Source organism: Tamandua tetradactyla, chromosome 10 (genome assembly GCF_023851605.1).
Source record: "Tamandua tetradactyla isolate mTamTet1 chromosome 10, mTamTet1.pri, whole genome shotgun sequence".
Classification (NCBI taxonomy): domain Eukaryota; kingdom Metazoa; phylum Chordata; class Mammalia; order Pilosa; family Myrmecophagidae; genus Tamandua; species Tamandua tetradactyla.
In genome coordinates, this window is record NC_135336.1 from 86,394,801 (window position 1) to 86,538,979 (window position 144,179).

The 144,179-nt window shown below is 36.2% G+C and overlaps 1 long non-coding RNA gene across 6 annotated transcripts; it reads right to left on the reverse strand.

Moving 5' to 3' along the window:
- Positions 1-55,378: 55,378 nt before the first annotated feature.
- Positions 55,379-107,905, reverse strand: LOC143648024 (uncharacterized). Of its 6 annotated transcripts, none has more exons than XR_013158322.1 (4): positions 107,629-107,901; positions 106,561-106,653; positions 76,644-76,698; positions 55,379-55,633 (listed from the first exon to the last, which is right to left on the reverse strand). It is a non-coding gene; the product is annotated as an uncharacterized LOC143648024 (long non-coding RNA). The 6 variants fall into 6 exon arrangements; XR_013158326.1 differs by lacking the exon at positions 55,379-55,633 and adding an exon at positions 66,515-66,598 and having other exon boundaries at positions 107,629-107,905; XR_013158324.1 differs by lacking the exons at positions 55,379-55,633; positions 76,644-76,698 and adding an exon at positions 79,461-79,518 and having other exon boundaries at positions 107,629-107,890.
- Between the last annotated feature and the right edge of the window lie 36,274 nt (positions 107,906-144,179).

A 144,179-nucleotide genomic window follows, 5' to 3' on the forward strand; every position in this document is an offset into this window, starting at 1 on the left:
CCCTGGCAATGTGGGACAGGACTCCTGGGGATAAGCATGGCCCAGGCCTCATGAGACACTCCCTCTAAAAATGCTTAGGGGAAAATCCCTTCCTTGCCTCCCTCAGTTTCTGATGACTCCAGGAGTTCCTTGGCTGTTGACTACCTAACTCCAATCTGTGCCTCCATTTCTTACACTGTCTTCTCTTCCTGTGTCTTTTCCTCTTCTATTTCTTATAAGGACACTTAGTCGAATTTAGGCCCACCTGTTTAAACCAGGATGATCTTGTTTCAAGATTCGTAATTTAAATACGTTTACAAATATCCTTTTTTCCAAATGAGGTCACACCCACAGATATTTGCAATTGGATCTTGAACATATTTGGGGGGGCACCATTCAACTTGCTATATTCATAGAATTGCAAGTTGGAATGTCAGATTCTTATAATTCCTTTCCAAAGTCTATACTTAGTGAAATATGTGCCTTTTAACAATGTGTTTTAGAAATGTGCCCATTTTGGAAGTTAAAGGTAGAGACTTGGGACATTAAATTGTGTGATTTAAAATGGTCAATGAAATAAAAATGTGTACTTAGGAAAGAGGATAGCCCTGATTTTTACCTAGTATTCAGAAAGCTCTGCACATATAATTAGTCAATTTATGCATTTTATCTCAACAATCGAAGCGCAGCCATAAGGTGTCTTTAAATGCCAATTTTCTCATTGTCCCAGGCACTAAAATTCTATGATTTTGCATTTAAAGGGTATATGTGAAAACAAGAAAATTCAGAGAATTATATATAAAGGCAGTCTTTAATCTTTAAAACATAACTGCTAGTTTTCTATGTACAGAACTTAAAAACCTATGCATATTGTATTCCTAAATTTGACTAATAGTTTATGAACAAGAAGGTTTTTAGAAAGTTGGTTGCTGGCATTTTTTTTTTTTTTTTTTTTTAGTTATTTTAATGCCTTGGCAAAGTATAAAGGACTGGCATTAACTCCTTGACAAATATTTCATTTATGGCTAATTTTTTTTTTTTACATTAAGTGAAAGCAAATGGAGCACAAATTGCTGAATAAATAAAAATTTAAATTTGTTCTAAAGTACTACTCCAATACTTTAATTCTTTGGCCCAGAGACAAAATGTTTTACCATTTTGATGTGTGTCGTTAAAATAAAACAGAACCAAACAAAAATGAAAACAAAACCCTGTTTAGAGGTATTTCAGATGACTTTGGAGATTAAGAAGTAGAGAATTCTCTGCACAGTTCTGTTTGTGCCATTTTCTATTTCTATCTGGAAAAGAACATAAAACCTTTAAGAAAAACTTTGACAAGGCAATTACTTAAGAATAAAATTAATTTTAGTTGCCTATCTCAAGATATATTTTTAGAGTGCTAAATATTAACTTATTAAAATTTTGTACAAATAACCATGCTTATCACATAAGCAGCATCTAATATTTTGGGTTTCTACAGGTGATAGATAATAGAAATGTTTCCATTAAATAAGTGATAAATTCATTAATCAATTCACTTGCTTATTTTGCATATATGTATTTATTGAACATCTGCTATGTATTCGACAAAAATGGAAACAGGTTTTCAAAGAGCTTCCATTCCAACATATAAAAGATAAGCTAATAATCATGAATGCGGTGACAAATAAAGATATAAGAAGACGTGGAGGTCAGTGAGACATGGGGGAGTAGCAGTGGATGGGATGGGAAAAGTAGCCTGTAGTCAGAGCAGGGCCTGAATGCATTGAGTTAGTGGTAAGCTCCTGAAATCCAAACAAAAGCCACAAGGTTTACCATACATTACAATTTTATTTTCATTAAATCACCCCATTACATGTAGCGGCAGCACCACAGAAATACAATTATTTTGATTAAAGGGTGAATGAGGGCTAGAAGTTAGAAGAAGAAAACCCCACAACACAAATCTTTGACTAGAATTTGACTCATACCCTTATTTTCTTTGAAGTGATCATTAAGCCATTAATTTTATCTTTCAATTATATTTGTTGAGAGTTGAGTGTTATTTTCTTTCCAGCAAAGTGACAGCTTTTTGTGTTTAAACAGCCACATGACGACCTGTCAAAGTGATGCATCCGGAATTCCATTCTAATGGATCATTTGGCTTTCTGAGCTGACACTTTAGGTTTATTAAGGGAGCGTTCACCATTTCCATGAGAATTGGAATTCTTATGATGGAAAGTATCTAAGTATCAGTTTGGCAGACAAATTAGGTTTTCTGGTGAAAACAAGAACAACAGCAAACACAGATTAGTCTGGTGTGGGGAAATCAAGAAGAGATACAACAACCATTAGTACTCCATTAGGTAAGGCTAAAGAGAAGTCATACTTAGATTAGGTTTGTTTACATCTACAGACTCAAGAAGAGTCCTTAAAGATTTGTAATGAAAGTTAGTCACCCAAATTCCTCTTTTTTTAAAATGATGGCTACTGACTGAGGAGTTCTGTTATTTGTTGTGCATTTTGAAACATGAATGTTTGAGGCACACCAAAAACAAGACTTTCACCAAAATGTGTTTTAAAATATAAATAATTATATAGACTGATATTTGGAAGGTAGTGTGATTAAAACACATTTCTAAGACTAGAATTCTAACTAACTTGGTTTTGCATTTTAGTATTTAAAATTCAACATACTTAAATGTACTTTCTCTCTTATGCTCTTTTTTTCAGATTTGGTCCCTTGCCTAACTAATGAGTATTTGGAAGAAGGAATTCAATTCAATTACAAAATACTTACCAAGTGCTGACTACATGCATGTACCATTCTAGACACTGGGCATATAGTGGTGTACAAGCCAGAGTGTCCTCTGGAGCTTACATTCATTTGGAAGTGTTTGGATTCCAGTCCTTTATTATCCTTCTTCTTGCAGCTGTCACTACAGCACAGGTTAATATGTGCTTACTTTTTGGGCAAGTGTTAAAATGGGCATCATGGGCAGTGAGTGCAGGGTTGAAGTGGAAAGAGTAATGATATCTCTACTACTGTAAAGTAATGGGTGGCTATCAGTTTTTAGTGTCATAAATTTAATTTAAATGGTTTCATGATTAAAATTGCATACATACAAATACACAAATGCATGCCTCTGCTGAAAAATATAAACTTTCGTCATTACTCTTTTGAACCAGCTCGCTTTTGTCTCTCTTTGAGTTTTGGCAATTTAGCTTATTAAGATAGTTGTAGAAGGTATAAAATATGCAAACTATGAAAATATTTCCAATAGCTTAAAATTTAAATTAATAAAAGTAATTTCAAATAAAAATACATGCCTTTGAAATAGCTAATAATATCAGTAGCTATGTGAATTATGTTGAATGAATAAAACCGAATACGTATATAGTGGAATTTCTATGTAAAATTAACATGAAAATGTATTTGACAATTACCTTGATTGTTAAGGTCAAGACAATGAGTATGGTGTAGACTTCCCTGCTAAATCTGTCAGTGTTCCTCATTTCAGTTTATACACCAGATATCTTCATTGCAAACTATGAATTGGAGAATATATGATAATATAATATATATATATAATAATAATAATGTATTTTATGATATCTTGATAATTAGTTATTGATTATATTGCCTATGATGGTTTGAGGATGTATGTAACCCAGAAAAAACGCATTCTTAAATTTAATCCATTCCTGTGGTTGTGAACCTATTGTAATTAGGACCTTTTGATGAAGATACTTCAGTTGAGGTATGGCCTATCTCAATCGGGATGAGTATTAATCTTATTACTGGAGTCCTTTATAAGAGCATGAATTTCAGGCAGAGATGAAAACCACAGAAACAAGACCTGCAATCAGTGAAACATGCAAGAGAAGGGAGAGGCAAATAGATGCTGCCATGTGCCTAGCCATATGACAGAAAAGCCAAGGATCACAGGTGTGCAATTTTTAGGGAAGAAACCATCATCTCAATGATTTCTTTCTTTTTTTTTTTTTTCTGTCTGCTTGTCTGTCTTGGGTGCATCATCCAAGAATCAAACCCGGGTCTCCTGCATGGAAGGCAGGCATTCTAACCACTGAACCACCCATGCACCCTCAATGATTTCTTGATTTGGATATTTTCCTGGCCTCAAAACCATGAGTGAATAAATTCTCATTGTTTAAACTGAACCACTTCATAGCATTTCCTTTGGTAGCCCAGGAAACAAAAACACTGCCAAAACAGTTTTCTGCAGAGGGCAGCCAAATAATTTACGACACTTATTCTAGTATTAAGAAGGCTAATCTCTGTGGTAATATATCTGGACCTCTGTCTGGACAGGCTGAGGATATAGCTAGATATTTCTAGGGAATTTTCAGTCAAAGCTCCCTTGATAAACCAAAAGTCCACACACAGCTTCAAAGAGCCCATTAGAATAGGGTTCAGGATGAATTTACTCTGTCAGGTCAGTTAGCACCGCCCCCTCTTGGAGGGGAGAGGGATTTCAATTGGTTTTCTAAGAAAGCTTACAAAAGAAAGACACACAGGGTGGGCCGCGGTGGCTCAGCGGGCAAAGTGCTTGCCTGCCATGCCGGAGGACCTCGGTTCGATTCCCGGCCCCAGCCCATGTAAAAACCAAACAAGCAAACAAAATACAATAAAACAAGAAAAGGTTTAAAGATGTTTCCCTTTCTTCCTTCCTTCCTTCCTTCTCTCTGTCTTTCCTTCCCTTCCTCCCTCTCTCTTTAAAAAAAAAAAAAAAAAAAAAAAAAAAAAAAAGACACACAAGGAGCCTGGAGAGCTTGTGTAGACAGCATAGGTGAATAAATACATGGCATGTGTAACAGGCAGCTTCTAAGAGGTCTTCCATGCACCTTCAGAGAGGACTGGGCCCAGTGACCCATTTCTAATGACTAGGATATGGCAAATGTAATAGGATGTTTTGTGGAGGTTAGGTGAGGAACACATTCACATCTTGTACATTAATTTTACCAGGTTATGTCTGTTATGATTTGAAGCTATATGTAACCCCCCAAAACGTGTTTTAAATTTAATCCATTTTTGTAGTTGTGAACCCATTTTAAGTTAAACCTTCTTATAAGTTTACTTGAATTAAGGTATGGGGCCACCACAATCAGGATAGGTCCTAATCCTACCACTGGAATCCTTTATAAGAGAAAAATTCTGCGAGAGAGAAAGCCATGGAAGCAGAGCTGAAATTATCAAAACCCAGAAAAGAATGAAGAGAACAGCAGATACCGTCATGTGCCCTCCTTGTGGTAGAGGAATCAAGGATTGCAAGTAGCCAATTTTGGGGACGAAAGTATCACCTTGATGATGCCCTGATTTGGACATTTCCCTAGCCTCAAACTGTAAGCTATTAAATTACCATTGTGTAACTACACCTTTTCATGGCATTTGAAGGAGCATCCTAGGAACTTAAAGCAACGTCCTAGCTATATCTAGGTGAATCTGTTCATAAGGAGGGTAGGCATTCTTCAGCCTGTGGGAAAGCTCCAATTCCTTATTTCAGTGAGGGTAAAAATTGCTGAACCACATCCATCACCATCTTTCCTACCAATGTCTATTCAACCATGTGCAAATACACACACTCACACACACAAACACATACTGCTTTTGATGATAAAGCAAAACATCCTCAGAGTATATAGGGATCTTCTGCCCACCAATACATATTCTAATAAGAAACAGGGAGAAGTAAACAACTCCTATCTCCATACAAGGCAGGATCCAACGTGTGATTTGTGAGCCCTCCACTAAAGAGAACTTGTAGAAGATGATCAAAGAAGAACACAAACATTTATGGCTAGTCTATATCTTTTAATATAGGGCCATGTCTGTTAATAGCGCTAGAAGAGCAAGCATAGAAATTGTCCTTAATGACATGGAGGGTTAGGTCTCAAGATGAAAAGCACAAAACATTAACATTACTTCCCTCTGATAACTGAAAAGCTTACTAAACTCTCATGTTGTTATCTTGGAGAGAGTAATCATCTTTAAAAGATCTGTTTTCTTAGATCTTTTGTGATTCATGCCAGCCTGGTCTGAAGTTATATAGAGAAAGCAAAATTAACTTCTTGTCTCTGTTTATATTTTATCCAAAGTCACTCTGTATTCTGTAAGTACCTAATCATTTTGATTTCTCAATGTGTAAAATTTATCAGGATGATATCTAAATTTAGAACTTCTCAGTGACTATTTCAAAGAGGAAAAATTTTATGGGCAAAATCTACACTCCTCCTTCTTCATTCCCTCACTTCTTTCTTCCCTGTATCTTTCTTTTAGTAGAAGTATAATCATACTTTTAATTCCTGAATATTTATCACTTTAATTTTTATACAAAACATACATCTCATTGATGAAAATCTAATTCATCCAAAAAGAGCATAAAATTATGCAATATGTGACAGTCAATGTTCAAGACTGAAAGATGCATGGAATAGAACTCTCATCCTTATGGTGCTGATAAACTAACTAGAGGCAAGATGCAAGGGCACATGCAATTATAAGTACCATAACTGAGGCACTAAAACAAGGCTTAGCGGTACTTACTAAAAGATTATCTTTTGCTTGGGGAAATCAGAAAAAGCTTCATCAAGTGAGCACTGAAGTCTGAGATGAGTCTAAAAGGATGAACAATATTTCAAAAAGTATTGAGGAAAGGATATTTCTAGTTTGAGGAGGGAGTGTGAGTGCAGGTGAGTGTGTTAGTTTGCAAGCTGCCAGAATGCGATATACCAGAACTGGAACAGCTTTTAAAAAGGGGAATTTAATGAGTTGCAAGTTTACGGTTCTAAGGAAGTGAAAGTGTCCAAATTAGGTCACCAGCAAAAGGTTACCTTTACTCAGGAAAGACCAGTGTGTCAGGAGCACCACTATCAGCTGGGCAGTCACATGGCTGGCATCTGTTGGTCCCTTGATCCTGCATTCCATTGCTTTCAGCCTCTCTTCCTGTGGGGGCCGCTCACTTTGTTTCTCCAGGGCTAGCTTTCATCTCTTGGCTTCCCTTGGCTTTCTCCAGGTTCTGGCTTGCTTAACATCTCATGGCGTTGTCCGCTGGGCTCCAAGCATCTCCAAACATCCATGTCTATTCTCCACATGTTGGCATCTGTGTTAGCTGTGCTGTGAAGTTTCTATTGGCTCTGAGGCTTCTGTTGCTTCTGTAGGCTCTGTCATTTCTGCAGGCTCTGTAGTTTCTGTTAACTGTGAAGTTTCTCTCCAAAATGTTTCCTCTTTTAAAGGATTCTGGTAAACTAATCAATACCCACCTGGAATGGGTGGAGTCACATCTCCACCTAATCAAAAGATCATACCCATTATTGGGTATGTCTCATTTCTGTGTAGATAATTTAATCAGAACCTTCCACATTTAATATTGAATCAGAATTAAAGAAACAGTTGTTCTCACAAGACTGAATTAGGATTAAAATATGGCTTTTCTTGGGTACATAATACCTCCAAACCAGCACAGTTAGCATACAGTATTTCAAAGGTCAGTCAGTAATTAGTGGGTAAGGGTCTGATGGTATGGTTGGTGGCTGCCAGGTTACAAAGAATGATGTGTGGAATCAATATGAGATTGAGATGAATTTTGGGATGATAATAGTGGATGTGACATGACAGATGAATGAAAGTGTGGACAGTCAGAAGCTATTGCCATATACCTCCCAGGAAATGAGAAAATCCTAAAGAAACCAGTGAAAAGAAAAGTGAAGAGTGAACAATGAATTTGAAAAGCATTGGAGAAATAGATGAATAGGATTGTCTAAGTGGTTTACATGAGAGGGGATGATATTTAAGAGGATTTAGGAAATTAGATGGGTGTTGATATTCACAGTCAAGGTTAAGATAGGAGAAAAGACACATTTAATGGGAAATTCTTAAAAATGCTGCATTTATTGAAGTGCCTATAGGATTCACATGGAATTGTTGCAGTGGGCTGAAGATGTCTCTGAAAGTATACACAGAGGAGAATGAGCTAAAACACAATTGTAGCAGTCATCCTCATACAGTATATGGTGGTACATCACTAAAGAACTATAAATGTGGTGGTAAATTGCATGTATTAACTTGGCTAAGCTATGGGTTCACTGGCCTATATATTGCTGTAGAGATACTTTATTGATGGAATTAGCATCTACAATTGGTTGACTTTTAGTAAAAGAATTACACTGGATAATGTGGATGAAATTCATTCAGGAGTTGAAAATCCTAAAAGTAAAAACATGAGGGTCCCAGAAGTAAGAAGTTCTGCCTCAAGATTTAATTATCTACTCCTTCTTGAATTTCAAGCTTCTGGCCTCCCCTATGGATTTTGAAGTCAAGACTTTAACATCAATTCTTCACAGATCTGTAGCCTGACAGCTTCCACTAAAAATTCAGAATCAGAATTTCAACATCACTCTTGCTGTAATGGATTGTAGTCCTGTTTAAGGATTTAGACTGACCTATGAAATTCAGAATTTTTTGTCCCCACAATTGTATAAGCCAATTCCTTAAAATAAATTTCTTTATACATGCACATGCACACACACACACCCTGTTGATTCTTTTTCTCTGGAGAACACTGATACATAGCAAAAACGAAGCTGAGAATAAAATCTGAAGTAAGAAGTTGAGGACTGTTCTAGTTTGCTAGCTGTCAGAATGCAACACACCAGAGACGGATTAGCTTTTAATAAAAGGGGATTTATTTCATTAGTTCTTCAGAGGAAAGGCAGCTAACTTTCAACTAAGTTTCTTTCTTACGTGGGAAGGCATAGGGTGATGTCTGCCGGCCTTCTCTTCAGGCCTCTGGGTTCCAACAACTTTCCCCGGGGTGATTTCTTTCTGCATCTCCAAAGGCCTGGGCTGAGCTGTGAGTGCTGAGATGAGGTATGCTGAGCTGCTTGGGCTGTGCTATGTTGAGCTCTCTTATTTAAGCACCAGCCAATTAAATCAAACATCATTCATTACAGCACAACATGCCTCTTAGCTGACTGCAGGTGTAATGAGCAACAGATGAGGTCCAAGTACCATTGACTCATGTCCACAGCAACAAAACTAGACACATTCACCTGGCCAAGTTGATGCTTGAACTTAACTACCACAATGACATAGGAAAGAATCATCTAGCACAGTGTCTGCCATGTGATAGGTTTTCTCGTTGACTAGACACAGGGGCAGAGTTGAAGAATCAGAATAATGCAGTACAGTAGAATCCAGGGAAAGATGGAGTTTTGAGAAAGTACAGGTGATCAGTAATATAAAAATCTATCAGGACTGGCTCTCACCTCTTTCCTTGTGAGAGTGCTCATGTCTTCTCATATATGTACTTAATAATTTTTCTGCTTTCTTACTTGATCTGTGCAGTGCCCTTAAATTCTTTTTCATGGCATGGCCAAGAATCTAGAAGTTCAACACTGGCAACGTCTTTTGGCAAGCCAGCCAGGAGACTCTTCTCCTCTCTGACTATCTGGACTGATGAGTAATGGCTATTGACCAGGAGACTCAGCACTGTGCTTTTGTTTTTTCTCTCACTTGGTTCACTGTTGTCTTCTCCAATGTCTTCATTCAACTCTGTGTCTCTAGGAATCAGGAACTTAACCAAGCTTCCCAGAATGTAATCTCAGTTTACTCTGAGTTTTTTGGCTCCCATATTGGAGGAGCCATACAGAACAATGGAGACTCAGAGGAGCAGGTGGTGCTTCCTTTGAAACCTGACTGGAAGCTTCTCCCCATGTCATGCAGAAGTCCAGTGGAAGCCAAATCAAGTCCCCCATTTTCCTCTCTCCTTCGTTCTCCAAGACTTCTCCACTGTGCTGATTTGAATCTGTGGTGAACTCCAGAGAAGCTGTGTTCTTTAATCCTCAATCAATATTGCTGGATGGGAGCTTTTTGATTGTTCCCATGGAGATGTGACCCACCCAGTTGTGGGTGGTAACTTGATTAGATGACTTCCATGGAGTTGTGACTCCAGCCATTCCAGGTGGGTCTTGATCAGTTTACTAGAATCTTTTAAAAGAGGAAACATTTTGGAGAGAGCCATGAAAGAGCCCCAAGAATCATGAGAGCCCATGCAGCCAGAGACCTTTGGAGATGAAGGAAACTGCTCCTGGGGGAACTGCATGAAACAAGAAGCTTGGAGAGAAAGCAGGCAGATGTCACCATGTTTACCAGGTGTCTTTCCATTTGAAAGAGAAACCCTGAACTTTGTCAGCCTTTCTTGAGTGAAGGTAACCTCTTGTTGGTGCCTTAATTTGGACATTTTTATAGACTTGCTTTAATTGGGACATTTTCATGGCCTTCATACTGTAAACTTGCAACTTAATAAATCCCCCCTTATAAAGTCATTCCATTGCTGGTATATTACATTCCAGCAATAGCAAACTAAAACACCCTCCCTCTCTCCTTTCCTCCCCTCTAGACATCACTTCTTGATACTTGCTTGCCTAATAGCATTTCCTTGCCCTTCAGCCCCTTCAATCTGATGTATCTGGTCCTCTTTTCACTTCTTCACCAGAGTTTTTCTCCCTTGCTTCCTTGAGATGTCCTTCTTTCGCCTCTGTCTGACTTTAGATGCCTTCTGAAACATTCCATATTTTGCAACATGGGTATCTGGGCTAAGGATTCTTGTACCAAACAAGGTGTGATCTTTGTCATTCTAGGTAGTCACATCTGGATTGTAGCATTGTAATAGGGTACTTTCCAATGGGAGTGTCTCCCCTCCAGGCCTTGACCATTTAGTCTCTATTGAGATCCATTGTGGCCAATTCTGAATTTTCCCCTCTTCTAGAGCACATTCACTTTTTAGCCCTCTGGAAACAGGAACTAGAGGTCCAAGGTATTCTCAGGTCCAAGGTATTCCCTGGCCTCCACCTTGGGAGTGTAGTTCTAAATATCTTCCAGGAAAGAATATCTCAGGAATAGCAACTTTATTCCTCATGTTCTAAGACATTGGACTGGGGGAAAGGCTATACAGAGTTCCAGTTGCTGACTCCTTGAGAGTGTTGTTCTGGAATTCTTCCAGAAAAGGCCCAGAATCCACCAGAAATGTAGGTCCAGATATCTCTCAGAAAAGGTGTTCTGGGGATGCCCAATGACTTTACTCCCCATGTTCCCTAGACATTGAGCTGGCAGAGAGAAAAAGCTCTGACGCACTTTGGGGGTGCAAAGCAGCCACACTGGTGCTAGCAATGCTTCTTTGTTTACTTTCCAGAGAAATATGAAATGTCAACACTATTTGTGCTGGTTTGAAAGGAAGCATGCCCCCTAAGAAAAGCCATTTTTTAATATAAATCCCATTTCATAAAGGAAGAATAATCCCCATTCAATACTGTATGTTTGAAACTGTAATCAGATCATCTCCCTGGAGATGTGATTTAGTCAAGAGTGGTTGTTAAACTGGATTAAGGGACGACATGTCTCCACCCATTTGGATGGGTCTTGATTGGTTTATTGGAGTCCTATAAAAGAGGAAATATTTTGGAGAATGAGAGATTCAGAGAGAGCAGAATGATGTAGCCATGAGATGCAGAGAGTCCATGAGCCAGCAACCTTTGGAGATGAAGAAGGAAAACACCTCCTGGGGAGTTCCATGAAACCAGAAGCCAGGAGAGAAAGCTAGCAGATGATGATGCCGTGTTCGCCATGTGCCCTTCCAGCTGAGATAGAAGCCCTGACTGTGTTCACCATGTGCCTTCTCACTTGAGAGAGAGACCCTGAACTTCATCGGCCTTCTTGAATCAAGGTATCTTTCCCTGGATGCCTGTGACTGGACATTTCTATAGACTTGTTGTAATTGGGACATTTTCTTTGTCTTAGAACTGTAAACTAGCAACTCATTAAATTTCCCTTTTTAAAAGCCATTCCGTTTCTGGTATATTGCATTCCAGCAGCTAGCAAACTAGAACATTATTCCTAAGAATTTTCCCCTGGGTTGCCTCTTAGAGAATTAGGCTCATTTCCTCACAGAATGCCAAATAGCTACAATATAAACTAGAAGATGAGGAAGCATAGCCCTCCAATGGGACTCTCAATTACAATGCCATCCTCCCATCTGTGAAAGATAGGAAAAATGACCAGAAATTCCCTATGCCCAATGTTTATAGCTCTCTATTAGGACAAGGACCTGAGAAGGATTTGTTGCTTGTGCCCATATATGATCCCATTTTAAGCAGAGAAGGAATACCGACCTCAGGAATTTAGGACTATATGGTCACCTATTTGCTTAAAGGCACGAAAAATGTACTACCAAGCCAGTTAGTGAAAATAAGCCAAAGGAGATCACTCAGGAGAAAGAAGAAAACCCTAACCCAGCCCTGTTCCAGGGAAGATTAATGGAAGCCCTAAAAAAATAAAAACATATCTATGTAAGCCCAGATTCCCGGAAGGTTAGATTTTCCTAGGCACCTATTTCATTAGTCACTCTGCTCCTGATATTCAGAGAACGCCACAAAAGCTCTCCATGGGCTTACAAACTTCCATTAATGTCTTGTTAGGAACTGCCTTTTCTGTCATTAACAATTGGAATAAGTCCGAGGAAGATGAGAAGGCAATGAGAGGTAAGCAAAAACAAAACAAAACAAAACAAAACAAAACAAGAAACAGAAAATAGGCTCAGCTTATTGCAGCCACAGTTGAAAGTGCCCTGTCCCTTTAAGGTTACCTGAATCATAGCTCCTAGCCTCAAGAGTCTTGCTTCAACTTTGGATCAGAGGACCACTGGTGGAGAGAGTGCCAGAAACTGTGAGACACCCTTTGACCCCAGGGCTTACCAAGGCCTAACTCCAAGTGCCATCAAAATGGACACTGGGTCAGGGACTTCACTTTCTCCTGATAGGGGGCAGGGCAGCCCCCCAAGTTCTGTTTGCAGTGAGTGAAGAGGACTGAAGGTACCTGAGGCCACATATAGCTCTGCTGACTTCACATCTGACCATCAACTTAGAGGAGACACTGTACATGGCAGGTAAGATTATTGATTTCTTAATTGACACTGGAGCCACTTACTCTTTCCTGAACTGCCACTCTGCACCTATCTCCACTCAGACTTATCTAGTTATGGGATTTGATGGCAAAGCCAAAACAAGAGCTTTCACCACCACTCTCTTATGTAAGCTTGGAGACATTCTAATGTCCCACCAATTTCTCATCATCCTTGAATGCCCTACCCACCTTCTAGGGAAGGATATTCTTCACTCCTTGTGAGCACCTTAAGACTAGTAGACTTGGCTACTGTTTATCCCCTTGTTGGCCCTGAGGCTGCTATCATATTGGGCCACTTGACATCCCAGAGGAGATCCATCTGTCCTGGGATGAAGGCATCCCTGGATGAATCTGCTGAGTAGCCCCTGTCTGCATTCAAGTTACCAGTTCTAGATCTTAAAAACACTTTTTACTGTATTCTTCTGTTTTGGCTTGCTAAATGCTGCTGGAATGCAATATACCAGAAATGGAAAGGCTTTTAAAAAGGGAATTTATCAAGTTACAAGTTTATAGTTTTAAGGCCATAAAAATGTCCAAACTAAGGCACCCAGAAAAAGATACCTTGATTCAAGAAAACCAGTGTCTGTCACTTGGGAAAGCACGTGGCTGGCATCTGCTGATCCTTGTTCTAGGCTCTGTGGCTTCCAGCTTCTGATGTCAGTGGTTTCCTCTCTAAGTGTTTGTCAGTCTTCACTTTGCCCCACCAGGACACAACTCTGGGTACTGGCTTGTTTAACATCTCTTGGGAAGTCATATGGTGACATCAGCTAGATGCTGCATCTTCAAATGTCCATGTCTCGGCATCTGCTCTCTCTGTTGGCACTCCAAGCATCTTTGTATGTCTGAATCTCTGTTGGCACTGAAGCAACTGTGTTTTCTCCAGAATGTTTCCTCTTTTGTAATACTCTAGTAAACTAATCAAGACCCATCTTGAATGGGTATAGTGACATCATCTAATCTAAAGGTCACATGCACTATTGGGTATGTCACATCTCCATGGAAACAATCTAATCAAAAGATCCCACCCTACAATGTTAAATCAGAATTAAATAACATGGCTTTCCTGGGGTGCACAACAGTTTCAAACTGGCACATTCTCTTCACTCTGACTCTCAATATCTATTAGCTATTGAATGGTAGGGTCTAAAGGATAGATTCTCACCCAGCTCACTTAGACAGTGCTGCCCCAGTGGTTTCAGAGTAGTCTTCATATCTTTAAAAAATGTCTTAGCAATCTTCCCTATTTCCAGCACATAACTGAGTAGAGGTGTGGCAGGGAAGTGCTGTTTGGCATAATCTTTTGGGACCTGTACTCTCATGTCCTGGGTTGTTTATCAGTTTCACTGGTTGACCAATGCTCATGATCAGTTTTTCTTCCTTCTTCATCTTGTTCACAAATTACACAAGGATAATGCCATGTCAAAGGCTTTACTGAATATTTTATCTGCTGCATTCAAGGCACCCCCAAACTTTTCCCCGATAGTAAGCAGCCCTGAGGTGAGGCTGGAAATCAGGTCCTTTCCAACCCAAACAGAAGTGATGGTGTTGTGAGCTCCAGAAACAGCAGGCCCTTGATCAGTTGTCATCAGGCAGGAATCTCGATGTACAGGCAGGAATACTTGGGTAAACTTCTCTATAACCAGAGGAGGCCGAGAAGCCCACCTATGCCCATCTCTTCCTTGAAGACATGCTCATCGTATATGCTAATACATATACAGGTACAATGACCCCTTTGAGCTCAAGAGCCTCTTTACACATACTGGATGATTTCTCCAAGCTCATCAGAACTCTGGGACAAAACACTCCTTCCTTCTTCAAAGCCTGGTTCTTGGCTGCTGCAGTTTCAGAATCCTGGTTAGCACAAACTCCAGCATGGCCAAACTGTACCTTGGAGTAGAGCATGGTGGCACAGGTCCAAGTTCATCAGCTGACCACGGACTTAGTGATGCAGCCTCCTGACACCCTGAAGAATTTATGGATGATATTTCCTATGTTCTTTTGGAACACATGAGCATGTCACTAAGTCAGAAACCAACTGCCATAAAGTGAAGACAAGAACTCCTCTCTCCTATGCTCCCCCTCTAGGAAATAGTGCTCAGACAGCTGCACTGGAGCCTGGTATAGGACCAGCCTGGATGTGAATAGCCTCTGATGTACAGGCATGAAGACCAACCCCCGCTGGCTAACTCTGTTCAGTTCACACAAAGAAGCTTTTTTTTTTTTAAACATGGAAATAGAAACCAAGCCAATACATGTGGCATTTGCTCTGCTACCTACTGTATTTATTCTGTGGAAACATCTAAGCACTGTCAGAATAGTGTTTTTCCTTGTTGTAAGTTATTATGATGTTGCTTTGGGTTTTCCATTTGTTAAAATTATTTTCCCTTGGAAAAAGGGTATGGAACTTTTAATACCTCCCTTTTTTCCTCCTCATTTACCTTGAAAACATTGTATTAATCTAAATTTTTTTTTTAGGTTATGTATGAAGGGTTTGTTTGGTACCCCACTGAAATGTGTTTCTTGTTGCAAACTAAAGTCTGCTTATGTCAGGGGGGTGGGACCATTGTATCCTTAGCCAGTATCATGAAATATGTGGAGCAGTAATTTAACATACAAAGTTATAATATACATATGTTTAAAATGACAATGCAAAGCAAAAAGCTGTGAAATGTCTTATGTCTTATGATTTCTGTATTCGTCAAACTGACTTGCCTGTTACTGAAGGATGGGTCCAAGGACTCTACTTCAGCCAGTTTACATCTAATCCACAAAGATTCTGGGTGGCTGCCACCTCAGTCTCCTCTCTGTATTACCATACTTCAGTCTAAATAAATTTTATTAATAAAAAAAAAGAATGCTTTAGCAGCAGAACTTACTGATACCCATCTGCCTCAGAGCACAGTCTTGCAGGATATTAATTTTGTGAACTAACATATTCCTAGTAGGAAAGTGATTTTGTTTTTTTGTATTCATTGCTGACTACCATCCCTGAATGGATGCAGAAAGTTGTAGAAGGTTTGGAAAAGTGAGTTTTGTTTGCTATCATCAAAGTTGACTAAAATTTAACAAGCTTATCTAAGGGAGTATAGTTTTGTCCTAAAATAAAATGGCTAGTTTTGATATGTAAGACAAGACCTGAATGAATATATTTTCTCTCTGTTAAAATAATGTGTATTGTTGGTCTGTTTTTGATTTAAAAAATATCAAAAGTTTTTCTTGATAGGAAATGCTATCATCTGGGTACTCTGTCTAGAAGACAAATATTTTATATCATACCAGAATAATATCCCTGTGATGTTTATTTCAAAAGACAAGTCTTCTTAGTCTTAAAGGAAAACTGTTACAAAGCTTTTGTTTTTTCATCTTGTATAAGTAAAGTGTTAAAATAGTCTAACAAAATAGTTTATATAGGAAGTGTTCTGGAAGTTTTCCAATAATTAAAAGAGGTTTTCTATCTTTCTGTTAGGCTAAATTTGCAGGTGAAATATTGCATATTTATATTATATATTTAGAGAGTATATGAAACTTCTAAAGATTTGAAAATGTTCTCACTTTGTCCATGCTATACCTTAATAATATATTAGGTTAAAAGTTACAGATAATAGAAACAACCAAATTTATTCATCCATTACATATATTGCACTAAGTCTCCTCTAAAAGTATATAGTGTCAGCTCTAATCAGAACTGCATCTTCAACTAAAAGGATCTTTAAAGGGAAACAAGACAGGTATATACCTATTAATTAACACAACCCTAGTAAATGTGTAGAGGTGAAACAAGGCAACATTGCTGCTATGGTTTGTAATTGATGATCCCAATACAAGATAACTGTCACATGTTTTTATTTCTGAAAGCAGATTTACTGATCAAAGGGCAAGGAGAGCAGGGTATGCAAGAGTCAGCCAGTGTAGAGTCTGGCTGAAATCCTGCCCCCAGGGACTTCAGCTCAAAAAAGCGTAACTAATTGTCCTCACCTGAGCTCTAGAACTAGGAAAAGGGGAAAAAAACTCAATCCCTACGCCGATTCCAAGTATGCTTTCCTAGAGCCACATGCTCACAGAGCAATGTGGAAAGAGTGAGGCTTTCTCATAAATGATGGAACCCCAATTAAACACCACTGAGAGACATTCAATCTCTTAAAGCCATGCCCTTGCTGACAGAAACAGCTGTAATTCATTGCCCTAACCAGCAAAGAGGTGATACTAACATCTCTCAAAAGAATAAGCAGATGGACATGGCAGTCATAGCCACAGCCTGATCAATTGAGCCCCTTCTAAGCTTCATTCCCACACCCCTTAACTCACCACATGTGCCCTCTTATTCCCCAGTTGAGCAGGAATGTGCCCAGATAGAATTCACTCTTGGACATGAAAAACTGTCATTCTCTTCCCTCTTCCTCTATCTCTCTTGATTCATATGTCTCCTAGGCCTACTCACTTCTATCCTCCTTTGGCTATTAAGAAGCCCTTGAACTTTTAAGCTTCTCACCAAGTTTATTTCTTGTAGACTAGAAGTCCTTCACACCAAACTAATGCTGATATGGGGATTTTCAGCCATCCCAACGACCCTTCCGGACTCCTCCCCATCCAACCTAAATTTCTAGCTAAATGAGATAGCTAGAAAGTTACACACACCTTCAAGATGGGCCCATATGCTTTGATAAGCAGGAATCAGATACGGAAGACAGACCCTCATCTCTCAGCAACCCTTAAGATAAAGGGGCTAGACCTCTCTGAGGGGAATTTGGGCAGGCTAGAGCAGGGACCTGAGTGGGGAGAGAAGGTATGGGAAGAAGTAAGAATGATTAACCAAGGTCAGAAGGTCCCGTCCTACACAGTCATCCTGCTTGGGGCTACCCAACCACCTAAAACACTGAAGTGCACCACCTATGACCAGGGTCCACTTTGAAGAGAGGGAGGGTAAGAAAAAGAGCCCTGATGATAGAGGGGGAGAAGGAATAAGTAAATCTAAGCAATAAAAGCAGATTTCTCTACAGTGCCAGGACTTCTTGCCTCTCACCTCTTCCCTTGCAAGAGTACCCACATGTCCTCACACATGTATACTTAATAATATTTCTGCCTGTTTACTTGGGAAAAGAAATGCATCAATACTACAAGGATGAGCATGACTAAGGAAATGCTATTAAACTTAATCAGAGTTGACTTTCAACACATCAATTTCAGTGGGTGAGATGGTGGTGTGGAAGATGATGGAGGAGAATCAGACTGTAAAAGCTTAAGAAAAGAATATTTAGTTAAAATGGAGGTAGGTGTATTGACTTATGTTGTCAAGTCTTTAGGTGAAGGCAATAAGACATCAGGATTATGAGAACATTAGAGAACAGGGAAAGTTGAGCATGTTTATGAGTAAAGAGTCTAAATCCAGTAGGAAGATTGAAAATACAAGGCAAAACCTATAATTGATAAAACAACACATTACTCTAGGAAGGAAGTGTTAAATGTAAATACATAGATAAGTTTAACCTTGACATTTATAAAAGAGTCTTCTGGGGTTGGTGTGAAGGATGAAAAGTTCAGAGAAAATACAGAGAGACCACAAGCCAGGTGGTCGTTATCATTTTAGTGAATTACCAGTGAGATCATCTGTTTGTCTGTTAAAATTTATGCCCTCAAGGACAGTTGGGGACTTCAAGATGTCAAAGGTTTGTGTCTGTTGTTATAGGGAATGAAATTAAAGTCAACAGTGAAGTTTGAATCGCTTGCATTTCTAATGAAATCAGTAATTTGAAAGAATTTTTATCCCCCAGCCATGCATTTCAGTACAGACAGGAAAGAAGAAAAGAGACAATGAGGGTTTCCTAGGGCTAGTATTGTGTTAAGAAATGTGGATCCTTCGGGTTTCACTATAGATACATGGCAAGCACCTCCTCAAACTATTTTACCAAGAAGCTGAAACCACAAAACTTGGAGAGATCAAAGACATAATCACAACGAAGGCACAGTTTAGGTTCTGTGTGCATGGTAGTCAGGCTTAAGCAGTGGTCAGGATTTGAGAACTCAGAAAGAAGCAATTTTAAGGGATAACACAGCTACAGTGTGGGCGTGCCACTAAATGGTTGAATTGGAGTGGAGGAGGTCACTGGAGTTCAATAGCTTTAGGAAGTGTGAAGTCTCAGTGTGAGCATGATAACAGGGATGATAGGAAGAGAATGAAATTGTGAGCCAGATGTCAAAGCCAGTAAGAAAATTTCATGAGAATTTATCATGCAAAACAAACAAGGAGAAGGGTGTTAGCTATTTTATTATTTCCATTGATATGGGGGCTATCTGGAGAAATATTAACCATAGGTAGTAGCAGTTTTAATGACTATGTCAGTCCAAGGCCAAATCTATGACTTTTATCCAAACTTATACATTTTCAATGTGCCTATGGAAACACATGCTTATGCTTAAACATAATAACCTCCAGTTCAAACTGGACTGAATCTTTCATTTAGATCTTGGGGCTTTACTTCACATGGACATTATACTCTAAAACATATTCAATATAGAACGTATAGGTTGTAAGTGGGATTCACAACCATTTTTTGCAATGGAGATAAAATTTTCTGGGAAAGAGAAGACTGAAAGAGACATGTTTCTTGGATTTAATCTTGCAAGTGAAAGAGAAAGTAGATTTAATAATTGTGATTCTAGAGGCTGGAATTGGGATCAATGATTAGAAATTATTGAGAGACAATTTTTACTTAATGAAAGAAAAACCAGTTTGAACTGCCGCATCCTCTTTTTCCTCCCCGGTTTGACACGGTTCCCTGGAAGGAAGGGCAGTAGGCAAGGCCTTCAACGCCCCGAAAGAGGACGAGGCATAAAATGGTGTAATAGAAAAATACTGGGATTAATGACACTAATTGTGTGTTTCTTGTTGCTGGTTGTGCTCCAAGCATTATATCAAAACAAATCAGAAAGCAAAAGAATTGGAAAAAATGATACAAATTGTACAAATTGCAAAACCTTGTCAATGACTGTTTGGAAAAATTAGGTTGGGACGCCCCCATTAAGCAAGTCATGCTGCAGATGCAGCAGGCAGAAGTGCTTTTAGAACAAGTCACAGAAAAGTACCCCATAGAAAGTAAACACTTACAATTAAAAAACCCTGCATTGAGCCATCCTAGAAATTTATTCCCCACCACGGCACCGGTCCATTGCTATAAAACAATAAAAAATCTAAGTAAACAATGTAACCTTTTAATCAAAACAAGCTAACCTTTAACCAGATTAAAATAGGTCTTGACATATTGCCTCACCTGTAGAATAATAGGAAAAGAAAGTCTAAACTCAGAAAACTACAAACACAATGTCTGTGGTTTAAGCCAATATCTTGCTGCTATTAAAATCTTGTGTAAGTGTTCCTAAGAAAATCAAAATGTGTACTTTCGCTTTACTTCCCTGAACCTGTAACTTTACCTAAAACGTAAGCCATGACACAACCATGATTCTGTGATACCTGTTTCCTTGCCAAAAATAAGGGTATAAAATCAGTTAAGCAAAAATAAATCTAAGCAACTCTTCTCAGAAGAAAATTCTCTAAGCTGTCTCTTGGTGTTCTCGCGCCGACGACCCTCCACACCTTCAAGCCCGTTCCCTCTGCTGCGGCTGGACCGCGGCATTGAACATCTCCAAATGTAAATTTCTTCTTCTTAAAATAATAAGTTCCATGCCATAGACTCCTTCATTGGATAATTCATGAATATATAGAGGTCCACAGAAGAACAAACTTGGTATCACCTAGGAACTTATTAGAAATGCAGAATTTCAGCCTTCCTCCCCCCAAACCTTCATTTTTACAATTTGTATTTACATTTCTATTTTAACAGCAGGTGATAACTACTACGGACACTAAAGTTTGAGTGTGTTGGTCTAGACCATATTTCTGCATTGGACAGATAATTCGACTACATTTATATAACTTGTGCCTTATACTATGATTCTAAAACTAATTTTCCCCTTACCTGTTTGCTGGAGATTGAATCATGTCCCCAGTAAAGAAATATTCAAGTCTTAATCCAAATTTCTGTGGGAGTGAAATCATTTGTATGTTTTTATTAATTAAGATGTGGGTTCCTTTGTGAATAGTATCTTCGAAGATCCTATTTAGACGAGGCCAATTTGTACCAAGGTGGGCCTTAATCCATATGACTGGAGCCCTTATATGACAGAGGATATTCAGACTGAGTCAGTGAAAAGAAACCAGAAGTCAGAAGAAGCTAAAAAATGAAGAAGATTGCCATGTGACAGAGGCAGAGATGCAAGCTAAGGGAGACCAAATATTTCAGCAAGCCAATAAGAGAATAGCATGTCCTGTGGAGACCTGGATTTTGGACTTCTAGCTTCCAAAACCATAAGAAAATGACTTGCTATTGTTTAAGCCAACCAATTTGATGATATGTTAACAGCAGCCCTGGCCAAAACAAAAAAAGACTCTGGTTTATCTCTATTTTTTGAAATTTTAAGCCCCAATTAAGAGTCTATTGCCCTTTGATTTTTCAGAATTGGGTTTAATTTTTCCAATATGCCTTTCATTTGGCATCGCTCCAAAGATTTTCTATACAGCCAGATAAACTTTGTAATACTACTTTGGGAAAATAACTTTCGTTTCATGAGGGCTATGACTAAAGTATTTTTTAAATACTTTGAAAACACAAAAAACAAAACTGACAATGACTGCATTGTTCTGTCTCCTACCTGCACTGTGGCATTTTCTGTTTATTCAATGATGAAACTTTGGGGTATCAGGGTGGATTTTTTTTTTTGTTAGGAATTTACTTTGACTAGTTAGTGACACGCCACTGTGATAAGTGCATACAGAAGAAGAATTGTTGCTTTCTTGTTTTCGTCTTTTTTTGTTGTTTATTTTAGTTCCTGCATTTGGAAAGCAAGTTCACTGTTTCTTATTTTTATTACTTGGCTTTGTCTACAACCCTGGAATTTCCCTTCTGAGACAACTCAAGCCTTGTTTCACTTCTGAATGCCTGCTGAAAACTACAGACAGCAGTTCATTTATCAACAGAGGGAAGACATTGATAAACTGTGGTAGTAATTTTTATTTTTATTTTTTGTTCTAAAAGCATATTCCTTGAGAGTTTTATGCCCCTCCTGTTGTAAACAATTTTTAATTAGCATGTATATGGTATGGTTTCTCTGTAACACATAGAAAGAATAGGGCTTTGAGTTCACAAATTTCTCTCATAGGCTGGTTTTGTTTTGTGGGTGTACAATAACTGGGATTTAATCTCCAGTGTCAGCAATGGTACATCACAATTTACAAAATCTTGTTCCAAAGGGAGTATTATCACTACTTAGAAAAGCAGCTGATTTATAGCAAGGGGTAACAAGCAAGAAAGCACGGTTTTTATTGTTAAAAATGGCAGATTGATTATAAAGCTTATCTGCGTTGAATCAGAGAAGAACTTGTTATTTGTACTGAATAAAAGTCTCACTAACCTAACTGAAGACGTGTCATGTTAAGTTGTATTTTCTTTAATGACAATTGCATTATGGACAGAAGCATTTAAAGTGTGTTTATTCCTGTTTTGAAAATACCTTAATAACACTTTTATATGTAAGACCCAAATATGACCATGATGCGAAACAGTTAACTTCTGTGTATATTTGGAAGTCCTAAACTCTATTAATTTTTTATCACTCACCAACTTGAGTCTTTCTTACTATATCCACGGTCACAGCTCTAATTTTACTTTTATTCTTTAAAAATGAATCTAGCCTTCTACTTGGAAAACTCTTAAAAAATAAATCCTTTATCTGTATGGGAGGTCGTTTTTTAATTTTTGAAAAAAAATAATAGTTTAAATATTTGCTGCTCTGACACTAATTTGAATTCTTGGGAAGTTTTATTGGTGTCTTTTTTGCTTACAAATTATATTTTCTCTGGAGTAAAAATGCTTCATAATCTTTTCTTCTGTAACACTTTGCATTTAAAACAGGGTCCCCTTCTTTGCCAATCCCTTTTCTTTACTTGCCTCCCATTCCTCTGCCTCTCTTGGGTCCCTTGCATCATAGTTCCTTGAAGCTGTTGATTCTCCACTCCCCTGCTGGCATGCCTCATCCCGGTGTCATTTGTTGTTGGTAGAATTCTTCTTCTTGAGGATCCATTTCTTACAATGTCTGTTACTCATTGCTCATCTTTGAAAATATGTGGCTAGCATGTTCTTTTTATATGTAATTATTTTGATGTTATTTTAGCTGAAGATTGTCTTTTTTCCCACTCAGTCCTCATCTCTTCCACTCAAAACATCAAAATTGGACCAAACCCTTCCTTCCAAGGCTCTGAGTTCAGTTCATTCATTTATGCATCCATGGCTTCATTTTATGCTCATCATTGCATACGAAAGTGCTGAGAACTTTGTGGAAGTTGCTGCCTAGAAGGGCAGAAAGATGTTTGCACACAGTAATTGCTGTAAAGTGATATAAGTGCTATGGTAGGGGCCATATGAGTAATCTTAACTTGTGGCTCTAGCCCATGAGACAAATGCTATTATAATTATGTTTACTTGCTATTGGTTGAATGTGTCATTTTGCTGTTCCAGAGTTAATAAATCATAAAACCAAAAATATATGGGGTTGGCCTATTAATATTTTTTTCTCTATTAAGAGGTGTGCTTTACCTTTGCTAGAGAGAGAAATGAAAGGCACAAACCACATCACAAGACAACCTGGAAAAAGTTAATTCAAAGACCATGTATAATAAGTTTGTAATGTGATATTTGTGATCCCTCAACATTCTAAAAACACTTAGAACTTGGTCATAATCAAAGTGATTGGTTCATTCATTTAAGATCTCCCATTAAATGGTAGATGGGAAATAAGTGTCCCTCAACCCATGACAGGCTGACATAAGGCAAAGTACATCATTAGCATGTCCCTCTGCCATACTATGACTTACCAGCGATGGTCTGAAATAGAAGTTAAAATTTGCAAATGTATGTGTCTTTTCACCTCAACAACAGATGCCACACTATTTTTAACACTTTTGTGTTTTTGACTACAGTGGTGTCATCGTAAACGTATTACCATTTATTAAATTATATTATGTATCTAACATTCACTCTTCTCTATATTTCACACCAACTCTGCAAAATAAGCATCATTATTCCCATTTTGTAGTTAAGAAAGTCAAGATTTAGAAAAGTTACATAATTTGCCCGAGATACCATGGCTAGAAAATGACAGATCCAGATTGGGGACTCCAAAATATCTAATTTCCAACAATATATTTGGTATATTTTTTTCCATCACACTGACTATTATAGGAAACTTATTCTTTAATAGTTATTGGATTTGTGAATTAACCCTATAGGAACATCATATTTCTTCTTGCCTGGCAGTACAGTTTAAGTTCAGTTTACAAGTATAATGTGAGATTAGCATTTATGGAAGCATCATAAGAGTTTGAAAACTAATTCATTTATGTGTTTTCCCAAAATTTCTTACTCCACAAAATGAAGTAACATTTTTTTTCTAATCAAGCTCCTGGGCTTATCTACAAAAGGAATTCACATTGACACATGTTCAATACAAAGTAGCCTGCCCCCTTGCAGGATGCACCTAGGATCCAGTGTCATCTTTAGCTGTAGCATGGCCATGTTCCTTATCACAAACTCAAAACAGATTTGTTTTATTTTCCCTTTTGGATATTTGGATTCCCCATAACACAAAGTACAGTTTATATGACAATCATAACATTAGCTTGTTATAACTATTTGAGCAGTTGTTCTTCATATTACCTTAAAATATATATGTCCAATTGATTTATTTTACATCTAAGTGAAGGGTCTTAATTGGCTCCATATCTGCCAAAATATGAATTCTATACTTTAGAAGAGAGGAACTGAACTGTTTTCCTCCTTGTTATAAGGTAAAGATTTAGTACAGTAGTAATCACCTTTGAGTTACTGAAACCAGGAAAGCCACAAGATTGTAAGAAGGAAAGAAGTGAAATAGACAATAGATTGTTAAGTCATGCAGGAGAGTAAGAGTACCAAAACTACATAAACTTTCTCCAAAAACTCTAGGCAGAAAATAGATAAGAAAGAAAATCACATTCAGCCAGAGAAGCCCATGAATAGTGCCGAAACCAGAAACAAGGCCAGGTAAAGATTTCCTGTAAATTTTCTATTAGGAAAGCTGGTCTCAAGGTGAGAAATATGAGAATATGTAGGGATAGGGACTGAATGAAACTGGAAGTTCATAGAAATACAGAAGCTATTTTCCAATTCCACTAAACCCAAATCTTAAATTTTCTGTGTATCACAGTTGATCAGTTCAAAGAAAATGACCTAGGCATATACAAACCAAAATGCCAAAATTTTAATTCACAAAAAATATTTGTCTCATACTCAGAACACATCATCATGGTCAGAATGTTCTCTTTCTGCAGTAAAATTTAAATGGGAAGCCAAATTGTAATCAGAGAGTTGATTTAGCACAATTGTAAGTAAGAAAAGGACCTGACCTCATTTATTCTAGTAGAGTGAAACTGACAATAGACAAGTGTATTATCATACGAAGAAGATAATTTTAGGTTGGGTTGAGGGCTATAAATGAAATTATTGCAGTGATGTGATGAGCAGTTACCTGGATAACAGAGAGTTTGCTATTTTATTTCTGATTTTTTGGGCAGGACTCTCTGAAGAAGTGTTATTTTACCAAAGGCTTAAAAGACAAAAAAATGCAAGTGGAATCACAATGCAAGAAAACAATACTGAACAAAGAGGAGAGCAAATCCTTATTTAACTGTGTTGATATCATATTGTAACTTTCAGAGTTTGAAAGGACATTTCTGGCACTTCTTACTGTAGTAGAAAATAGATTAGACCTTTTCCTTCTTCACTACATCATCATCACCATCACTGCTACCACCACTTATAACAACATTAATTAATTAATTATCAATCTTTAGTTTACACCCAAGAGAACTGACAGCATAGCATGTAACTTGGATGGGTGTTTCAAGAGGAGAATAGCTATGTGTTTCTAAAAGCTTGGAGCTAACTGTATTTCAATAAGAATCAGTAGGCAAAGGTTAGGCAAAGCTTTCTTATAGCAATGATGATCTGTTATCTTGGTGATTTGTGCATATCGCAACTTTTGAATCTGTTTTGACTTTGGGATCAGAGCTTTATTTGATTCTGTATAAAAAATGTTCTAAGCAGGATCTAGTGAAATTTTTAATGTAATTTTTAAATATTAAGTATATAATACATATGGTCAAAAATTTCTTAGCTAACACAAAGGAATGTTTAAACTCACATAGGATATAATGAAACGGTCTGTAAGTTGAGGACTATGAAAAGTATTGAAAGGAAAAAAAATTACTAAGATTTTAATTCATTATATTACTTGTCGCCACTTATAGTAGGGACAAATATTTTAGGACTTCTCTAGAGAAATGAATGATAAAATATTTCACATGCTACAGCAGTGAATATTAACATTGGCAGAAAAGATTAAAATTTGGATTCTCATATTGATGCCATATTGATCATTTACATTTGGTCACTTATAGGAAAGTTCATAGAAGGAGTAAGATTGAAATCATTAGGATTTCAAGAACATTTCCTTTCTATTGGAATTCAGCATCTTTTTCTTCTCCAATTATTCTCCTCTAGAAATATGCCTCTAAGGCACCTCTCAACTTTGCATTTAAAGAATAATTGAAGATACTTATCTTGTCTGTGCATGTGTCAGTCCCAAATCCAATCTGATTTATAACCTAATACATAGGATCAAAATATTTTAAATATTAAACCTGTATGAATAACACACATTTTCTAAAACACTGAATATATACTAGGATATTGGAAATCAATTAATTTAAAAAATTATTAAAATGTAAAACAAGGGGATGCATGGGCAGTTTAGTGGTAGAATTCTTGCCTGCCATGCGGGAAACCCTGATTCGATTCCCAGCCCATGCACTTTCCCCCTCTCAAAAAAAATTCAACAAACGGTGCTGCAATAATGGGATAGTCACACGGAAAAAGAATGAAATGTGACCCCCACCATACAGCATACAAAAAAATTGCAGAACAATTTTGTGTAGAAACCTTTGGTGCCATTAATATGTACTAAAGAAATTTGTCTTTGAGTCATTGAAAGAAAGCATCAGAATGGTTTCTTGATGAGGAGAATACCAGGGCATTTTAGAATTGAGAAATATATGTTCTAGAAAATGTTAAATGAAGAGACTAGAAATAGCTTAAAAATAAGTATTTTAAGTATGAATAGTAGCATTATAGTTAAGGAAAACATAAAATTTAAAAGATCATTTAAAAGAGTAATTTGTTGTCTGTTCCAAGCTAAGTGAACTATTCCCTATTTAGTTCTTACTGGACATCATTCATGAAAGTCTACACATGAGATTAAATTTATGACAGGCTTAATGGCTCTGAATTCAGCCAGTGAAGTTAGATTGATTAATTTATATAATTCAGGATTCAGAATTTTATGAAAAAATAAAGGTATTGCATTAGATGACAGCTATAATCCCTCTTAACGTTTTGACCTTATGATTCTGAAATCGTATGAGGATGATAAACAAAAATTTGGAGAATTTTGATGGGTGTGGTTGGATAACATTACATTCAGCTTCTCACTACTATGTCTCAGAGTGTTTCATTTTCATTAGCATCTTTTATAGGGAGAACAATTTATTCGTGAACATAAATATTACTAATACATAATACTTTTATAATAATGTCATACATGCTGAGAGATTAGGCTAATGGACTTTGAAACTAGAGGAAGAAACAGAAGCAGGCTTATTCAACAGAGATAAATAAAATCTAGTGCATGCAAGGAAAAAAATAGTACAAACCAGATCATGGAAAATGTTCTGGAAAACATTATTGGATATAGGAACATAAATGTGAAAAGAGAGAATAGATTGCTTATGATTTGTAGCAAATTATTCTAAAACAAAGGTATTGTAATTTGAGGCCACAGAGACATCATTTAATAAAACTGCCAAATTTTATGACTAACGTCCCCTGTAATTCAAAGTCTGAAGAGGGAAAGTTTGACTCCTATTTTTGAAAGTTATTAATCACACAATTCTCAATACCCACACGCATGCTTCCCCTCTCATGTATGGTCGAAGTAGATAACCATTACTGAAAAACCATTACACCAAGAATTGCTGTAAGCATATTACATGAATTCACTCATTCAATTCTCGCACAATCCATAAGAGGTTTTTATTGTCACTATTGCCATTTTACAGAATAAGAAACTGTGATCATAGAACCAACAAGTGGTCCAGCCAGGATTTGACTCAGACATGCTTACTCCAGGGCTCTTTCTTTTGAACACTTTTTCTTTGATTCTTTAATGGTTGTATTTATATTTTGGGGTTATTATGTATTAAAGAATAGATTCAGAATTGGCAAGCTTGAATTCAATTTTGCAGAACAGGAGGTTTTAGGGTATACTTGAGCAGACTGCTCAGAGAGGTCAGATTTTTGTTGGGTTATGTATTTAGAATCTAGAAATTGTTCGAGGTGAGCATTGTTTCTCATGAGTGGGGCAAAAGACTTGCTCTGCATGCTGACATTTTCTATTTCTGACCATGATAAAAAAAAATCTAGTTTTTTTTTTTTTTTTCAGTTATTAACACCTGTCTCACCCAATGTCTTAATATTCCTTGAAGTTCTGCTGCTAGCAAATCAGGAGTTCTGTGAAACTGTGTTAATCTTCTAATGTGTCATTCAATATTATCTTCAAATATCTTCTCTTGCACTCATTTAGAGGCACTTGGCCAATTTATTACAAACTTTCTTCATTCATTTTTCATCATAAAATGATTTTAACTCATATGATAGGTATTGCAATAAATACTTTAGCCCTGCTTAGTAGTAAATGTGCTTTCTTATTTAAAATTTTATCAGTGATTCATGGTGACTGTGATTATCCTTATTATTGCATTGCACAAACCAAAAAGCATCATTCTTTCTCTTTCTCAATATTTAATTGAGAAATCAACTAATATAGATCAGTTTCAGAATGTTAGGCAAGGAGGCTCCTTCAAGCCTATTTGGTTAAAATTCTCATTTTCAAATTACAAGAAGACATCCATAAGCATAAATGAGTTTTTTTCAGGTAATAATAATAATAATACATACTTCTATTACAAAGACACAGCAGCAGTGTGATAATAAGACACCTAGCATTTGCTCAATTTTGACTTACAATGCAATTTCACACGTAGTATTTCATATTTCCTGAAAAATTTTGAAGAGGTAGAAAAGGTGAAATTATTATAAAAGCTGTGCCAATGGGGTAACACAAACTTAAAAATGACTTTTCTTAAGCTTACATAAGTCAATAAGAGGCAGGGATTCAAATTCAGAACTTCTGTTCCTTTTCATTTTACACTAACACCTTTCATCTTAAAAATAACTATGAAATATCTCCTTAGTAAACAAAGTACAAGGAACATATTATGAGCATCCATGTAGTCAGTACCCATCTCAAGAAGGAAAACACTATTGACACAGTTGATAGCTTCATAATACCCTTCCACACTTTAATCACTCACCTTTTAATAGATATTTTGCTCTTGTAGAAACGCCGCAAAAAGCATTTTAGTCCTTTAATTTCCTTGAACCATGTTTAATATTTTAATTTGAACATATAAAAAGAATAGAATTCCATCTGGCATGCACATTTCCAATTTCATTAACTGTGTTATTCATTGTTAGGAATATTTATAGAAGTGTGTGTGTGTGTGTGTGTGTGTGTGTGTGTGTGTGTGTGTAAGACACACAGAGAGAGAGAGATAGGAAGGGAGGGAGGAAAGGAGGAGGAAAGAAGAAGCAATAAAAAAGGAGTGAGAAGAATTTTAATTTGGCCAATATTAATATGAAGTTATTTTTCCTAATGATTTTCATTTACTTGTCTTTACATGTCTCTGGTTGCAGCTGAAGTTGAGCACATTTTCAGATAAACACATACATGACATTTGGGGTTTCTCTTCTAGGAATTGCCTATAAATTACTTTAATCTGACTTTTTCTGAAAGGTTATTTTTTTCTTAATGATACATAGGAGTTAATTTATATTTTGGATAACAATTTTTGCATACATCTTTTTTTCACTTTCACATTTAATTTTTTTTATTGTGGTAACATTTATAAAATGCAAAATTCATACTTTAACCATTTTTAAGCATACAATTCAGTATTAGTAATTACATTTACAACATTCTACAATTACCCCCATCCATTACCTAAACAGAAACTCTGTGCCCATTAAGCAATAACTCCTCATTACTCCCTACACCTGGCCCTTAGCAACCTTTATTCTCTGTCTCTATGACTTTGCTTATTCTAGATATTTCATATAAATGGGATTACATAGTATTTGTCCTTGGTGCCTGGGTTATTTCAGTCAGCATAAAATTTTCCAGCTTCATCCATGCTGTGCCAAGAATTAGAACTGCATTCCTTTTTAGGGCTGGATAATATTCCATTGCATACAATATTTGTTGATTTGTTGCATTTGTCAATGGCACTTGGGTTGTTTCTGCCTTTTGGATATCGTGAATAATGCTACTTTGAACAGTGGTATACAAATATCTGTTTGCGTCCCTGCATTTAATTAATTGTGATATGTATTTAAGAGTATTCTTGCTGGGTCATATGGTAACTCTCTAACTTTCTCAAGAACTGCCAGACCATTTTCCACAGTGGCTGCATTTTTACATTCCTACCAATAGTGTACAAGGGTTCCAGTTTCTCTGCTTCCTTGCCAACACTTGCTTTCTTTTTTCCTGTCTTTTTTTTTATTTATGAAACATAACCATATACACACACAAGCATTCTTGCCATATGATCATTCCATTCTTGTTATATAATCAATAACTCATAATATCATCACGTAGTTGTATATTCATCATCATGGTCATTTTTTAGAACATTTGCATCAATTCAGGAAAAGAAATAAAAGGAAAACAGAAAAAAATTCATGCATACCATCCTCCTTACCCCTTCCTTTCATTGATTACTAGCATTTCAATCTACTAAATTTATTTTAACAATTGTTCCCATTATTTATTTATTTTTAATCCATATGTCTTACTCATCTGTTGATAAAGTAGATAATAGGAGCATCAGACACAAAGTTTTCACAATCACACAGCCACATTGCAAAACCTGTATCATTATACAATCATCTTCAAGAAGCATGGCTACTGGATCACAGCTCTACATTTTCAGGCAGTTCTCTCCAGTCTCTCCATTACAACTTAACTAAATCAAGTGATATCTATTTAATGCATAAGAATAACCTTCAGGATAACCCCTCGATTCTGGAATCGCTCAGCCATTGACACTTTATTTTGTTTCATTAAACTCTTTCCATTTTTGGTTGAGAAGGTTTTCTCAATCCCTTGATACTGAGTTCCATTTCATTCTAGGATTTCTCTCCCATGTTGCCAGGAAGGTCCACACCCCTGGGAGTCATGTCCCACGTAGAGAGGGGGAGGGCTGTGAGGTTCCTTGTCATGTTGGTGGAGAGGCCACATCTGAGCAACAGAAGAGGTTCTCTTGGAGGTAACTCTTAGGCCTAATTTTATGTAGGCTTAGCCTATCCTTAGCGGGGTTAACTTTCATATGAACAAAACCCAAGATTGAGGACTCAGCCTGTTGCTTTGGTTGTCCCCACTGCTTGTGAGAAGATCAAGAATTCTCCACTTGGGGAAGATGAATTTTCTCCCTTTCTCACCATTCCCCCAAGGGTACTTTCCAAATAATTTTTAATTCACTGTTCAAATCACTCTGGGTTTGATTGGAGCATCTCTCTGGACAAACCTACAAAATATCATGCCCTACTCAAGATTCCAAGTATTATGGTGTTCACTTAAGCTGTCCACATAAGTTATATTAGGACATATAGTAATTGAAATATAAATTTTGTACCAAATAAACAATTTTTGCTTCAGTCTCACACATAAGTTAAAGTTTTAAAATATTAATTACCGTCTGTTTTCAACACCCTGCAGTATTGACATTCCTTTGTTCTTTCTTCCTCATGCAAAAATGTTTTTAAATTTGTACATTTAATCACTGTCTTATACACTCTAGGCATTCCTAGATTATACCATCTCAGTCTTTATCATTTATCTTTCCTTCTGATTTCATTTGCACCCCCAGGTTTCCTCCCTCTATCATTCTTACATTCAGCTTCATTTAGTGTTCTAACATTGTTGTACAGTTAGGTAGTATTGTGCTATCCATTTCTGAATTTTTATAATCAGTCTTGTTGCACAATTGAATCCCTTCTGTTCCAATTACCCAATATCTACCCTATTTCTATTTCCTGATGATCTCTGTTAGCAACTGAAATTCTCCAAGTTCATTCACTAATATCAGTTCATATCAGTGAGACCATACAATGTTTGTCCTTTTGTTTCTGGCTAATCTCACTCAGCATAATGTCCTTAAGGTCCATCCATGTTGTTACATTCTTCATAACTTTATTCTATCTTACAGCTGCATAATATTCCACCGACATACATTTTTTGAAGCTATATTGTCCAGTGTTTGACTTTTATTTTCACTGACATATTGAGTTTTAATGAACAGACACATTTTTAAGTCTACTTTTTATCTTCTTCTTTCATGGTTCTGCCATTTATATTTCATTTAATGCATATTTACCCTCCATAAGGTCACGGAAAAATTATCTTGTACATTATTTTTAAATGCTTAAAGTTTTGGTTTCTATTTTTAGGTTTACTGTACCTTGAATTGATTGTGTATATGTTCTTCTGAGTGTGAATCCATTGTAGGTAGGGCTTTGTGATAAGTTTACTTCAGTTAAGGTGTGTCCCATTTCAGTTAGGTTGATTCTTAAACCTATTACTAGCATCTTTATATGCAGAATGAAATTCAAACACAGAGCGATAGCCACAGAGGAGCAGCCAGAAGATGCTCTGAAGAGAATGGAAAAACCAGAAGATGTCATTATGTGTTTTGCCATGTGATAAATTAAGAACCAAGGATAGCCAGGATCTAGTCCCAGAATACGGCAGTCTTTGGGGAGAAAGCATTGCTTTAATGATGCCTTGATATGAACTTCTATCTTAGCCTCAAAACAATGAGCCAATAAATTCCCATTGTTTAGGCTAATCCATTTTATGTGATTGTTTGAGTGCCGAAGGAATCTGAAACACAAGCTTAATCCTCCCAGGGCCTTTTATTGATTAGTGTATTATTTTCTAATGATCTGCAAAGTTCTATTTACTCAGCACTCTGTCTCAGGGTTCTAATAAAATTTTCAAACATGCAACAACATTTAATGAATTTTAGCGTGAACACATTAGAATATTCATCACCTTCTTTCTAATATTAATATTTCACTAAATCTGGTTTATCACATGTCCTTCACTCTATCTACTCCTCTATCCATCCATTATCAAATCCATTTGATGTATTTCAAATAAATTACAGACATCCATACAGATATTAGCTGAATACTTAAGCCTGCAATATTTGTTGGTAGGTTTTCCTTTGGATATAAAATGTGCATACAATGAAATGCACAAATCATAAGAGTATAAATGAATACAACGTGCAACACTATGAATCTGTATATCTTTCCTCCACAGAAATCATACTAATTTTCTCAGTATCAATCCAGTTTTAGTGTATGTGCTGCCAAATTAGCACTCACATGCATTTAAAATTCCATTTCTTACATACATAGTTGTGTTCAAAACAGGATTTGAAAATACATGAAATAAAGCTCTTTGTGATAGGTTGAAAAATTTAGAAAGACTCAGAGTTGATGGTCTGTATAAGGTGGAGCCCATGAAAATATTAAAATGGATATCACACAATTTCTCATCTAAATAATTATAAATGATTTTTACTCAGGATTATTACGAGAACCACTGAAAGTCTGATGATGACTTGGTGATACAGAAGCCAGCCACACACACAATAAGGAAAATAAAAGAAACACACATTTTCCTGACCTTGTTTTGAGAACTGACCGTGAATAAAATGACTAGATTTGCTGGTTGTAGCAATCCTGAATTCAATCGTCAGAGTAATGTGTCTTTTCAAAGTAGGTAGGGAAAGAAGAATAGGAATTTTAGGAAAGAAGACTTGTGGAACAGTCTCATTTTATGGCAGTTGGAGACTCCTTGGATAGAAACTTTAGGTGTGGCTAGACTGGTTCATTTTGTGTGACCCCAGCGTTGATAATAATTATATATTTATCAAAGGGCTATGAGAAGTAAAGATAAAAGACTTAGTACCTTAATACAAACTGAATAACATGATAAGCTAGTATTTTAATTATAAATATAAGCAATAAGTAAAAAAACAAAAAACAAACTTGCAAAGATATATGGATTTACTGTGAATAATAAAGGATTTCAGTCTTCCTGAGTAGAATGAGTTTAATTTTAGGTTGGGAGAATATCTTCCTAATACTACTCTGCAGAAGGAAATTTCAGGTAAATTTAAGTAATGAATGAATATTTCAGTGACTCATGTCAACATTAGTAAGGAAAGTTAGTTTAAAACTAGAAGTTCTACAGTTCATTGAATGTTGACATTTGAAGAGAACATCACAATGATAACACACATACATATATTCACCACACTTTCCAGGTGTTAGAGAAGGTTTATAGTTTTCAAAAAGTGATAAATCAATTTATCAAATTCAGAAACATCTTAGTTTTTCCTGGAATGTAGCATAAGTACTGGATGGTGTGAAGTGGTTAACCAGCAAGAATAGAAGAAACAGTCAAAATTAATGACTTCAGTCAACAGCATTAAATAGAAAGAATGGGCTATTATTAATGAAGTAGAATGGATTTAATGCTAGATTATTTCCTTTCAAAAAGGATAATATCTTCCTAATATCACTGTGAGGAAGGAAATTCCAGGTAAATGTAAGTAAAAAATGAGTATTTCTGGTTCTTGTCAGAGGTGCATTGGTCTTTAATTGCCTAGAAAAATATATTCATTAATACCATATTTAACTGACATCTTATATACAGGAAGAAAGGAGAAAAAGAAACAAAAAAAAGGAAAAAGATAAGCAAGAATATTTCACAGCTCTAGGTCTCAATTGATATGTTCAAAAGATAGCCTGGTTTTCTGATTTGATTCAAATTGATAAACGAACACATAATGGTTACTGTTACAGATTGAATCATGTTCCCCACCAAGGCGTGCTCGATGCTAAACTTCAGTCCTATGTATGTGAACCCATCTGTAAAGAGGATCTCCCAAGAGCCTTTTGGTTAATATGAGAGCCAACTGAATCAGGGTGGGTCTTAATCCAATGACTGAAGTCTCTTTAAACAGAGAAAATCTGGATACAATGGTAGACAGCAGTAAAAGACCGAAGTAGACAGATCACCATGTGACAGCATCAGAGTTTGAGTTATGGATTACCAGCAAGATATCACTAGAAAGCTACAGACTTGAGAGAAAGCCTCATCCTACTAACACCATGATTTTAGGCTTCTAGCCTCCAAAGCTGTGAGGCTAGAACCTGTTGTTTTAGCCACTTAGTTTGTGGTAATTGGCTACAGCAGCCTTGGCAAGTGAAGAGAGAGACTTACAGAAAAATACAAAACAAAACTAAAGCAAAAATTAGTCATGCTATTGTCCACTGCTATTATGGTTACCTACAGGTAACCCAAGTAGAACTCAAAAATCTAAATACAGCAATGTCCTTTTAAAGCAGAGTATGCTATTTTTATTTTTGCTTTTATTTTGAAGAGAATATGTAAAGGCTTATTCAATTATGTTCATTTTCCTTAAAATAGATATTTTTGGATTATCTCTCTACCTGAATATGTTAATAAAACATTAAAATGCTATATAGGTCATAAGACATCCACTTCATAAATCTAGACACCACCTTAGCCCCAGTTCTTCATAAATATCATTAAAGTTATCATAAAGTTGGGGCAGAGGAAAAGAAACTTACTTCAGACAGGCATATAAAGCAACTTCTATATAATTAGAGTTACAAGAAAATTAAAGTATTTCTCTTTAAATTTATTATTTTTAGGAAGTATGATAAAAAGAACATATGGTCCCCAACAATGAATTGTGAAATCTTAATGACAGACAAGGAAGTTTCTGAAATAGCTTCTAATATAATGTAACAAGGCATGGGATATCTTATAAATAAAGTGTTTGGACCCAGTTCAATAAAATAAGAGTAGAAAACAATAAACATTGGCAGAGTTTTGTTTTAAAATGGACTGAACTTGTACTTGTTTTAGGACATTGTAGAATTTCCTTAAATGTAGTGTCTTTTATATGTGTCCTGTTAGATTAGTATATATCCTTGTAAAGATTGGCTTGGGCATATCCAGAGGTGCAAGGATCTGAAATGTCTCCCAGAGAGATTTGAAATGGGCATTACCTTTCATTACAAACAAATGGAAAATAAAATGAGAATGGAAATTGAGATTCTTCCATTACTGTTGAACTTTAATGAGATGCAATTAAATTTCAAAATGGCACTAGATATTTTATGATGGACTAGAATCTTAGAGTATGTAAAATTGAGTTGAGTAATCATAATAAACTGGTAAGAATAACTCCCATTTTTTTATGAGATAGGCCAAACATGAAACTAATCATGAAGAAAAAGTAGTCTTAGCCAAACACAACCTTATAAAACATGTTCCCATTAGTTATATCTTCAAGGAAAAAGAAAACTCTAATGCAATTTTCTAAACTTCTTTTCAACTTCAGAAGAGATTCCAGTTGTATAAACTGGGGTTTTTCCTCTTTAACATATTCATACCAGTTCCCTTAACTTTCTTCAGTTTTAGAATTACATCATTAGTTCAAAAATATCCAAAACCAGAATTGAGCCACATCAATAAGTTACTCTTATATTTATTTTTTAATATATGTTGTGATGTTATGGGAAATGTCCTTTGAAATAGAACATGAATTGTTAGTTTACAGTTCTAAGGCCATGGGAATGTCCGATTTAGAGCAAGTCTAAAAAAATATCCAATTTAAGACACCAACAAGAGGTTGTCTTCCTTCAAGAAAGGCCAATGAAGATCAGGGTTACTATCTTAACTGGAAAGGCACATGGCAAACATAGCGACGTGCTGGCTTTCTCTCCAGGCTTATTTCATGATGCTCCCCCAGGGGCCTTTTCCTTATTCATCTCTAAAGGTGTCTGGCTGCATGGGCTTTTGTGGTTCTCATGGCTCTCTTGCAGTTCTGTCTCCCACTCTCCAAAATGCTTCCATTTTTAAAGGATTCCAGTAAACTAATTAAAACCCACCTGGAATGGGTGGAATCACATCTTCTTCTAATGAAGGGTTAATAACAATTGGGCAAGTCATATTTCTGTGGAGATAACCTAATCAAGTTTTCAACCTATAGTACTGAATAGGGATTAAAAGAAATGGTTGCTCCCACAAGATTGGATCAGGATTAAAACATGGCTTTTCTAGGGAACATAATCCTTTCAAACCAGCACAACCACTAAAGTATCAACTTGGCCATTTGTTGACTAAACAACTGAATGCCATAACCTAGCCAGGTTGACACATAAAATTAACCATTATGCAACCAAAGTGCATTGCCTCTGCCAAACCTGGAAGTCTGGGGCAGACACAGGGATCAGAGAAACAATGCCAGTGTTGGGAAGGGAGGACAGATGCAGGAAAGTGAAGTAGATAGAGTCTCTCATACCATTTTGCTAGCAGCTCTTCACATCTTCTAAATCATTCCTGCATATATATTGAAGGACTTTGAACAGTTCATATTTTGCTTTGCTTTGCTAAAAGCACTGCTGGTTGGTACAAACTCAGTCCTGCTTTTGGCCCAGACACCCATTGGCTCACTTGGTGGGACAGATTCTTTTGCTTAGCATCTTGGCTAGGACTGTACCCAAGCTGGGTTTTAAGTCCTGCCTTTCAATTTGATAGGATGCTCTATTATTTTCACTGTCTGCTCCACTGGCCACAAGTTGGCAGAAAAATACCTTTCCACAGCTAGGACAGTTGAAGAACAAAATAGAAATTTGCAGGTAAAAAAGGACTTCAAAAGTTAGGAAAAACTCCATGTGTGCCCCACCTATTTAGCCAGTATGGCCAAGATAAACCATATAAAAGGAAGATGGGCAGGAAAAAGAGGGAGGTACAGACTCCAGCAGTTATAAACATGTGACCCTGCCAGGAATGAATTGTTAGTTTCAGGCTGCAAGACAGAAGATTCAAATTAGACAAATGTAAGAAAATGGCACCAGATATTGTATGATGGACTAGAATCTTTATTTAAAAGCGGAATATGTATTTTTGAGAGTGTTTTTACATTTGATTGTGCAGGTATGTAAGTGAAAATCTGATACATGTTTACTTTACACAGCTTGAGATTAGAGACCAATGTTGTAAAAATAAGTGATGAGGACTATTTTTCTTCCACCTGTCACAATATTATTATTTTTTTATTAATTCCTAAAAATTGCTTCAGTAAGTTAATTTCCAAATAGACAAGTTTAACCTTTCAACTAACAAAGACATTTAATTTTAAAAGGTAGGATGGGAATCTTTCTAAAATATATTGTGTATTGCTCTCTGTATCTGAGATATCATAATGGGCATCATTTTTTTTTCCCCTAGATTATTTGATTACCTCAGGGTCATTAGCTTATTAAGGGCAATTTGCCCCTTTCCTAAATCATCAGAGTCTACAGTGCTTTCTGAGATTTTAGATTTAGTTTTTGCTATTTTTCTGTCTTTGCTTCTTCCTTCCAAGCTATCACCTTGCACATCCAAAATGCTTAACATTTTAGTGTCCTTTCTGCCTCTCATTTCTTACCTTAAGAAATACGATCATCAAATTTGTCTATAGGAGGAGCACTTCAAGGCAATGAAAGCAACCTTATTGCTCCTAAATAGTATCATGGTTCTGGCGGTTAAATTGCTAAGTAAGTCTGGGTTTAGATAAGCACAATATTTTAAAGCAGAGACCTTGAGGACAGAAAGCTTTAAGTCCAAGACACAGCTCTCACATTCTTAGCCATGTGACCCTGAGTAGGTTATTTTACTACTAAAATTTACCTTCATCACAAATAAAATTAGGATACTAATAATTATTAACCCATGTGATTTGAGGGAGGACTAATTAAAATAATGTACAAAAAGCTCTTAACACAATGTCTAATCGTGTAAGATGTCCAAAATAATTTAGGCCTTTGAGACCTAAAGCAAAGAATGCAGGAAAGCCCACTCAGATTTCTGACTTAAAGATTTGGTGAGGTAATAATTTTTTTGTTGTTTTAAGCTCCCAAATTCATGGTACTTTGTTGGGGCTGCAATAAAAAACTAATAGAAGTACCTATATTTAATTAACAATATAATTCAGCTCTCTATAGGGCTGATAAACGCCCTGTATATAACAAGGGTCCTGTGGGTCTTATTTATTAGAGGAAAAGAAAGCAGGAGTCATTGCTTAAAATTCATCCTTTAGTTTTTCTTCTATATTCTACCATAGCTTGACTACTTCTTATAGGCACAGCAATATATCATCAATTTATCTCATCTTGTCTTTATTCAATCTGCTTTCTATACTGACCATTGAACAAGCAAATACACTGATGTAAAAGCTATTTAAAGGCTGTCTTTGGGTTCTCATTGCTCCCAGGATCAAAGCCAACATCATCTACACGGTCCATAATTATCTGCAATATTTTCCCCCTATTTACTGCTTCCATCTCATTGCATTAGCCCCAATGTCCCCTGCACTCTGTCTCGCTGGCCTGTGTTCAATTTTTTGAGTTTCCATGCAGAAACTTCCAGAATTATATTTACACTTTCTGGAATGCTGTCTCTACCCATGCGTATATCCCCTCCTTTTTTATTTTATTTTTTTACTTCTTCTTTCAGTATCGACCAAATGCCACATAATACATTCCTCAAATTTCTCTAATATACCTAGAATCTTAGTATACAGAGCAGGCAGCCAGCTCCATATAAATCATCTTAATGTGTCTTAATGTTTCACAAAGCACGTTTTGAAGAAATGATACAATCCAATTGCAAACTCCTATCTGATGACTTTGAGTTAAGGTCCACTTCCTCCATTCCCTTGCTTCTAACTGTCTACAGTTGGTAAAATATAATTGACTGGAGGTTGAAGTTATTTGTCAGACACCTTCACCTTGCTGGCTGCAGTGACATACTTTTGTTTTTTAGGAGGTAAAAATTATACCATTTCTTTATTTGTCACTTTCTTTCCATTAAACAGATTTATTCTCCCTAGTAACTTACATGCTAAATATTTTAAATTGTACTGCAAAAGTTGATAAATGCCATCTTTAATAAACACTATAAATTTACGATATCTTGTGACATTTTTCCATTCTATACATGGCCACTTTGATTGAATATTTATTTTAAATGGCTATTAATGAGATGAAATTATGTTTGATTATGTGGTTTATTGGATAACTCTATTTTTTTTTGACTCTCAATGCTGTTTTTTAGACCCAGCAGACATTATGTTATAGTTTCCAAATGAGTTTCCAAACACTGTTGACTTTAACAATAAATGTTGCTAATAGTGATTTTCTGGAAGGGATATTTTCTTTATCATAAAAAATGTATATCTGCTGTTCTTTGCTTGGCAGACTCCAAATACATTATTCCCCATTGTGTGGTGACTATAACCTCAAACGTAGTCAAGTGTAAAATGAGCACTGGTGAACTTGGTCAGCCAACATACAACTTCATTTACCAAATTGCATCTATTCAGGGATTTCATCAATTTTCTGAACCAGGTTTCAATTATTCATGTAATAAGAACCATGAAGGCTCAACAAAAAAAATTAGTAATGGGATTATTGGTCACAGATGGACCTCTAGGACCATGGTAGGCACACAGTAAGTGATCAATTAAAATCTGTCTAATGGAATAAGCAGGACAATATGGAAGAATCTAACAAACATAATGCTGCATTAAAAAAACTAAACACAAAAGTGTGCATTTTGCATGATTTACATAGAGTACAAAAATAAGTAAAAGAACTGATGTCAGAATAGCAGTTACCCTTGAGAAGACGCAATGCCTTACAGGAATCACAAGCGAGTAGTTCAGTCTCTGTGGGGATAGTAATGCTGTTTCTTGATAGTCATGCTAATTACAAGGTGGAGGTCAGTTTTTGAAATTTCAAAGTGATGAACACTTACAAAATATGTATAGGGATATTATAGTTTACTAAAAATTGAAAAGAGATTGGAATAACTGATGATGTGGTATTTTCTGTAACTGTATCAATAAAGAAATATATGTAAAGCAATTATAAAAGGAACATTTTATATACCTATAAAACACACTGAAATCATAAATGTTGCAAAGCCTCTAAAATCAAATATAGAAATGTATCTCTAACTGATCCTCTTGACATTTGACAAATGTTGAATTAGTAGCAAAGAATTTTGGAGGGTGACAATAGCAAGTGAATCTGTTAAGCACAGATCTATTTTCCACAGTATTTCCAAGCATCTATAAGAAACTATTTAATAGTCCTGGCCTTTTACTTCCTTGATGCCAGTAAATTGAAAATACAATAATCTGACATCAGTTCCTTTGGGAATTTTGTGTACATTTTTGGATAAGAATTATCAGCTACAAGAATTCTCTTCTCATAGCACATCACCTAGGATTAAGTTATTCTGTTCTCGTTTTTTAATAAACTATAAAGACCCACGTGGTATGAAAAAGAGCTAGAGGGTAACAATTAGTTAGAAACTCACTTGTTTAGTTCAAGTAATGGAATTTAGCCACCAGTATATGCATAAAAACAAGAATACACCAATTCTGTTAAAATACTTATATCGGTAGCATCTAATAGGACGAGATGCAATCTGGGAGCAGAAAATCGTTCGTAATCAGAGGTAGATTGTAGTGGGTGCTGGGGTGACTGTGGAGACTCCCCATTCAGGATGGAGGCATTCATTTCTTCAGCTGCTGGGGAAGTTGGGTGCTGACATACCTTAGCTGAGTTTGCTTAAAAGTCACACCTGCTCCCCAGGAGCGGACCAACTTTTTCCAGTGACTGATAGATGCAGTATATGAAGACCTGGCTCCTTGCCTTAGTGAGGGACAACTCTGAAGGGTCAGTTTAGGGACAGGGTTCTCCTGGGTTGTTGAGAATTCATCCCACTTCACCTTCGCCTTCTGCCCAATTCTATTTCCTTCATGTCACACAAGTGTTGTTCCTACAACTACTCCCCAGTAAAACCCCTGTATGCGATTATGTATCTCAAAGTCTGCTTACTCGGACACAGTCTAAAATAATTAGTACCAGGAGTGGACTGAGAAAACAGGTTAGAAACAGGATTTTCCCTTTACTGTAATTATTTATTATAATAATAATAATAATTTTTTTTTTTTTTTTTGCATGGACAGGCACCAGGAATCGAACTTGGGTCTCCGGCACGGCAGGTGAGAACTCTGCCACTGTGCCACCATCGCCCAACCTATAATATATTCTTGGCACTGTCTTGAATCTTTATTTCCATAGGCTTTAATCAGTCTCCAATGTCCTTCACTCAGGCTCTCTTACATTATGTGTGTGTGTGTGCGTGTGTGTGCATGTTTCATTTCATTGTCTTAGGTTTAATATTTTCTTGATACATATATGCAAAATTTCATAGTCCACACTGTATTTCCTAGATAAAATGTTCCTAGTAGAAAAATAATTAGACTCAAACAATTTGCAGTAATCAATCCTATCTCCCTCTAGTTGACACAGAAATCTAAAAGAGAAATGGCAATTTTGACAAGCATATAATTTACAACTAGGAAAATAAGGCCATTGGCATATATTACTCAACAACTAGATATCTGGAAAGTCTTTTATGTCTTTTGGAATGATTAAATATAATAAAAATTTCCGTTTGTTTTTCACCTCTTTAAAAAATATAATTACCTATAACTCTAGGAACAGAAATGCATGCAGAGATCAAAATCAAGTCCTCATGAGTGCCAAATTGAATAGCCCACAATAATGGTGAAAGATACCACATCACATTCTATAGAAAATGCCAACTTTTGTGTTAAGAATGGTTTGGCTCTAAGCTCTGGCTTCCATGCATCAAACAATTTAGAGACCCAAAAATGGACTATGCCAAGAGCATTTCAACAGCTTGAGAAACTATTAATATCTTCTTCATCCAGAAGTTAAAAGAAGCTATCAATTTTTTAGTAGCTTTTTAAATGAAGAGCCCCAAATTTCTCAGATTCATAACCCCAATAACTATTATTTTCTCATGTATCTTTTGAAGCCACAGAAAGAATTGCAAGCTCAAAAAGGGAATTACACGAAAACTTGCATTACTGGGTCAGGGATAAGGGAACAATATAAAAAGTAGGTTTAAGAATAGCATACCTACCCATCAGATTTTGAAAATATTCCTTTTATTTTCAACAACTCATCTCATCAAATGCATTTCACTGAACAACGTTTCTTCAGGTTAGGATTTGTTAGGGTTAATTTTACATGTCAGCTTGGCTAGTATATGGTGCCCAGTTGTTTTCTTCAAACATTGGCCTAGATATTGCTGCTCAGTTATTCTGTACATGAGATTAGCATTTATGATCAGTAGTTTTTGAGTAAAGACAATTATCATTTATATTGTGCATAGAAGTCATCCATTCTACTCATCCTTAAAACTCTGGCCCTAGAGAGAAGAAAAGCTTCTGTCTCAAAACTCTACTCTCTATCATCTTTGAGTTTTAAGCCTGCAGACCTTCTGTATGAATTTCAGACATCCCAGTCCCTACAATCATGTCAGCCAATTCCTTTATATATATCTTTCTCCATATATATCTTGTTGGTTCTGTGTCTCTGGTGAGCTCTGACTAGAACAAGATTGTAGCAGTAGCATAAACCTGCATGAATATTAATGTCCATTGGGGACATCTATCACAATTCAACATTTTAAAAGATAGCTTCTCAGAATTCAAGTTAAAATGTACTATTAAGGCACTTTTGGTCTGTATTAGCCAACACATATAAGACAAATGTGGTGGTGAGGTTTCCTGGAAATGATTTGAACTTTGCTGTTAAGCAACTCTAATTTTAAATCCTATGTCTGATAAAAGTGTGATCATATTCATATTACTTAATTTTCAGTAAGTCTCTATTCTCACCCTAAACAGATGATTATGCCCATAGTCTCAGTTCATCAGTTTTGCTCATTTCTAGCCCTGTTTGTTCAGTAATGGTACTGGAACCCAACTTCAAAAAGACTTGCATAAGTAAGAATGAGTTTAGTGATTGACTAGAAATATCTGCATTTGTATCAGGGGACTTAGCAAACCTGCTCAGACTTATGGACAGTGTTCTATTGCTGAGAGCTTTTAATACTAACTGAGGGTGGAGGGATTGAAGCACAACAGGAAGTTACTGGACACAGGGAGGGAAGAAACAGTTATTGATTACAGTGATGGAAAATGATAGTGCTCAGCAATGTTTGAATTTCTTTTCTTTTATTGTCTCATGGGAAGTGACACCTCCCAGCAGGTTCATGTGATTAGTTATGATCAAAGAAATGTGAAAGGAAGTGATGTGTTTACTTCTGAGTTGCAAGGTTTACAAGGCTGTGTGCAATGGTCCCATCTATTTTGTCATCCAGTAGGAATACTGAATGTGAAGGACTTTTTTTAAGCTAACAGTATCAGAAGGCCAAAGCAGCCTGTGCCCTGAACCGCAGCACAGGAGACTTTCCAAACATGAGAAACAAGATTATATTGTATTTAACCACTGAAATTTGGGGGTTATTGCAGACACTGATCTATCCAGATTAGCATGGGAAAAGATTAAATGATGACTTGTGTCTACTACCTATAAGCTTAAAAATAAATTTGGAAGTACCATATGATATCACAATGAAAAAAAAAAAAAACAAACTCTAAAAGCTTTCATTGAATTTAATGGGAAATCAGTAAACTCAGTCACTGTATTCCTATTTAGATCAGGCACTTAAATGTCTGTTGGAAGCATTTTGATTTTGTCCAGTTCCCTTCTATGTAACACAGTGGTAAACCCTATCAAGTTGAAGCCATATATTGGGGCTGTTATTTGCCTCATTTATTATGTAAGCAAGAGTGAATGTTCCCCTTCCAGCCCTCAAGAAGGATGGATCTGGAAGATTACTGGGAATGATGTCCATGCTATTATAAAGAGAGACAGAGGGTGGAAAGGTCTTCTCTTCTGTTCTGATAGATTTTGCCATGATTGGAGAAAGTGTCATGTGATCATGAGGGAAGATAGCGTAAGGACAAGCCAGTTCAAGAAGAACCGCAGATGAGGCTTTCTCATGTACAGTAATAAGTTGTCTATTTTGATTTGTTATTGACTCTTGTTGGGGCCCAAATCTACCTGGTAAGAACTCAATCACCATGTAGTCAGTAGTCAACATTGTGGGAAAAATAGTTTATTTTAAAACTGCAACAATTTCACTTGCATTTTCCCAGACATTGGGCTTTTTGTTTGATTCAGCATTGTAAAATAGAAAGCATTCTTTCTCATTCTGTCTGGGAAACATTTATTTAATTTGTAAAAATCTTTCCCTTACTAGAGCTCTTCCTTAGTAATTACTAAATAATTCTAAACTTCTGGGAAGGAGATTGGTTTGCAAATCCATTGCTTGTGAATATTTTTCTAATGACTAAACCATATTTTTCTCACCCCTAAGAAGCTCTAACTGTGTGCATAAAGTGTATTTTGTATTGCTTTTATTTCCAATAGAAAGAGAAAAGAGAGTCAAGCTGAAGTCATTCAGATTTTAAAAAGCTCTCAAACTCCATATTTAATTGTAAGGAAATTAATGAATTAACTGATTAATAATGGCACGTTATCTTAGCATGGAAAATTTTATTATGTTTCTTTTGGTGGTAAGAGTTTGCCTGTAAGCTTTTGGTTTAACATCTAGAGGGACATGTAGTAGGTTTCTCTTTGTTTAATCCTACCCCACACATTTCAAAAATTTATTCAAGCTATGTAATTTAGATGACCTTGTCTTTTACTTCAACACTGTTTGCACTACATAAAATACATGTCTCTTCTTTATGATATTAGAATTACAATTAGATAGGACAAATTTGAAACCAAAAAAAGCCAAGGATACATGGTATTAAATGAGAAGCAAAGAAATAAGGAAAGATATATTCATGCAGGGGTGAGTTGTTTAGCTTTGGAACCTGCATGAGTGTAGTATGGTAATTACGCAGCTTTTACAGGCGATCATGTTTTGTAAGTATCTTTATATATTCCTGTTGGCTTTTCTAGATTCCAATGTCCTTCAGTGCCTATCTGGTTTTCAATGACTTAAACCTTTGCTGAATGGGAGGGTCAGTCTTTGAATGAATCAATCACAGTGTGATCCTAAATACTGCATTCTCCTTTTTTTATATTCTTCTGGCTGACATACAAAAGCAATGTAGCTTCTTTATTTTCTATAACTTGTCTCTCAAGTATCCATTCCCCTGCATGGAGGTAGGGGTGGGAAACAATATGTATGACTGCCAGTTCTTGGATCTTCAGATTCTTCGCTTGAACTAGCTTTTATGTGATTTATTTTTTCCCTGCCATGGGCAAGTAATTACTCTCTTATGTCTTCCCCATATCCGATTATCCTCTTAGTTGACATCAGGTTTTGCCAGCAGCCCAGGTGATGTACAGCAGCAAGAGAGAAGGGGTCTTGATTCCCTATAATGTCCCCTGGATCCTGCAATGTGGCTGTCTGGTCTGACCCATTAGCTCCAAGTGGTGTCTAAATAGCTTTGACTATTGAGCACATGGTCTCTGTTGCTGATGACATCAAAGCAAGTTTGTCCTTTCTGAATAACTCACCTCCAATGTGATTTTTGCTGGAACCAAGGATTCCTTTGAATTATCAGCTAGGACTGTTAACTCCTACCTAGCCTATGAGATATGCACTGAAGGCTTCAATCCCTGCACCTGTGCCTGTCCTACTAAACTCAACACCCTAATCAATCAGTGTACTTTTTACTTCCTCCATGGCTTATAGGACAACTTAAGGTTCCATTCACCTAGGAGGAAAGAGCAACTCTGTAACACTAAAAATTTCTCTTTCTCTCTCTCCCTTTCTCTTTTTTTTTTATGTTTTTCTCTCTTCCTGCCTTTTTATACCACATGAATACATCTTCCTCTTCTGCTACTAAATGTTTTTCTCCTGGAATTAGGAAGTAGTCTTTTCCATAGTCTAAAACAGGAAGTGGGGAACAATGCGTCTGTTCTTTACTGATCCTGTTTTAACATTTTCCCTCAGGGATTTTGAATTTGGTTATGAGTATGTGTGGGTACAGGAAGGTTTATTCCCATCCCTTTATTTTTCTCCCCTTCCAAGAATCTGCTACAAATCTCTCCCTCTCATAATCTGCTCTCTCTTCTCTGGCAGGAAATTCTTCTGTAATGTCTTCCTCCTTCTGAATGTTTTGAACCATGTCCCTTCCCTGTAATTCCTAATGTGACTATATTGTCAGCAAGTTGTAAGGGCAGAAATTAAACATAGTTTGGTCTAACATTTACACTGTAGAAAAAAGTTGAGAAAACACATGACAATTATAACTTTAGTTAATAAAAATTATTCAAATACTCACCATTTTAAATAGCCACTGGTAATATTTTGGTGCATATTTTTCTAGAATTTTCCTCAGCACATATATGTACATTTAAACCAAATTTGTATTCTATTATAAAAATCAACTTTGCCTTCTTCTGCTCACCAAACGTTATACTGTGAGCAGATTTTGCTGTTGATGAAAAATAAATCTGCATCAACATTTCAATGGCTGTATAATATTCCATTTAAAAAGGTAGCTTCTTTTGTTATCCAAATTCTTCTTTTTCTTCCCTAGTGTTTAGCTATATAGGTAATCTGTAATTCATACCTGGGCATATCTCTCTGTTAAAATATTTAATTATTTGTTTATGATGTGCTCTTTGAATTAGAATTGTCAGGTCAAAGGGGATTAATATTTTGACAAACCTATTTTTCCCTTTGAACTGGGTACCAAGCAACTAAAGCCCCAAAAGATGCTGAACAAGCCACCTCTTATTCCTCATATGGCCTCTTACTCCTTCTAAGTTTGCCATCTCTCCACATTTGATAAATTAATCTTAGGTGAATGCTTTATTGTCTGTATAAAATATGCTCTTTCCAATCAATCCCACTGCTGATTGATTACACAGAATTCTTAAGGAGTGATGGATAACTCCATTGGAGCTACTCATTGGTCATTTCAGGAAAGCTTCTTTCACCTGCACATTCCAAAATTGAAGTGATAGGTTAACATGGGATTTTGTATGAAAGTGCCTAGACTATTCAGACAGCCTCAGCAATGGGCTGGTAAAATGGGTCTCTAGGAAAGCAAAATGTTCCAATTTGTAGCATTTGCTGCTTTCCATAGTAAATATTCCTACTGTGTCCAATTTCTAACTACTAGATGGATCGCAAAATTCTTGAATATTCAGCGATCAACTCTCACAAGATTTATAAGCCAATTTCATCACATCACTGATCTGGGTAGAGTGCATAAGAGTGGGTGGTCATCAGACTGTCCTTAATATAAGCTACCTCTCATTCTACTCCACAAAGCCTTTAGGGACTAAACACCATTGAAAATCATCACTTGCTTCTCTTTGTTCCTGTCTCACTTTGTTTTGCTAAATTTATTTTGGAAGAAAGTAACTACATAACCTTGCTTTTGGACATAAGGACTTGAGAAACCTAACTGATAGCCCCACATTCCTCCCAGAGTTGGAAAGTGATATAATAAAATCATAACTAATATTACTGGGGGCCCCTTTCTCCATTCTGTCATAGGAATTATTAACAGATCCAGTTACCAAGACTTGATGAAGTGCAGAATCAGGGAGGGGACTTGGTATTCTTCTCTTGAGACATTTAACAACTCCCCTATTAGTATCCAGATTATTGAACAATACACACTTACATTCTCGCTCCCAAATTGAGACATTGCCTGTAAAAGTATTTTGTAAACCATGAAGTATAAGAGCATTTTTTTTCTAATCTTGCTTCTTTCTTTGATTCTCCCTGGAGAGTACTGGTTTCTTCTCTAATTTCCTAACAATCAAATACCGACCAGAGATTGCTAAAATTCCAAACACTCCAATATTTCGCTTTCACTTGGTTCCACAGACTGTATGCTTAGAGAAAGCAGCTCAAAGTCTTTATGTTCCTGAGTTTACAGCTATTAAATGGGAAGAGTAATAGCTGTTATTCACATAAGCTGAGAATTATTAAATAGTTGGATTTATTCAAACTGCATCACTGAAATGTCTTCCAATCTCTGCCTCTGTGCTTAATTGGATGCAGTTGTTTTTCAGTATTTTAGAGAACTATACTAAAGTTGAGGTTGAAATCTGTTTTTATTTTTATTTGATGCCAAGAAAGCATATGTCAAATTTAAAGGGAATTATATCTATTAATACACACTCCTGATTTTGCAAGATGTCTCAACTGTTTCCATTCCTTAAGAGGGAAGAAAACAGAAATCTGCAAGAATGACTTTTGCTGCAAAAGAAATAAGCAAGTTTAATCTTCTCAAGATTAGAAAAAAAGCCTTACCAAAATTAAAAAAAAAAGGCTGGAATTGGTCCATGTTTTAGGAATTTGCAGATATAAAGGGTTAGTTATCTTCCTCTCTGGCTCTGCAATTTGTAGTTCAAAAATATTTGCTGTCAGGAAAAAAAAAAAAAGCAGGAATGCATAGATTTCCCATTTGGGAAGAGCCCAAGAAGACCTTCACCTTATTGTTTTTATATTTCTGCTTTTGATTCAATGTTTTCTATAAGCAAAAATCATTGATTTTTCTGTTCACTCTTCCAAACTTTGAAACCACCCCCCACCACCAAGTACTTCTTTTTTCCTTTGGCATAAAATTCACTATTAGGAGATGATGTGAGCATCTGTTTGTTTAGATTCAGAACACTAAGTCTTTGATATGGCATAGCTGATAGGCTACTCTTTTCTATTCTTTCTTCTTCCCTAAAATGTCATCAAGTTGTAGGCAGAGCAGCATATGAGGTAATATAACTCATATGCCAATAGGATATTAATTTCTAAAAAATGCATCCCAAGCATTTGAGAGTGTTACAGGAATGCTTTCTCAGTTAACTCCCCAAAGGGTGTAGCAAAAATTAAATCTATCTGTAAAAAGTAGTTATAAAACATGTATTGCATTATGTTCTGGTGAAAGTGTTTTTAGGAGTGTTTTTGACTACACTATTCAAATCCAACTGACTAAATCTCATTATTTGTCACAAAAATCCACTCCTCAAAAGAAAAAAAATTCAAGCGGTTGACATTGCATCATGTAAGGAGCTAGAAAAACTTATAAAAACTTGGTGTCAATAGAAAAATACTTCAGCCCCATTGCTTAGCTTTAATTAGCATTGTTTCCTTAATGATTTGGTAATTCATACTATGCAGACTGCTATGCAGCTCATAGCAGAATTTTTGTAGAAAGCTCTGAAAAAACTTGACTCCATTAAAGCAAAGCTATTTGATAGTCAGGTATATGCTTATTTGCTTCTTTGTCTTTGTTTTATAGCATTCATTTATTTAACTTGGAGAATTGGAAAGGTTGATGAAAATTTTGTGTGTTGTCCAGGGAGAAAAATACAGGGTGGGGTCAGGGATGGAGACAAAGGGGTCTGGAATTCTCCACCACTCCCTGCACAGAGGAAGCCAGAGGAGAAACTCAGCCGCCTCAACTGAGTGGGAACTGCCTAATAGCATAGCACAGGGGACAAATCATTTACAGACCAGGATTTTCTTGAAGTCCCGATCTAATTTGGGCTTTCCTAATTTTCCAAGTTTTCTCTCTTATAAAATGTGCAGTGTTCCTGCATTTCACTAAGCTTTTGTAGTAACATTTATTGTTTGTGATTATTTATTGTAAAAGGTCATTTTTCCATGTTGAAGCTGAAAGTTCCAATGGGTAGGACTCATATTCACTCCTGTGTAGGAATCATTCACTCCAGTGTACTATCTTTGGCATTTTCACCCCAAATCTACCTTCAGGCTGACCCGTTTTCCCCATACTGTTTTCTTGTAGTTTTAAATGAAGTTCACAAAAGAGGGGCTCTGACAGTAGTCTCCTCCTCTCTTGTCCACCTCCAAGGCTGTTGATTGGTCTATGGTTTGGCTGTCTTGAGGCAGATGTTGACCCCTGATCTAATTTGCTGTTTATAGGGAGAAGTGAGTTCATGGAATGAGGGCAGGCAACATCATGCTGAGGGCATGCCCCTCCATTGAAAACTCTGACCTGGAAGCTTTTCTTAGACAGAAGACTAGTAGGTATTTATTTAAGCATGTGTAAATTAATGTGTTCTGGATGCTCTTTTAAGGGCTCTCAGGTGCCATTTCACTCATCTTTAGCATATAAGATTGCATGCGGGACCTGAAAAATCCCAACAGAATTAAATAATGATTTCCTATTTCTTTATACTAATTTTATTTGGTAATTAACTACAGATACACACATGTATCTTTTAAAAATATGCTTATTATATATTTATTTAATAATTAGTGTGTAGTATGGGATATAATTTATTGGTACTTATTTAGTTGATAAACCTATTCACCTACATTTCTACATATTCTATTTATGAAAATATTATTTATCTTGGTGTTGCATTGCAAGTACAATTCTTAAAGTGATCCTTTCTTCATGTATATATATGAATTCATAATAAATACTTAAAATAATCATGATGGACATTTATGGACTTTCCGTTTCGCTTTGCAGAATGCCATAATTTTTTTCCTTAGAAATTTTAATAATCCACTTTGCATTTTTAAATACAAATCATGAATAGTTGTGATGCATATTCCTAAAAATAAAATTGTTTCCTGTTAGATTTATATTTTTTGTATTTTTACTTCCTATATTCTATAATGAGGAGGTAAAATTATGAAAAGAATCACATATAATATTGTTGAGAATTGAATTATATACCCACAAAAAGCATGTTCAGGTCTCAACCCCTGTTGCTGTGAGTGTGAACCCGTTTGAAATAGGAACTTTGAAGAGATTATTAGCTAAGGTGTGCCCAGACTGAATGGGGGGGAGGGGGCCTTGCTCCAGTATGACTGAAGAAGTTGTAAGCAAAGGAAACAACACAGAAGAAAAAAGGCCATGGAAGAGCAAATGGAAGTTAATGGAACTTGGAGGAGAAAGGAGAAGACATTGCTGCATGGATCACCATGTCGCAGATAAGCCAAGGACCAAGGATCAATGGCAGCCAGTCCCCAGAATGCATCCATCTTTGGGCAGAGAGTACCACTTTGCTGGTGCATTATTTTGGATTTCTTCCATCTCCAAACCATGAACCAATAAATTCCCATTGTTTAAGCCAACCCATTGCAAACAAAACATTTTTTCAGGTACAACATGCAGTGATCATTTTATGCATGTGATTATTTTTCCATGATTTAAAATGTACCTTTTGAAGGACTGATATTTTATTTGGCTTTGTAGTGTTTTGTATTAAACAATTATTAATTTCCCCATGTAGATGGTGATGTAATGCTACTTATTTAAAAATGATTATGAGAAGGGGATGATGATTATGAAGGCTTGTCAATCCAAAGTCTAACTCACTGCTTGCTTCCTGGCAAAATTGCACTCAAATATCTGAAGTTGTTAAGTCTCTGCCTGAAAATTGCCAATATTTACCTCAAATTTCCCTCATAAAAGATTATAGTGGCTTGCACATATATCCATAAACATTTGCTCCTTTTTAAAAGAAGTAACAGGCTTTACTTTTAAAGAAGTTGAAGATTTAGAGAAATTGAACAGAAAGTTCGCATACCATGCCCCCCATGATCTCTGTCCCCTCCACAAGGTTTCCTCTATGAACTTCTTGCATTATTGTGATACATATGTTACAATTGATGAAACAATATTGATACATTATTAGTAACTAAAATGCTACTTTCTCTATAGTTTTGCCCTTTCTAGAATGTCATGCAGTTGGAATCATAAGCCAGCCTTTCAGAATGGCTTCTTTCACTTAGAAGATGCATTTGTTTCCTGTATGTTTTTGTTTGTTTGCTTGTTTTGCTTTTACCTTTGTTTTGTTTTATCTTAACATGTCATTTCTTTCTATTGCTGAATAATATCCATTTTATGAATGTGCTAGAGTTTGCTTATCCATTCACCTATGGAAGAGCATTTTGATTGCTTCCATTTTGGTGCAACTTTTAATAAAGCTACTATAAACATTTGCTTGCAAAGGTTTGTGTAGGCATACATTTTCAAGTCTTTTGGATAAATACCTAAAGTACAATTGCAGGATAATATGGCAAGCCTGTTATGGTTTGTGAGAAGCCACCAGTGTTGTTTGGAACTATATGTACCCCAGAAACCCATGTTCTTAAAGCTAATCCCTTCCTGAGGGTGTAAACCTATTGTAAGTAGGTCCTTTTGACAAAGTTACTTCAGTCAAGTCATGCCTTGACATGACCCAGGGTGGGTTTTAATCCTCTTACTGAAGTCCTTTATAAGAGATTAAAATTCAGACAGAGAAGGTCATGGAAGCAAGAAGCTGAAAGCAACAAAACCCAGAAGAGAAGACAGAGAGCAGCAGATGCCATCATGTGCTTTGCCATATGGTTGAGGAACCAAGGGTCACCAGCAGCCAGCCTTTGGGAAGAAAGCATTGCCTTGATGATATCTTAGATTTTGACATTTGCCCAGCTTCAAACTGTAAGCAAATAAACTTCCATTGTTTAAAACAGATCTATTTCATGTTTTTTTCTTTAAACTACCTAGGAAACTAAAACACCACCAAACTGTCTTCCAAAATGGCTGTACCATTTTTCATTCTTATCAGCAATGAATGGACACTCCTGTTGCTCTACATCCTTGCCAGCATTTGGTATTGTTGATGTCTAGGTTTTTATTCACTCTAGCCAGGATATGATGGAATCTTGTTGTTTTAATGTGCAAGCCCCTAATGATATGTGATGGTGAACATTTTTCATATGTTTATTTACCTTTTGTTTATCCTGTTTGGTGATGCATCTATTCAGCTCCTCTGCCATTTAAAAATGTTTTTTTCTTGTTGAGTTTTAAGAGTTCTTTTGTATACTTTGGACACAAACCCTTTACGGATACATGTTTTGCAAATATTTTCTCCTAGTCTGTGGCTTCTCTTTTCATTTTCTTAATAGTGTCCTTCACAAAGGTTTTTTTTTTTTTAATTTTAATGAAGTGCAACCTAATTTTTTCTCCCATGGATTGTATTTTTGTGGTTGTATCAAAGAAGGCATTGCCAAACCCGAGTACACCTATGGCTTCTTCTATGTTATTTCTAGAATTTTAATAGTTTTGCATTTTAAATTTATCTCTGTGTTTGTTTTGGGTTGATTTCTTGAAAGAGCTAAGGTCTGTGTCTAGATTAATTATTCTGCAAGTGGATTTCCAATTGTTCCAGATTCATTTGTGGAAAAGACTACTCTTCTTCCATTGAAACACATTTGCTTCTTTGTCAAAGATCACTTGGCAATATTTTCAAGCATTGGTTCTCTCCCATTGATCTCTTTGTCTACTCTTTTGCCAACCCCCACACCATCTTGATCACTGAAGTTTAATAGTAAGTTTTGAAGTTGTAGTGTCAGTTCAACTTTGTTTCATTTACTTTTTTGTAAAATCTTGAAATATTTAATACTGAAGAACATGGTTTAATTTGTCCATTCATCTCATTCATTTATAATATAGTAATTCACAGATTCAATAAAAAAACATTATTTAAGAATTCACTTTAAGACAGGGACTGCGATATCAATGAAGCCCTATCCTCTCTTTAGAATCCTCAGAGTGAGTAGGGGAATGAATAAATACACACTTAATTACAATGTAAGGTAATAAATACAGCATCAGAGAAATAAACACTGGGCTTAAAAAGCCCAAAAGAGGGAATTTTATGACATTTATAATTTCTGATATAAGGCAAGTGATGTGACATGACCTGAGTCATTATGTAGAGTAGCCTAAGTTATGGAAGAAATAAGGATATCTAATAGAGTGAGCATCCCATTATCAAATATACAATGTATTACAGAGAATGGCTTGTTCTGGACACTGAAAAATAATTGTTTAACTGACACAAGGAGTGTGTTGGGGGGAAATTCAGAAATGAGAGTGGAGATAAGGGGTGGAGTCAGAAGAAACTTAGGAAAAATAAAACTGTAATTGAGTCTCTGGCTCTATGTCCTTATATGGATTCTCAAAGCTTAGAAGAAATTATCTGAATACATCAAGTGCTTGCTCTAACCAAAATAGTGTACTAAATTGACTTTCAAATTAGAAAAACATGAAAATATTCTTTATTCTAGTGAGCATGTATAGGATATAAAATGAAATTCTATTTCAACATTTTATAGCCTTGGTCAAGTGTGTCATCTAAAATTTACTCACTTCTCAAATAGCAAGGCCTAGTTCTGATATCCAAGAATCCACAAGACTAAGCTATTATTATTATCTTTGGTGATGAAGATTTTAAAATCACGGCAATATTCAGATAAATTTCATATTCACTGAATTTTTCCTAGAGTTGTTCAGCCTCCTTGATGCTTATGTTGAAGAATTTTCTTTCTCTGGAACAAATGAATCACAGTTATTAATATTGTCTTAAGTCGACATAGAATCATTGCTTCTCTGATTAATATCTTACTCTAAAGATGATTAAATGTAGGAAAAAAGTTTGAGGAAATGTATAGAGAACCCAAATGTAACAATATACATTTGTATTATACAATTAACAATCTTACCATAAACACTTTATGACACAATTACTTATATACCCAGCCCTCTTTATATCCATCAACGTGTCTTATTTTTGATGTATTTCAAAGTAAATTGAAAACATCAGAATACTTAACAGCTAAATGTTTCAGCATGAACATAGTATATTTAAATGTTAATTTCTGGTTAATTTTGACAATGTGAAATTTTGCAGAATGTCATGAGACTTTTTTCACAAATTATTTTTTCCTAATTAATAATAATAAGTAACACATTTTCTGTAAGCACATAAATTAATACTATGATTTTTTTTTTAGAGGCTTTGCTCTGACATATTTGTTCAGATTGCTGAAACTACCACAACATTTAGTGGATTTCATTTATATTAGTTTCTTTGGGTTATTGTAACAGACTGGGTGGCTTAAAACAAAAAAAATTTACTTTTTCAGTTTTGGGTGCTGGGAGTCTGAAATAAATGTGTTGGCACATGTGCTGGCTTGGAATTGTTATGTACGGCAGAAAAGCCTTGTTATTCCTGTCCGGATTCAATATTTTAGGGTGGGACCTTTTGATTAGGCTTTTTCAATGGCGATATAACACACTCAATTGTGAGTATGACCTTTTGATCAGATGGAGAAGTGACTCTGCCCATGAAAGGTGGGTCTTGATTAGTTTACTGGAATACTTAGTAGACCAACAGAGACACAGACATTTGGAGTCACTTGGAGTGGTGACAGAGATAATTGTATGGCCAATGCAGAGAAAGCTGAGACAGTCACTTGGAAATACAGAAGCCCTAGGATATGTCAGGAGCAGAGAGAACCAACAGAAGCTAGACAGAAATCAGCCCCTGCAGAAAATGCTGAGTGCCTTTCCATGAGATGTTAAGCTAAGCAATGAAACCCAGAGTCCTGCCCCAGAGCAGCTAAGCCAGGACCCACAGATGCCTAAAGAGAAAACCACTGCAACCAGAAGCTAAAGGCGATAGACTGGGAACAAGGATAGGCAGGTGCCAGAAATGTGCCTTTCCATGTGACAAACATCAGCCTTTCTTTGGAGTCAAGGTATCTTTCTCTGGATGCCTTAGTTTGGACATTTTTAAGGTATTAGGAATGTAAACTTGTAACTTAATGAATCCCCATTGTAAAAAGCAATCCATTTCTGGTGTATTGCATTCCAGCAGCATTAGTAAACTGAAGCAGCAGATCTCCTTCTAAAGGATCTAGGGAAGAATCTTTCCTTGATTTTTCTAGCTTCTGGTGGTTGCCAGTATCCTTTGTGTCCCTTGTTCCTGCTACCTTACTCCAATATCTATCTCTGTCATCAAATGGCATGTTCTCTGTGTGTCTGTGTTTAAATCTCCTTCTTATAAGGACACATCATTTGGAAGGGTATACCATAATCCAGTCTGACCTCATCTTAACTTGATTGCTTCTGCAAAGACGTCTTTTCCAAATAGGGTTGTCATGGTTAGGGACAGGTGTCAACTTGGCCAAGTTGTGGTACCTGTTCATCTGATTGGGCAAGCGCTGGCCTGTCTGTTGCAATGAGGACATTTCATAGGATTAGGTCATGATCACGTTAGCTACATCCACAGCTGATTCCATTTGCAATCAGCCAAAGGGGAGTGTCTTCTGCAATTAGTGATGCTAAATGCAATCATGGGAAGCCTTTTAAGGAGGACTCAGAGGAGACAGGTTGCATTCCTGCTTTGGCTGGTGAGCCTCTCCTGTGGAGTTCATCCAGGCCATCCATTGGAGTCATCGGCTTTGCAGCCTGCCCTGTGGATTTTGGACACTGTGTTCCTACGGTCACATGAGACACTTTCATAAATTTTATATTTGCAAGCGTTCCCTGTTGATTCTGTTTCTCTAGAGAACCCTAACTAATACATCTTGGTACCAGGAGTGGGTCTTAAGGAACAGAATCTTAAAAATCGGTTTTTATGAATGGTTTTCTACTCTGACTGGGCTCAGAGACACTAAGAACTCTGATTCCCATAATCAGAATGACACTCCCAATCCATGGACTGAGTTGGCAAAGAAGATAGTCAAAATATCATCATTCGATTCTCCTAATGCTTCGCTTGTACGAAGCCAGACTCTGGGGGATAATGTTTTTGACACCTTTACAGAGTTTTGTAGAAATAAGAGTTATAGAGATGTTGGTTGGTTGTTGTTAGATACACTGTCTACATTACAGGGTGAAAGGGATGGGCTTAAGGCTTCAAACAAGAAGCTTAAGTGCCGTCTGAAAGATGTAGAGGTTTCTATGAGTATCCTGAAGGAAAATTTTATTTCCTGTAGCCGTAGACTTGAGATCTCTGAAAATCAGACTCAGAATCTTATTGTTAGAGTAGCAACTTTACAACGTAAACTGAAATCTCAGTCTTGCATGGTGTCTGCCGTTAAAGTGAGGGCATTGATTGGAAAGGAGTGGGACCCTGAAAAATGGGATGGTGACATATGGATTGATAATGATGTTGGGGGTGAGGTTGAAACGCTAGACCATGCTGAGCCTTCTTTAGATAACCCTGTAATAGTCTGCCCTGAGGACATAGCCGCCCCACCTCCAGCCTGCCTTGAGGAGTTGGCCACCCAACCTCCTCCTGAAGGGATTAGCCCTAGAGTGATTAATCCTGTTTCACCAGATGAAACTGCAAATGAAAGCCCTGAAGCAAATGGCTTGGAAGATATTTCTAATTCTTTTCGTGACCCACCCTCACCACCCCTCATTGCTTGTAGACCTATAACTAGACTAAAGTCCCAACAGGCCCCTAAAGGTGAGGTACAAAGTATCACACATGAGGAGGTATATTATACTCCAAAAGAACTGTGTGAGTTTTCCAATTTATATAGATAGAAATCAGGGGAATATGTGTGGCAATGGATTTTAAGAGTGTGGGATAATGGTGGGAGGAATATAAGGCTGGATTAGGCTGAATTTATTGATATGGGCCCACTAAGCAGAGATTCTGCATTCAATGTTATAGCTTGAGCAGTTAGAAAAGGTGTTAACAGCTTGTTTGGGTGGTTGGTTGAAACATGGATCAAAAGGTGGCCAACATTACCTGAGGTTGAAATGCCAGAAGTGCCCTGGTATAACGCAGATGAGGGGATCCAGAGGCTTAAAGAGATTGGGATGTTAGAGTGGATTTATCATGCAAAGCCTGCTCTTACACCCCAGGAATGTCCAGAGGATGCACCTTTTACCAGAACAGTGAGAAATAAGTTTGGGAGACTAGCACCATCATCCCTCAAGAGCTCTGTGGTTGCACTTCTCTGTAGGTCAGATATTACTGTAGGAACTGCTGTCACTGAGCTGGAATCCTTAAACACAGTGGGGATGACAGGATCCCAAGTTGGCAGAAGCCAGGTGGCAGCACTTAATCACCAAAGACAGGGTAGACACGGGTATTATAATAGACAACAAACTCAAAGGAGGCATCAAAATTATATGACACGCAGAGATTTGTGGCATTGGCTAGTAAATCATGGGGTGCCTAGAAATACAATAGAAGGGCAGCCTACTAAATTCTTGTTGGAGCTGTAGAAACAAAAGAGTTCTAGGTCAAGGGAACAGAAGTCTAACCTGAATTACAAAAACGCAGAGTCATGGCCCCTTAACCAATTTCCAGACTTGAAACAGTTTACAGACCCTGAGCCCCTTGAATGAAGGGGAGGCCAGGTCCCTATGGGGGAGAAACCTGTTACACTGCCACAAATTTATACTGTTAACCTTCCTCTAAGTCTTCCCCAAGGAGACCGACGGCCTTTTGCCAGGGTAACTGTGCACTGGGGAAAAGGAAATGATCAGATATTTCAGGGATTATTAGACACTGGTTCAGAAGTGACATTAATTCCAGGGGACCCAAAACATCACTCTGGACCACCAGTCAGAGTGGGGGCTTATGGAGGCCAGGTGATCAATGGAGTTTTAGCTCAGGTCCATCTCACAGTGGGTCCAGTGGGCCCCCGGACCCATCCTGTAGTTATTTCCCCAGTTACAGAATGTATAATTGGCATAGACATACTGAGCAACTGGCAGAATCCCCACGTTGGTTCTCTAACTCGTGCAGTGAGGGCTATTATGGTGGGAAAGGCCAAGTGGAAGCCACTAGAACTGCCCCTACCAAGCAAAATAGTAAATCAAAAGCAATACCGTATTTCTGGAGGGATTGCAGAGATTACTGCCACTCTTAAGGACTTGAAAGATGCAGGGGTGGTGATTCCCACCACATCCCCGTTCAACTCTCCTATTTGGCCTGTGCAGAAAACAGATGGGTCTTGGAGAATGACAGTGGATTATCATAAACTCAACTAGGTGGTAACTCCAATTGCAGCTGCTGTTCCAGATGTAGTATCATTGCTTGAGCAAATCAATACATCCCCTGGTACCTGGTATGCAGCTATTGATCTGGCAAATGCTTTTTTCTCAATAGCTATTAGTAAGGACCACCAGAAACAGTTTGCTTTCAGCTGGCAAGGTCAACAATATACTTTCACTGTCCTACCTCAGGGGTATATCAACTCTCCAGCCCTATGTCATAATCTTGTTCGCAGAGACCTTGATCGTTTCTCCCTCCCACAAGACATCACACTGGTCCATTATATTGATGATATCATGTTGATTGGACCTAGTGAGCAAGAAGTAGCAACTACTCTAGATTTACTGATAAGGCATTTGCGTGTCAGAGGATGGGAGATAAATCCAAAAAAAAATACAGGGGTCTTCCACCTCAGTAAAATTTCTAGGTGTCCAGTGGTGTGGGGCATGTCAAGATATCCTTTCTAAGGTAAAGGATAAATTGCTGCATCTGGCCCCTCCCACAACCAAAAAAGAGGCACAACGCCTAGTTGGTCTTTTTGGATTTTGGCGACAACATATTCCTCATTTAGGTGTGCTACTCTGGCCCATTTATCGAGTGACCAGAAAAGCTGCTAATTTTGAGTGGGGACCTGAACAAGAAGAGACTCTGCGACAGGTCCAGGCTGCTGTGCAAGCTGCTCTGCCACTTGGGCCATATGATACAGCAGATCCAATGGTGCTGGAAGTGTCAGTGGCAAATAGAGATGCTGTCTGGAGCCTTTGGCAGGCCCCTGTAGGAGAATCACAACGCAGACCCTTAGGATTTTGGAGCAAAGCCTTACCATCTGCTGCAGATAACTACTCTCCTTTTGAGAAACAGCTTTTGGCCTGCTACTGGGCCTTAGTAGAGACTGAAGGCTTAACCTTGGGCTACCTAGGCCCATGAGACCTGAGTTGCCTATCATGACTTGGGTGTTGTCTGACCCACCAAGCCATAAAGTTGGGTGTGCACAGCAGCACTCTATTGTAAAGTGGAAATGGTATATACGAGATAGAGCCAGAGCAGGTCCTGAAGGCACAAGTAAGTTACATGAAGAAGTGGCACAGATGCCCATGGTTTCCACTCCTGCTGCCACATTACCTTCTCTTTCCCAGACCAGAGCTATGGTCTCTTGGGGAGTTCCTTACAGTGACGAGGAAGAGAAAACTCGGGCCTGGTTTACAGATGGTTCAGCACGATATGCAGGTACCACCCGAAAGTGGACAGCAGCAGCATTACAACCCCTTTCTGGGGTGTCCTTGAAGGACAGTGGTGAGGGGAAATCCTCCCAGTGGGCAGAACTTCAAGCAGTGCACCTGGTTGTTCATTTTGCTTGGAAGGAAAACTGGCCAGAGGTGCGTTTGTATACTGACTCATGGGCTGTTGCTAATGGTTTGGCTGGATGGTCAGGGACTTGGAAAGACCATAATTGGAAAATTGGTGACAAAGAGGTCTGGGGAAGAAGTATGTGGATAGACCTTTCTGAGTGGGCTAAAAACATGAAGATATTTGTGTCCCATGTGAATGCACACCAGAGGGTGACTTCAGCAGAAGAAGATTTTAATAAACAAGTGGATGAAATGACTGGTTCTGTGGATACCAGTCAGCCTCTTTCCCTAGCAACTCCTGTTATTGCCCAATGGGCTCATGAACAAAGTGGTCATGGTGGTAGGGATGGAGGTTATGCATGGGCTCAGCAACATGGACTTCCACTCACCAAGGCTGACCTGGCTACAGCCACTGCTGAGTGCCCAATCTGCCAGCAGCAGAGACCCACACTCAGCCCCCAATATGGCACCATTCCCTGAGGTGACCAGCCAGCTACATGGTGGCAGGTTGATTACATTGGACCACTCCCTTCATGGAAGGGGCAGCAATTTGTTCTAACTGGAATAGACACATACTCTGGATATGGGTTTGCTTTCCCTGCATGCAATGCTTCTGCCAAAACTACTATCCATGGGCTTACAGAACGCCTTATCCATCGTCATGGTATTCCACATAGCATTGCTTCAGATCAAGGAACATACTTCACAGCAACTGAAGTGAGGGAATGGGCACATGCTCATGGAATTCTCTGGTCTTACCATGTTCCCCATCATCCAGAAGCAGCTGGATTGATAGAACGGTGGAATGGCCTTTTGAAAACTCAATTACGGTCCCAACTAGGTGGCAAAAACTTGAAAGGCTGGGGTAATGTTCTCCAGGAAGCTGTGTATGCTCTGAATCAGCGTCCGCTGTATGGTGCTGTTTCTCCCATAGCCAGGATCCATGGGTCCAGGAACCAAGGGGTGGAAATGGGTGTGGTGCCACTCACTATTACTCCTAGTGATCCACTAGGAAAATTTTTGCTTCCTGTCCTTGCTACCCTGAGTTCTGCTGGTCTGCAGGTTTTAGTTCCAAAACGGGGTGTGCTTTCTCCAGGAGAAACAACAGTGATACCACTGAACTGGAAGTTAAGATTGCCACCTGGCCACTTTGGGCTACTTACGCCTCTGGATCAACACACTAAGAAGGGGATTACATTATTGTCTGGGGTAATTGACCCTGACTATCAAAAGGAAGTAGGACTGCAACTACATAATGGAGGTAAAGAAGAGTTTTCTTGGAATATAGGAGATCCCCTGGGGCGTCTATTAGTACTACCATGCCCTGTGATTAAAATCAATGGAAAACTGCAACAACACAATCCAGGCAGGACCACTAATGGCTCTGAGACTTCAGGAATGAAGGTTTGGGTCACCGCACCAGGCAAAGGACCACGGCCAGCTGAAGTGATTGCTGAGGGGAAAGGGAACATGGAATGGGTAGTGGAAGAAGGTAGTGATAAATATGAACTTCAACCACGTGATCCGTTACAGAAACGAGAACTGTAATGCTGTTTTGTTTGTGTTATACTATTTAAGTTGTAAGATATCAAGTTTAAGAATGAATGTTGCCCAAGGATTTGCACCCTATTCTGGAGAGATTTAATGTGTTTCCAGTTATATGCAGGACAGTTGAGTATTGTCAGGTAAAAGAAAAAATTTGTGCTTATTTGTTTTCATTTGGAAATTAAGTATGGTCTAAGGTGATATATATATAGGTGCCAAGTTGACAAGGGGTGGACTATCATGGTTAGGGACAGGTGTCAACTTGGCTAAGTTGTGGTACCTGTTCATCTGATTGGGCAAGCGCTGGCCTGTCTGTTGCAATGAGGACATTTCATAGGATTAGGTCATGATCACGTTAGCTACATCCACAGCTGATTCCATTTGCAATCAGCCAAAGGGGAGTGTCTTCTGCAATTAGTGATGCTAAATGCAATCATGGGAAGCCTTTTAAGGAGGACTCAGAGGAGACAGGTTGCATTCCTGCTTTGGCTGGTGAGCCTCTCCTGTGGAGTTCATCCAGGCCATCCATTGGAGTCATCGGCTTTGGAGACTGCCCTGTGGATTTTAGACACTGCGTTCCTACGGTCACGTGAGACACTTTCATAAATTTTATATTTGCAAGTGTTCCCTGTTGATTCTGTTTATCTAGAGAACCCTAACTAATACAAGGGTCACATTAAAAAATATTGGGAGTTGGAACTTGAACACATCTTTTGGAAGTACACAATTTAGCCACTGCAATACCATTCATAGAGATGCAAAAAATCTACCAAAGATGCTCCTCTTTCCCATAATGAGGGCAGAGAAGGTACCATTCTAGATACTAAAGAGATTAGTTTGCTGTCTTTCAAACTCTGATTTGTTAGCAGAATTATCATGTAACTCTACAAAGTTAATTACTTTCAATATATGAAATCATAATGAAAAATACAAACAGCTGCATAAACTTTCTCTATTCATTGGTAAATGCTTATTGGATTCTTCAATAATTACTGTCTTATTCTAAACTTTTTTCAATTTACATTCAGAAATGCATTTTTGATCATTATAAAGTGCAGTGTAAATGCATATATCTGTTTTAATTCATTTTGGGAACATCTTATTCCAAAAAATATTTAGAGAAACCTACACCAATATTATTGTTTTTGCTCCTAGGCTGCTCAAGCAAACACCATGAAATACTTTGGCATAAACAATGGATAAAAGTCTAAATCAAGGTTTCACCAAGGCAATATTTTCTTCCCAAAGACTGTGGCATTCTTGGGCTGGCTGTTGGTGATCCTTGGTCCTTAGATTGTCACACATGGCCTGTTATAAGTGGCATTCCTTGGCCTCCTTGTTCTTTTAAATATTGAACATATTCTTCTGGGGTACATACAACTTCAAACCACAACACTCATAAATTAAATTAAACAAATACTTATATTCATGCATTGGACATGTGTATTATAACTCAGAAGAGTTACATATGAACCCATCTAATTGTTGCAAACTCAGAATAAGAAATTTTTATTCATTTCAGTAGCCACCATGGAAATAGTGAGAAGCTTTTAAAAGAAAAATTGTGCTTCCAGGAATATGAGTTGGGAAAATGTGTTGGATTCAAAGCAAACAATAGACAAAAGACTAAAGTCAAGGAAATCTGTTAGCTGTCACTACAATAACAGTTTTTTGTTTCATTACGTTACTGGTTTAAACGATTTATACATATTAACATGTTTAATCCTCTCAACAAACATGACACAGTTATGATTACTGTCCACAAATTGTTTGGCTTAAACCTCAGGAATATAGTGCCTCACAGTTTTGGACACTGAAATTCCAAAATCAAGAAACTAGCATGATTGTGCTTTCTCCAAATTCTACAGTGTTCTGATGGTGGCTTGTCAGCAATTCAGAACTCAGTCTTTACCTACATCACATGGCCATCTTCTTCTACTCCTGCTGTGTCCAAATCTCCTCAGCTTATAAGGGCTCCAGTCATGTTGCATTAAGGCACATTTTCGCCTATTAACATTTTCAAAGATTTTATTTACAAATGGATTTGTATCCACTAAACCATGAGTTAAGACTTGTAACTGTCTTTTGGGGGGAATGATGCAGTCTGCCACATGAATATTGTACATTCATTACTATTTTGAAAGTTTAGACATGGTATAGAGAGGTTAAGGGATTAGACTAAGGCCACAAATCTAGTTAAGAGACTACCATGGGTTCAAACCTGAAGTATTTACCTCCAGAATGGATGCATTTACTCAGCATCGTAATATCATTCAAAATCAAGAAAATGAGAACCTGGTGTTACCCTTGCACCAGTGGGAATAGAAAAAAAGTGGTCAACTGAATAAAACGGAACTTTATCTTTTTACCTATACTGTCAGTAGACAAAAAGTGGGTGTTGCAAGAATAAAAGCTAACACAACTTTGAGGCTGGAAATTGAGGGATTCATCTTCAATGTAAATCAGGAGAAGGAGCACATTTGGACTGAAAGAGAATAACTTTTGATTTACCAATATGTCATATATTCACAGAGCCATAAGTTAGAAAATACAAAACAGGCAGTTTTGAGAATTTTGGATCCTGAAGGGGAGAGGCTAGAGATCTGGCATAGAAATCCATCAGATGCATACAGAACAGAACTGTGGACAATATTCTGCACTTGGTTAACAGTTTAACTCATGACTGGAGTTTCCACAATATTTAGACAGTGAGATGGGAAATGAGAGACATAAGCTCCAATCATAATGACAGAGTACTATTTCTAACTCCCTTAGAATTTTCTTTCTAGGGAGATGGGTTCATTAAGAATTTTACTTGCTGAGTGAGTCTTAGGAATTGGGGTATACTATGCTGTGAATTATACTGTGATCTCACCAACTGTCATGGTTATGTTCTAATGTCAGTTTGGCCAAAGATTATGCCCAGTTGTCTGGTCAGGCAAGCACTGGCCTGTCTTTTGCTGCAAGGATATTTTGTGGCTGATCGATTAAATCATCAGGTAGTTGATTGCACCGTGGCTAATTACGTTTGTGATCAACTAAGTTGTGCCTCCCACAATAAGATAATTCAACCAATTGAAGGCTTTTAAGGGGGAAGAGAGACTCTTTCCCTATTTCTTCAACCAGTGAGCCTCTACTATGGAGTTTGTCCAGACCCTACATTGGAGCTGCCAGCCTCACAAAATCTTGCCCTGTGGATTTTGTCATCTTCCATTCCCACGTTTACATTAGACACATTTATAAATCTCATATTTACAGATTACTCCCTATTGGTTCTGTTTCTCTAGAGAACTTGACTAACACACTGACTTTGCATAAGTATTTAAAATTGGTTTTACATATTCTCCAATACCAAAAAAATACATCCAATCTGTGCCTCTCTGAGAATTTTGTTAATCACATCATAACCCTTTTGTGACAAACAAGCACATAGATGAAGAGATCACTCAAGAAAGTACAAAAGTATTCTGAAGGTCTAAGGACAATTTTGACAAAATGGAAAAGATGACTCACATATAAAGTTGAACTTCTGCAGAAAAGATTGCGTCTGGAAAAGGGATTGGGTGGCCAAAGATAAGCTCCTCCTTTTATAGAATCTGTGAGTCAAGGGGAGAAACAACTTGGAAACTAGAAAAGATCCCCTAAATATAATTTAAAACAAATAAATAAAAAATCAAAACAGCCTCTAGTAAATGGGAAAAGATGGATAAATTGTTTAACAGATTCTCACAGCTGTAATGAATCACATTCATAGTAACTTAAGGATCCTGGTGGCCAAGCCAGCCATGTACTTACTATTATGCAAAATGTGCCCTGAACCAATCTAAGACTTGCCATTAGCAATTATAGTAATCAAAGATTTTTATATTGATTTAAATGGTGATCAATCAAGTTTTCCTGAAAGTAAAGCAGACCTTGTTTAGGAAGATGTACAAGGATAAGACGTATTATCTCAAGTAGTTAATATACAACAGTACATATAACATAAATTAAGCATTCAATAAATAGTAGTTTTCTAAACAACTGTATGAATGAATGAGTCATGGATGGATGGTGTGCTGGTTTGAAACTATGTACCCCAGAAAAGCCATGTTCACTAATCCAATCTTGTGGGAGCAGATCTTTTGATTTGATTGCTTCCATGGAGATGTGAACCTGCCCACTCATGATGGATCTTAATCTACCTACTGGAGTACTATAACAGGATTTTTTTTTTTTTTTTTTTTTGGAGAAAGCACAGATACTTTGAGAGTTGACACGAATATTAAAAAGCTTAGAGACAGAACAGGAAAAGCTTAGAGACAGAGATGCTAAAGAAAGACCCATAGAAGCCCAGAGAGCCATTTTGAAATCAACCCAGCAGAGAAGGGCCAGCAGATGTTTCCATGTTACTTTCCATGTGACAGAGAAACCCCAAACATGATCAGTCTTTCTTTAGTGAAGATATCCTTTGGTTGATGCCTTAATTTGAACATTTTCATGGCCTTAGAACTGTAAATTTGTAACCTAATACCTCCCCTTTATAAAAGCCAATCCATTTCTGGTATATTGCATTCTGGCAGCATGAGCAAACCAAAACGGATGAATGGGCTGGCTGGGTGGTAGATGAGAGAAGTATATTAGTAAAAAAAAGAAGGACATTTAACCAAGTAAGCATACTTACTTAAGTATAATAAAAACCATAAGCTTTATGTTCAAGAAAACAAATTGAAAAATTATAGGATCAATTTTTTTCAAGGTTAGCAACAGAGATTTTCAATAAAACAATTTTTTAAGTTTAATCATTTCAGTATGCTAAATGAATGGAAGTTTATTAGAAAATAATTAGTTACAGATTCTAAGATCCCATTTATTTATCCCTCCCTAATTACTTCCCAGAGGATCTGAAGTAATTGTCCTTCCACCCCAACTACTGCCTTCCCTGGTAATGCTTAATCTTAAATTGAATAAAACTTTTAGCCTAATTTTTTATAAAAGATTTTTATAAGAGAATATATGTTAATTGTACTTTAGCAAACCACATATTCTAAGAAAAGGAAACTAAAGTAAGCTAAGGCCGAAGTTTAAATATTTGCATTAAAATCATCTCCATTTGTCCAAACCCAATGAACAAGCCAAACTCCAATTAACTTTGATTTGAGAGTTTCCTCTCTCCTAGCAAATAGCATCCTGATTTTCATTCAAAACAGCATGCTAACATTGTGCTAGACAGTGCTGTATCCTGCCATGTTTTTTATTCTTTTAATATTATTGGTTGAAACAAATTAACAAATAATCCTGAGATTCTCTTCAGGAAAGGGGAAAAAAGAACAACTTTGTGAGATTATACTGAGAATAAAACTAGTTTTGCAAGGAAAGAAAGGCCTTTTTTCATGACTTCTCATAACTCAGATTCACTTTGTATTAATTTGATTCAGCAAGCATTGATTAATGATTGGTGATATGCTAGTATTCACTGACCTAAGCATTTGGAATATACCATGAAAGAAAAATAAAGTTCTCTACCCCTGGAGGTAATATTCAAGAGTCAATCCATATTTTACTCATTTTCTTCACAAAACAATGCTTTGGCTTAATTTTTCAACTATCTGAAGATTTAAACATTTTCCTTGAACAACTATAAAGAACTAAGAGAATTTTTCATAAGAATTCTTATAAAGTTATTTCTCTAGTAAGCAGGCAATCACTCATCTCAGTTATTTTCTCCTAATTCAATCTTTGATAGATAAACAGATTTTTAATTTACCACAGTATGATGGTTAGGTTCATGTGTGAACTTGGCTAGGTGATGGTATGTCATTTCTGGTCAAGCAAGCACTGGTTTATCTGTTGCTGTGAGGTCATTTGTGGACTTAAATTATCAGCATGTTGATTGCATCAATTGATGATTACATCTGCACTTGACTAAAGGATGTGTGTTCCATAAGAGATATTTAACTGAATCAGCTGAAGACTTTTAAGAGGGATGTGATAACTTCAGCAGTCAGAAGACAGAACTTTTGTCTCTACTTCAGCCAACAACCTTTTCTGGGGAATTCATTGAGGACCCTGACTAATACAGCTTTAGGACTAGGAGTGGTTCTTGAGAAGCAGAATCTGAAAAATGGCCTTTGCAATTGGTTTTCTAATCTGATTAGATTCAAAGACACTAATATCTCTATTTCCAATAATCAAGATGGCACTGACAGTCCATGGTGTGAGTTGGCAATAGAGACATGCAAAATATCACTATTTGATTCTGCCATTCGTATGCTTATATGAAGAAGGCACTGGGTGACAGTGTTTTGATACCATAATAAAGTTTTATGGAGTTAAAAGATATAATGATGTTGGCTGATTGTTCTTAGATATGCTTGATACAGGTATAAAAGGAAGGGATAAGCTGAAGGCTTCAAGTTTGCAGCTTAAGCACTGCATGAAAGGTGTAAAAGTTTGTATGTATGCCCTGAAAGAAAATCTAAATTATGTGACCACAGAATTGAGATCTCTGAAAACCAGACTCAGAATCTCATTGTGCAAGTAGCAGATTTAAAACATAAACTAAATTTGCAGTCATGCAAGGGATCTGCCATTAAAATGAGGGCATCAATTGGAAAGGAATGAGATCCTAAAAAATTGAGATTGGTTGATAATGATGGCAGTAGGGGCATTGGATAAAACTGTATGCTGGTTTGAAAGGATTATGCACTCTTAAGTATCTTTTAAAAGAGGAAACATTTTGGAGAGCACAGCAAGAGAGCCATAAAACCCTACAAGAGCCCAAGCAGCCAGAGACATTTGGAGATGAAGAAAGAAAATGCCCTTCAGGGAGCTTCATGAAACAAGAAGCCTGGAGAAAAAGCTAGCAGATGTCGTCATTTTCACCATATGCCTTTCCAGTTGAGAGAGAAAGCCTGAACTTCATCAGCTTTCCTTGAGTGGCAGTAATTTCTTGTTGGTACCTTTATTTGGACAATTTTTACAGACTAGCTTTAATTGGAAAATTTTCATGACTTTAGAACTGTAAACTTGCAACTTAATAAACTTCCCTTTTTAAAAGCCATTCTGTTTCTAGTATATTCCATTCCAGCAGCTAGCAAACTAGAACAACCTATAATCTTCTGCTTAAAGGAAACAGCCACCCATTATCCAGCCTTCCCTGAGGAGACAGTTACCCATCCTCCAGCCTGCCTTAAGTAGCTTCCTGACCTCCAGACTCTTCTGAGGAGTCTGCCATCCAACGTTCACCTGTAGAGATGACCCCTTCAATGCCTGCTAAAGCTGTAACCACCTCACCTGAGAAAATTGTCCTCAACACTCTGTCTGCAAAGGTTATTGCTGCATTACCAGATGAAACTTCAATGGAATGCCCTGAGGTAATCAGTTTGAAAGACACTTCTAGTTCTTTTCATGACCCACTTCTACTACTTTACTTTTCTTCAATACCTGTATCTAGACTGAAGTCCCAATAGGCCCTGAAAGGTGAGGTACAAAGTGTGATCCATGAGGAGGTATGCTATAATCCAAAAGAATGCATGAGTTTTCCAATTTATATAGACAGAAATCAGGGGAATATATGTTGGAATGGATATAGAGGGTGTTGAATGGTGGTAGAATAAATAAAAAACTGGATCAGGCTGAATTCATTGATATGAGCCCACTAAACAGAGATTCAGGATTCAATATTGTAGTTTGAGATTCTGGATTCAGCATTGTAGCTTAAAAGCTTAGAAGGAACATGGAGAGCTGGCTGAAACATGGATCAAAAGGTGGTTGACATTACCTAAGGTTGAAATACCAGAACTGCCCTGAAATAGTGTAGATGAGGGGATCCAAAGGCTTACAGAGATTGGAATGTTAGACTGAGGTTATTATGCAAGACCTGCTCACCCACCCTAAGAATGTCTTGAAGACACACCTTATCAGGACTGAGAGGAGTAAAGTTGTAAGACTAGCTCCTTCATCCCTGAAGATCTCTGTAGTTGCTCTTCTCTGTAGGTAAGAAATCATGGTAGGAAGTGCTGTTACAGAGCTGGAATCTTTAAACACCATGGGACAGTCAGATCCCGAGTTGGCAGAAACCATGTGGCAGCCCTTAATCGTGGAAGATAAGATAGGTGTGGCTACCATGATGGACAAAACACTCAAAGCAACAGTCAAAATAATCTGATTCACAGAGACTTATGTCATTGGCTAGTAGATCAAGAAGTACCTAGATGTAAAATAGATGGGCAGTCTACTAAATTCTTGTTTGATCTGTATAAGCAAAGAGTTTTAGGTCAAGTGAACAGAAGTCTAACTTGAATGACAAAGTCAGAGTCATGGCCCATTAATCAGTTCCCAGACACCAGACAGTTCATAGACCCAGAGCCCTTTGAATAAGGGGAAAGCAAGGTACTCTTGGGGAAGGACCCTGTTACACTGGAAAAAATTTAAACTGTCAAACTTCCTCCCAGCTTTCCCCTAGAGACCTATGGCTTTTTACCAGGGTAACTGTGTTTTGGGGTAATGGATATGTTCAGCTCCTTTGGGGATTATTAGACACTGAAGTGACATTAATTCCAGGAGACCTACAATGTCACTCTGGTTCACCAGCCAAAGTAGGGGCTTATGGAAATCAGGTGATTGATAGAGTTTTAGCTCAGGTCCATCTCACAGTGGGTCCAAAGTGTCCCTAGATACATGCTGTGCTTATTGTCCTAGTTCTGGAATGTATAATTGGAATAAACATACTCAGAGACTTACAGAATCCTCACATTGGTCCCTGACTCATGGGGTGAGGGCTATCATGGTAGGAAAAGCCAAGTTGAAGCCACCAGAACTTCTCCTATCTGGCAAGAGAGTATATGAGAAGCAATACTGGATTCCTGGAGGGATTGCAGAGATTAGTGCCACTCTTAAAGACTTGAAGGATGCAAGGGTGTTGATTCCTACCACATCCCCCATTCAACTTTATTTGGCCTGTACAGAAAACAGATGGGTCTTAGAGGATGACAGTGAACTATTGTAAACTTAACCAGATAATGAGTTCAACTACAGCTGCTATTCCAAGTATGGTATCATTGCTTGAGGAAATCAACACATCCCCTGTACCTGTTACGCAACTATTAACCTGGCAAATGCTTTTTTATCAATAGCTGTTAGTAAGGAGCACCAGAAACTGTTTACTTTCAGCTGACAAGGCCAGCAATATACCTTCACTGTTCTACCTCAGGGGTATATCAACTCTCCAACTTAATGTTATAATCTTGTGTGCAGAGATCTTGATCACCTCTCCTTCCCACAAGACATCACACTGTTTCATTATATGGATGATACCATGTTGACTGGACATAGTGAGAAAGAATAGCAGCTATTTTAGATCTATTGGTAAGGCATTTGCATGTCAGAGGATGAGAGATAAGTCCAAGAAAATACAGGGGTCTTCCACCTCAGTGAAATTTCTGGTGTCTAGTGGTGTGGGGCATGTGAAATATAACATCTAAAGTGAAGAATAAGCTATTATATCTGGCCCCTCTTACAACCAAAAAGAGAGACACAATGCCTGGTTGGACTCTTTGTATTGGGGAGATGACATATTCATCATTTGAATGTGCTCCTCTGTCCCATTTACTGAGTGACCAGAAAAGTCACATGTTTAGAATGAGAACCAGGCCAAGAGGAGGTCCTGTGACAAGTCTAGACTGCTGTGGAAGCTGCTCTGCCACTTAAGCCATATGCTCCAGCAGATTCAATGGTACTGGAATTATCAGTGGAAAACGGATATGCCATCTGGAGACTTTGGCAGAAGCCTGTAGGAGAATCACAGTGCAGGCCTTTAGGATTTTGAAGTAAAGCATTGCCATGCTCTGCAGATAACTACTTCTTCTGAAAATTTGCTTTTGGGCTGCTGCTGGACCTTAATAGAGACTGAATGCTTAACCCTGGGCCACCAAGTTACCATGATAACTGAGTTGTCTTTCGGGATCTGGATATTGTCTGACCTGCCAAACCACAAAGTTGGACATGCACTTTATAAAATGGTAATGGAATATACACGATAAGATTCAGGTGGGTCCTGAAGGTTCAAGTAAGTTACAAGAGGAAGTGGGCCAAATGGCCAAGGTTCCCACTCCTGCCACATTACCTTCTCTTTCCCAGTGCAGAGCTACTGCCTCTTGGGGAGTTCCTTACAATCAGTTGACTGAAGAAGAGAAAAGTTGGGCTGGCTTACAGATGGTTCTGCATGATATGAAAGTACCTCCCAAAAGTGAAGAGTTATAGCACTGTAGCCCCTTTTTGGGATGTTCCTGAATTATTGTGGTGAGAGGAAGTCCTCCCAGTGGATGCAACTTCGAGCAGTTCACCCTGGTGATCACTTTGTTTGTAAGGAGAACTGGCCAGAGGTGCGTTTGCACACTGACTCATTGGCTGTTGCTAAAGTTTGGCTGGATGGTCAAGGATTTGGAAGGAGCATGTTCAGACAATTGGTAATGAAGATCTGGGTAAGAGGTATTTGGATAGTTCTTTCTGTGTGGGCAAAAAACATGAAGATATTTCTGACTCACTTGAATTCTCACCAGAAGGTGACTTCAGCAGAGGCAGATTATAATAATCAAGTGGGTAAGATGACCCATTCTATGGATATCAGTCATCCTTTTTTCCAAGCCTTCTTTAATTGTCAAATGGGCTTATCAACAAAGTGGTCATGGTGGTAGGGATGGAGGTTATGCATGGGCTTAGCAACATGAACTTCCACTCACCAAGGTCAACCTGGCTACAGTCATTGCTGAATGACCTATCTGCCAGCAGCAGAGACCCTCACTGGGTCCCTGATATGGCATCATTCTCCAATGTGATAGGCCTGCTAACTGATGGCACTGGATTACACTGGACCACTTCCATCATGGAAGAAGCAGTGATTGGTTTTAACTGGAATAGATACATACTTCAGATATGAATTTGCCTTCCTTGCATGCAATGCATCTGCTGAAATTATCACCAATGAACTTACAGAATTCCTTATCACCATGATACTATCTCACATAGCATTACATCTGATCAAGAAACCCACTTCATAGAGAAATGAAGTGTGGGAATGGGCACACGTTCATGGAATTATCTGGTCTTACCATATTCTCCATCATTCAGGGGCAGGTGGGTTGACAGAAATAGTTGAATGGCTTTTTGAGGACTTAATCATAGTGTCAAATAGGTGGCAATACCTTATAAGACTGGAACAATGTTCTCCAGGTGGCTATGTATGCATTGAATCAGTGTCCACACTATGGTGCTTTTTCTCCCATAACCAGGATTCACAGGTCCAGGAACAAGAAAAGGAAATGGGAGTGGCACCACTCACTATGACCCCTAGTGATTCACTAAAACAATTTTTGTTTCTTGTCCCTGCAGCCTTAAGCTCTGCTGGTCTACAGGTCTTAGTTCCAAAAGGCAGAATGCTCTCATCAGGAGACACAATGATTCCATTAAACTAAAGGTAAAGCTGCCACTTTGTGCTTCACATACCTCTAAGTCAACAGAAAATAAAAGGAATTAATGTACTGGCTGGGGTGATCCTGACTATCAAGGGGGAAATAGGACTGCAAATACACAATAGAGGTAAAGAAGAGTTTTCATGGAATATAGGAGATTCCCTAGCATGTCTCTTAGTATCACCGTACCCTGTGATTAAAGTAAAGGTGGGGGAAAACCAGAACAATGCAACCAGGAAAGGACCACCAATGGCCCAGAAACCAGGAACGAAGGTTTGGGTCTCCCCATCAGCAAAGAACCATGGCTAGCTGAAGTATTTTCTGAGAGTTAAGGAAATATGGAATGGGTAGTGGAAGAAGAAGTTAGTGATAAATATGAACTACAACCACATGACCAAATACAAAAATGAGGAATGTAACGGTATGAATATTTCTTCCTTGTTCTTCCATGAGTATGTTTGTATTTGTTCATAAAGCAAATACCTTTGTTTTCCTCTCTATTTTATTCCTTTATCATGTGAAATAAATTGTATTGTTCATGTTATGTATTGTTCATGTCATGTTCTATTTAAGTTATAGTCTATCAAGTTTAAGAGATTGTTATGTAAGGACTTACACCCTATTCTGGAAAGATTTAGTGTGTTTCCAGTTGTACACAGGACAGTTGAGGATTGTTAGGTGAAAACTATGTTGCTTTTTTTATTTAGAGATTAAGAATGGTTTAAAGTGATGTTTATAGCTGCCAGGTTAACAAGGGATGGACTGTGATGGTTAGGTTCATGTGCCAACGTGGCCAGGTGACGCTGTCCAGTTGACTGGTGAAGAAGCTGGCCTATGTTTTTCCACAAGGACATTTTATGGACTTAAATCATCACTACATTGATATAATTAGAATCTGTGACTGATTATATCTGCAGTCGGCTAAAGGGAGTGTCTTCTGCAATAAGAGATGCTTTATCTAATCAGTTGGAGGGTTTTCAGGGGGAGGTGACAGTGTTGTAGTCAGAAGAGAGAATTTTTGTCTCTACTTTAGCCAGACAGTTTCTTTGGGGGAATTCTTTGAAGACCTTCATGGAGTATAGCTTGCAGCCCGCCCTATGGAATTTTTACTCACGCATCCCCACATTTGTGTGAAATCACAGTGTATGAGATTTTATAAATCTCATAGTATTTACAGGTATCTCCTGTTTGTTTTGTTTCCTTAGAGAACACTGTCTATCTAATATATCCTGATTGAGAGAATGAGGAAATATGGACATGTCTTAAACTCATATTTTAAAGGGTACCAAAGTGGATTTTATGTAGTTTATTATGAATCTTCTGAATGTAAAGTCATCTCCAAATCATTATTAACTTTATTTGAAAAAAAATAAAAGATATATCAAGCTTACTTTATATTAGTTAACTAAAGTAGATCCTATTTTTTCTACCAATTTTTTCTAAATTCTGATCTTTGTAAAATATACTAGTTGATTCGATTATTTACCTTCAAATTTATTGTAATTTACATCCAGAGGATATCTTAAAATTGAAAATAGAAAATATCTTATTTGTTCCACATATATTTTGCAAATATAGTATATAATGTCTGTCTATATATCTATTACATAATTCTAAATGAATATCTTGATTATGCATCATAACTTAAAAACAGAATTGCATTTCAATTTACCTGGAGAAAAGGCATTTTGTTACTAAAAATAACATTTGGATGTGCTTTCTTATTTCATTCATGGTAATTGATTTGAAAAATTAACTGGAGTAGCTGCTGGAAAACTCATTGAATTGAGGTGAAATGAAAAAAGAGCCATGCCCAGTGGCCCAAATACCTTCCATATTAGAATACGGCGCTTGTCTACAAAAAGTAAACATTCTAAAAGTCCTTGAAGAAATTGAAATTCAGAGAAAGCATAAACCAATGGACTTTTCAATTAAGGAATCTATCTTTGATTAAATATATCCATTAACAATGGTTTCTATACGTATTGGTAAGGTCTACAAAATACGTAAGAATTACCAGTAAAGACTGCATGTTACTAAGTTTTCTTCATTGACGGAAGCATCAAAATCTGTTGTCAAATCCTCAGATGCTAATAATATTCTTTCAAGCAGTTGACCTACTTTCCTTAGGACAAAGCTACAGTTTTCCCAAATACTTGCTATTTGAATTTCAGAAGCAATACATACTCACTTCTGTTTTCTGTTTGAGGGACTGATGGTATAGTGGAGCTTTTTTTCTCCCATATCTGTAACAGAAAGTCAACCATCAAAGTTATAAGGGAATGTTTAAAATTGTTTTGTACATTTTAGATTACTATACATAACAAAACAACAGAATAAGGCAACAACTAATTGGAATAGGAAAAAAAGTCAATGTTATTTTTCATACATAATAGAAAATTTGGTTGAGAACTGCTATATGGACATCATGGAGAAATATACAAGACTTATGCAACTGCAGTTCTAGAAGATGTGTGACGTGGTGATCATGAGAAAAATATACACAGATCTTATTATGGAGTTGATTATCCTATTGAAGACATACCATCGTGGGAAGATGTATGTTTAAAGTTAAATTTCTCTATGTATTTTTACTTAATCATTGCTCCATTTGAAATAGTTTTCCAAATTCATTATGACCAAAAATAAATGTCTGCCAGGAATGAAAAACCAATTTTCTCCACTATTGCTATGTTTTTCAAATTTGAAAATTCACCCATTTGTGAAGGTCCCTACATCTATACATAACCTTATCCCTTCACAAAACTGTATATGTCACACTTGGTAGAAAAATAGTTGAGCGGGAACCCAGTTGCTCTGTGCTCTCCTCTCCCTCTTTTACTCTCTCCCGCTCACATGTAAATATATAACTGAAATTTTTTATTATGTTGTTTCTGGCAATATTTTTAGGTCTCATTTTTTCAGCTACTACTAGTAATAACATTCGTCTTAGAGCCCTGCAGCAACATTTGCTAATGCCAAGTTACATGAAATTATATAAGAATGTCTAGGAATAAAACTTCTAGGAATAAAAATGCATGATATGGAGAGAAGTATGAAGTAACTTTGACTCATTGAAAATTAAATCTTTGAAAATTCACAGGGAGAAAAAGAATAATAAGAATGTGAAAGAGCCAAGAAGAGCAATAGTGAAAAAAGTGAATTAAATATATATGGGGAATAATAAAAGTCAACATGAAAAAAGAGAAAGAAATCATTCAATAGGTTACTACAGCCAGCACAAGACACAGACAGCCTTTGACTCAAATTTCTGATATTTTTCAACTCTTTTGCCTGTGTTGAAGGCTGATTATATGACCTAAAATGTCATCATAAAAAGACTTTTTCCTTTATCTGAATTTCCCAAGAGTTTATTTTTTAAATGGAGACATAAAAGAAAATGCCACTACCTGCAAGAATAATGATAGCCTGGGTTCATATTTGAATGCATTTTGTCAAGACTATTTCTGGGGCACGTGATTAATAGTATAAGTTGAGTAATAAAGAATGCCATGAATTAGCAGAAAGCATAATTTTATCATAGACAATGATTATATACCTTAGTAAAGGCTTACCACCACACTTACTTTGCATATCATAATTCCCTAAAAGAAAAATATTGTCCTGTGGCTGGATTTCTAGAAGAATTCATTTGGGAAAAAAACTAACAACTTTGTTACCTTTGCCTTAACTTGAAAGCCAGAAAATTTAAAACTAAAGATACTGTTCTTATACAAGGATAATTGGAACTTGAATATAAGTGCATCAAACAGATTCTGCATATTTTTTGGAAGTGGTTGGTACACTGAGGTCATTTGAAATCCCATTTCATAGAATCCTGATGGGAAATTGGGATATTAGTACTGTCCAGCTTTAACATTGCTCATACATTAGTGACAGATTCAACATTGACCTTATATATTAGTAACCAATTTAACATTGACTTAAACATAGTTCTTGAATGGAAACTATTAAAGCATTAATGATGTTCATTTTCTTTAATTGTATTTTACTTCCTGTTCTAGTTTGCTCGCTGCCGGAATGCAAAATACCAGAAACAGAATGGCATCCAAAAAGGGAATTCAATAAATTGCCTGTCTACAGTTCTAAGGCTGAGAAAATGTCTCAATTAAAACAAGTCTATAGAAATGCCCAATCTAACGCATCCAGGGAAAGATACCTTAGTTCAAGAAGGCTGACTAAGTTCATGGTTCGTCTCTCAAGTGGAAGGGCACATGATAAACACAGTCACAGTTTCTCTCTCATCTGAAAAGGCACATAGTGAACACGGTCAGAGTTCCTCTCTCATCTGGAAGGGCACATGGCGAACACAGTGTCATCTGTTAGCTTCTTCTTCTGGCTTCCTGTTTCATGAAGCTCCCCGGGAGGCATTTTCCTTCTTCATCTCCAAAGGTCGCTGGCTGGTAGACTCTGGTTCTCGTGGCTATGTCGCTCTGCTCTGCTCTCTCTGAATCTCCCATTCTCCAAAATGTTTTCTCTTTTATAGGACTCCAATAAACCAATCAAGACTGGCCCAAATGGGTGGAGACATGTCGTCACCTAATCCAGCTTCGTAACCACTCTTGACTAAATCACATCATCCAGGGAGATGATCTGATTACAGTTCCAAACATACAGTATTGAATAGGGATTATTCTACCTTTATGAAATGGGATTTTGATTAAAACACGGCTTTTCTAGGGGGCATATTTCCTTTCAAACAAGCACACTTCCCAATTATCATGTACTGACACATAATAAATATTTACTAGATTCACCTTGTGATATTAAAACATATGCTAGATACGGTGTATTTTATACTTTAAAAGCTATGCTTTCAGGTAACACAGCCACGGATATCATTCAAAAAAACAGTTTGAGAGGATTAACAAATGATTGATAGAAATGTTGAATCCAGTGGTTGAAGAACAAAGAAGACACAGAGGCAAAAGAGAATTACAAGAGAAAGAACTGTTGAGTGTTATTTCACAAAAGACTACTTACAAGTGACGATATTGAAGAGTCCAGGCTGCAGCATCAAAAGTTTAACACAGATCTAGGCACTCCTGATGAATAAATTTATATCATTAGAGAAAAGACAGTATTTGATTTAACATATAATGGAAGACACAATATTTCTTAAAATCCTCATAAACCAACAGAATCATGGATGCAATCCATGACTATATTTTCATGTAAATAGTGTTGTCAGTAATTCCTCCAGAGAAGTCTTATCCAACAGAACTAAAATATGCAACTTTAACTTTTCTAACAGTTTCATTTTTTAAAAAAAGCAAAAGAAACAAATTAATTTAATATTAGATTTAATTTACCTATTGTGCCCAAGATATTTTAACATGTAATAAATATAAAAGTTACAAATGTCTTATTCGGTATCCATTCCTTTAGTGTCTTCAAAATACAGTGTGTGTGTGCCACTTACAACATATTTCAATTTGAAAGAGCTGCATTTCAAGTACTTAATAGCCACATGTTCTTGGTGATTACTGTATCACTGCAGTAGTTTGGAGCTGTTAGGTAACCCAGAAAAGGCCACGTTTTTTTAATCATTCTTGTGAGCGCAGATTATTGTGGGTGCGACCACTGAATTAGGCTATTTCAATTGAAATGTGACCCACCCAATTCAAATTGGGTCTTAGTCTTTTACTGGAGTCCTTTATGAGGATAAAAGACAGAGGATCAGGGATAGAAACCCACCCAGATATGTTTGGAAAGAGTTCAGAAACAAAAAGGACTAGGAGATACTGGCTATGTGCCTTCCCATGTGTCTGAGAAACCCCAGATGCCAGCAACTTTTCCCCAGAGAAGATGTCTTCCTCTTGGTATCTTAATTTGGTTATTTTCATGGCCTTAGTATTGTAAATTTTTTAACAAATAAACTTCCATTGTTAAAAGCCAACCCATTTCTCATATATTGCATGCTGGCAGCTTCGGCATACCAAAATCTTCTGATTTTAGTACCAGAAGAGTAGAGTGCTGCAAGATGCATATACAAAACAAACAAACAAAACAACAACAACAACAACAAAAATGCAGGAACAGCTTTATAAATGGATAAGGGGAAGATTCTGGAAGAATCATGAAGAGCTTGAAAGAAAAGGCCTAGATTTCTTTGAAGCAAGTGCTTGTAGAAATATGGATGCTAAAGGTACTTCTTATGAGGCCCTAGAAATGATGAATGTTTTATTGCTAAATGGAAGAAAGGTGACCTTTGTTTTAAAGTGACAGGGAATTTGGAAAAATTGAGTCCTGATGTTGGATGGAAGGGAGAATATGAAAGTCATGAGATAGAATATATATAGCTAAAGAGATACCCAAATTAAATGTGGAAGTTATAGCTTAGCTTCTCCTTGCAAATTATAGTAAAATGAAGCAGGAAAGGGATAAAGGAATACACTGAGAACTGAACTCTTGAGTACAAATAAACCATAAATTGATAATCTGGAAAATTCTGAACCTTTGAAAAATGAGCTCACAGAGAATAATGTCCCATATAATGATATAACCAAACATGGAATCAGCCAGCCATTTCAAGACAAGTCAGAATTGGAAATGGAGTTATCCAGAAAGGATGTGTGGAAAGTACTATCGTTTTTGTAAGATCTTTATAAGTAGAACCAGTGCCAGCCTGGGCTTATAGAGACAGGAAAGGTACATATTGAAGGAAAAATAACTTCAAAGGCAGAACTATGGAAGCTAAGGTCTGGAGCTTAAGAAACCTTGGACCAGGAGAGTGGATCCCTCCAGGCACATGGAAAGTGTGAGTTTTCCCCAAGTGTGCAGAGGGTAGGCCTTCTGCCCCATTGTTCAGGAAAAGTTTTGTCACCTCAGGACACTCAGATACCTGGGGAATTGAGCTGAGCTTGGCTTCCCCATTGTTCAGGGAGAAGGCTGCTGTGTCAAACCTCAGCCTTAAGGAAGGTGGAGCACATTCCCCAGGGATTGGGGCAAGCATGGCCATCACCACTCTTCAGAAAGGAGTGAGCCTGTGCCCCGGACACAGCAGAGAGTCTAGGTGCTACCCTGATGCTTAAAGATGATGGCACTGAGAACATGTTGTTCACCCCAAGGCTTGGAAATGTTTGAGCCATCACCCCAGTGTTTGAAGAGCGCAGAGCTGCTGCTCAAGTCCTTGGAAGGATGGGACTGATGCTCTCTCAAGTTCTAGGATAAAACAGCATTCTGTAGATGATTCTCAGACTTGAAATATACTGAAGTATATCCTGTAGATTTTCCAAACTGTTTGGGACCTTCTATACTTTTTTTCTTTCCAATCTCCCCTTATGGAAATGGGAACATTTGTCCTATGACTGTGACTCTTTTGTATATTGGAAACACATAACTTGTTCTATACTTCACAGATTCACAGCCAAAGGAAAATTTTGCCTTAGGATAGACCATGCATATAACTGATTTTGATGAGACTTTGTATTTAATACTGTTAATTAAAAGATTTAAACTTTTGTGATATTGTGATGGAATGAATGCATTTTTCATACAGAAAGAACATGTCTTTTGGGGGTCCAGAGAGTGGAATGTGGTAGTGGGGAGTTGTTATATACCCCCCAAAAGACCATATTCTTTTGATCCATTCTTCTGTGTGCTGGCCTCTTGTGGGTGGGAACTTTTGATTAGGTTGTTTAAATTGAAATTTGACCCACTCAATTTAAGGTGAGTCTTAGTCCTTCCCTGGGGTCCTTTATGAAAATAAAAGACAGAAACTCAGAGACAGACAGCTACCCAGAGACATTTGGAGTAGCTCAGAGACAAAAAGAACCAGCAGATGCCAGCCATGTGCCCTTCCACATGACAGAGGAAGCCCAGATGCCAGCAGCCTTTCCTCAGTGAAAGAATCTTCTTATTGATGCCTTAATTTGGACATTTTCATGGTTTTAGGACTGTAAATTTGTAAACTAATAAATCCCTATTGTTAAAAGGCAACTCATTTCTGGTATTCTGCATTCCAACAACTTTTGCAAAATGAAACAATCAGGTAGTGTAACTGTAGATATTAATACAACTTTATGTCTCCTAAAGGTAGTTTAATTATAGTTAAATAAAAGATAAACATAAGTTTTCTAAAACTATTTTAAAAATTTATCAACAGACAAACCAATGGGGGACAATAAAATTAATGGTGTTAAATAAAAGAAGAAGAAGGGAAAGAGTTTCATTTTAGCTGCAAATAAGAATTTTGGCAAATGCATTCAATGACATTAAATAACACACACAAGATATACCGGTATGCAGACCATTATCAAAATTATTTTAGAGTAATGTTTTAAAAACTACCTTGAATTTAATTTCCACAAATGTTATTTGGCCACCTGTAGTAGGCTTGGTCACGACAGCAGAATGGCGAATGACAGTCCTACTCTTCAGGACCATTTATATTTATAAATTCAATTGGAAATGTTGTCATTGTTTAGTAATAAAAGCACATTGTATTTTCATGATAGATGGATTAAATTTACTATGCAAACTTGAGGGAGGCAGAATAATGTAAAGCTATTGGATAGTAATGTAGAAAAAAATGCATTGCATCATGTGAAACGCACAATAATTTTGTAAATAAAATATTTTTACGTTCTTTGAAACCAGCATATTTTAATCATTGATACTTCATGGTTCATATGAGGTATTTGCTTATAAATATTTTCTGTTTTGCCCTTTTTGTAGAGAATTTGGCTGTTCACCAAAATCTGGTCTCATACACACTCATACAAAGCTGCAATTGCAGTTGCAGCTGGAAAGTAGCTGCCCAGCCAGCTGCTACATTTTCTGCCTCCACCGACCTGTTACTACAAAGTGTTGCGTCCATTGGCTTAGTCATCACCTGATGGAATGCAAGTGGAAATGGTGTTTGTCACTCTGGGACCAAGGTTTTCACAAAGTAGCTGTGCGTCCTCCATGTCTCGTTTGCTGGCTGGGCGTTGATGACAGTCAGGCTGTACAGGATGTCACAACAATGGGCTGAAAGGAGCCTGAGTACCTAAGTGGTAGGGTGGGTGAGAGCCCATCTCTCAAGCTAGACATCTTGTCCAGGAGTGAAAGATGAATGAGTTATGCAATTTTATTGTGTTGAGACTTTATGCATTGTAATCTGTTTACACAACAGTTAGCATACTCTAACCACTGAAGCTTTTTTTTAAATCTATTCGTATAGAAAACCTTAAACTACCAATTCAGTATTTTCTAGATTGTAGTATCTTTAACAACAGAGTTGTGTAACTTATGCACCACTGAGAACCCTACAATGCCTGTCACTTTGTAAGTGATTAATAGATTTTTGATGAATGAAAGAAGCAAACATTTTAGAATTCACTAAGGAAATAAGCTTTTAGTTTTCTCTGATCCATGAGCAAACATATGACTGTTAGGTTCTCAACAAATAGCTAGCTGTTGTATTTCAGCACAGCTAAAATGTTTCTCCCCATGACTTCCTGACAGAATATTCACAGCTGTTTTAATGCTGCATAGCAAAGCTCTGACAACTTTTAGAGCAATGTTAGTTAATAATTTAACTGCAATTGTGGCTATTTTATTTCATCACAGTGGCAGCTTACAGTCCTTCTGCTGTCATTTCCTTTGGGACTAGTGCTGCTGAACTTTAGAACTCACAGCTAGCCCTATAGTTGTGACTATAAATTCCTTTTAACTATTCTTTATTGTTTCCTACTCAACACCCCCCTAATTAACTCATAATAAATGTTCCAAAAATATAATGCATCTTTCATTTTTCATTAGGATCCAGAGGGAAAAGAAGATGTGCCAACTTCTCATTCTGTGATCAGGTCATATTTCTCGAAATTGAGTGATGCATTTTAGTTTGATATTTCCATTATTTAGTTCCATCATTGACCCAAAGTGTATCTTTCATTCTAAAGCAGGATATATTTAGAATTAATGAACTTTAAGGCAGGGAGGTTCAGGAAGACACACACAGAGATCATGATATAATCCCTAAGACCTTTTGGCAAGTCAGAATATGTATATATGTATGTATTCAATAATATGCAGTCTTGTTCTATATATTGTCTTTTGAAAGTTATCCCAACATTTTAGCAGACCCTCTGCATTTTGAATTTCTTTGAATAACTTCCAGCATTTTTTTCCTGAAATAAATAAATGTTATTTCCACAAGAGTTGAAATAGAAAATAGATGCACACTATACATACTTCTTTGTTCTGTATGGTTTATATATGTGTGTGATTGTGTCTGTGTGTGTGTGTGTGCATGCATGGTTGGTCATTTGGTGCTGCCATGATTTTTAAGATGATTTTTGTAGGATCAGTGAACTGGAGAACCTCAGAGGTAGAAGAAAACTTAGAGCCCAAACAATGAAACCCTCAACATCTTTTGGACTCTTGCAAAGTTGTTGTTAAAGAAAAAAAAACATATTTGTTGGATGAAAAATTCTATTGCTAGTCCTTCATTGCTGATATTGTTAAGTAGACTGTCAGTCTTGTCTTATATATTATGACTATATTATACTGATTGATGTCTGCTCAAAAAGTACGGACAAGTTGTTACAAAGGACTCAGGATAATTAGGTAATGTTTCTATCTGAAATGAAGATAATGAAGAATTTTTTAGATTATGTTCACAGAATCATAGAAATGTGTACACCCAAGTTTAAAGTATTGGTGGAGGGAGGACGTATGTTATAGAGCTGGTAATATTCCTGGTAATGCATACATTGGATCTCAGAAATCGAGGTGCTAACTTTCAGAAAGGTAGTTGCTTTAGTTTCCCAGCTATGTAAGCAAATACCACACATAGGGTTAGTTTAAACAATGGGAATTCATTGCTCATGGTTTTGAAACTAGAAAGAGTCATGGTGATACTTTCTCCCTGAAGACTGTCATTTTCTGGGGCTGGTGGCAGGTGATTCTTGACATTCTTTGGCTTTTTCATCACATGCTGTGGGCCTCTCCTTTCGCTTCAGAGCTCTGTTGAACTTTTGGCTTTTTGTTCTCTCAGTGGCTTCTCTTAAAGACTTGAGCCATTTTGGATTAAGTCCCCACCTCCCTTTCAGTTTGAGCATACTTAAATAACCCCTTCAAAGGTCCTGTTTACAAATAGGTTCACACCCAGCAGAACAGATGTTGGGACCTGAAACATGCATCTTGTTTGTGTGATTGTGCCTGTGGGCGTGTGTTGCATGGTTGGTCATTTGGTGCCACCATGATTTTTAAGGTGATTTTCTCCTAAAAATCAATCTCCAAAGGTGTTAGAGAATATATTTACATAGCACGTAAAACTTTGTGAAACCTCAAAACATTTGAGTTTTTTTCAGAAATTTAGATACCTAGAAGTTTTATTTTTAATGATTTTTTTAAAGATAACACTAGTTCAATCTTTACTTAATTAGATATGCTCTCTATTGGCTTCTTATATAAACCCTTGATACAGGATATCATAATATAGGTAGAGTGAAAGCAGGGTGTTCTTCATGTGCTTGTGATCAGTATATATTGACATATAGTGTTAGATTAGCTTAAGTTTTCACCATGTTTTTGTTGAGACCACAAATATTGTGGTTGATTAAGCTCTTGGTGGGGACTATTGCATATATTTCAATTTGTAGGCTAAAAATATTTCAAGATGGCATAACTTTTAGTCAAATTGAACATCAGAGGTTCTAAAAATGCCAAAAAACATCAAGCATCATATCCTAAATGAAAATTTATTGCATTCATTCTATGTCATACTAAAATTTAAAGAAGGATAATGAAGCCAATAAAATGACTTTAGGTCTTCCAAAATCAATGAAAGGACAGTGTATTTCACCCCTGTTTGAATAAGTGATGTCAGTTTGGCCTTGGTAGGTAATTTAATTTGAACCGTTTGAGAGGCAAGCCAGAACATGTTATTTCAAGTGCTTAAAGAACATCTTGGACACACTCTTTGAAAAGGAACTGAATCATGACATTTGGGTGTGCTGTAGGGAGATAATCTAGGTGTAAAATGATGAAAATCTAGACTAAAGTGATGACAGAGGAAGTGAAAAGGAAATAATAAATCCTAAATCCCAGAATGCTGACTGGGCTTGACGTCTGGTTGGAAGTGAAGAAGGAACAAAAGTGATGAATAAAAGATGACCAAAAAGTTAACTTGGAAATGCAAGAAGGATAGTAGCCCCAAGAATAAAGGGAATATAAGAAGATGTTGTTTTAAGCTTTAAAAAAGCAAACCACAGCCAAGTTGGACATTTTGTGTCCAGCTAAGTGTTGTCTCTGAAGAAACATTGTGGAGACAAAGAAGAATAGTTCATCTTTCAACGTCAAACTGAAATAAACATTTTCTTCAACATTATGAAATATAATATCTTCAGCATGTTATTAAAGGAGTCTGAAAAATGTTTGCAACTTGGGTAGATTCATCGCTCTTTTTAGAAATGTAGAGAATATTATAGCACATGTATGGTTAAAATTCTCATTTGCCCATGAAAATCAAGTATAAGTTGGGAAGGTCTTGAATATTGTATTTTCAAATAACATAAATCTAAGATTTAAATCCTATATAATCATATCTAATGAAAATGCCTTTTTTTTCCTGTGACTAAATCCAAGAAAGATTGCAGAAAAAAATAAATAATATTCCTTATCTAGTCCATTCCTTCCTTTAACAGATATTAAAAAACAAACAAGCAAACATACACTTAATTGAGTCTATTGAGTTTGTGGCAGCTACCTTCATTTCTCAAATGCTTTTAGAAATGCCCTTCTGACTTGAACTGAAAGTTCAATTATATGAAAAAATATGGGAACACAGAATATTACTGGGTGTTCCGTCCAGTAGATGATGTTTAACACAGTAACAAAAGGAAATACATACTTGTGCAGAAATCCTTCGATTTAGGTTAATTACACACATAGGAGGGGCAAATCCTGCTGAATTTGGAGTTTTTTGAAATGTTCAAGCCATTTTTCACATGTTTTGGATCTGATTTTTTTAAAGATTTCTCATTATTTAAAAACTCCAAGGGACTTTAATGGAACTGGGAAATGCAATCCATATGTTTTGGAACCTTTTACAATTAAATCATCAAGTCACTGTTCAAAGTACTAGACCAATTAAGATAAGTGGGGTTTTTATAAATATATATGCCCACAGGAAAAAAAATGCAAAATTCCTAGGATTATTTATGGTTTTATCGTTATTCCCAAATATTTATTTTTAATTTAATGTTGAATAACATATTCATCAAATGCATGAGCTCATGATCTTATTAGTAACATATGCATTAAAACATATCAAGCATTATTTATTATTGAATAAGCAAAAACATTTCTTTAGTACTATGAACCTATATCCAATTCATTATCCAAATATGCAAATGCTTGCTGCTAACAAATCAAACCTTGGGCAAAAGACTCTCAAATGCATTCAAATGCATTACCAGTTAGCAAATGTAACCTCTAGGTAAATAGTATTTGGTGTTTTTAACAAAATATCTATTGGATGAATCATTATTCTAACCTATTTCCCTTGATACTATACTACTTCATATCTTCAACAAATATTTTAGAGAAGAATTAATTTTTTTCTCTTCATTGAGTAAGTCCATCTATTCCTATAGCCATGAATTATCTCAGGCATTAAGCAGACCATTTAGAAAAATAGTTTTGGTTGTTGGCTGCATCACCTATTTTGTAATTTGCATACATTGTGGACACCATACATAGACATGCAATTTATGTCACTTTTGCAGGTGAGTTCAGTTGAGCTCCATTCACTAAGTTATAAAAGGGAGACTTCTTCCATTACCTAGCTACACCTGGATCTTGTAACTTTTCCTTTCTTTTACTTAGAAGAACTTTTCCTAGAACTTGTCTGTTTTTACTTTTTTCTTTTTTTTTTTTTTTGATAAGATTGGATGAATTTTAAGAGGTGTTTCTAACATTAGAAATTATTTATTTGAACAACTAAATACAATTGAAGAGGTGAATTATAAATGAGAAAGAGTATGAGAGCAAATGCCCTTTCCAAAGAAGCATATGTAGCTACTTCAGTAGTAGAGAAACTTTGGCTAAGCATTTAAAGTATGAATTACAGGGTATTTCTGGAAAACATTCTTAAACATAATGTGTTTATTAATTTGTGCAAGAGCATTGGTACAATTTTGATTACTATGAATGTATTTTGTATTCAAGACACACTTATAATTTCCAAGAAGCCTGCAATTTAATAATCCCACTTCTACATTTCAGGTAAAAAATGTAAAAGAATGTCACGTATTATTTCTGAATAACTTGTACTGTTGTGGTTTTCTTTGTTGGGGAGCAGGGGCACATGATGTAATTACTGTATGTGTAATTATACACGTTCTGCTGCTCTGGTGTGGAGATAGCAGGATCTGTTTGTGTAAAGACAGGATACGGTCGTATGGTTTAGGTTCTGGAATTGTGTACTATGAAATCATTTGCAGCAGCCTCTTTAACTTCCACAAAGAAAAGTCACACAGATTGTTTAGAATGTTCTTTGTTTACATGGGGGCCTTGGACCAATCCAGATAATGCTTTGTCCTGCAGTCCTGCTGGAACAGCAGCTCTATCCTAACTAGGAGCCAGGGTGATGGCCATGTTCTCTAAAGCCAGAATAATCCCCACCTTTCTTTGTATTGGAGCAGGGGCTCTGTGCAATCCAGGGGCCAGAGTATTGGCCCCTCTCTTGTGGCCTGAGGACATCTTTATTGCCCAGACCTCTGCTTCCATGGCTCTGCACTTGAAATCATTCTCCCTTCATTTCCTTATGTTTCTGTCCATTTCAGTCCTCAGTTTATCTCTTTCTTCTCATATTTTGCTATAAGCAGCACGGGGAAACCAACCTGTGCCTTCCACACTTTGCTTGGAAATCCCCCTAGCTAAATATACAAGTCCATTGCTTGCAAGTTCTACTTTCCATTCCACAGGAGAATACAAATTTGTTAAGTATTCTGCCACTTTACAGCAAGGACTGCCTCTCCTTCAGTTTCCCATAATATTCATTATTTTTCTTCTAAAATCTCAGGAAGCACAGTTAATATCCGTATTTCTACCAACATTCTGTTCACAATTATTTATATATTCTCTAGGGCAATAAAGCTTACTCTACTGCTCTCATTTTTTTTCTGAGCCTTCACCAGAATCAACTTTAATGTCCCTATCTCTCCCAACAATCTGTTCAAGGCAATTTTGGCTTTTTGATTAAGTGCCTCAAAATTCTGCCAAGCCTCTACCGATTAACCATTTCCAAAGTCACTTCAACATTTTTGGGTAATTGCTATAGCAGCACCCCACATTCTGGTACCAAAAACTGCCCAGTTTTCCAGGGCTGCTATAACAAAATACCATGGACTAGATGGTTTAAACAGTAGGAATTTATTCTCTCAGTTTTGGGGGGCTAGAAGTAAAAAGTCAACGTGTCAGTAGGAAAATCCTTTCTCTAAAACCTATAGCATTCTGGTGGTGGCTCAATACCTGTTCCATCATTTGGTCATCTATCTCCTTCTGTCTCATCCTTTGATTTCTAATTCTGTATCCAAATATCCTTTTCTTCTAAGGACTCCAGAAATATTGGATCAAGCACTGACTGAATTCTATTTGACATTATCTTAACAGGATCACTGAAGATCCTATTTTCAAATGTGTTATGTCCAGAGGCCTAGAAACTGAACATGTCTTTTTTTGGGACATGATTCATTCCCCAATGTGCAGTATTATCTTGATTATCCAGAGGTCCTAGAGACAGAGTTCAGCCACATGGGTGGCCAACCATATTTAGTGACCAAGCTACAATAAAATATCTGGACACCAGGGCTTAGGTGAACTTCTCAGATTGGCAACTCTCTGTGGATATTGTTACTCACTGGCTTCATGAAGCATTAGTGCCATCCACACCTCCACGGGGAGAGAACAACTGTACATGCCACTCATGGAACTATCCTGGACTCTGTCTTACACATCTCTTCTCTTGATTGATTTTTTCCTGTACCTTTCTGTTATAATAAGCTGTAACCATGAGTATAAAAGTTTTCACTGAGTACTGTGAGTCCTGTTAGCAACTTATCAAAACTGAGGTGGTCTCGGACCCTCCCAAACTTGCAATTGGTGTCAGAAATGGGAATGGACTTGGGAACTATATGGTTGATTTCAGAAATGAGGGGGTTCCTATGACTGCTCCTTAACATTACACTGAAGAAAGGAATTCAAACACGTCAAGTAATTCATCTAAGACCGCGCAGCCACAAAATGCTGAAGCCTGTGATTCACACTCAGTTGTACTGGCTTTAAAATGATGACCTTACTACCTCTAGGGCCTCATCAATGTAAAAGTTTTAAGGTTTCTAGTTATAGAGGAACAAAAATGAAACTTCTTTTATAGAAGCTGAACCAAAAATTACTTATTTGGAAAGGAAATCCTGAGTATAACATTTGGATGACTTGAAGCCAGTGATTATAACAAGTATTTTTTAAGAATTTACAATATACCAGTTATTGTGTTAATCACTGTACATGTACTGGAAACTGTGGATTAATGATAACAGTTGAAGTTTAAAGTTCTTTTGGACAACTCAGAAGCTAGGGAAGTCTGAGAAAGCTTGCTGAAGGCTAGACTTATGAGAGACCAGACATTATAAAGATAATCCATATCCCAGTCTCTAAATGTCCAATAGAAACAGGATACCAAAACATCTGTGGGATTTTGCAAATATCTCTATGTTTTCCTACCTTATTTTCATCAACATTTATGCATTGAGATCATACAAGATTCATCTCATTAAGCTCATTATTTCATCTATGTCATTCATCAATGAATTCTAGGAATTCTTATCACCACTTGTTCTAGTCTGCTAGCTGCCAGAATGCAGTATACCAGAAACAGAATGGCTTTTAAAAAGGGGAATTTAATAAATTGCTAGTTTACAGTTCTAAGGCTGAGAAATTGTCCCAGTTAAAATAAGTCTACAGAAATGTCCAATCTAAGGCATCCAGGGAAAGATACTTTGGTTCAAGGAGGCCGATGAAGTTCTGGGTTTCTCTCTCAAGTGAGAAGGCACATGGTGAACACAGTCAGGACTTCTCTCTTAGCTGTAAGGGCATATGGTAAACATGGTATCATCTGCGAGCTTTCTCTCCTGGCTTCCAGTTTTTCATGAAACTCCCCAGGAGGTGTTTTCCTTCTTCATCTCCAAAGTTCGCTGGCTTGTGGACTCCCTGCTTCGTGGTGCTGCAACATTCTCTGCTCTCTCCAAATCTCCTTCTATCTCCAAAACGTTTCCTCTTTTATAGGACTCCAGAAACTTATCATGACCCACCCAAATGGGTGGAGACATGCTGTCAACTAATCCAGTTTAACAACCACTCTGGATTAAATCACATCTCCAGGGAAATGATCTGATTACAGTTTCAAACATACAGTATTGAGTAGGGATTATTCTGCCTTTACGAAAATGGGATTTTGATTAAAACATGGCTTGTCTAGGGGACATGCATCCTTTCAAACCAGCACACCACTCATCACACAGCTCTTTATGTTTCCTTTTTCACCTCACTACCTATCCCTCCCATCTTCTAACATTCTTCCACTATGACACTGTTTTAGTTCCCTTGTTGCTAAAGCACATACAGTACAATGGGTTGACTTTAAACAATGGGACTTTATTGGTTTATGGTTTTGAAACTGGAAGAAGTCCAAATCAACTCATTATCAAGGAGATTTTTTTGTTTTTATGAAAACTGGCATTCTAGGGCTGGCTGCCAGGGATCGTTGGCCTTGTCTCTTCTGTCACAGTAATGTATATGGGGCCCTCTTCTGGCCTCTCCTTTCTCTTTCAAGTTTGGTTGACTTTCATCTTCTTGGTTTTCATGGATTTCTTTTAGTCTGAATTTCTCTCTGCTTATAAAGGATTCCAAGTAACAGGATTAAAATCTATCCTGATGGGGTTGGGGAAATAAATAGACAACAAACCCTAAAATTTATAAAAGCCTAGAGTTAAAAATAAAAAAAAAAATCTGGGAGGATATGTTAATTTTTATAAAAATACTTAAATGTCATTGTATAAATGTCTTTGTTTCTAAGATCAATGAAGGGATGCTCAGAATTAGAAATGGAAAACAACTCAACCCCATTCAAAAAATGCTGCTGAATTTTCAGTGAAACAAATGAAAACAGTTCTCTCATTCATTCCCAAATGTCTAGTCATCAGCCAAATAGCCCAATTCATAAATGGATTTATAAAAAGCAAAGTGAAAATGTCTAAAGGAAATTCATTTCAACAAATTCAAAACCCCAAAAGTATTAGACCCTTTAATGTAACAATTAAAGTGCAGAATGTTATGTTTTGGTCATTACAAAGCCACAGTTGTTATATTTTGCATAGAAAAAGCAGCCAAGTGTTTCAGTCGTTTCATTTGTTTGGCTAATTTTGAAATGCACAGAAAATAGTCAAAACAACTGACTATACTTAGTGAAAATATATTTTTCAAAAATTATATTAACAAATATAAATTTTTACTTGGGCATAACAAGTAGCAATTTGTTACTTGGGCATAATTTGGGCTAACAAATTATTACTTGGGCATAATCATTGTAACATATATGCTTGTAATAGTGAGGTTTTTCTATTTAAATCTTAATCAATTTATGACATCATTTAAAACATTAGAGTTGAGTATAACAAATTTCCTATTGAGACTGAGAGACACTGACAATTATCATGCAAATCGAATCTAATGGATCACCATATTTGTAGGTGGAATCGCATTATTTAATCATTGCCCAGTCTGTGTATGTTGAAATCTAAATAAAATGCTTCCCCCAAATGAAGAATTCTCAAACTCTGCATCTTTTGGGTGGTAATTCTGTGAGTGTGACTTTCATTAATTGGCTTCTTCATTCATCCTTAGGAAAGAGGTTAATAAAGAATAAGAATGCAGTAGATAGCACTAATTATAGCTCTCCTTTCCTTTAACAATCTTAGCCAATTGAGGCGAATGATAGAGAGATTTATACTAGTGCCCCGATTAGGCTTGCTTTTATGCAGCCAGCCTGGGATGAGAGGGATGTGGTGTGACTGGAGGAATGCCAGGCATGTCAAATGCCTTTTTCCCAGTTAACTATAGGGTTTCTGAACTTTTCCTAATTAGACATACCTCCGGGGCTCCCCTTGAGCTGAGCCCTCTAGTTTAAGAGACAGGAAGCTAGAAAACAAAGCTCAGTTCATTAGTAATTTGTTCAGCTAAAACAGCTTCTATTTGAACCATAACAAGGCCTAGGGTGGGTGAGGTGGGGGTCAGAGGATATGGATTGATAAACAAGATTAAATAAGCCTTGATGTAAGAAAGTTAAGAAAAGATCATAGGGGCTATTCCATTACAACTTGAAGGCAGCAAATACTACTTAAAGTTAAGCTATTTTTTATTTCATATAACATGATATCAGAACGATTATTTCTAACAAGGCCTATTGGATATAAAAAGAAAAAACAAAATAGGAGATACCTGACAAAAAATGTTATATCTAAGATTCTTTAAGATCTCACTTATTTTACATTGAAGGCAAACTAGAGTTTACATCTTCTCATGAATGAAATCAATAGATGTTGGTTTATATATTACACACTACATAGTCATCTGAAAATTCAAACTTCAAAATTCATTTTAATTTAATTTTTTAAACTGTGAAATATATCACTAACACTGAGAATAAAATAAAACCAAATTTTCTTATATATTTAAAGTTTATATTTTAAAGACTATTAATAAAGTCTGTATATATGTAGCCACCACTGGCATTAAAAAAAATTAAACATTGCCTGTAGCTTCAAAACTCCATAAGCCACTTACAAATTGCATCCAGTTTCTGTTGTCAGTCAAGAAAACCTTAGCAAACATATCAACTATTTAATGTAGACATTTTTCCCAGGTGAAAATAATGTGGAAGTCCAGGACCCGTGCCCCCTCCTAAATGGGAATGAAACCCTGAGCCCATAACAGCCTGCTTAACCAAAACAAAGGTCAAGAACCAAAACAATCTCCCTGGAGGGAGAAGAATGTAATCACGGAAGTAAAACGGATGGTTGTATCTTATTGTTAAACATTAATCTTAGTAAAACATCAGGTCTTAAGACCCTTTAATGATCATACTAAAGGCCTGATGTCCTCATACTATATGGAATGTCTTTGTTCTAAAATCCTATTCATAATGTCCCATGTACTCCTGTCCCTCTGCAGAGTGCTACCCCTCCACACAGCTGCCACTGGAGACTCTCCTGTTCATAAGTCCTAATAAATCTGTATCTACTTCAACGCCTGCTAGGACAAGCACCAGCTCATATTCTTCCCCAACTTGATCTGGGCTTGAACAAATAGCTTCATGGAATATACTGTTACTATATAGCTCATATTTTAATGAAGCTTTTTGACTTTGGGAAAACCTTCATTGCATATCTAACTGGCTTATCTAATGACACTCAGTATATTAAGCATATAAATAAAGAGATAATCTAAAAATAGTGTATCTCACAAATTGGCAATGTCTTGTTCTCAGTATCCATTTGGGGAAAAACATATCCAAAGTGCATACCAACATTAGTTTTTACACCCCTCACATAGGCTTATGTCTTATAAAAAGTATACAGTTTTTATTTTCTGCTGTCTGCCAGTCATATAAATGCCAAATGAATCTGAATATAGACACCCCCTTTCTTCTGCAGCTGCCCACCAATTTCTACCCTGTCAAAACGTCACTAAGGTAGTCCATGTTCCTCATGGACTGTCTCGATTTCCTCATTCCTGATGAATTCCATATCTTATTTGTATTTGTATTTTACCTCCATCATTTCACCAAAACAACTACTGATAATGTTAGGTTGCAAAATTCAATGACATGTTTTAATCCTTACCTTTTACAACCCTAGAAGTATTCCATACCTTTTACGTTGTCCCATGTCTTGGGAAAAAAATCTAGCTGCAGGTGCCAAGAATAGAGTCAGCTCTTCAGGGCTAAATCTCAGTTCAAAGTATATAATGTTGATGGTGCGATTGCGTCAGTTACCCTTGAGTAAGGCAGTAATGTGAAACTATTATGTACCTCCCAATAAGCCATGCTTTAATGCTGGTCCAGTCTTGCAGAGCCTGACCTATTGATTAGGTTGTTTTCATGGAGATGTGACGCACCTAGCTATGGATGTGACCTTTTGAATAGATTACTTCCATGGATAAATGGTGCATGCAATTGTGGGAGTAGATTTTTGGTGAAATGGAGATGTGACTCCACCCATTCAAGGTGGGTCTTGTTTAGTTTATTGGAGTCTTTTAAAAGGGAAAACATTTTGGAGTTGCTTCAGAGCCAGCAGAGACACAGGTATTTGGAGGTGCTTGGAGTCCTGACCCAATGAGCAGACTCCTAGACATGGACGTTTGGAGAGGCAGAGCCCTGCAGATGTTGCAGTGTGCCTTCCCATGAGATGTTAAGCAAGCTAGAACCCTGGGTTGGGTCCCAGAGGCACTAAGTGAAGGTGTACGGATGCTTAGAGAAGAAACCACTGGCATTTGATGCTGGAAGCAGTGAACCAGGAACAAGGACCAGCAGACACCAGCCATGTACCTTCTCATGTGACAGACATAGGCCTTTCTTGAGTCAAGGTATCCTTTGGATGCCTTAGTTCTGATATTTTTGTGGCCTTAGAAGTGTGAACTTGTAACTTCATAAAATCCCTTTTTAAAAGCCGTTCCAGTTCTGGTATATTGTATTCTGACAGCTTTAGCAAACCAAAATAGGTAATAATTCAATCTGTGGTTACAAATGAATTCATCTAGGATGTAAGTATGGAGTGTGAAGGAAGATGATTTAGGAAAAAGTTGTGATACCAACACTTAATGCTTAAAAAGGACAGGAAAATAAGTAGAAAACTACCAGAGTGTGGCATTTTAGAAGGGAGGAAATGTCTCAAAAAATTAGGTAGTTGGGCGGGCCGCGGTGGCTCAGCGGGCAAGAGTGCTTGCCTGCCGTGCCGGAGGACCCCGGTTCGATTCCCGGCCCCCGCCCATGTAAAAAACAAACAAACAAACAAAATATAATAAAACAAGAAAATGTTTAAAGATGTTTCCCTTTCTTCCTCCCTTCCTTCCTTCCATCCTTCCTTCCTTCTCTGTCTTTCCTTCCCTTCCTCCCTCTCTCTTTAAAAAAAAAAAAAAAAAAAAAATTAGGTAGTCAACATTTTTGAATGTCAAGAAAGTTGAAGCCTGAACTATTTGCATTGGGAGGATATTTGTGAGACTAGAAGATGGAGAAGATAGACTGAGTTGAGGAATTATGGAAAATCTGCTAAAAATGCACAATTATTAGTAATTTTACCTTATATGATTCAAACTTGATATGCCATCCTTTTCTCAAAATGCCCCCACTCTGAATATAACCTCATTTTTTTACTTAATTTGAATTTCAAATGACTCCTTTCCCTCTTATTTCATTCATACTAACTATGCCTTGCCATTCATTCATTCAATGAGAAGTATATACTATTTTGTATTTATTTGCTTTATTTCTATGTTGTGTTTGTTCTTATATTTATTAAAATGCAGTTCTTATATTTATTAAAATGCAAAGATATTTCTGTAAAAAATAAATGGGTTTGTATTTGGACATCTTTGCTTCTTTTATTTCAGTTTCCTAGCAATTAATTGTTACTGTGTTTTTTCCAGAGTATTTATCCACAACAGATTTAAAAATCTGGCTTCCTTCTATAGATATTACTTTTAACTTTTTACTGTGAAAAATTATAGATTCAGAATGTGTAAAGATAGTATAGAGAATTCCCATGAATCCTTCACTCAATTTCCCCAAAGGTCACTGCTTACAAAATCAGAATGCAACGTCAAAACTAGGAAATTGGCATTGGTACAGTGTATGTGTATAGTTCTATGTCACTTTTATCACACATGTTAGACTACTGTAGCTACCACCACACTCAAGATATAGACCTATGCCATCACAAGACTCCCTCATCTAATCTTTGGGAGTCACACCCATCCTTTTCCGTCTGCAATATCCTTACCCATTATTAGCAAGCACTCATGTGTCCTCCAAATCCATATTTTTTTCACTTCAAGGATGGAATCATGCAGTATCTGATCTTTTGAACTTTTTTTTTCATTTATCATAATGCCCTTAAGAGCTACCCAGGCTGTTGCATACATTAATAGTTAATTTTAATTGCTGAGTAATATTACATGGTACGGATGTACCACGGTAAAACCGCTTACTACCTGTAGGACATTTTTGTTGTTTCTAACTTTTGGCTATTAAAAATTACTCTACTGTGAACATGCCTAGGTTTTATGTGGGTATATTTTTTGTTTCTCTGAGTTGCTATGATAAATCTGTGCTACATCTTTTTTTTTTTTCATTTGTTTAAAGATGCTGTAAAATGATTTTCCACTGTGGCTACACCATTTTATATTCTCATCAGTAATCTAAGAATATCCAGTTCCTCCACATAATTATTAGTACTTAACCATTCTGGCTGGTGTAGAGGTGTCCCTTCATGATTTTAATTTGCATTTCCCTAGTGGATAGTGTTGAACATCTTTTCTGCACTCATTGGCCATCTGTATATTATCTTTAATAAAATAGCTTTTCATGTCATTTGCATATTTTCTATTTGGATCATTTGTTTTTATATTGGTGAATTTTGAGAGTTCTTTACAGATTCTATATATGAGTTCTGTGCTTGATAGGTCATTTGAAAATATTTTCTCCCAGTCTGTTCTTTGTTCTTCTCATCTTCTTAATAGAGTCTTTTGCAGAGCAAACATTTTTAAACTAGAATTGATTATTCTAAATAATAAAGAATAAATAAATGAGAGAAAAAGATATTGTTTACTTCTATTTTAATAGCTATTTCAAAAGACAAAGAGCAAATAAGAACTAAGAAGTAGGAAGGTGAATTGTAGAAGAGAGGTTGGCACATCCAATGGGGGGAAAAACAGCAAGGGAGAAGAGAAAATTTAAAAAAACAGAAAGACTCAAAGAGCATGATAGAGTTTGCAATATCATTAGACTTTATTTTATTGTTTCCCCAAACTTTGAATGTTAGCAAGATACATGGACTATATGTAGATACACATGCATCTATATAAGGGATCACATTAATCATTCATACCACTTAATTGTACTTTTTCATAGAATGATTAGTAATGAACAGAAAAATCTACCTAGTGGCGATGACAGGTTGGATTTGCATTCACCCAAAGACTAAAGTTTCTGTTGCCTTAAGCTGGCAGTACTCCAGAATTGAACATTATAATTAATGTTTAATACAGGTTGCTTATATCAGCGTGCCAGGTATTTTTAGATTCGGTTTTGGCAAAAATTAAGATTTTTGAATATGGAGTGGTTATTACTTGTATTGGTTTTCTGCTGCTGCTGTAACAAACTGTCATGAAGTTGAAACAATGCATACTTGTTATCTTACAATTCTGGGGGTCATAAGTCTGTAATGAATATTATTGGATTATAGTCAAGGTGCCAGTAAGGCTTCTTCTTGCTGAGTCTCTAGAGAAATTTATGTTCTCTGTGTCTTCTGACTCTCAGAGGATTGCAGTATTCCTTTGGCTTATAGCTGCATCGCTCTAATCTCTGCTTCCATTATCAAATTTTCCCCTAACCCTGTTTGATATTTCTGCATCCCTTATATGAGGACTCCTGTGATTTGGGCCCACCTGGATAATTCATCTTCATGACCCCTTTGCAAGATCCTTAATTTAATCACTTCTGCATATGTCCTTTTGCATTTCTATTAACATTCACAGGTTTGGGATGTGGATATCTTTTGGGGGTGGTATCATTTTCTTTAGCAAGAGTGCTAATTGAATTGTCAGAATGCTTTCAGGTTTATTTTATGTTATATGTTGTTAAACTCTAGAGGTTTCAATGGGAACTATGGCTCTTCTAAGCCATGACTATCCAATAGAGAGGAATATTAAGGGCTTGAATTACATACTAAAATTCTGTTTTAAGGTCAGAAGTTATGAAGCATAATTTGTTAGAAACTATTATTGCATAATTGCCAAGCCCCTTAAATAAATGACAAAGTGGTAATAAACCAGAGCAACAAGGCTGGTGAAAAGAAAAGAAATGTATTCAAAGTTAAGAAACAAACAAGGCTGTTCTACTCCTGTCAACCACTGAAGAATTTTTGGAAGAAACAAAGAAAGTGAACTTTCCGGAGCACGTTGCAAGCTTTCATGTGTTCTAATAAAGTCAGGACAAAATACATGAACAGCAGAAGAAAGTGAATGGTTCTGGATTAAACCTACCTATTATTTTCCCTGGATGAGTCTTCTTGAAGCAAAAAAAGATTAAAACAAAAATAATCATTTTGAGTTTAATTAAATGATACCTTCAACAATCAAAGGGAAAGAAACTGGCTCACGTGAGTTTCATTAAATTTTTTCAATTTAAATTATTTAAATGTGTATAAAATATCACTATTACAGACTCCTTGGAATTGGAGAGTATGGGAATAGGAAGCTCCAAAACCCTGTGCCCATGGCAAAATATCCCTAATATGTGATAACATTTAAGTCCACTGAGCAACATTCTCTTACTTTAGCAGAGATAAGACTAAATCACAAATTATTTAGGAAAGAATATCTGTGCTCTGGAGGTATTTGTAATGTATTATCCTCTTTATATGTTTTTGATTTAATTCATTTATAATTTTAAGGATATTAAGGATGGAAGATATTGGTTGGTAATTTTCTCATCTGAAGGATGAAAAGTATTGAGTCAAGTAAAGAGGAGGAAGTACTCTCTAGTCAATGAAAAAGCTAAAGTCAAAAGATGATAATTTATAGTCCAAGAAGTTAAGCAAAATAGTTTTTAAAAGTTCAGTATTTCTAGATGTAGAATGCAAACGCTGAAGAAATGGTGGAGAAACTGCAGGTCATGATTACATCTGACATTTTCCTGAAAGGAATAGGAAATTATTGCATTTTTAAGGAAAAAGAAAAGTGATCAGATTTACATTTTCCAAAAGTCATTCATGAGTTAGCATGTGGGATGGATTGCAGAAAGCAAGAATAGAAGCAGGAAGATGAGTTGAGAGTCTGTTCCAATGTTCTACAAAAGGATGATGGTGGTTTAACCAGGAGGTAAAAGTGAAGTTATAGAAAAGAGGATGGATACATCTGCAAGCATTGACTCAATCTCATGATTGACTGGAATTTTCAAGTAAGGGAAATGATACAGTTATGACATGATAGACTCACTCTTCTGTCGTAGGTAAATAAATAGATATGGCCGACATAAAATGAGATGACAAACATAGAAGGAGAAATACACTTGTGAAGAATATGTTATTTTTAAATATAATGAATTTTAGGGCTCTCTGAGACACAAAGCAGAAAACCATATAGTACTGTCAGTCAGTCTTAACTCTACTGAGGTTTGAGTATGTGACTTCACAGTGGTACAAACGTACAATGCTAGTTCTAGAGATGCAATCAAAGAGAGAATTATTACTTAGGTCTGATCTGGGCTAGGGTTTTACCAGCCTGGTTAGAATGGAAGGATTTGAAGAGAAAGGAGTACTGGCACAAAAGTAATTGAAAGAAGAAACCATGAGATTTAAGCTTGGTTGGATGGAAAATAAAGGAGCAGTTGGGTAAAGAGAGAGTAGAGAGAGTCAATGGGATCTAAGTTCAGGTGAGGTTGAGAAGCAATTCAAGCAGTGACAGAATAACACAGAAACTTGAAAGAGAGCAAGTTGCAGTAAAAAAAACAGTATATACATGTTTGGAGCTTCTGACACAGTCCTGGGCTGGTGATCAAATTTTAAACTATGAGAGAGGATGAAAAAAAAATGTGTAGAGTGGGGAGAGCAGATGTGTGAGCCTCGAGTGAGAGCAATGCTCTTAGAATTCCCTGCAATATCTGTGCAATTGGACTTCCTGTGTTATCTCCTTTATGAGGTTGCAGGTCCCTTCATGTTCAGAGCTATAACTTAATTTTCTTAAGTTATAATTAAGTTAATTTTCATATGTTTTCTTAAGTTATAATTTCTTAAGTTAATTTTCTTCAGTTCTTAAGTTTTCCTACCACCCCACATCTACTAGTATGCAGTATTGCGCAGAACAAGAGTTTTATTACAAGATTTTACTCCAGAAGATAAGTGAAAGTAGCATGTGGTAATTTTTTTCGTAAATCAGATTAGAAATTACTCAATAAGAAACACAGGAGAAATATTTCCAACATGATATCATACCTAGCTTATGCAGCCTCACAGAGAAATGCTTCTACAATGATGTGATTGCCAGTTTTAAGGAAAGGATGTTCAAAACTAGCTTAATACAGAAAAGTTTACAATTAAACAAAACAAAGCATTTCTCAAGGACTGTAATAATGCCAAGTTTTCATGTGAAATTAACCCTGTATTTAAATTTTTATTTTGATAGTAAATAGAAAGGTACTCCCTTCTCCTTCCGAGCTAGTTTCAAAGCATAAGCAATAATGCCCTTATTTAACAGTCTTTTATAAAAACAGATTTGAAAGTATCATGCAAAAAGACTTTTTAAAGGTTTTGTGCAATATATTTACACTTTAAATTTTTGGGTTTGCATTTTCCTCTTTTTATGTTCAACCTGTCAACTGCTTGGAATTTATAATTTATGGCTCTGCAACAATCCAACTTTCTCCTCAAGCAATCCTTTTCCCAGAAAAGTTTGTTAGCATGATGAAAGACATTTTCAAAGTAAAGTTATATTTTGGAATCATTATATGCAGTTTCTAAATTAGTTTTTATTATTTGGGATATCCCTACACGCTTATTCTGAAGAATTTTTGATAGTACAAATTAGGAAACAAAAATCGCTAAAGAATGAATGAAAGAAATGTCAAGCCCTTAAACAATTATCTCCCTTATAACTTCTTGTTTGAGCAATTTATTTTCAACTTCATATGTTTATTTTTCCTCTTTAAATTAATTTGACTAACATTAACTAATTCTCTACTATTGCCAAATACTTTGTAAAATGATAAGAAAAGAGAGAAAAAATAATAATGAAAGTGCCTAACTTCAAGTTAGGTCAGTATTGTAGGGAAAACAAACATGAAGACAGATGATTTAATTTGATTCTTGGAGCCCATTTTTTTGGTGAATATTTATCAACGGTTGGATAGTGCTAAAAATGCACAAACACATGGATGAAAACCCTAATCATCATGTAGCTGTGTTTTATTTGGGTAAGTTAGAATGCTTTACTTTTGTTTAATGAAACATTTTTAAATGTTCCATTTGTTTGTCTAACACATACAATTTCTCTATAATTATGATGATTTGTTTCTTTGGGCCTCGCAAGGGTAAATCTAAATGTGGATTCAGAGTTACAATAATTAAGAGCACAGACACAAATTTTTAACAGAAATCTTATAAAAGGGCACCTGCACACATCAGCTTGAAATTATTCACATTATTTCTAGCTTAAACGTGCTTATTATTCATGAAAAAATTGTCCTGCATTCACTGAGAAGTTAATTTCATGTGTTAGTGACATTACCCCAAATTAATGTTTCTATATAAGAAAATGTAAGTGTTTTTTTTCCATAGGAAAATATATGCTTGAATTAGGTGAACTTCTTCTTACATTTGCATTTCTAAAATCTCTTTGATGTAAAAAAGTATAAAGTTTTTATGGTCCATAGACAAATGTATATCTGCATTAGTATGGTTACATGATGTCCCCTAACTGCATGCAGGGCCAGAACCACGTTTTATATGTCATTTTAACTTTATGGCCAAACACAGTGCCAGTTATAAAGCATGTGCTAATGTACTGTTGGTTTAATAAATGACTCTAAAATATAGTCAAACAGATTATAAATAAAAATAACTCTTCCAGGGCTAGCAATTGATCTCATTAAAAATGGTTCACTAAACTAACTCATGTTTTGCCCTTAAGAGAAATAATAAAAATTGAAATTGTATTTCTGTGAACAGACAACTTCAAGAACAATAATACATAAAGTTACTGTATTTAAGTCTGTAGAAATTGTAATCCCTTTCACTAAATAAATGGTAAATTTTTTTGGTAAAATTTTTATATTTGGGCTCAGACCCTAATTTTAATAAAGCATTTTGTTTTTTCACTACCTTGGCCACAGTTTAAAGTTTTGGTCAACCCCAGAATGGTTTCTATTTTGGAAAGATTGCTTGTGGGTAATAGATTTTATAGGAGAAGAAAGAAAACATGTATATATTTAACTTTAATTTGAAGGTGCATTGACTTGGCTTGGAGTGGTGGGCATAGATATGGAAGTAAATAGACAAACCTGGGATATATTTTAGATTTGGAACCAAAGGTTGTTGCTGAAAAAAGAGATGTGGATGGAGAGGGTGACTCAAATATCGTAGTTTTTGTAAAGGAACTGCATGCATCAGGAAGAAATCAGAGAAGAAAGCAGCTTTTGCAATAAAGGGGAGAGTCTCTAATCCTTTTTTGGGAATATTCAGTTCAGCAAGGCTCTGAGAAGGTCTTAGTGGGTAATTAGATATGTCTGCAGTGAAGCGGTCACTGCTGAAGATACAAATGTGATTGTCATCATATAGGTGGTACTTTAAGTTTTGGACTGGATGAGGAATACTTGGGTAGAGAGCATGGAAAGTGTTGAGGGGGATAAAATATAACAGTTGTTTCTTCCTTTCCTATGTTTGAAACCAAATGAGAAATAGTAGAATAGACTAACAGACTTTGAAGTGTAAGATTTATTAATGATACAAAACATTGCACAAGGATTATCATCTGCAGTAAAAGACCACAGTAATTTTTCCTGAGTTAGAGAGAAATATTTTCCAAAGCAGGTCCTTCAGAACATTAAAAAAAAAGACAAAACTGTCTTTTGTACTTCACCCCCCAAAAAGCAGAGCTACCCTCACAAGCGTGTGCATTGAGTTACAAAAAAAATGTGTGTCCTGAAGTTAGGCTGGTCCTCAAGAAAAGAGAGAAAGAGGGTGGTTGGAACTGTAGAGACTGTTTTAACAAACTCACTGATAAGTGAGATAAGTCAATTTCCCTTCTATGGAGAGGAGGGAATGAATGGTAAGGAGAGATGATAGAAGTATTACTTTAACTCAGGGTTGGCAAACTGCAATCTATATATCAAATTTTCAACACAATATTATTTTTAATATGATCTTCTAGGTAACAATCTTTTACATATTTAATATTTGAAAAAATCTCAAAAGAAGAATAATATTTTGTGACATAAAAAGTATATGAAATTCAAATTCCATGAATACAGCTCACATATCGTCATGGCTAGTTTTGTGCTACAATGGCAGACTTGAATAGATGTGACATGATGCATAAGGCCTCAAAAGCCAAATATTTACCACCTGGCCCCTTATAGGAAATGTTTGCTGACAACTACTCTAGCTACAAAATGTGGATGCAGTGAGGCTGTTGTCAGAAGTGCGTATTCATTTAATTCAACTGGAAACCCAAAGTGGTATTTAATTGTCTACCAGAATATGCTTATTAGTACCATATTCAGCTACCATTTTGTATATCAAATAAAGATTGTATGAATATAAAAAGAGAAAAGGGAAAGTAGGAGGGGCAGAGGAGGAAGAAAGAAAAAAAATGAAGGAAGGAAGGAAGGAAAGAAAGAAGGGAAAATGAAAAAGCCTTAGCAGAATTATTAGCTGGTTTTAAACTGCTAGCCTCCAAAACATGGGCAAAGAAATTCCTGTTGTTTAAGCTAACTAATCTATGTGCTTTGTCACTACAGCTCTGGCAAACTAAAGCACTTTCTAATATAAGAAGAGAACAAGGCTCAGGAGCCAGCCTTTGTGCAAGCTAGCACTAAGAAGTCAGAAAGAGGAGAGTTTGAAAAGAAAAAATCAGACAGATAGAAGGAAAAAGAGAAATTGAAGAATCCTAAAAGATAAAGAGAAACATATTAGAAGAAGGAAAGAATAGAAACTGTGTCAGAAAATTAAGAGGTTGAATAAAATGAGGATAGAGATGAAGTAATTACTTTGGTGCCATTGAATTTATGGGTGATGTTGACTAGAACAGTTTAAATGGAACATTGAAGATGAAACTTCAGTGAAATAGGTGAAAAAACAATGGACAGTGAGTGAAGAATAGGGCAAACAGGTGAAGACAAATAATTTAAGAAAATGTTTTCTGCAAATAAGGAACAGAAAGAGTAATTGTTAAGGGTATGTCAGGTTAAGGAACTACACTGAGAGAAAGTAGGTTTCTGCAATGTCATTGTCTTACTTTGCCAGCCTGCTGTGACAAATACCACAAAATGGGTTAACATAGCAATAGGAATTTATTGGCTCATGGTTTCATAGGGTATGTCCTCAAAGCCAGGCATTAGCTTGGCCATGCTTTCTCCCCAGAGTCTGTAGCATTCTGGTACTGGTTCCCACAGTCGTGAAGTTCCTTGGCTTGTACTTCTGCTTCCTGTTCCAATCTCTCTCTTTTCTTGTGTCTGCTTTTACAGTTTCTGTTGTCTTCCTGCTTCTGGATCCTCTTTATAAAACCTCCAGTAATGTAGATTAAGACCTACACTGATGCACACTTTAACTAATAATAACATTGCCAAAAGGTCTTTTTTACAAATGGATTCAAATCCACAGGCACATGGATTAAGATTAAGAATATGATTTTCCTTACAGTACATAATTCAATCTACCACAGTCATCAAAGGAAAGGAAAGTTGTGATGACAGAAAGAAAGGGGAAATTCTGAGAACACAAATTAAGTTTAGTAAAATCCCTGCCATGGGTAAGGACCATTCTTTAGAACTGGTTCATATCACCTCCCATTTGCTGTCACTGACCTACCCATTCTTCATTATGATGTCTTTGATTATCTGATCCCCCGTAATTCTATGACACAGCAACTAATACTCCTTCAGACTACTTTGGCTCTACTCCCTCCCTAATTTAGCTCACGTTCCCTTGTAAACAAAGCCTGAGGATTCTTTATTTGGAGAAATCAACTTCAGGGAAGCAATAAAGAAGGAGAAATAGAAATGACAGAAGGAAAGTTGTAAAACAAATATGAGGTGGTACATTACCAACCTGCCATGCTTTGTACCAAAACACCGTTGATGTATTGTTCATGTTGGTTTATCTCCAAGGAAACCTCATGGAATCTGTGTATTGTGAAACATTCTACAAAAGAGAGAAGGAAAAAAAAAAGCAGTTCATCTGATGACTCTTTCCCGTACCCTGTTTTCCATTGGTTAAAGTTTGCCCTACAGATGTTCACAGCCTCCGGCCAAGCCACCGTGTACTGCTAATACCCACCTCTAGCTTAATGAAGTTCAGCTGAAGGAGAAGGTGGATAAGTTAGGAGGTCTCTGCACATGGCAGACTGCTAACGAATCAACTGATGGTAAAGACCCGAGAAGCAAACCGCCACAAAAGCCTCCTGCTAGAGTGTGAGACCTCTGCAAAAGGGGTGAAGAAACCTCATCGTTACAAGCCTGGTACTATGGTACTCCAGGAAATTAGATGTCATCAGAGGTCCGCTAAACTACTAACTCACAATGTTCATTTCCTTCTACCTTCTGATGCAAAAAATTGCTCAGGACTTCCCAACAGATCTGCACTTGCAGAGCACAGCTACTTTGCTTTGCAGGAGGCAAGTCAATTTTGAAGACATCAACCAACCTATGTTCTATCCGTGCCAAATATGTAACAATTCTACCCAAAGACATCCAGATAGCTTGCAGCATACGTGGAACATATGCTAATGCTCCAGTATGATTGGAAAAAAATAATTCTCAAAAACATATATTTTTTCCCTTGTTCATGTTATCAGTAGTTCTGAATGTTGGAACATCCCCCCCCCCCCATTGGGTCAAAAGATACTTATGTACATGATTTTGAATGGAAAAATAAGGGACATCAATCATGTATTGGCAGTTTTTGCATTTTCATTTGTGTATGGATTTTAAATGTAAATTCAGGGACATAAAACATTAATACAAGTCAAAATGTTTCAGTGAACAAATTCCAAAAGTTCAATGTTACAGCAATTGTAGGTAAATTGTTAACTTTTTCTGGAAAACACCAGCATTTGGATTTTTTTTAAGTGAATTTTTTATTGATTGCAAAAAAAAAAAAGTTTATCCCTCTGTTTACCCACGGTTGTAGGTTGTATACTTTGGTTTCCCTGGGCAACCACTGAAGAACCAGACATAGCACAGTCCGGTCTACCCAGTGGACAGTTATGTCAGTCTTTCTTTGTCAGCCAATGCAGAACACAAGGGGTCTTCAATCTCTAGTTGTGTTGGAGAAATGGGAGTGGTCTGAACTTTATGATCTTGAGAACTGCATGAGTCATAATGATATTACGCCTGTCCCATAAGAAACAAATATGGGTCCAGTATCTGGGAGAAAAGGTGGGTAGACAAGTTGATGGAAAGAGATTTCATGTGGTGCATAAACTAAGTCTGTTACATCATCATTTTGCCTTTTTAAAAGACTCAATGCCCTTCTTAACATATATTTAGTGGATTCGGTCCTCAGATAATTGCACTGAGAGTATAGATAGGAAACATTCTCAAACCATACCTTCTGTCTCACAATACCAGCTGAATTGTTCAAAGTCAGCTAATTATTATAAAACAAAGCCTTCCAGATCTCAATAAAGAGTAAAATTATTCCTTCCTCCACAGTAATATTCATTCTGGCTCCACCAAGTTCAGTGCAAGTATGTAACTCTCCTTGGTAGCACCTTTAGTGGTGACTCAGAGATTCAGATTCCTTCCATCTAGTGTCTTCCATGGTCTCTAAGAGTTTCTGAGTCCTCTGGAATCTTGAATCCTTTCTCCTGACCATCTGCAAAACTGGACATCACACAATAGAAGAAGAATCTTTAATGAAATGACCTACATCCACTTGCCATCAGCCACAACATCTCACATGCCCATCTTCTCTACCACCCAGGAATATAGATAAATTTGAAGAATAGCCTAGTATTCTCTGCCACATTATTAGATCCATCTTTCACTCAGGCCCCCTAAATGGGTAAGTGAATGCAGACTTAACAACCTCAAGAAAGGATACTAATCAAAAGACATTTGAAGTTCCTGGGTTGTTGTAGAGAAATGTTGAATTTTGCTTATGTTGCAGAAAGGATTCATTGTCTGTGTATCAGGGTATACTGTATACAAAGAGATATATAATATTCATGCAAAGTTTAAACTTCAGTTGCTTTGGGGTTGGACTCATTGCTCATTGTAAACTGATATTCTGTGACTGTAAATTCTATTGCTTAAAAAAATGTTGTCAGGGAAACAATAGCAACAAGAAATGTGCCAAATTCTCCATCTCAACCCATTCTCCAAAAGGCATAGTAGCCTAGTTGGGCTTCTTTAATGGTAATCAAAGTGGCACACATCCAGTCGACGTTTTTTAACATGAGAGAAAATGTCCCTAGAAGTAAAGATGCATGTAATCATAAAGGGGAAAAGCACAGTTAGCATCATTGATAGTTATTCACAATTGGCAAAGTATATAATATAACATAGTTTTATATAGAAAACATGATACCTTATTATTTGTAGTTAGTACTTAGCATGCAATGTGTTTAATAAATATTGTGAATAAGTTTCTGCTAAATAGTACATTTCTGACTAATGATAACACTTTTGTTTCTATGAACTGAATATTATTATAAAACTGAAATGAAGTGAAAATAATTTATGAAATTCCTACTTGTGCTGGGAACCTAAATACTCACATACAAATATGTTGGTTATTAAACTCAGATATCAACTACTATATTTTTTAATGGGCTGTCATCAATTTGCTAATTGTATCAATACTGATATAATTTTATAATAAACACTGAGCAGATTGCATTTTCTGGAATGGGTGGCCCATCTTTCATGATTTTCTGACAACATGACTGATATTCCTTCAATTGTAATCTGTGGATCTGTGTTCCCAACACATTTGAGATGATTTGTCACACAGCAACATTTAATTGGAACACTCTTCATTCAAACAGCTCTCCATTAATATTTACTATTTTTTCTCTTAAATTCAATTTATGTAATCATGCTGCATACTTGCGAGTCCTCAGTTGCTTGACTTCACTTGATTTCCACCAACTATGCAGCACAGAAACCATGCAGCACAGCAACACTTTCTTTGAAAAGTATACGCAAATGTCTGCGTTCAATTTTTAAATTCACTCAAATATTTTCCAAAATATCCTGGACTCCAGTATTATTACATGTTTTGATTATACATTGCACTAAATTACATGAGGGTAAGGATTATTGTTGTTGTTTTAAGAATTAGATCTTCAGTGTATCCTAAGTGCCAACAGGTTTTACATATGGTAAATGGTCAATAAATACTGCATGACAATGCATGTCAGAATTAACGGTTTCAGAAATTTGAATACAATACTATGAAAATACAAATGTATAAAAGTTGACTTTTAGTATTATTTCTAAATCCAGATTTGCTATTTAGCTTGTTGGTGCCTTTATAGATAGATTTACATGACTGTTAAAATATTTAATAGTGAAATTGAGGTTGCATCACCCTCTCATCTTCTATAACAAAATTGTAGCTCTCTATTTGTTGAAATATGTTTTTGTCATTTAAATATTAATACCAATAACACTAAAACAATAACAATAATAGTAGTTAACAATACTTGGGTGATTACTAAGTGCCAAACACTGTCCAAAGTTCTGCTTGGGTAATTGAATTAGGTTTTTTTTGGGCATAGGCAAGCTCCAGGAAACTGAATTAGCTTTTTAAGTAAAGTTTATTGACATGTGATTTAACTACATTCAAATTTACCCATTTAGTTGTACAATTCTATGAATCATTACATTTATGACAGAACGTCTCCATTACCCCTCAGAATTCTTTCTTGCCTCTTTGAGGACAATTCACTTTCCCATAACCATCTGTTAGAAACCAATGATCTATTTTCTTTCCACATAGTTTTGTCTCTTCCAGAATGGTGTATATACGGAATCATATTGTATGTAGCCACTTGAGTCTCGTTATTTCAATTAGTGTAATGCATTTGCATTCCATGGAAGCCATTGCATTTCTTTTCATTCCACTGTATAAATATAGTATGGTCTATATATTCTTTCCCAACTTATATGATTGGATTGTTTTTGTTTTGGGTGATTACAAATAAAACTGTTATAAACACTTGTGTGTGTATTTGTGTGTGTGTGTGTGTATGTGTGTATGTGAATGTATTTGTGCAGACATGTTTTCATTTCTCTTTGGTAACCTAGGACTGGGAAGCTGGTTGTGTGATAAGTGTTTGCTTGACTTTTTAAGAAACTATCAAACTGTTTTTCAAAATAGCTGTGATATATTACATTCCCACCAACATTTTAGGGTTGTTCTTATTGCTCTGAATCCTTGCCAGTTTTACTTTAAGCCCTTCTAATAGATGGTTAGTGTTATTTATTTGCTGTTTTAATTTTCATTTTCTTCACAAATCATGATGTCAAATATCATTACATATGTCTATTTGCGTCCACATACCTTCTTTGGCAAAGTGTCTTTGCACATATTTTGCCCAATTTTTAATTGGTGGATTTGATTTTTTATTGAGTTTTAAGAGTACTTTATATGTTCTAGATACGAGTCCTTTATTACCCACATTTTTTGAAAATATTAACTAAGTATTTGGCCTTTCTTTTGGTTTTCTTAGTGATGTCTTTTGAAGAGCAGGGTTTTTTGGGGGGGGTTGCCAGTATATAGTTGTCTTTTATGATTCATGTTTTTTGATATCTTATATTCCTAACCCAAGGTTACAAAGGTTGTCATCTTTGTTTTCTTCCACAAGTTACCAGCAAATACTTTATACTTTCAATTTTACCTTAGGTCAGTGATCCATTTCATATTAACATCTTCATGTGATACAAGATGGAGTTGTTGAGTTTTCTCTGTGCATATAGATGAACAATAATTGTGATACAACTTGAGAAATTGCTGACTTAATATTTCTAGATTTTAGGATACTAAAATACAATAGCCTACAATAAAAACCCAGATGCAAAGTGGACATAAAGTTTGTATTGTGTTGATTTGCTATAAAATCCTTCAGGGTAAAATTATTTATGATTTTCTATTTGTCTATTAAATATTATATCAGTATTTTATTAATTTAAAAATTATGGTTGATTTACAGAAACAATGCTCTTGAAGAATATTTGTTCCTTAAACATGAATGATATAGTAAATAACTGATCAATTTAACAGAGTATTCAAATTCAAATGATATTTCAAAACATCAATAGTTAATATTCAGAATTAAAGACGCTTATGCAACCTATTTCTTACCATAGCAATGTCTGGAAATGAAAGTAAATTTTATTTTTGATTTCTAAGCAATAGAAATGAAGGATCAAATGAATAGATCTTGGAAATTTATAGTCTTAGGGACAAAAGAACTTAGCCTTTGGGATTGAGAAAATATTTTTTGTATATGTTTGATTATTTTTAATAAAAAAACTAATGTTTAAATAGTTGTAAATATTTTATTAAACTACACTACTGAACATATTTTTCTTTTATTCCCTTCAAGAAGTCTATCTGGAAAGATCAAATTAATTACAAATGTGTAATAAATAAGCATGTGTTTGTTTCTCAATCAGTATTCTTCTCAACTTACTCTGCTATGATTTAGTCACATTTTATACCAGATTAATATTTTTAGAGGTTAATTTTTCCACTACATTTAAATACTAGATAGTTTTAAATGTAACATTCTACTTTATTCAAGTTTTTGAGGGTGTTGCATTATTTAACGTGGTTTTTAAGAATTAACCAAGTACTTTCCACTTCAGCTTACTTTCCTAGAAAGATAGATAGGCAGGTAGATAAGAAGATAGAGATACAGATAAATAATCTGCCCTTTTGTCATTTTACTGTGTATTTTGGTATGTCTTCATTTATAGACTTTTTTTTTTTGCATTGGCAGGCACCGGGAATCAAACCCGGGTCTCTGGCATGGCAGGTGGAACTCTGCCTGCTGAGCCACTGTGGTCCGCCCTTCATTTATAGACCTTTAAGTAGAGTGATCCTAAGAAGATATAATAGTCCACAAATAGACAGATGGTGAAGCACAAGGAGATGACTGTCCACTGGGTCATTCAGGGACTAGACTATTTCTATTTTGTTTCACCACTATTTCCTATGGTTTAGTCTTATTGCCATGGCTAAAGTTAAATTCACATCATCAGATTTATGCACTAGTCTAAGAAAGAGGAAAGGAGAATCAGAGGACAACTGATTCTGTTCAAAAGAGTGATACAGGTGTTGCATATATCATGTCTTCTCACCATCGGCAAAAAAAAAGAAAGTCTGCTGGACAGAATTTTTTTGTTGCTAAACCTTGATATAATTATTGAACACTATTTCAGTCAACCAAACTTAATGGCCTCATCTACTCACTCCATGCCTCATCCACAGGTGTGGAAAACTATAGAATATAGAATCTGACAAGGGGCCTCACTTCTTATGAAGAATGTATGATAGTGGTCCCAGGACGAGGAATACCCTGGTACCATTCAGAAGCTGCCACCTGGAATGTGGTAAAATGGCCAATTAAAAACACAGATGAAGCATGAGCTCAGAGGTAATGCACTGCAAGTACATGATGCAATCCTCTAGGGTGAATTATGTGCACTGAATTAGACATCATTTTGGTGTTGTGTTCTCAATAGGAACAATACATGATTCTTGGATCCAAGGAACAAAAGTGGCAATGGTCCCTCTTGACATTATCCCCAGTGATCCACTGGGGGACTTCATGGTTTCTGGTCCTACAATTTGGGGCACAGCTCTAAAGGTTCTTATCCCCATAATGGGCACACTTTTATCAGGGGCCATCACAAAAATTCCTTTGAACTATAAGCCAGAGTTTATGCCTAGCCACTTTGGACTTGTATCTAGGAGTGATCAGGCAAGAAAAAGAGTTACCATCATTACAGGGGTAATTGACTCTGTTTTGTAGGAAGAGGAGTGGCTGGTATTATATAATAAGAGTAGGGAGAAATGTGTGGTCCTAAAGCAATCCACTTATGTGTGTCTTGTTACTCCATTTCATTTCAAAACTGTGATTGTAAATACAAAAGTACAGCAGCCCCAGCCTACAAAGGGTCTGTCTGGTTAACAGACTCAATCTTCTCAGGAATGAAGGTTTAGGTCAAACCACAAGGTAAGGTAATGACAGCACAGCATTGATAGCTGAGAGTGATTTTGAGAATGGAGAGGGTAAGTCTTTCCATCAAATGACCAACTGGAGTGGCAGGAGCTTGAGTTTGTTTGACTTTCATCCATATTCTCTGTTTTCCCATAGGAGTAGAGGCCTATGGAAGCTTGGAGTAGCTACTCCCCAAAGGTACACGGAAATATTGGTTCACCCGGATCTCAGTGTGGACTGTAGCAATCAAAGAGATTCAATGTGATATTCTGCAGAATGTCCAAACAGGCCAAGTTATTTCAGATTCAATTACAACAGAGGGCAGAATTGTCAACTGATCTTTGGGGGGAAGTTATAAATACATGTACATCTCACATGAATGTAATTGCACCATGTCCTCCTTCCAATCAAAAGACATTCACCATGTTCTGGAGACCATGTGTGTTTGTTCTGGCCAACACACAACATCCAGTAGGGAAGCTGCAATAGGGAATTTGCTGCATTGACTTTAAGGTAGTCCATTCATATTTTGGGGGATTTTTCTGAAAAATTTTAGTTGATTACTTAAACATGGATATACTGAAGAACTAGAGAAAACAACCACTGGGTGGATCAATTTATCTAATGAATTCACTGTGAGCCAAAACCAGAAAAGACTTTATTATCCCCACACCCTATATAGGGGGCCACCATGAATGTCTCATTCATTAACTGATTTAATACCATTTAGTATTCTTACATTGTTGCTAGTAGTAGGTCATTTTAAACATTAACAGCTTTCAGCTTTACAGTCTCCAAGCAGCTATTTAAAGTTCTTGGATTTCCAACGTGTGAAAGATCACTATTAGTAACCTATCCCAATATCCTTAAATTATTCAATCTATGCTAGTATTGGAGAGCTCTGACAAAATTTGACAGTTTGTCTAGATTTCATTTTAGAAAACAATTCACAAGAGCCTCTACTGCTCATGCAATAGCTTCATTATTGTTTGTGTCTGCTTTTTCATTTATGAGGATGAAGGTGATAAAGTTAAAGACAGTATCTGTCTCCATGAGCTCTCTGTTAAAGCTGTCAGATATTTCTTTTTGGTGTGAGGCTCAGCTGTGAAGATATGTTTGAGAAAAATAGCACTGGAGGAGCAGACTCTTCCTGCCTTATTTTACTCAGGTGTCATGCCTTACGGAGTATCTTGAATCAGTCCAACATCTATGAGTTATCATTTGAGCAGTGATAATAAGTATTAACTTGGAGTCAACTAAACTGTATTAGCAACAAAATATAGTAACATATGTTGCAGTTTAGATAGCTATTAAGTGATGATGGGCAGGTAACCGAGTCTTACAGAATAGAGGTTACCATAAAATATCCTAATAAGTAAAGCTTTCCCATCATCTATGATGTTTCCCAGGATCATTTCTAATGAAAATAGCATCATTTTTCATTTTATGGCACTTTTTTCTATTCAACATGTTTTCATTTGTATTACCAGACTTGATTCACATAGCAACCCAGTGAGATAGTTAAATGTGTATTTTCATTCCTCATTTTCAGACAAGGAAACTGAGACATAGATTCTTTAAATATTCTCCAGATCTGATAGCATATTCTTGGATTCCTGGGCTCCTAACACAAATAGATTGATGAGAAATGGTAGTGTACTATTCTAAGAAGACAGAAAATAAACAAATATGCAAATAAGATACTAAAGTAATGGTATTCAGTATGACAGAATAAAAGATGGCAATGTAATTTAAAAAGTAAGCTTTGGGGCTATTCTGAGAAGATGACTTTTAAACTGAGACATTAATACTCAGATGGAACCAGCTTTGGGGTGATGATCAGAGAAAACAAAAAGTGAGATAACTTAAGGAGGCACCAAGCTAGTACACTTGAAAAGCTAGAAAGAATGCTAAAGTGGTTTTAGCAAGCAAGACAGTTGTGGTATAACAAGTTGTGCTACTTTGAAACTGTTGTGTACCCCAGAAAAGCCATGTTCTTTAACCCTGACTAAATATTTTGTAGGGTGAAAATTTTTAATTAGGTTGTTTCCATGGAGAAGTTACCCACTCAATTGTGTGTGGGATCCTTTTTATTTTCTGTGCATATTCGATTTTTTTTTATTTTATTTTTTACTGTGAAAAATAACGTGCTAAAAAGGCAATAAATTTCAAAGCACAATATAACAATTAATTATAGAACAGATTTCAGAGTTTGGTATGGGTTATAGTTCCACAATTTTAGGTTTTTCTTTCTAGCTGCTCCAAGGCACTGGAGACTAAAAAAATTATCGATATAATGAGTCAGCAGTCATACTCATTTGTTAAATCCTATCTTCTCTAATTCCACCTTCTCCTTTGATCTTTCTTCCAGTCCTTAGGAGTATTTGGACTATGCCCATTCTAACTTTTTCCTGTTAGAAAGAACTGTCAATAAATGGGATAGGGGATAGAACCAGTTGATGTTCTGGAGAGGCTGGCCCCTCTGGGTTTCAGGATTTATCTGATCTAGGAACTCATCTAGGGCTTGTAGGTTTCTGAAAAGTAATTCTAGTGTATGGGAACTTAGTAGAATCTCAGATAAAGCCTTAGTTACTCTTTAGGATTGGCAGGAATGGTTTTGGTTGGAATTTGGCAAACCAGAGCAGCCTCAAGAGTAGCCTGTCAACCCTATTTGAACTCTCTCCATCAGGGTGGGACCTTTTGGTTAAGTGGTTTCCATGGAGATATGTCTCCACCCATTCAAGGTGGGTCACTTCCTGGAGTCATTTAAGACGGAAACATTTTGGAAAGAGCTCAGAGCTAACACAGACAGAGACATTTGAAGATACAGAAAGAAAACGCCCCCAGGGAAGCTATTTGAAAACAGAAGCCAAAGGACCAGTAGGCACTCCAGCCATGTGCCTTCCTATATTGGCCTTTCTTGAGTCAAGGTATCTTTATATGGATGCCTTAGTTTGGAAATTTTTATGGCCTTAGAACAATAAACTTGTAATTTAATGCATTCCTTTTATAAAAGCTAATCCATTTCTAGTATATTGCAGTTAGCGACATTTACAAACTAAAACAGATTTAGGTACCAGAAAAATGGGGTGCTATGGTTTGCAAATACCAGACATGTTGGAGTGGCTTTTTACATGGATAAGATGAAGATTCTGGAAGAATTATGATGCTCTTGAAAGGAAAGGCCTAGAATGCTTTCAAGAGACTGTTGGTAGAAATATGGATGCTAAACGTGCTTCCAATGAGGACTTAGACAGAAATGGTGCATGTGTTTTTGTAAACTGGACAGAAGACAGCAAAGTGACAGAGAAGGTGGTAAAATCACATGTTGATATTGGATAGAAGGCAGAATTTGAGAATGATGATCTTGGGTATTTAGCAGAAGAAATTTCCAAACTAAATGTGGGAAATGTAGCCTGGTTTCTTCTTGCATCTTATAATAAAATATGATAGGAAAGAGATAAACTGAAAACTGAACTCTTGGGTATTTCCAGATATTGATGTTCTGGAGAATTCTGGCCTCAGAAAGGGAGACTCCAAAGAATAGTGCCCCACATGAGGACTTAATCAAGCATAGAAAACAAGTGGAGATGCGAACAACTCAATTGAGGGGGTGAACTTTTGACTAAATGGTTTCCATGGAGATATGTATCCATCCACTCAGGGCAGGTCCCTTCCTGGAGTCCTTTAAGAAGGAATCAGTTTGGAAAGAGCTCAGAGCCAACAGACAGAGGTGTTTTGAGCAGAAAGATAGCACCCCTGAGAAAGTTGCTTGAAACTAGAAGCCAAAGTGCCAGCAGATGCAAATCACATATTTCTCCAGGTTGGCCTTTCTTGAGTCAAGGTATCTTTCTCTAGATTCCTTAGTTTGGAAATTTTATAGCCTTAGAACTGTAAACTTGTACTTTATAAAAGAGCAAGTTAAAATCTCTGTTAAAATCAACCGATTTCTGGTATATTGTTTTCAACAGCATTAGAAAACTAAAACACATGTCATCAGAGAAACAGGCAGGGACCAGATCCTGTAGAAATTTGGGTCACTGACCTAAATAGTTCCAAAAACCTACAGGACAAACTTCATTAGATTTCAAAGTCTAGTCTAACAGTCATTTATCCCTGGGGCTTTAGAAAGAAGAATCCCCACCCTTTCTGAGGGCCTATGCAGTAGCCCTACTCTCTCCGAATGGGGGGCTGAGGGTTGCAACCTTGGGGAACTTTGGGGAGACCACCTTATCCTTAGCATCACCTTCTCCAAGCATTGGGCAGCACCCAGGTTCTCTGCCATCTCCAAGGTATATTCTCAATCCCCTGAGAACATTGTCGTGGCAGCAAGACTCTCCCCAATCCCCAAGGAATGTGCTCTACCCTCTCTGAGGCCTGGGACACCTTGGGGCTGTTTATAGAAAAGGAAACCAGAGTACTGGAATACAGCAGCATTTAGAGTTGCATCAGAAATGCCTTTGGAGATAAAATTGTTACTCCTGCAATATTTTGGTCTTCTACTTACTGGACTGTAACCATAGTAATTTATGTTATTTATGACTTAGTCATTTCATAACCCATATGTACACACTCCAAATTAGCAACCTTTTAATACTTTGCATTAGATAAGCTCTTTTTAACATTCTATGTTCACCTTTATATATTTTTCCATGGCAAAGGAGTTTCTCCTAGCCACAAATGGCAAGACAGGCTAAAAAATATTGGAACTTGCAGTAAGAGGTGCTTGGTATCCAAAATTTTCATTTACTCATAACAGAATCCACTTACATTTTTTTCCAATAGAAATGACATGGCTTCCAAATGTTGAATATGATTCTTCCTATGGTCCAAACAAGAAATGTGATAGACAAAATGAAATAACTTCCATGTGAAGCCCATTAGAACCATGTATAATATTAATCAGATTGGGAAATTTTGTAAATACATCATATTTCAGATTACTCCAGTATGCCCAGCAACTAAGACTTATGGCAAAAATACATGGTTTTCCAGCTTAGAGAATCTCCCACTCAAAGAAAGAGACAATTCATACACACACAGGACAATAACAGACACAATACAAATTTTCATAAGCACCAACAAGAAAAGGACACTGAACAGTTGATTATGTGGGCTTGGGAGGTAACAGGCTGTAAACACCAAAAATTATTCTTGTTTATTATGTGAAACCATTCAATCAATGCATTAGGCAAGGCCTAGAAAATTTCATAATGTTAGAAAGACAGCCCCTTTTTGGAGACCCAAAATTCCTGCGGGACTGTGCGTTTCCAAGCTAAGAAGGAATTGGAACTGCATGTGGGACATATTTGTGTTGAAAGGATTCAGTTACAGTTCACTTTGAAGATTAAGGGGCAGATAAGATTGGCAAAAGGGTGGGAAAGCATATGTAGAAAAATATCCAAGTCAATGCAATTTTTTTCACATTAGCCTGGGAACTGAATTCAGCAACGTTGAGATTCATATTATGCTGTAAAAGAAAAGTATTTAGTATTAAAGTGATGTATCATGTGTTCCAAATTGACGCCTCTGTTTTTCAGATTTGTCCCATCAAGAAAGCCTTTGCCCTTTATTGCTTATGCATTTATTTCTTAAACTTTCTTCATGTTCTCACAAAACAAGGACTCAATAAATCTAGCCTTGTGCAGACTGTGAGACGTTGAGGATTTTTGTGGAATATTTTGGCTCCACATTTACAGCCCTTGGAGAGGCCTCTACTCTATTCTGAGACCACCAACGACCATGTTTCAGGGCCTCAGTTTAATGTGGAAAGGCCAGGCAGGAGCTTGGGGAAGACTTATTTTGCATTGTGTGAACTTCTCACAAATAACCTCAAACTTCTTTCAAATTGGAAAGGCAGCAAGCAAAATCCATTTTACTTGTATCTCACAGAACCCAGCCACAAAAGTCTGAGGTTAACTTGAACTCAGCAAAGATTAGTAATTTTCTTCATGTTTATTTTTCTCCCAAGCATTTGCTATATAGTGAAACTACTTCCTAGGAACCAAATATTCTCCGTGGCTGAAGAACCAACCTAAATAAGCAAATATTCATGTCATCAATTATAATTTTTAAAATGTCTCAGAACACATGCTTTGAAGTAATCCTTCCTCAAATCCTGTTTGTAACTGGATTTATATAATAGGCAAATGGATAAATATCTGGTGGAATTAAATGGATCAAGGGAAAAATAAAGATTTTCATGCTTAAAGTTTTATCTTTAAAAGAATGCCTAGCAGTAATTTCTCCTCAAAATTCTGGAAATCCATGTGGAAGACTTTTAAACCAAGTAATTTCTAACTCATGACAGAAAGGTGATACGGATATATGACAAATTAAGTATAAGTGAAGATGGAAGCTGTAGCAGTCAAGTGGCTATAAATATGTGCTCTATCTATTCACAAAAATTTACATTACTTTTCCTATTCATCCTTCCTTTTTTCTTAATCTACCCATAAATTGTCTAGCCTCCATGACAACAAGACCTATGTTTTACATTAATATTGAATTAATATTGAATTCTGTTAACCGACAATAGTCATTCAGTGGTGTTTTAGAATGAAGAATAAAATGTAACTTGAATTAAATACAAATTACTTTCAGTTGCCACATACAGGATATTTATAGTAATAATAATCCAAACTTATACACTTTTTCAAATTGTCATTGATAGAGTATTGCTACTGTGGCCAACAGTTATTTCAAAATTTTTATTATATGTAAGAATAAATAAGGACTCTATTTAATATTTAAAGTTACTTAAAATCTGTATACTCAAGGATGTTGTTCTTGAACCAGACAATGTGGGGAAATTAATTTATAATATTGATTAGTATAGAAAATTAAACCAGTTAAGATTTAATCTACTTACCCCACTCACTATAATATATTACCGGGTACAAAATAAGCTCTCAACAACTGACTTTTGGCAAATGAGTTGCATTGAAAAGTTCTACTTTTAAATGTATGAAATATCGTAGCACATATCTTAGATTTAGATATGATATTGGAATGTCTTTGCTACCTATGAAAAATTCAGAGGCTTGAGCAGGGAGGGACTAGAAGTATTACTCTATTTCTCTCCCTTCCCTGCTTATCTTTAACTGAACATGAATTCCCATACAGTATAGCAAAAGGGATGTTTTAGACATGTGTATCAATTGACCAACCTTTAAACTTAGAAGGAAACCTCAAGAATCCCCCTATGATTATTGCTTTTTTTACTTTCTGCATTTCATTTTTCCTTCATTTCTTCTTTCCTTCTTTCCTTGTGTTGGAACAATTGTGAAAATTTGAATGCCAAAGATTACTAGATGATTTTATAGGATTGGTTCTAATTTACTTGGGGGAATAATACAATTGTTATGTAGAAGAATTTCTTATTGTTAGGAGAAACATGCTGAAGTTCTTACAGACATAGTGTTAAAAATCTACAGTATATTTTCAAATTATTTCAAAAACATACACATATGCCCATACAGCGGATTTGCCAAAATATTTCAAATTTAGGTGAGGAATATATGAGTGGTCCTTATAAATTCCTTTCCTTTCTTCTGTATGTTTGAAACTTTTTATTTTATTTTATATTATTGCAGAAAAGACATAGGTCCAGTGATTTTAGTTTTCTGTCAACTTGACTGCAGGCCTGTTTCTCAATCATATGAATCTGTGTTGCTGTGAAGGTATTTTGTAGATGTGATTAACATCTATAATTAGTTGACTTTAAATAAAGGAGATTATCCTAGATAAACTAAATGGCCTTGATTTAATCAGTTGAAAAGCCTTAAAAGCAGACCTGAATTTTGCCTGAAGAAGAAGAAATCTTCCCTGTGGACTGCAGCTTCAGCTAATGCCCAGGATTTCCCAATGGCCTATTGATTTCTGGTTTGCCTCGCCAGCCCCTACTACTGTCTAAGCCAATTTCTTGCAATAAATTCTTTATAAATATCTTCTACTGGTTCTTTTTCACTGATTGAAGCCAGGCTGATACAGAACCTTTCTTCCAGGAGCTTAGAGTATAGTTGTGGAGAAATGTAAGTAAAAAAAAAAAAAAAAATTATTATAGTATAGCAAGATGATATAAATTGCTATATTAAAGATTATTTTAGATTACTATGATAGGCCATATGAAGTATACTTATCTTAGCCCGGGGGCAATTTCAGGAGGCTGTGTCACTTCTTCAAAGAGGAGATGCATGATTCAAGATCTGAAAGCCAGGCCAAGTTAGGTGAAAAAATAAAGGAAGTTATTTCCTAATATTTTAGAAACTATATTTGTTCATTAATATAAGCAATTTATATTCAAAGATTGGAAATGTTATTTGAAGAGGTTTGCATGACTCGAATATTTTTCAATGGAATTTTCTAAAGGTCAATTACAAAGTATGAGTTTGGGGTAGGAAATTGTCACAGCATTCTTTTTTTTGGAAAAATATATTCTTTGATTTATCATGATTTGTGAAAAGATTTACTATTCAATTAAAGACAGATACAGAGGGTACTCAAAGTTTGTATTGTTTATGTAGGGGTACAACTTCTTACCAAATCAGATTTCCTTTTGCTGCTATCACAGTTTAAATGTTCCTACCATGAAACAGTGTCCATTCAATCCAATCTGCTAATTTACTCATGAATTATCTATTGGCATTGTAAATAAATGTACAAACAGAAAAAAAAATTGCTTAGAACCCAAAGAGACTGTCATTGACAAAGGCTAAATTTTACTCACAGTTTTCCTGCTTTACTCCAAAATGGACAAAACCATGCAGTGCTAGAGAAAGTGTGGTGGTGATGGAGAAGGAAATGAAGACTGAATAGCCAAGACTTGGAGTTATACCCTGAAGAGTCAAATTATTAGCTTCTTCAGGTCTTAAGTAAATGATTTAATCTGTAGCATTATAAATTTTGTCAACGGAGTCATTTTTTTTTTAGAATTAATATTTCCACTTGTGGTCCTTTACATTTCAATATCATGTCCTTCTACTTCTTTTAAAACAGCTGCTACTCTGAATGTAATATTTTAATCAAAGCGTTTTTAGCTTTGTTTTAATTATACAAACATAAGCTATGTTTATGAAGGAAGACTAACCGTTTGGATGCTTTTTGATCAAGGAACTAAATGCAAATTTGGAGAATAATCCATTAGCAAAAAAATTTCTTTGCCCATATGCTAAGTAACCCACCACTTTGTTTAAATTTGCCTGTTGTTAAATCGTAGGAAACTTTCATGGAAACTTAGAGCAAAAATTGCTGAAAGGTACATTTAGAAAACTCAGTCGTACAAGAATATGGGATGCCAAAATAAATTAAAAAAAATGGCTTTATTGTCTTCTCTATGCAGAACAATTTCTGAAGCAAAGAGAATGCAGAGAAATATTAAAGAATAGCATAGCAGCAGACAACGCTCTGTTTTCACTTCTCTAGAACAAGACATGTTTCAAATTGGTTTTGGAAGTCTTTTCAAGCTGAAGCACTATTTGTTGAATTTTTATTGTTTGCTTTTTGTTTGTTTGTCTGCTTGTTTGTTTTGTTTCGGGGGGAAGTGCATGGGCCAGGCATTGAACCTGGGTCTCCCACATGGCAGGCAAGAATTCTACCACTGAACTACCCTTGCACCCCGCAGAATAAGGCATTTATAAAACAATACTTAGAACTCATAAGGGAAAGAATAACACACTGAAAATGTAGCCCAACTGAAGGAATAATTGATTTAATAACCTGCGAGTTCAAACCAACAACAAAGAAAACCTTTAAAAATGGAATCTCTGTCTCATGAAGACCATGATGCATTAACTATTTTGGAGGAATTTTTTTGAATAAGACAAAACAACACAGCATTTTGGGGGGTTTTGAAGAGAAACTTTTTTTCTTTACACTCTGCCTAGTTTTCAAAATGAAAGCTAAGCCATGAAAACAATTTTGCAGCTGATGAAATTGCAACACTTATATTAAGCTTTTAAAAGTTTTACAAAGAAAAAATCATTCTCTTTTCCCAAGGTTGGTCAGAGCAGCATTCAGCAGGCAGAATTATTTTATCTATCAAGACGTGTCTCATGGGTGTGAGGCTGAGGGAATAAATTGCTGAAATCAGGAGTTGTCTGTGTTCCCCACCCCTGTGATTAACTCAGACAAGAAGGGATGTGGCAACAGCAGATCCTGGAAAACTTAAACTTGAGATAGAACCATGTTCTTGTTTTTCTCAAAAGATTATGCTAGAAGAATGCCAAATGATCCTGCAGTTTGGCAAAGGTGTCAGGAAAGCAAAGAGTGGGAAACCAGAGCAAAAGGGAGGAAAGCTTCACTTCTCAAATATTCATATAATTTTTAACGTATCATTAGTGTGTCAAAAAATGAAATTTTCTTATGTTACAGGTTTTGCTAGATTAATATATTTTCCTACTCTTATTTTAATGTGTAAATTGTTTTAACTTACTTGAAAATTATTTAATTAAAGCTTATTATAGATTTGTAATTAAACCCAACAAAACCTAAAGTGATAATTTCAGTGAATGAATTAGTATGTAAGAGAGTTATTTGGAAGTTACAAATATTTGAAGAGATTGAATGCAAAGACAGTTTCTATAAAAGTGACACAATTAACTTGAGATTATGGAAGTGAACACGTGTATGAGGGACAGACATTTTCATGCTTAATTTATGAAGTGTGCCAGGGTAATACAAAATAAACTTTTGCTGGTTTGCTTTCATTGCTAGCATTATTTGTTGATAGAAATGGCTAATTTTCTGTGTTCCATATTTCATTTCATTGAAATAATAGAATGAAGAAGGTTTATACATAAATATGCAAAATACGTATTTTCCTAGAACATTATCTCTATAAATATACAGTTGCAGTCACTGAAAGTGAATTCCAAAGTGAAAATAGATCCTTGAAGGTATAACAATTTAAATATAGTGATTTACATACCACAGACATTTATTCAAAATCTGAAATTAATTATGAATATTTAACAGACAAGAAACAGTTTCAGAGAAGTCAAATGCCTGAATGAAGATCATGTAGCTAAGATGGGGCAAATGGACCTTGAAACATGTAACATTTGTTTCAGTCCTCTAATTTTGACACTATATCACATTTTCCTTCCAGTTTCACAAGGTTTCAGCCTACCAAGCTAAGAGGCTAGCCTCTGCTTATCTGTTTCTCCTTACAGGATGACCACTTCATTATATTACCCATTTTCATTTTTGAACAGCTTACCTAAGTGAGTAACTTAGATCTTACTTTGAAACTCCAATTTTAGATTTACCCTCTGGAGTTACTCAGAATAGGTTCAAATATTTTTCCTACATGTCACCTCTTTAATTATTTAAGGTAGTTTATATAATTCAAGGAAAGAATAATGAGGACTCTGACTACCATATTGGTAGTAGAAATGGAAGAGTTGGGTTGAAGAGGTAGTGATGGTAAAACAAAGTGACCGATTTGGAAATGGTTGTGAACATTCAGGTCAAGAATATTGAAAGGAAGGAGAGGGATAGGAAGATGGAATTTGTGCCCATGAGTACCTTCAATAATTTATTTAACTTATTGAACATTCAGCATCACCAAATAAAGTGTTAGGTGCTGCAAGAGGGAGAAATGATATAAAAATAAATAAAAAAGTTTTTTCAAAAAACTGTATATTATCTTAATCCTAAGAGGATAGTATATCACACATGGAGTTTATTGAGTTTAAACAGCTTTATCTAAGTTAGCTAGCCAGTAAAATTTAGACCCAAGACTTAAAAGCTATTTCAGTTCCTAAGCTCATGCTTTTTTCACTATTTCATAAGAAACTAAGGTGAGTGTATCAAGCAGAAAGAGATTTATAATAATTATGTTGTCATGCCCATGAATAGTTAAAAAGGCAACTTGAATTTGGAGATTATATGGTAAATTTTAAAATTTGTAGAAAGGAAGTTAAAGTGGTTAGTATTAACTAATTAATTATAATTATTATCATTATTGTTTTATAATATAATATTTTATATTAATTTTATAATAAATTATTACTATTAATTATTAATTAATTAGTATTAACTAATTAACTAATGAGAAGTTATAAACAGCACATTACTATTTTTAACAAATTTGTAGTTGAAGACACGCAGAAAGTTTGAGTAGAATTCAATGGGAAAATATTATCGAAGGGGAATCTCTTTGTCAATTATCTATCCATTTATATCTGTCTGTCTATCTATTCATCTATATCTTTTGATCTATTCTATCCATATCGATCTATCTAGTGCTATCTCTCTATTTATGTGTTTGTTTCTTAGAAAAAGAAGCCTTGATAGACTTCATATCCTTAGGGCAGAGTTTTTTAACCTCAGCACTACTGTAATCTTGGATCTAATAATTCTTTGTGGGGGAGGGGTTGTTCTGTGCATCTAAGCTGTAGTAGAATTCCTGATCTTTCCTTACTATTTTCCAGTAGCACTCCCTTCCCAGTCATGACAAGCAAAATTGCCTCCACACTTTGGCAAAGGTCCCCCAGGAGGCAGAATTTCCAACAACCCATACAGAACCACTCTTTTTGAGATGTAAGGTGAATAACATGCCTTACATTAAAACTTTGATTTTAGTTTTGCCCTCTGGAGTTACTCAGAATAAGTCCAAACCTTTTTCATACATGTCACCTCTTCAGTTATTTAAGATAGCTAATATAACTCAAGGATGAAAGCAATATAAATGAGAACGAAGAAAAAGAAAAAGCAATTGACCTTTAAAATGGTATCGCTGATGGAAAAACGACACAAAGATAATCAATTCATTTGGTAAGAAAAAGAAAGACAAAAGGAAGGATGGGTTTTAAGATACAGGCTTGGTGAAGACAATTCATAAATGAAGGCCTCTATTTTTTTCCCTCAGAGAAATAAAAGAGAACCGTGATTAAAAATGAAGTGATGGTTTGATGCTTGTGGATTTTAGTAGTTTGATAAAGCATTATAGTTTTATAAAAATAATCTGCCAAGAAATATTGAGGGAGTGGCTGAAGTTGGATAATAGCTTGAAATGGTGCCAATCAGCAAGCTGATGAAATATTCCCGAGAAATTTTGACACAAGGGAATAGATAAATAGAAAACAAATGTTTAGATTGAACAGAGTTTGAGTGTTTAACAAAACAGGTGTGGCTCTGGAATAAGATGGACAGAAAATCAGCCTTCAGTACAGAGTATAGGCAAAGGGATTGGTGACTTGCTTAGGGAATCAAGAAGAGAATCAGAGAAAGGGGGGAAATCAAGGGAAAAAATCAGTGAAATAGTATGATTGTAGATCCTGCTCAAGTCCAAAAATATGCTTCATATGAGTAATATGGTGGAGCAAGTGAAACTCTAAAAGAATGTAGTTATTCAAAGAATTGGGTGTGTGTATATCCATGGGAGGAAAAGATTCTGCTAATGAAGTAAAAACAGGTTCTGTGCATTAGATATATACTGCTTTGACTATTCAGGCACACCCTTGTTAATCATGTGTGTGTGTGTGTGTGTGTGTACCATATATAACATATATACATATAGAACATTTGTACGTATGTTATGTGTATGTACAGTTAACATGTGAGCTTTTGATTTTTTAAAAATATCATTGATTTCTCACATGATGGAGAATAGTAAGCATACATGAATAATCAATATATTGATTAAATAGGACTCATTACATGTAATAGAGATAGCATATTTTTGTCTCCGTTGATTTACTAAACTTGTATAGGGAAGGAAATTTTTCCTCTACTTGAGATAAATCTTAGGGAGGACTCCATGAATTTTTGGTCATTCTTAACTAATATAATGTCCTATGGTCACCTTAATTTGCAAACACAAAATGAGATTGTAAATTGCCTTTATTCAAGGTAATTCCTGCCATTTCTCTGCCATCAAAAAATAAATGGATTGTGGTAGACTTGGATTTCCTCATCACACAATATCTCCTCTTCTTAGAAGCTATTTCTAACTCCTTTAGATTTGGTGTGAAGGGAAGGGAGATGGGAAAGAAGAGTAAGTTCTTTCTTCATCTTTGATTGTTACTACTGAAAGCAGGTTTCATGCATGCTGTACCTAACAGGTATGTTTCTCTTTTAGGGCACTTTGTGTTTCCTTAAAGGTATTTTATTTGTTTTCTCAGACTAGAGCTTCCATGATGTAAGTAATGCTTCTCCTTTGCCTATCCACTGTGGACACCTCTCAGCTTTTACTCCCAGGAGACACAATTGGAATCTTTTAGTCATGGAAGGCTCTCTTCTTGAGTAAGCGTCCTTTTGAATGGCCTTGGGCTAATGTTCCTCCTGCAGGTTTCCCACCCAGTCCCCTGAGTCCATTCACTTTGACCTGACTATTCCCAGTTGGAAGTGCAGTGACTCTCCAGCTGCAACTTCTTCCTCTATTGCCAAAGATGCTTTGTCTTCCTCAGACATGAGTCAACTCTGGGTGTCCCACCGGAGGAAACATATGTCAAGTTCACTGAGTATGCCTGTGAAACCTTTCTCACTCAGCTTGGGAAGAGGAGGTACCATCTCCACCCTTTGACTTGTGGGAAACAATAATGAGAATTACAGTTCAGCAATTCTCCTCACTACCTCTGTAAACTTCCACTGTCTTGGCCTCTTCTTTTCTTTAATCTGAGTACAAGCCCTCTGGGTAAGGAGAACAAGTATTGTGCTTCATAATATTTTAGCTGATAATTTAATTGTAATATAGTGAATAATAACTCATGTTGTTATCACTTATTTCTCATAATTTGGTATTTCAGTTGAAACTTTCAATTTAACATCTTACATAAAGACATTATATATATATATACATATGCATATATATATAACGAATATATATATATATATATATAACAAAGAAAATGTGTACAGTGGATCCTTCTACATTTCTGACTTGGTTAGTCACCACACCCATGGACAGAATACTATAAGAATACCCATTTACAATACAAATGGAGGAAATCCTAAACAAGTAAATAAGATGGTGATCTCCCAAACATACTCTTGTACTTTATTTCACAAACAAAGAACAGAAGGGGTTGGTTTAACTTTCAGACTCTGGAAAAGGCTGAGCATGTGGGCATACATACTCTTGTATTACCTGACATGCATAGACTTACCTTGTGAGGTAGCAATTGTGCATCAGGTTCTGTTGCAGAATAATCACATACAATTATCCAAAGAGCTTTTTGCATGCATTGTTATTTGATTCTCACAATATGGTGTGACAATTGGCGGATAAGGATTTTGAAACTCAGAGAAGTCAATTGGCTAGCACCAAAATATATGCATAGTATGCTGAAAGTTCAATTCTCTTACTTTCAGTACTGTGCTCATTCTCTTCCTCTATGTTGACTTCCTGAAAGGAGATATTATTAGCTCCTTCTGGGCACTAACCATAAGAAACTAATCTCTAGAGTTCTTGTTATTTCTATCACAGATTTTAGTGTATGGAAATAAACAAGTTAATCATTTTCTCTGGATATAAGTAAGTTGAATTCTGAAAGGTGTATCAATTCTAAATTCAAAGCTGTGTGTGTGTACATGTGTGTGTGTGTGTCCATAGAGATGATGGGTGAGGACTTCATGATTAATGACAAAATACACAAGAATTTGGCATTACAATTGGCTTAGTCTTAATGAATCAGTGGAAACTGACCTTGCTTCATGCATATAAAACAGTATATTATCTTCATTAATAGTCTTTTCCTTAATAATGTTTCTGACTGTGATGAACTTGTGTGAAATCACACCTGCTTCCTACAAGTCAAGAAGACTTTTGGAGAAATACAGGATTAAAAGAACCACAGGGTATATTTAAAGACCATAAAATGGAAGACACCCTTCTCCAGAGATATTGGTGATGTTTATAACCTAGTGAGAGGAGTGGCATTCTTTAAATGCATCTCTACGGTGTTAGATTGGCTTCAACAGTTCAAACTTCTTATTCCACTTGAAACATAAAATCTCGCACATTCCAAAACCCCTCAGTCAATGCTCTTTACAATATAAACCTAATTTATGTCCTTCTCCTCAACCATTTTCTTCTGATGTTTTTCTTAAAGTAATTAAGTGAAGGTTTTCCTTTTCCTATTCAAGGGAGAATGAGTAATTTTCTGGGAAACGCAACTGGCCATAAGGATTGTTTTACAAACATGCACTAACTCTCCATTGTCCTTCAGCATATTTGGGAAATTTAAAAATATTTTCGGCATCTCTATACGTCTATGAGTAATAATAGAAAAAGGCGTAATTTACCTAACCTCACAGGAGAAATTACATTTTTGTAGATTGTGTCCTACTGGACATCTATACATAAAGGTTGTGTTTGTTTAAAATTAAAATTTTTACTTTGCTGCAATTAAGAGTACTTTGGTATTACTTTTATTTTACTATCTTATTCATCCTGATAATTTCTAAGTTTTGCATATTATTCAAAAAGGTTTATTGATAGACTGTTATAACATTTTTACTTTGCTGTAATTAAGAGTGCTTTGGTATTAGTTCTATTTTATTATCTTATTCATCCTGATGATTTCTAAGCTTTGCACATTATTCAAAAGGGCTTATTGCTAGACCGGGAAATGTTGATGTCAATAAGTTGTAATATTTTGTGAGCTATACAATTTAATAGAAAACTTTAAAATCTAAGGTGGTATAAAAGGTTGTTTTAAGGAAATTTGGAACAATCATTAAATGGAAGATTAACAGATTTTTAAAAATTAAGTAAATATACTCAAAGTCTCAGAATCCATTTCATAGAAATAAAAGCACCTGTATAAAAGGACAAATATGCAAGGATATCTCTAACATCATTGCTCACTGTGGCAAAGGGAAAAAAGACAAATAAATGCTCATTCATTGACAGGAGAAAAGTTAAATAAATTACAATGTATGTATAGCATTAAACATTTAAAAATAATTAGTTATGACTATAAAAGTTGAATGGAAAACATTTCCACAATATGTCGTTAAATGATAAAGGAAGTTGCAGAAATATATGGAAAGCAATCTTATTTTGTTACAGCAATTACAAATGCCATTTTGGGTGTGTCCTTTGGGCTTCTTGGGAAAAAAATCTAGTCGAGGATTTTCATCAATATGGGACTGCTTGGGGACAGGCATTTACAGCACATCATTAACCATTTTTCTTGTCAAATCACATTTCTCAATTTGATTTATAAAAAATTGAATTATCTTTAGTTTATGTCTGGTTTGGTTTGGATAATGGTTATCAGTAATTTCATGATGACCATATTCAGTGTGATAGCATGATGTTGTAATATGGAATAAGGCATCTTTACTTCCTCATTGTCAGGTTTCAGATAGGAAATACCAGGTGTATTAGCTAAGGTTCTCGAGACAAACAGAATCAGCATGAGACATCTGTAAATAGAAAATTTATAAAAGTATCTTATGCAACCATGTGGATGTAAGAGTCCAAGATCTGTAGAGCAGACCACAACCTGGCAGCTCCAACAAAAATCCTCAGCAAATTCTCAGGAGAGTCTGGCTGGTTGGAACAGAAAGAGCAATTGTGTCTTCGGAATCCTCCTTAAAAGCCTTCCAGTGATTAGATTAAGCAACATTCATTGCAGGAGACACTCCCCTTAGCTGATTCAATCAGCTGTGGATGCAGCCAACTTGGTCATGATTTAAGTCCACGAAATGTCCTCACAACAACTGATAGGGCAGCACTTGCTCAACCAGACAATGGTCATCACCATCTGACCAAGCTGACACATAGATCTGACCATCACACCAGGGTTTTTAACAATACATACATTGTAATTTATTTAACTTTTCTCCTGTCAATGAATGAGCATTTATTTGTCTTTTTTCCCTTTGCCACAGTGAGCAATGATGTTAGAGATATCCTTGCATATTTGTCCTTTTATACAGGTGCTTTTATTTCTATGAAATGGATTCTGAGACTTTGAGTATATTTACTTAATTTTTAAGTAAATTGTCCAAAATGAGGTCCTATATGCCCACTATGTAATGTAGCATGGACTAGGAATTGAGGCTCTGTGTTCAGGATTACCTCTCCCTCATCTTCACAACTGCTGTAGCCTTCTGTGAACAAACCTGGGAGAAAGAATATAAAAAAGGGAATTAATTCACCTGGTCAATGTCAGTTAATAATTATAAATACAAGTTCTGAGATCAGATGCATCTGACCTCCAGTTCTTCTTTATTCACTGTGAGACAGTTTCTTTACCCTTCTAAGCATCAGTTTTCATATTTTAAGATAAGAATAATAATTATCATACGGTTGCCATTTGAATTAAATGATGTAATACATACGGCATCTAGGAGAGAAGTAGTTGAAAACATTAAAAATAATAGGATTTTTTCATTGTTTTTCTCTATTTTTTTCCATCTTCAATTTCATTAATACTTATATCTATTTTATCCTTTTTCTCTGCTGGATTTGGGTTTATTTTGCTCTACTATCCCCAGCTTCTTAAGGAGGAAACAGATTATTGTTTTGAGAAATTTCTTTATTAATGTTGGCATTTGGTGCTAAAACTTCCCTTTAAGCACTGCTATATTTATGTGACAGGCTGAATAATGCACTCCCCTCCCATATATTCCTGTCCTAATCTCTAAAACCTATGAACATCACCTCATATGGCAAAAGGAGATGTGACTCCAACTTTGGAGATGTGACTAAGGATCATGAGATGGGGATGTTATCCTCGATATTCTAGCTTGGGACAATGTAATCACAGTGGTCCTTATAGGAAGTCGGCAGAAGATCAGAGTGACATAAAGAATGATGGCTGGAGCATAGATTATGGAGATGGAGGTGGAGGAAGGGGCCATGAACTAAGGAATAGAGGTAGCCATGAGAAACTAAAAAAAGCAAGGAAATGGATTCTCCACTGGAGCCTCCAGAAAGACCATCACTGCCAACACCTTGATTTTTATCTTCTGGTCTTCAGAACTGTAAAATAAAAATACAAATAAAATAAAAATTGTCATAATTTCTTATAATAGCCAGAGGAAAATAATGCAATGCATATTCCAAAATTTTTTATATGTTGTATTTTATATTTACATTCATGCCAAAATAGTATCCAATTTACCTTGATACTGCTTCTTCAACTCATAGATTATATAAGTTGTTGTTAAGTTTCTGTTACTATTTCATTATTAATTTTTAGCATAATTCCCTTACAGAAAATACTGGGTATGATTGTAATTATTTTAAATTGTGCAAGGCTTATTTTATGACTCATGATATAGTTTATCTTGTTGAGTGTTCCATATTCAGTGGAATAAAATGCATATTCTGAAGTGCCCTCTAAAAATCAATTAGCTCTCACTGGTTGATGTGTTGATCAGTTCTTCTATATTCTGTTCTTTTTCTATCTAGTTTTTCTGTAGATTAATGAGAAAGCAGTGCTGAAATCTTAACTATAATTGTGTGCTTTTTTTCTTTCTCACTTCACTTTCTTGTATATAAACTTTACCTTCTTTTGAATTAATTAATTCCTAAGCACACATTTTCAGAAACAAGAGGGCTCTTGTTCTGATGATTTATATTTCCAAAAATTGCACTTCTTCATTTTATCACTACATGTTCACTAAAAATATTCAGCTTCTTACTTTAATGATTGTTTTAGTTAGCTAATGCCCCCAGAATGCAATGTATCAAAATGGATCAGCTTTTATAAAGGGAATTTATTAAGTTACAAGTTTATAGTTCTATGGCCTTAAAAATGTCTGAAGTAAGGCATCCAGGAAAAGATATCTTGACTCCACAGAAAGGGATTGTTTGACACGTGGAAACACATATGGCTGGCATCTGTTACTTCTTGTTTCTCTTCCTTCCAGCTTCTGATTCCACTGGCTTCTTCTCTAAACATCTGTGGTTCTCACTTAGCTGCTCCAGGGCAAAACTCTGGGTTCCATCTCTTAGCTTAGCATCTCCTAGGGATGAAGATTTCTTCTCTTAAGGTACTGGCTATTTCTGAGTCCTTGCTTAGCACTCAAGCCATTTCTGTCTCAATCTCCAAATGCCTGTGTCTGTGTTAGCTCTGAAGTCATTGTTTCTCCATGAACTTTCTTAACATCTTCAGTAAACTATTTAAGACCCACCTTGAATGTGCGGAGTCACCTCTCCATCTAATCAAAATGTCACATCCACAATTGGATTGTCACAGCCCTATAGAAACAATCTACTCAAGAGGGCCCACCCTACAACAGTGTGTGTTACACCTCCATAGAAACAGCCCAATCAAAAGGTTCTACCCTAAACAATAGGTCTGCCCCTGTAAAATTGGATTAGGATTGAAAGAGCATGGTTTTTCTGGGGTACGTAATCATTTCGAACCAGCATAATGTATATGAAATATTGCCATGATATTTTAATTTATATTTATTTGATAGTTCATAAAATTGAACAAGCATTGTGATGATTTATGACACTGATGTCTATAGCACTATGTATAAGTGGTTGCTGTCATTGAACTTCTTTTAATTAATTATGTATGATATCATCTTCTCTTGATTAAATTGCTTATTCATGTCTCTTTTGTCTGTTTGCATTCTGTGGTATGGGAATTTTAAAATCATGCCTTCATGAATTCATACTTTTTTTTTTTATGTGCTGTATGGTGGGAGTCACATTTCATTCTTTTTCGGGTGAGTATCCTGTTGTTGCAGCTCCATTTGTTTTTTGATTTTTGGGGGGGAGGGGAGTGCACAGGTCAGAAATTGAATCCAGGTCTCCCTCATGGCAGGCAAAAATTCTAAAGCTGAACTACCCTTGCACGCCATCAATACTTAACTTTCAGTGCAATAAATACAATTATTGTTTTTATACTTTCAGTGGAGTGTCGATGGCTCCCCAGTATTTGGGTCCATTTACTCTCCCACTTTTATGTTGAATTGTCTTATTTATTACATGTACTTACACTGAAAAACCCTTCAAAAATGTGTGGTTTTACTTCAATTGTGAAACATACTTTAAAAACTTGAGAGAAGAGGAATATTTAATTATATTTGCCCAGTATTCACAATTTTTGTTGCTCTGACCTCAATCCTAATTTTCCAAGTTTCCCTCATATCATTTCAGTTCTGTTTAAAGAACTTCCTTTAGCATTTATTGTAAGATCTGCTGGCAATTAAATTTCTCAATTTTTGTGTATCAAAATACATCTTTATGTAACCTTTATACCTGAAGGATATTGTTACTGGTTATAAAATTCTGGGATGACAGTCTTTTCTTTCAGCGCTTAAAATATTTTGTCCCACTTCCTTTTGATCTTCATAGTTGAAATCTGGTGCCATTCAAATTGTTGCTTCCTTATAATAATGCTTACTTCCCTGATGGCTGTCAATATTTTTTTCGTTAGTTGTGAAGTTTGATTATGATAGCTCTGAATTGCATGTGTGTTGGGTGTGTCATCCTCATCGAGATTTGTTGTGCTTCTAGAATTTGTAGGTTTATGACTTTAATTAAATTTGAGAAGTTTTTGTCATTATTTCTTCAAAATTTTCTTTTTGCTATGTATTATTTTCCTCCCCTGAGACTCCAATGGAACAATTATTAGATATCTTACTTTTGTCACAAAGATAATTCTTTCTCTCTGTTGTTTAAATTGGGTAATTTTTACTGATTTTTTTCTTATGACATTTCTGTTCTTCTTTTGTTGCCTTTCAGTGATTTTTTTAAGTTCTGGGATTGTAGAATTCACTTATTAAATTTCTATGCAGTTCCTATTCATATCTTCCATTTCTTTACTGACATTTTTTATTTTAATTTCTTTAAACTGTTTATCCTTACCTTTTGAAGCATATTTAATAGCTCCTTTAAGGTCTTTTTCAAATAACTCCAAAATCTAAACATTGGCATAAATTGATTATCTTTTCCAACCCAAGTTGAGATTTTCCTGGTGCTCCTTATACTGAATAATTTTGAATTGTATCATGGACATTTTGTACATAATGGAACTCATATCTTATTAAAATTTTATGAAAAAAAATTCTGTGGAAAGTGTTGTTATTCTTTTAGCAGATAATATACCTGCATGGAACCAGGCTGCAGGTTCTGACCTTCCTTTTCTGGATTGTAGTTTTAATGTTAGCTCAATCTTCAACGACTCTTCGGTGCTATTCAGATATGTCTCACATGTGTACCATCTAGTGGCTAATTTAGAACCTTGGTAGCATTTTATCTTTTAGCTCAGTTCTCCAAATATTGATATGTTGAAGATCAGGTCTATGTATGAGGTATGTACAGCTCAGAGGTGAAACCAGAAATTCGTAAACAACTTTATGTGATATCTTTCTTGGGCTTCTTCCTCTTTTAAATCTTCCCAGTACTTTCTCATTCCTTATGCTTTCACTCTATCCAGGATCAAGTGGTGAGAGAACAGAGAAAGAGAAAAAGCAATATCTTTTTGGGGCCATAGCTCTTATGATTGGAGAGAAAGTTTCCCCTACTTTCTATTTTTATGTACCTGTGGGACTCAGTGGCTCCTGCCGTCATGGCCACCTTAGAATGAACTCCAGGCTGGTACATAAGAGAATGAAAGGAATGAAAAAATGAGTGTCTAGTATACTAGGGATGCTGTGAAAAGGTACCAAACTGTCTTAAACAACAGAAATTTATTTTCTCCATTCTCATAGCTAGAATTCCAAAGTCAGGGTGCCTGTAAGCCCAGGCTTTCTCTGAAACCTGTAGGGTTCTAACGGCGGGCTGCTGGCAATTCATGAGGTTCCTTATCTTGTGGCATAACTCAAACTTGTTCATCATATTGCCATGTCTTTTTTCCTTCGTTACATGGTCATATTTCTCTCTCTGTCTCTTACTAATGGTTTCTAAATTTCCTCAGTTTATAAGTGCATAAATCATATTGTATTAAGACTCACCATAATTCAGTTTGATTTCATCTTAACAAATATCTTCAAACTTACTGTTTCCAAATAAGATTAGATTTACATGACCGGGTTTAGGACTTGGACATCATTGGGGAAATTCAATCCATAACAGTGGGAATTTCTCTTTCTCTGAGCATGGGTAGACTCTTCCCACCCCTTGATCTAGAACTAGAGAACCTTTCCTAGAGCCTTCTCTGTTCACGCACAAAGGCACACTTCCAGTTTCTGGCTGCCTTACATACAAGCAGAGGATACTGAAAGAAAAGCAGGGAGCCTCTGCCAGTCCAGTAAATTCTTGTCTCTCTCACCAATCAGCCTACTATTATTTACTTTTCACTGTTCTCAAATCATTGCTCCATGCAGTTTGTTCATATTTTTTAGCTGCAGAGAACCCTTAGCTCTCCTCTCCCCATGGTTCTTCCACTTACTCCAAAAGGGTGATGACTTTTGATTCAAAAAACTGAATTCCAAGAATGACCAGTTTGTTATAATTCCCCAGTATCTTATCCCTGTACAGATTGCTCTGACCAGGGTTGAACAGCTTTCACTTTCTCTGCAAAAAATTCGTAAAATACACAGCCACATCCATGAATGTCAGGGAAGCCCTTTCTCTGGCTCTTCAGTGTTCCATGTCCATTTTTTCTTGTCTTCTTGGAAAAGGGAAAGGTCATAGAATGCAGATCTAATATTTACAATATGCAAGGTTAAAACATCCCTCAAGTCAGGCTATAAACACTCACAATTGTGATATTTCTTTGATTGGATTGTATGCATTTGTTCTCTTCTCTCTACACTCACCAACAATATGCTCTTCAGGAGTTATATTACCAAAACAAAGAGTAAGCTGCAAGGCTAAGTTTCCAATGATTTTTACGCTTAAACATGGCTACGTTAAAACACATATAAAAAGGAAAATAAATGTTGCCTTTTCTTATAGCTGTGTCCTATTCATTTCTGGGAGAATAGAATCCGAGAATGTATCTCCCTTTCATGAGACATGCGGTGTACAAAGAGGCACTGAAATACATTCTGTGGGCACATTACAAGAGAAACAGAAACTTCAGAGCCCTGAGCAAGGGCAGAAAAAAAAAATACAATCAAGTATTACTGCTGGTGCCCAGGCCTATGATATGTGCTGGTCTTCGCCATTCTTTTACACATTTATCAAGTTTAAAGGGTTTCTATTATTTTATGGCTGAGAAGCTCTGCCATAATTGTAGAATGTCATCATGAGGCATTGAACTGCTGCAAAGCCAGAGGATTCAAATTTAAGTCCTCTGCTCTGAATTATAACACATGTGTGCCACCAGACAATTTTCTTTTCCTTTTGATTTTCCTTTTAGTATATTGCCAGTAAAATGCTAATCTTGCAGGGTTTTAATTTTTAAAGTTTAAGTAGGCTTAATTTATTATTAAATCTTATAAACTTTAACCCCTATAAAACCAAACAACCTTGACCCACATTGGCAGGATCAAATTTAAAAAAGCATTAGTCAAATGTAAATAAATGATTGAAAAACTATTAAAATATGTACTAATGTGACTCAAACATCAACAAGGAATTAATCTTTTTCATGACATATAACAATCACATTTAAACTCACTTTCCCAGCTCTCCCTTTCAGTAGTCTACATAGGTATGGTATGTGTATTATCCAGCCTTTCTTACTCATACCTTTTCGTTTTAACTCACACCTTTTTGTTTTAACTCACATTTGTCTCTTTGTGCTTTTCATCTTTCTTGTTCACCTATTATCCATGTTTTATGCCATCAAGGACACAGGAAATGACTGCACAAGCTGGAATCTATCTTCTAAAGTGAGAGAAGTAAAAAAATGAGAAATACCCTTAACTTAGTATTATTACTTTTATCCATTTCATATCACGATATACATTTTACATATTATTAGTTAAGTCAAATACATTACCTTAATTTCAAAAACAGTCATTATCTGAAAAGCATCAGCCCAATTGTGAGGCAGCTCTGGCAAGGATTTCTTCTTAAGGATTTCAAAAGTTGGATAGTTTATCCTGACTCAATTGTTCAGCTACATCCACCTCAAACTATGTATTAAAGCCAATATCCAAACTATGTCCAATGTCTAGTCATGAAAGTTTGAATTGTAGAAGTTTCATCCCTCAAATATTTACAAACTGCCAAGCTTTTTCTAAGGACGAAGGAAAATGCTATTAATATCATAAACTGTACCCTCAGGAAACTCATCATGGGAAACAAACAAGTAAATCAACCGTTACAACAGAATTTAACTAATAGGCTAAAGGTACGAGCAGGGTACAAAATAGCACAGCAGTATTTTTTCAACCAGGGAAGATTTTGCCTTTCAGGAGGCATTTGTAAAGTACCAAGACATTTTTGGTTTTCACAACTGGGAAAGAGTGCTACTGGTGTCTAATGGATAGAGGCCAGGGATGCTGCTAAATATCTTACAATGCAAAGGCAAGCCCATAACTCAGGAGCATCTAACCCAAAATATCAGCAGTGTCGAGATTAAGAAATGCATCAGTACAGTGCAGGAGGCCTTAGTGTAGCTTTGCACCACAGAGTAGTTAGGAAGCAATGAAGGCTTAGAATTGGGTGGATAAAGGGAAGACTCCTCATACATTTCTGAGATGAATCCACAAATATATGAAGCAAGATATTAGGGGATCGTGTGAGAGGGTCCCCCACAGAGTGGCAAACTAGGCTGTCATCTTTTGTAAACAACGTGCCCTTTTTCTACTAGAAAAGAAAAGTTATGTTTATACTATATTAAGACCTATTTGCTCTGAAGCTTAGTCAGAACCTGCCTTCTACCCAATTTAGCACTTCTAATTTGCTAGGATAATTAATACTCCCAAGCCCTTAAACTCCATTTTCCATTTTAAAATCATCCATTTTCCATGCTCACTGGAGAAGTTTCTCATTTTAGGTGTAATTTTTTCCCCTACCTAAGATGAACAATTATTTTCAGAAATGTAAAAAAATAATATATTCTCAATTATTCTCAGGATTAAACTGAAATATGGAAAGAATATACTACTTTGTATATTTAGAAAATTAGAATTTGAAAGCTGGAAGTGACATTAAAGTTAATTTAATCTTGTCCACTACTCTTAATGATACACAAACAGGATCTAGAGTCAATAAGAAGTATGACCAAAATGGCACAGTAAACTAGTGACAGAGTCAGGCTAGAACCCTGGTTTTCATTTCCTTGAATTAACACAGTAGAGGACTGAAGATGTTTCAGAAGAGGCATAGTCTGTCAGCATAGTGGATAAAGTTTAACATCTGATAAATAGCAAATTAATTTTAAAATGAAAATGTTGACAATACATGCTTACAATAGCTACACTATCTGCATTTTGTTAAAATGGATTCTCAAAAATAAAAGAGAGGGGGTGTGGTGGAAAAATGCATGCATTTTATGTTCAGAGACCTCTGAGTTCAAGCCAATTTTTTTGCCCATTACTAGGCATGAACCTTTTCTGAGCTCAAGCATGTAGTAAATTAAACTTGTTCCCAATGAAGAAGTGATTTCCTAGTGCTGTGCCTGACACATAATCTGTATCCATTTTTCTTTGCTTTCCTTGGTTAAAATGCTCATTTAATAAGATGTATTTGTAATTTAATAATGGTGTAGTCTAATTCACCAATTTTGTGTTGCAACCTATGAAAAAATCATCAATAAGAAAAAGAAATGTTAAAATTCATTTTGTACTTATAAATTCCCTTATGATTGCAACTGATCAACACAGTTTGTACTCTTTGCTAGCATTTGCTAAAATGTAGTAAGCTGATATATCAAATTTCAAGACTGATGACACCAAACTACTGGCATTTCCAGTTATTATCTCCAAAGGCATGCCTTCATTAAGCAGGAAGTAGAAATGTTGGCTTAAGGGAAGAAGTGAGTCTTAAAATAATAAAACTGCAAGAGTAAAAGCTAAAATTCCTGACACAGCTCTTGGAAAGAGGATTGAAAATGAGATTGGAACTATTAGATGAATTAACCAACTTAGTTTATGTGTGAACTAAACATAAACTAGAGGTTCTCTTGCTGATTCACACACATATTCTGCATTAAAAATATTTTTCTTATTTCATGCACTACAATAAACATCTAGTAGCTCAGAGAAATCAATGATTGCTCTACCAATTTGCTGTGGTAACTGAAGTTTATTTAGCCATTAGTTTGTTAATTAGCATCAAAAGTATAAGTGCATGCCATGCTGTACACAGCCCACATTTACCTGGGCAAAGGCAGGTGAGGGAAAAAGAGAGGAAGCAAGTGGGAAGGAAAACCTTCTGAAAATAGGGTGAGATAGGGTGACAGTGGAGAGGGCTCTGTTAAACAGAGGAAGCCTCACTCTGCTCCAGGATATGGCTACCATTGCAAGACATAAATTTGCATTTCTTTGCCAATTCTCTTGTCTCTCCTGACAGCATTTCTTAAGAGGAAGAAGAGGGATCAGGTAAACTGTGGGGTTTCTTCTCATACTTCATTTTCTTTAATGGAGGTGTTAGTGTCTGATATTCTTTGAAGTTATTAAAATTGTCAGTTTATGTTCCTTGAGCGGCACTAATTGGGGAAGAGTACACTATTCTTACCCTTTCATCTTCATGCATGCATCTCGTGCCGATGTCAAACTTCTTTCTCAAAGTGCCCTCCCAACCCCTGCAATGGTAGTTCTCCCTCCAGCAGAGGCCAGATGCCTCACATTCAACATCATCTCTTCCTTCTTCCCACTCCACCATCTGTAAAAGTTTTTTCTCTGACATCTTTCATCTCTGTTGGATATTTGTAAGGGAACCATTGTGATTATATTCATGAAGCCCTTATATTAATCATGACATACCCTCAAAATTCAGGGCTTTATTCCTATGAAGATTCCCTATCCTTGAAAAATCCTGTTTTTCTTCCCACCAGTAGTAAACTATGGGATTTTTACTATTCTGGGCTTGTTACATACATCACCTATCCCACCCCTAGAAGTGCACTTGCAAGAATGAATGATAAAGTGCTATGAATACATCCAAGACTTTCCAGTTTGTAAGCAAAAGATGAAGTCATATTTTCATTCATATTCAAAATACAATCATTTTAATCCTTCTCCTATTTCTAAAGCAGGAGTTCCAGATGGTATTCTAGCAAAATATCCTCCTGAGTGTGATGGTGTGTCAACTTGGCCAAGTGATGATGCCCAGTTGTCTGGTCAGGCAAGCACTGGCCTGACATTGCTGCAAGGGTATTTCTTTGTTGGTTCATTAAATCATCACTCAATTAATTGTATCTGTGGCTGATTACATCTGCGACTAACTAAGGCATGCCTCCCACAATGAGATAATCCAATCAGCTGTAGGCTTTTAAGGAGGAATGAGGTTCTTTCACTGCTTCTTTAGCCAGCAAACCTCTCCTGTGAACTTCATCCAGACCCTTCATCAGAGCCACCAATTTCACAGCCTGCCCTATAGAATTTATCATCAGTCTTTGCTGGAGATTTTGTCTTTAGGCATATATAGCTTGACTGAAAACTATTAACGGATTGATTTTTTTCTTGATTGAGATTGACAAATAAAGAACTTCACAATAAGGGATATTGGGCACATAGCCCATGATGATAGGAGAAAAGAAAGACATTAGAAAAAGGTGGTGTTCCTTTCCTCCCCTGATTTTTTAAGTGATGGTTATTCAAGACAAACACGTTTAAAAATATGAAACATAAAATAAAAGACCATGACCTCAATCCTAAGAGGTAAATATGGTTAACATGTTGGTATATCATCTCCCAGGGTTATTTTACTTGTGTCTATAACTTTCTTTTTCTTATTTAATATATTATTAAGGCCAAATGTATTAGATGCCCCTTTTATTTATTTTTAAAGAAGGTAGTAATAATTATTTTGTAATAAAGTTTATGAATGGAATAATTATATTAGATTTCCAGTGGATAAATTGTTTAACACTGAATAAGATTGATGAAGGAAGAGATCTTGCATTTTATTCTATTGAAACTATGTGCATATATGCTGGTGCATGATTTCTGAATTAAATTATGTAAGTGTAAATTGTTGGCTCATTTCAGAAACACAAGTGAGATTTTCCATTAGTGCTTACATTTTATGAGTTGTGGTATAATATTCTTACCACATTGTAAACATCTGAGATTAGTAAACACATGGAGCTGACTCTTTACATGGAAATGTTGCTATCCTATAGCATTATTGTTAAATATTTTGAAAATATTTTTCTTGGATAAGCAAGCTAAATGTTTTGAAAGAATTTCAGTAACAAGGAAGAAAATTTAGAGCATGCTTTTATATGTGTGTTTATAAATTAAATCACTACAAAATGAAAGGTAATTTTTTCATGCTTGCCTAAGTATATATGACACTGGACATTTAGCACTTTGAAATGTGTATCTTTTTTTTTTTCTGAGAAATTGAAGGGAAGCACAGACTTTTTTTCTCCTCCTTTGGAAATTTATCTGGTCTATGCCAAAGAGCCTCTAACTTACATAACCATGCTTTGTCCTTTACTATGCAAGATTAAGTATGATTTATTTTCTGCTTCTAAATTTATACAAAGTTCATTATAAGCTACATGAACCATGCAAAGAAGACCATCTAAACTCAATCAGGTAATACATGCAGTTCAGCCAAAGGGGTAAATAAGAAGCAAAAACACAGAGTTCGGTATAAACAGCAAAATGTTCTGGTATAAATAAATTAATGGATTTTAAGTGAAAGTTAATATTTTTCTTGGAGAATGTGGTGGTTAGGAACTAAGTATCCCAGCAAAAAAACATGTTCTTAAACCTAGTCCATTCTTCTGGGTGTCAACCCCTTGTAACTAGGACCTTTGGATGAGGTTACTTCAGTTAAGACGTGGCCCACCTCAGTCAGGATGGGTCTTAATCCTATTACTGTATTTCTTTATAAGTAGAATGAAATTTAAATAGAGAAAACCATGAGAACCAACAAGCTGAAGGTCAAGGGAAAATGGAAAGGAAGGGAGAGGCTTCCATGTGCTTTGCCAGCTGATAGAGGAGCCTAGGATCAAAGATCACAAGCAACCAGCCCCAGAATGCCTGTCTTCTGGCAGAAAGTGTGGACTTGGATGCCTGTTAACCTCAAAGTCATAAGCTAAAAAAATCCCCTTTGTTTAAACCAACTAATTGCATGGTATTTCCTTGAGAAGCCAAGGAAACTAAAATAAAGAATGAAATGAAATAGGCCATAATACGTAAAAAAAAAAAAAAAAAAAAAAAAGTAAGATCACACAGTTTTACTAACAGAGAAATGCAGTATTTATTTAGTTATTGGCCTAAATGTATCAATAAACTTCCAGGAAGAAAGAACAAATAAAAGCCCAGGAAAACTAGTCATATATTCAGATATCTATATAACTACATAAGAAAAATCTTCATAATAAGCCCACTGAATCAGAATTTGAAATATGAATGCAATTACAATATTTTCAATGTGCTGAATGATCATTGATCTAGGGTGTAAGTATTCTCTCAAAAGCCTAATAGATGAGCATATTATTATCCTCCTTTTCAACTGAGGAAACGGAGACACAGAGAAGTTATTTTGCACAAGATC